We start from the raw sequence: 142,725 nt of genomic DNA, 5'->3' as shown, positions 1-142,725 counted from the left end.
GCCATGTCGGCTTTTTATAAGCGACTTTTGTTTGGCACTTGTTGTGGGCTTGTTTTCATAGACCTGGCTGCTTATTTCTCTCGCAAGTTGTCGCAACCTGGCAACACTGGCCGGCTGCAAAGCAACATGTAGTGAGCGGCTATTTTGTGCCTGGTGTAAAATGACGTAATATTAAAATACTACAAACGCACACAGTGAAATTTAGTGCTTTTTAAAAGCTATTATAGGTCTATAGATTGATATCATTCATTTAATTCCCGCATTATTTCACCCGCGGTTTATCCAATATGAATTAATAATTATATTTGATTGACCCAAATCCACCCAAACTGCGGTTAACTGCGGCAACCGCGGCTAAAACCGCGATCCGCGCATCTCTAGCGCACACACACACGCACGCACGCACGCACGCACACACACACACACATTGTAAAAAAGACACACCTTTACATACATTGTGAGCTTGTACGTACTGTCACAGTAGGTCTGCTGTTTTTTTGCCACTCGATCCCGTGGCGTGACAAAGCATCACTCAGGCAGACAGTATAGTGTGAAGATGAACGTGCACATCAGTGGCTGGGTGGCTGGACTCGAACCCAAATCTGTTCTATATCTGTTTAGTCTCCAGAGCCAGACTGTTGACTCACACAATGTTCACAACGCTTTCCGTCATACAGTCTGTGCAAAGGAAGAGCTGGAAACCGTCCGAGAGAGAAGCATATGTTTAGATGTACATTACAGTCTGAATACAAGTCTGAATATAAATGTAATTGTCTTGTTTAGAATTTATATAGTTGAATCTGATTGGCCAAATGTTGCCTATAGTCGCCGGTTAGTCGAATCATGCAACTTTTTTTATTATTATTATTATTATATTGGTATATTAGTCGAATCAGTCTGATTCGACTGCCAATTTATCAGCCAAATCGTGCAAAAAAAAAAGAGTTATGCAATAGAGGATCATTCCATTTGGGCTGTGGGGGGGTGCTTAATGTTTGATTTAACATGGTTTTCCCAATAAATCATGACATACATCCTATTTTTGGTAAACTATTAGTTAATCAATATAAAAAATAAGGCCTATCTCTCAGTCGAATCATGCAATCATTTTTATTGTATCATTCGGCTGAGGGATTGGTCGACTATTCGACTAATCGAGGTCAGGCCTACAGGGAATACAAGTCTGAATATAAATGTAAATGACTAGTTTAGATGTACATTACAGTGAATAAAAGTCTGAATATAAATGTAAATGACTAGTTTAGATGTACATTACAGTGAATAAAAGTCTGAATATAAATGTAAATGACTAGTTTAGATGTACGTTACAGTGAATACAAGTCTGAATATAAATGTAAATGTCTAGTTTAGATGTACATTACAGTGCCGAGGCCACAGGGAGGTGTTGTTGTAGGGCTTGATTCAGAGATGCTTGACCTCCTTGCTGAACCTCCCAGCTGTGTCAGAGGTGTGGCCTAATTCAATGCTTTCACTCCTCCCCCATGGGGGGGAGGGGGGGGGGGTCGCCAACAACTCTCCTATAACTCTGTTCCCATTCCGTTCTCTGTCACCCTGCTCCACTTAACTATAACTGCTGCCTTTAACCCATATAAGACCCGGGGAATGCATCTCTGTCATTTTTAGATTTCTTTGGCTACTCTTTGAACGCCAATCGACGCGTTTACGAGTCAAATGCTACTTAATCCACCCACGCCATCGACGCGTTAGACGCACGTTTGTACTTAATGTTGTTTTATAGACGGTCACGGTCTGATCTTGAATCCGAAGGGAGCAGTAAAACTGTAGCACAAACGGATACGGAAATAATGGATATAACGTCATTTCCGTTCCCGTCGACTCCATGTTTGTCGTTTTTTTTCTTTTGCCTATAACTCAGCTGTTTTTTTTTCCCGTTCCGTCGAAACACGTGTTTCCAACGGCCTGTAGCGAAGGGGACACAAGCTCCGTGTGGAACGTTTTTCCACAAAGCAACAGTCAGAGACGATCTCTGGCTGTACACACAGTGAATCGATCGATCAATATGGATCTAAACTTTTTATGACCACTTGAAAACCACTATAAACACGAAAATCGCTTGGCACTGGGTGAGTACATTATGAAAATAATCTGGCTGTCAAAGAGTTAACAAAAATAGCAGATCTACAAGCTCGTAGCGTGGCAATAGCTCTGCTATTTGTGCCACCCTCAGGTTAAAATGTCAGCTTTGCACACAAAACTCGACCGCTTTTGGTGACCCTGTGGCTTTTCCTCTTGCGCCACCCTTAGGCACTTTATGTTTAATATCTTGGCAATCAATGTGTTATTTGTGAATATTTAAGATCTTAGTGCCAGGATTGGGGCTGGGACATCTTTTATACTCACTGACACACTGTAAACAACAGCAAAAGCTTTATTTTTCTATATCCTTGCCGGCGTAATTACCTCAATCCGATGATATTTGAAACACAGTGGAAGCGACATTGTGTCCCAAAAAGGAGGTATCTGTGTATCCATAGGAACGACAACCTTCCAACCGCGATCCGCCATTTTGGGGCTACGGCCCGTTGAAAACGGGTGGTTTTCAATGCAAAAAAAAGAAACTGAGTTACAGCTGTTTTTCTGAAAATCCCATCGTTGGGATGAATGGATGTGACGTTTTTTTACGTCACATCCACATACTACTTCTCTGAGTGACGATCGATCATTCCAAAGCTGTGTTAGGTCGCCCCTTGTTTTTTTGGAAAGAACGCATCAATGCGATCTTGGCCATCAAGTGATGGATTTGAAAGAACGCATCAATGCGATGTTGGCAATAAATATGTTCATTTGGTAGCATCATGGTGGTGCGGGTGTTAAGTACCTGCCCACCATTTTAAAGACCAGGGTTCAATTCCTCCATGATGGTGGGCAGGTAGGCTACAAATATGTGACCCCTGCACCAACCACTTTGTTCTAGTGGGTGAACCTAGCGACACTTACGGCATGAATAAACTATACGAAATGTGCCCGAGAGTATTTTTGCATCAAACTTTCATATACTAGTCGATGCCTCTTTCATACGGGTGTGTGTCTTTATTCGCAGTGCAGAAGCTCAGAAATATTTACTCTGAATACAAATGATGTTCCTTCACGGCAGTAATATTCACCTTCTGTGTGAATATATTCATGGAAACAACAGTTGGGAGAAAAAACAAATTTTCAGTGAATTAATCACACGAAAAAAATGGTCTTCTACCCTAATTTTTCTAATAGTTTTCCTAATAATTCTTTATGTATGTTTTAGTCCTGGCTGTCTGTGTTTTCACAGACGTTATTGTTCACCATGCTGTTGTTGTTATTATTATTATTATCATTAAATCCCTGATGTCCTGCCTACGCTCAGCACCTTTCCTTGTACAGTAGCTTGGTGTGTGTGTGTGTGTGTGTGTGTGTGTGTGTGTGTGTGTGTGTGTGTGTGTGTGTGTGTGTGTGTGTGTGTGTGTGTGTGTGTGTGTGTGTGTGTGTGTGTGTGTGTGTGTGTGTGTGTGTGTGTGTGTGCGTGCGTGCGTGCGTGCGTGCGTGTGCGTGTGTGTTTACGGGAGGTTAAAGACAGGGCTTCTGTAATATTCTGACATTGATTCATGTTCATTTTGTTTCTCTCTCTCTCTCTCTCTCTCTCTCTCTCTCCGCAGGCCAAATCTCTGGAGGGTCTTCAACGTTACACAGAGGAGCGTACGTTTCCCCTACTGATGACCTCAAGTATAACCAGGTAAAGGCATTGTTTTCATTCATGCAGTATATATAGAGGGGAAACCTTGTATATCCTAAACGGTGCATTTTTTTATTATTTTTTTAAAAAACATAAAAAAATAGCCGAGCTCATGACGTGTCTCATCGTGACACATTGGGAGCTTGTAGATCGGCTATTTTAAAATGTTTTTGGGCACATACAAGGTTTTTTACCAGACGGCAACTCACTGAGCGTGAGTGAAGTTCCACGACAGCTGCTGATTGCTGATTGGGTGGAGCTACAGAGGCTTGAATCTTCACGCATAACATTATGGATGCTCCCTGAACCATCAAAACAAGCAGCCTTGAGCTAATAAATGACATTTATTGTTGGTCTATCCACTTTGGAAGGTGACTATGTGGTCAGAATATGGAATTACACCCTCCCCCCCCCCCCCCCGCACCGGCACCCTTAGCACTATTAACCCATTGAGACCTGAAGCCGATTCTACATGTCTCCTAAATCTCAACAGTTTTCTGAAAAACGTATGTTTCTATATCAGTGGTGCACCGTGCTCAATCTTTTTCATGTCAAGGACCCCCAAAATTATATGTAATTGGCCGCGGACCCCCAAATATGTTGTTCCAGGGACCACCCAGAAGCAAAAATTTGAGTTAAAAATGTTCGCTTTAAAAATATATATATTCAAAGATTTGCACACATTTTCACGATTTTTTAAAAAATTGCAGATCTACAAGCTCGTAAGCTTGTATATCTGCTATTTTTGAATAGCCCAAAGTGTAAAATAATGCTTTTTAGCTAAAATCTAAAAATGACACAGTTCCAGGTCTTAATGGGTTAAAAGCAATGGAAATGCTTTGGTTTGTTGTGGGTAAATTCATTGTCTTCCATTGTTGGGTTCCTCTGATCATCAGCTTCCATTCTATTCTATTCTATTCTATTATTGTTATTATTATTATTATCATTATACATTGTGTTGTTGTGTCCACTAGGTGTCCTCTCAGGGCATGCCCTCGGAGCCCTACCCGCCCTTCCAGAACCCGCCTCCGCCCCTCGGCGGCGTCATCGGCGGCCCCTACGACGAGCAGGCGTTCTACGAGGACCAGGTGCACCAGGTGGGCACCCTGGGGCGTGGCCCGCCGCCGCCGCAGGGCGGAGACATCAACATGCACCTGCAGGGCCTCAAGTCCACCGGCAACTACGTGGACTTCTACTCGGCCTCGCGGCCCTACAGCGAGCTCAACTACGAGACCAGCCACTACCCGGCCTCCCCGGACTCCTGGGTCTAAGGAGGAGGAGGAGGAGGAGGAGGAGGAACTGGAGTGTGTGTGTGTGTGTGTGTGGGTGGGGGGGAGGGGATGAAAGGATGGGAAAAAGGACCAGAGAGAGAGAGAGGAGCGGCCATGCATGTGCATGTTAAACCACCATCAAAACCAACAGACACATTTTTCCTTCGGCGCGAGCGCAAGTGTTACGGTTTGCTAGCAGAGAAATGGGTGGGTGTGGGTGGGGGGGTGGGTGGGGGGTGCTGGTGGGAGGCTGATAGACAAGCAAAACAAACCCCCCCCACCACCAACACCAACACCACAATAGGACTTTTATTTTGAAAGAAACGCGTTGAACGTGTGTTTGGAATGTTGGAAAGGACTTAGCGAGGAAAAAGAAAGACTGACAGAGAGAGAGAGAGAGAGAGAGAGAGAGAGAGAGAGAGAGAGAGAGAGAGAGAGAGAGAGAGAGAGAGAGAGAGAGAGAGAGAGAGAGAGAGAGAGAGAGAGAGAGAGAGAGAGAGAGAGAGAGAGAGAGAGAGAGAGAGAAGCCAAATTCCAATACCCAAAATCTCAGCCACTCGCTCACTCACACTCGGTCACCCCAGCATGGCGGTGTGTTACGGTGAAATTGGTGACCTGCCGAAATATGTGACCATCTTGTGGACTTCACAAGATGTAACTTACACGGAGGTCTTTAAATACGTGGCCTAGATACCGCTATAGGTTGAACTCTGCTAATAAACAAACCACAATGATTTACGTTCGGAACGCTGACGTTATGTGAAGTCCACAAGCTGGTCACACATTTCAGCAGGTCACCAATTTCACTGTAACACGGCCATGCTGGAATGGCCGAGATTTTGGGTATTGGAATTCAGAGAGAGAGAGAGAGAAGAGGATGAATGGAGAGAGAGAGAGAGAGAGAGAGAAGAGAGAGAGAGAGAGAGAGAGAGAGAGAGAGATGAGTGGAGAGGGTTGGATGGATTGAAGGCAGGCTAATTATGCAAGGTTGCAGTGAAGAGGTTCTGGGACGGTAGCCTATCAGAGTGGAGCGTAGTGGCCAGTGTCTTATTGAGGCTGAAACGACGACGCGAAGCAAGCAAGATGAAAACTGTAAAATCTGTGACATAAAGTACAGTAAAACATGGGGTTTTAGTAAATGTGAAGCACAACATACAGCTATAGGAATAATAGTTGTCTGTCACACACAAAACTTTGATTTATTTCCCGGGCTTCTTCTGTGTCTTGGCCCCCCCTCCTCCTCCTCGGGGGTGGGGGGGGCAAAAAGAAACACTTCCAGAACTTGGGCCATTTGTAAGAGTTTTTTTATTTCAACTTTTTTAATTCTCAATTACTCTGGTTGTATAGTATTTGATGTACATTATGGAGAGGCGTTGTGTACTATACATTGCACTACTTTCTGTGTATAAGGCCGCTTGTGGGTCAGTTTCACTTACTCTGTCCCACCCCCCCCCCCACCCCACACACACGCACATGCACACACGCACACGCACGCACGCACACACACGCACACACAGACACACACACACACACACACACACACACACACACACACACACATACACATACACACACACACACACACACACACACATACACACACACACACACACACACACACACACACACACAGACACAGACACAGACACACACACACACACACACACACACACACACACACATATGATATCCGCACACAAACCCACCACCATGCAAAATCTCATAATCATAGCTTTTTTGACACAGAATGGGTTTTAGTGGGTTGCTAAATGATTTGAAATGTGGATATGTATATTGAGTGCTTCTCCACTGCCCTACAGATAGACTTATTATAAGTAATAATTATTATTATTACTCCTTACTGTGCAGCACACGACAGCAGAACATATATACCTGCCAAAATATGGCCTGAGAGAGGTTTATACGGTTTTGGGGGTGAACTGGCCCTTTAAAAGTTGCCCAATTGCGCCTTTTTCTACATCCCACACAAAGCTCATTTCCCTCACATTTTCTCGACACTAGCTTTAGTTTGTTGGCGGCAAACTTTTTCCATATTTACACGACGAAACCCATTGTGTTCCAACGAGCCCTCTCTCTGAGTATAAAACTGTGTTAATTGTCTGTTTTTTAAAAGAAAAACCGTGCCAAACGTTGGGTGAACTTCCCCCGGCTTCCTGCTGAAGAGCCGAAGAGGGTCAAAGTAATTAAAGGTTGTGGGGAGTTCTAGATGAGGCTTCCATTTCAACACAGAACGTCATGGGTTCTAAAAATGATGCCAGTTTGTAAATGCGTTGTTTTGTTGGTTGTTGTTGTTGTTGTTTTATTTTTGTTTTTGTTTTTTAAACAAACTGTGTTTTACTGGGATAAAACCTCTTAACTGTCTAAACTGCACCAAGGACTTGAACAAAAACGTGGACGGAGGAGTTGACTGTGAAATGGGCGGAGCCTCACTTCCTCCAAAGTTGTATAAAATTAGATGATTTCTGTGTTGTAAAATAATCAATGTTCGAAGTAAAAAAAGAAAAAAAAACTAAAAAAAAAAAACTTTTTTTTTTCGGAGATGGGTGGCAATTCTAAGTTCATGGTAGACAAAGCTGTTAATAGAGTATGGATATATATTATATAAATATAAATATATATACTTTTTATGTGCAGATGTGGATGTCACCTATAGCGGCAACATTATGGAATTGTTAAAAAAGAAAAAAAAAAGACAACGAACATGTAGGAAATTTTGTTCACATCTTATTTTCTGGTCTTCACACTGAAAAATGTTGACTTTGTGTAGTTAATGTTGTTGCTAACGTAGCGCGGGGGGCGACCAGGGCCCGGCTAATCCAAGATGTCACTGAACATAATACTGTATAGAGAGAAGAAAAAAAAACAGGTGCTACAAACATTAATATTTGAAATATCTGAAAGTGTTTACAGAATGTTCATTGACCCCCCCCCCCCAACCCCCCTTCCCCCCTTCCCCACTTCCCCATTGATCACCAGCCTGACAAAATGATGCCCCGCCCCGAGCCCATAAAACCACACACACACACACTTGGGGGTGATCTCCTTTAAAAATGTGTTGTTCCCCCATGCATGATAGGCATATTAGAGTTTCTTATATAACCCCCCCCCCCCCCCCTTCCCCTCCCCTCTAGGACTGTCACGATGACAAATTTAAGTTGACGATTAATCGTCACTCAAATAACTGCGATTAACGATTTCATTGCATTGAACATACATCGGAATATTATGAATAACATTTTTATTTCTGTTTGCCTTTTAGGCTTCGCAATCAAAAACTGCACTGGGCAGATATGACAAATAATGAAATATACACAGAAATTATTGACATATTTAATAATTTTTCTGCTATTGAAAAATAGCCCGAAAAAAATTCGGCCGAAAAAATTGCTGATTTGGAAGAAAAATAATATCGCAGAAGAAAAGGTTTTTCGGTTGTATGAAAAAATAGCAGAAATATCTGATCTACAAGCTTGTAAGCTTGTAGATCAGATATTTCTGCTATGTTTTATATTTAAAAATGTGTGAACATTCATTTTTCAACATGGAAACATGGAAACGATTATGACGATTATGCAAAAAAAAAGCTGCGATTATCTCAAATAATTGCGATTAGATGATTATGTTATGATTGTGACAGACCTATTACCCCCCCCCCCCCCCCCCATTCTGATCAATTGGTCTTTGTATTGACATTCAGCATCAAAGTGCACCAAGGTGTATGCATGTAGTATGTTGTCCCTGCAGTCGATCTGATATACTGAGCGTTTGGCACGTTAGTGAAACTTTTGAAAGAGAATGAGTTGTGGAAAAACGTTGGGTGACAACAACAGCAGCAGACCCTGGTCCTCCCCCTAACCTACACGATGTTTAGAAGTCATAGAGGTCACCTTCCGATGCTTGAAAGATCTATGAACTATGATGATGCAATTCTTCTCTCTTACCCCCCCGCCCCCCCCCCCACCACCACTGAAAAAACATTGGATGGAAAAAACTGAACATAATCCTACTTGTTTTAAAATAAGCATCTGGAAGAAAAAAAAACGTCCTGAACCGTAGGCAGAGAAAAACCTTGACATACTGTAAGAGCTGTATGTATGGAGATATTAACGTCGGTAACCTTTTTGTTGCTAGACAAAAGAAAAACGTGTTTTAAAGAGAAAAACTTGTGAATCTTTCTATTGCCTCGAACAGATTGCAACTTGCTCCAAAAAAATATAAACGGACCATCGATGAGCCTTTTGGTTTGGGGAGTTGTTTGTTCTTGTAGCCAAAGACGTACTGTATTTTCTGTGTCTTTTTTTTCAGCTGTAATGGCCGTCCTACAGTCCATCACAGTGGTGGAAAAAGTACTCAAATGTTTTACTCAAGTAAAAGTATCAATACTGCAATGTAGAAATACTCTGTTTACAACAAGTAAAAGTCCGGGATTCGAAATTTACTTGAGTAAAAGAACAAAGGTATTGGTATCAAAATGTACTTGGAAGTACCAAAAGTGAAAGTACTCATTATGCAGAATGTCCCATTTCGCAAGTTTTCAAATGTATAAAAATCCTTTAAAAATAGCCGATCTATAAGTTCACAATGCGTCGCATCGCGGCGCATTGTGAGCTTGTAGTTTGGCTATTTTCAAATGGCCGAAATGTATAAAGGGCTGAAGTGGTGAATGTATGTTTTGTAATAATAATCAAAATCTGCAAAGTAACTAGTAACTAAAGTTTTCAAATAATTGTAATGGAGTAAAAGTACAATATTTGGTTCTGGAGTAGAAGTAAAAGTATTGAAAAGTAAACAAAAAAAATACCTCAAAATTGTACTTAAGTACAGTACTTGAGTACATGTACTTAGTTACTTTACACCACTGTTAAGCATTGGGTCAGCTGAATAAAATAAGTCACGTGAGGTTTTCCATAAAATGTCTGTGGACATTTAATCGACAGTTTAAGATGGGAGAAATAGCCTAATTAACAATATATGAAGATGGCCTTATGCAATACAAATGTTGGATAATGCAGTTTCTCTTTCAAAGGCTGAGGAGGGAAGAGCTTTCCCATGCTTCAGAATACAAGAGATGGAATATTCTATTGTGCCCTTTTAAATTTTAATTGCGAGGCCACTCGGGATGATCCATCGTGTGTGTGTGTGTGTGTGTGTGTGTGTGTGTGTGTGTGTGTGTGTGTGTGTGTGTGTGTGTGTGTGTGTGTGTGTGTGTGTGTGTGTGTGTGTGTGTGTGTGTGTGTGTGTGTGTGTGTGTGTGTGTGTGTGTGTGTGTGTGTGTGTGTGTGTGTGTGTGTGTGTGTGTGTGTGTGTGTGTGTGTGTGCGTGCGTGTGTGTGTTTGATCTAGATGGCACATACTTGGGTATAAAGATGTTATAAAGGTGCTTGATGCCCTCTTGTGGTACTTGGAGGAGCTGCAGCCACAGGTCAGTGTGGCAGCCATTTTAGCCTCTTGTCTGCTGCTGGTGCCTGTGTGTGCACTGTGCTTGCTGTAGACAGACAGGTGACAGGTCAACAAGTCACAGACACAATTTCAATTATAATGGAGGCCAAAATCCTCCATTGAACTCCATTATACATTTCTGAACTTTTAAAGGAGTATATTTCTAAGACTATGAAACATTTCAAAGATTCCTTTTCAGGCAAACATTTTAAAGTATGAATGAGGTTACTAGGTGTAGTATGTAGGATTAGTAGCCTGCCACAGTTTGTACTTGTTTCCCTTTAAATGTCCATTGCCGCATTGACAATGCATTGGGCGCTTAAAGTTAAATAACTACAAATCATTTCAAAGTAAAACATCTCAAGGATGCATGTCTGAATTTTTATAATAATTGTTTAACTATGGAACGTGATGACTTACCTGAATTTTGATGCATGAACATGAGCATGCTTCCTGTGGTTCAGAAATAATGATGTCACTATGACCAACCCAGTGAATTTCGGTATTTCTATTACAAATGTTTATCTTTGCAGATCAAATTAGGGTAAATGCCCTATTATTTATTTTCTCCCCCTGATCTCTCTGTTGATGCCATTTGACCTGTCATAAGAGACAGTCTGACACATTGTTGGAGGCAGGACTTGAACCTCTAACCTTTTGCTTACCAGGCAGTCACTCTACCCATTGAGCTGAGGTTGCCCTACTTCAAGTAATAGTTTTCAAAACATTTAGTGCCAGTGCACTTTTTTTTAAATAAATAAATACAAATCTTTCTTAAGGAGGTCCCCATAAGAATGATTTGTATTTAAAACTTTAAAAAAAGTTTCTTATTATGGGGGGCCCCCCATAAGAAATATTTAAAACTTAAAAAAAGTGCCTTGCCAATCCATGGCAAGGCACAGCCGGCCTGTGAACCAGAATGTTATGGGTTTGATTCCTATCCCTGACATTGTGTGAAAGTATCGACAAATTTGGAAAAAAAATACATATATTCTTTTTAAGTACTAAATATAAATCTTTCTCATGGGGGGCCCTTACACCACATATTTTAACATGGGGGCCTTGACCTCAAAATGTTTTAGATCCACAGATATCATAGAAACAGCTGTAGGTGAATGGATAGAATGGCTACCTAGTGAGCCGACGGTTACAACTGTTCTAGACCCGATTGCTCCAGTATGATCCTGAGCAAGACATACTCCACTGCAATTATTTGGTAATAATACTAGTACTTTTACTTGTAACAAAGTATTTCTACATTGTGTGCTACTATTTACTTAAGTACACAATGTGACTACCTTTTCCACCACCGCTAGTAATAACAGAGAAACAATATAAACATTATATGAAAATATCTCATTGATACAGTACTCGACCATAGCTGAGTGGTCAATGAGCTTGCCTTGGATATCCAGAGGCTCTGGACGATCCAGGTTCAATCCCAGGCCAGCACACATGTTGAGGTGTCACTGAGCAAGACATTGAAGTTGGAGTGGAGTTCCTAGGTGAAAGTGTTTTTTTGAGGTCCCAAATTCGTCCATCCACCTCCATTATAAATCTCTGAACTTTTAAAGGAGTACAATTCTAAAACTATTAAACATTTCAAAGATTCCTTTTCAGGCAAACATGTCCACAGTAAGATGAACATTTTAAAGTATGAATGGGGTTACTAGCAGTAAGTATGTAGGATTAGTAGCCTGTACTCGTTTCCCTTTAAATGTCCATTGCCGCATTGACAATGCATTGGGCGCTTAAAGTTAAATATCTCCCAAACTACAAATGATTTCAAAGAAAAAATCTCAAGCATGCATGTCCACAGTAAGGTGGAATTTTTGAACTGTGAATGGAGTTTCTAGGTGAAAATGTTTTTTTGAGGTCCCAAATTCGTCCATCGACCTCCATTATAAATCTCTGAACTTTTAAAGGAGTACAATTCTAAAACCATTAAACATTTCAAAGATTCCTTTTCAGGCAAACATGTCCACAATAAGATGAACATTTTAAAGTGTGAATGGGATTACTAGCAGTAAGTATGTAGGATTAGTAGCCTGTACTCGTTTCCCTTTAATTGTCCATTGCCGCATTGACAATGCATTGGGCGCTTAAAGTTAAATATCTCCCAAACTACAAATGATTTCAAAGAAAAAATCTTAAGCATGCATGTCCACAGTAAGGTGGAATTTTTGAACTGTGAATGGAGTTTCTAGGTGAAAGTGTTTTTTTGAGGTCCCAAATTCGTCCATCCACCTCCATTATAAATCTCTGAACTTTTAAAGGAGTACAATTCTAAAACTATTAAACATTTCAAAGATTCCTTTTCAGGCAAACATGTCCACAGTAAGATGAACATTTTAAAGTATGAATGGGGTTACTAGCAGTAAGTATGTAGGATTAGTAGCCTGTACTCGTTTCCCTTTAAATGTCCATTGCCGCATTGACAATGCATTGGGCGCTTAAAGTTAAATATCTCCCAAACTACAAATGATTTCAAAGAAAAAATCTCAAGCATGCATGTCCACAGTAAGGTGGAATTTTTGAACTGTGAATGGAGTTTCTAGGTGAAAATGTTTTTTTGAGGTCCCAAATTCGTCCATCGACCTCCATTATAAATCTCTGAACTTTTAAAGGAGTACAATTCTAAAACCATTAAACATTTCAAAGATTCCTTTTCAGGCAAACATGTCCACAATAAGATGAACATTTTAAAGTGTGAATGGGATTACTAGCAGTAAGTATGTAGGATTAGTAGCCTGTACTCGTTTCCCTTTAATTGTCCATTGCCGCATTGACAATGCATTGGGCGCTTAAAGTTAAATATCTCCCAAACTACAAATGATTTCAAAGAAAAAATCTTAAGCATGCATGTCCACAGTAAGGTGGAATTTTTGAACTGTGAATGGAGTTTCTAGGTGAAAGTGTTTTTTTCAGGTCCCAAATTCGTCCATCGACCTCCATTATAAATCTCTGAACTTTTAAAGGAGTACAATTCTAAAACTATTAAACATTTCAAAGATTCCTTTTCAGGCAAACATGTCCACAGTAAGATGAACATTTTAAAGTATGAATGGGGTTACTAGCAGTAAGTATGTAGGATTAGTAGCCTGTACTCGTTTCCCTTTAAATGTCCATTGCCGCATTGACAATGCATTGGGCGCTTAAAGTTAAATATCTCCCAAACTACAAATGATTTCAAAGAAAAAATCTCAAGCATGCATGTCCACAGTAAGGTGGAATTTTTGAACTGTGAATGGAGTTTGTAGGTGAAAGTGTTTTTTTTAGGTCCCAAATTCGTCCATCGACCTCCATTATAAATCTCTGAACTTTTAAAGGAGTACAATTCTAAAACTATTAAACATTTCAAAGATTCCTTTTCAGGCAAACATGTCCACAGTAAGATGAACATTTTAAAGTATGAATGGGGTTACTAGCAGTAAGTATGTAGGATTAGTAGCCTGTACTCGTTTCCCTTTAAATGTCCATTGCCGCATTGACAATGCATTGGGCGCTTAAAGTTAAATATCTCCCAAACTACAAATGATTTCAAAGAAAAAATCTCAAGCATGCATGTCCACAGTAAGGTGGAATTTTTGAACTGTGAATGGAGTTTCTAGGTGAAAGTGTTTTTTTTAGGTCCCAAATTCGTCCATCGACCTCCATTATAAATCTCTGAACTTTTAAGGGAGTACAATTCTAAAACTATTAAACATTTCAAAGATTCCTTTTCAGGCAAACATGTCCACAGTAAGATGAACATTTTAAAGTATGAATGGGGTTACTAGCAGTAAGTATGTAGGATTAGTAGCCTGTACTCCTTTCCCTTTAAATGTCCATTGCCGCATTGACAATGCATTGGGCGCTTAAAGTTAAATATCTCCCAAACTACAAATGATTTCAAAGAAAAAATCTCAAGCATGCATGTCCACAGTAAGGTGGAATTTTTGAACTGTGAATGGAGTTTCTAGGTGAAAATGTTTTTTTGAGGTCCCAAATTCGTCCATCGACCTCCATTATAAATCTCTGAACTTTTAAAGGAGTACAATTCTAAAACCATTAAACATTTCAAAGATTCCTTTTCAGGCAAACATGTCCACAATAAGATGAACATTTTAAAGTGTGAATGGGATTACTAGCAGTAAGTATGTAGGATTAGTAGCCTGTACTCGTTTCCCTTTAATTGTCCATTGCCGCATTGACAATGCATTGGGCGCTTAAAGTTAAATATCTCCCAAACTACAAATGATTTCAAAGAAAAAATCTCAAGCATGCATGTCCACAGTAAGGTGGAATTTTTGAACCGTGAATGGAGTTTCTAGGTGAAAGTGTTTTTTTGAGGTCCCAAATTCGTCCATCGACCTCCATTATAAATCTCTGAACTTTTAAAGGAGTACAATTCTAAAACTATTAAACATTTCAAAGAATCCTTTTCAGGCAAACATGTCCACAGTAAGATGAACATTTTAAAGTATGAATGGGGTTACTAGCAGTAAGTATGTAGGATTAGTAGCCTGTACTCGTTTCCCTTTAAATGTCCATTGCCGCATTGACAATGCATTGGGCGCTTAAAGTTAAATATCTCCCAAACTACAAATGATTTCAAAGAAAAAATCTCAAGCATGCATGTCCACAGTAAGGTGGAATTTTTGAACTGTGAATGGAGTTTCTAGGTGAAAATGTTTTTTTGAGGTCCCAAATTCGTCCATCGACCTCCATTATAAATCTCTGAACTTTTAAAGGAGTACAATTCTAAAACCATTAAACATTTCAAAGATTCCTTTTCAGGCAAACATGTCCACAATAAGATGAACATTTTAAAGTGTGAATGGGATTACTAGCAGTAAGTATGTAGGATTAGTAGCCTGTACTCCTTTCCCTTTAAATGTCCATTGCCGCATTGACAATGCATTGGGCGCTTAAAGTTAAATATCTCCCAAACTACAAATGATTTCAAAGAAAAAATCTCAAGCATGCATGTCCACAGTAAGGTGGAATTTTTGAACTGTGAATGGAGTTTGTAGGTGAAAGTGTTTTTTTTAGGTCCCAAATTCGTCCATCGACCTCCATTATAAATCTCTGAACTTTTAAAGGAGTACAATTCTAAAACTATTAAACATTTCAAAGATTCCTTTTCAGGCAAACATGTCCACAGTAAGATGAACATTTTAAAGTATGAATGGGGTTACTAGCAGTAAGTATGTAGGATTAGTAGCCTGTACTCGTTTCCCTTTAAATGTCCATTGCCTCATTGACAATGCATTGGGCGCTTAAAGTTAAATATCTCCCATATACTACAAATGATTTCAAAGAAAAAATCTCAAGCATGCATGTCCACAGTAAGGTGGAATTGTTGAACTGTGAATGGAGTTTGTAGGTGAAAGTGTTTTTTTGAGGTCCCAAATTCGTCCATCGACCTCCATTTTAAATCTCTAAACTTTTAAAGGAGTACAATTCTAAAACTATTAAACATTTCAAAGATTCCTTTTCAGGCAAACATGTCCACAGTAAGATGAACATTTTAAAGTATGAATGGGGTTACTAGCAGTAAGTATGTAGGATTAGTAGCCTGTACTCGTTTCCCTTTAAATGTCCATTGCCGCATTGACAATGCATTGGGCGCTTAAAGTTAAATATCTCCCAAACTACAAATGATTTCAAAGAAAAAATCTCAAGCATGCATGTCCACAGTAAGGTGGAATTTTTTAACTGTGAATGGAGTTTCTAGGTGAAAGTGTTTTTTTTAGGTCCCAAATTCGTCCATCGACCTCCATTATAAATCTCTGAACTTTTAAGGGAGTACAATTCTAAAACTATTAAACATTTCAAAGATTCCTTTTCAGGCAAACATGTCCACAGTAAGATGAACATTTTAAAGTATGAATGGGGTTACTAGCAGTAAGTATGTAGGATTAGTAGCCTGTACTCCTTTCCCTTTAAATGTCCATTGCCGCATTGACAATGCATTGGGCGCTTAAAGTTAAATATCTCCCAAACTACAAATGATTTCAAAGAAAAAATCTCAAGCATGCATGTCCACAGTAAGGTGGAATTGTTGAACTGTGAATGGAGTTTGTAGGTGAAAGTGTTTTTTTTAGGTCCCAAATTCGTCCATCGACCTCCATTATAAATCTCTGAACTTTTAAAGGAGTACAATTCTAAAACTATTAAACATTTCAAAGATTCCTTTTCAGGCAAACATGTCCACAGTAAGATGAACATTTTAAAGTATGAATGGGGTTACTAGCAGTAAGTATGTAGGATTAGTAGCCTGTACTCGTTTCCCTTTAAATGTCCATTGCCTCATTGACAATGCATTGGGCGCTTAAAGTTAAATATCTCCCAAACTACAAATGATTTCACAGAAAAAATCTCAAGCATGCATGTCCACAGTAAGGTGGAATTTTTGAACTGTGAATGGAGTTTCTAGGTGAAAGTGTTTTTTTGAGGTCCCAAATTCGTCCATCGACCTCCATTATAAATCTCTAAACTTTTAAAGGAGTACAATTCTAAAACTATTAAACATTTCAAAGATTCCTTTTCAGGCAAACATGTCTACAGTAAGATGAACATTTTAAAGTATGAATGGGGTTACTAGCAGTAAGTATGTAGGATTAGTAGCCTGTACTCGTTTCCCTTTAAATGTCCATTGCCGCATTGACAATGCATTGGGCGCTTAAAGTTAAATATCTCCCATACTACAAATGATTTCAAAGAAAAAATCTCAAGCATGCATGTCCACAGTAAGGTGGAATTGTTGAACTGTGAATGGAGTTTGTAGGTGAAAGTGTTTTTTTGAGGTCCCAAATTCGTCCATCGACCTCCATTTTAAATCTCTAAACTTTTAAAGGAGTACAATTCTAAAACTATTAAACATTTCAAAGATTCCTTTTCAGGCAAACATGTCCACAGTAAGATGAACATTTTAAAGTATGAATGGGGTTACTAGCAGTAAGTATGTAGGATTAGTAGCCTGTACTCGTTTCCCTTTAAATGTCCATTGCCGCATTGACAATGCATTGGGCGCTTAAAGTTAAATATCTCCCAAACTACAAATGATTTCAAAGAAAGAATCTCAAGCATGCATGTCCACAGTAAGGTGGAATTGTTGAACTGTGAATGGAGTTTATAGGTGAAAGTGTTTTTTTGAGGTCCCAAATTCGTCCATTGACCTCCATTATAAATCTCTGAACTTTTAAAGGAGTACAATTCTAAAACTATTAAACATTTCAAAGATTCCTTTTCAGGCAAACATGTCCACAGTAAGATGAACATTTTAAAGTTTGAATCGGGTTTCTAGGTGTAAGTCCACGTCCACGTTCCAACAGCTGCAAAAAGTCATACTGTATTAACATACTGTACTTCCATGCAGATTGCTTAAAAATAATGTTTTATTCATTAAAAGAGGTTCCGGATCGCAGCAGCTTTACCTCAGATGACTAAGAAAACATTCTTATCCATATTGTCAAGGAGACCAAGAACAGGAGGAAGAGGGTCCACTCATACATCATCACACCACATTATGCCATACCTGCCAACCTCAGACCGTCCGATAATCGGAGATTTTTTTCCCAGGGGGAGGGCTCTTCACCACGCTAACCATGTAAGTGCACGGTGAGGGGGCGAGGCTTCACCTATTGGGCGGTTGCCTGGGTGGGACTTCTTTCCTCTACATCAGAAGAGTTAGGACGTCACATTCTAATAAAGACCGAATATCCAAACTTAGCAATGGGCTATGTGGTGCACCTCGCTAATCATCAGACTTTGAATCCGTCACCTCTGAGTGTCTGGGTTCGACTCCCGCTTGGTACATTCATTTTTCAAACAAACGCAGACTACCTTTTTAACCCTTTAAGACCGGGGGACGCATCTGTGTAACCACTTTATCCATATTTTATACTTTTGGCTATTCAAAAATAGCAGATATACAAGCTCATAGCGCGGCACCGAGTGCCGCGCTATGAGCTTGTAGATCTGCTATTTTTTTTTTTATTTGTGTTTTTTTTTGCAAATCTTTGAATATATACTGTATCTATAAAGCAATTGTTTTTTACTCAAATCTTTGCTTCTGGGGGTCCCTGGATTTATTTATTTTTAGATGGGGGTCCGCAGCCAAATACATATCGTTGTAGGGCTCCTTGACACTGACATTAATATTATAGCAACAGAAAACAGTTTTAAACTGATTTAGAAGACATTTGTAGAATCCCCAGAAGCAATAACATTTTAGCTAGAATTGCTCGCTTTAAATATATATGTATATATTCAAAGATTTGCACAACATTTTTCACGATTTTTCAAAAATAGCAGATCTACAAGCTCATAGCGCGGCACTCGGTGCCGTGCTATGAGCTTGTAGATCTGCTATTTTTGAATAGCCCAACGAAATCTAAAAATGACACACAGATGCGTTCTCAGGTCTTAAAGAGTTAAATATCAAATCTGATTAATCTGGCTCCCACGGGTCTACTGTCTTTTTACGCCTTTATCATAAAGGTTGCTGAACAATATATAGAGGATGAAATGCATAGTTTATTAAATAATATAAAGGTAATATCAAATACATTGTAGAAAATGAGAGACATGACACTTTATTAGCAAGACAGTCTTTTATTATATCATTCCTCATTTTGCTGGTTTCCCCTGAAACCCCTTTACTGTTACAGAGTACAACTGCCTTAGAATCACCACTGATGATGTGGACATAGCTGAATGGTTAGAGAGCCTGCCTGTCAAGCCATAAATCCCAGGTTCGATCCCAGGCCTCAGCAATGTGTCAAGGTGTCCCTGAACAAAACACTTAAAAGAATAGTTCACCCAAAAAATACTTATTTTCTATCAATTACACACTCCATGAAGCCTTGAATTCATGGAGATTTTTTTGTTTTTGACACAGTCCTGAGCATAGACTCAGACATATTGGTTGGATGCATGGCGCATATAATAGGCTATCGCATTGTAGATTAGTAGGCGATAATTCCAATATTCACTATACATTCCTCATGTTTAAGCCTAACTGAATTATATATTTATGAACTTGCATATAAATTGTATATATTTTTGGACGACTTGTGCATTTAATTTGTCGGCAATACTTTGCCACGCTTTCTCCCTGGATCCATTTATTGCGGCCATGTTTCCTTTCTTGCTTATTATACATTTTACTTCCTCGTATGATTCCGGGGAGACATCAAATTTCTCTTTTGGGTCTTGAGTCGAACCAATTACTCCCGCGGAGACATCACATTTCTCTTTTGGGCCTTGAGTCTTGGGACTCAAGACTCAAATCCTGGAAATCAAATCCTGGAAATGGCAAATCAGCATGTGTCTGTCTCCCTGGGGTCTAGTGCTGTAATAGGGATAGACTCCTGTGTTCTTGGCTGTTGCTGACAATAAGCCCACTTGTAAAGTGCATGAGCCAAATGCCTTTAATTAATTTGGTGGAATGACCCATCACGTTCATGTAATGTCAACGTACAAAGGTCAGTGTGTTTGGTTAGCTCTGTTGGAAGAGCTCTTGACTTCAGACCACAAGGTCATGGGATCGAATCCCAGTACAGGATCCTTAGCATCTGAGCAATCTGGCTCCTACGGATCTACTATCTTTTTTCGCCTTTATCATAAAGGTTGCTGGACAATATATAGAGGATGAAATGCATAATTTATTAAATAATATAAAGGTAATATCAAATACACTGTAGAAAATGAGAGACATGACGCTTTATTAGCAAGACAGTCTTTTATTATATCATTCCTCATTTTGCTGGTTTCCCCTGAAACCCCTTTACTGTTACAGAGTAGAACTGCCTTAGAATCGCTGCTGACGATGTGGCCATAGCTGAATGGTTAGAGAGAGCCTGCCTGTCAAGCCATAAATCCCAGGTTCGATCCCAGGCCTCAGCAATGGGTCAAAGTGTCCCTGAACAAGACACTTAAAAGAATAGTTCACCCAAAAAAATACTTATTTTCTATCAATTACACACTCCATGAAGCCTTGAATTCATGGAGATTTGTTTGTTTTTGACACATTCCTGAGCACAGACTCAGACATATTGGTTGGATGCATGGCGCATATAATAGGCTATCGCAATGTAGATTAGTAGGTGATAATTCCAATATTCACTATACATTCCTCATGTTTAAGCCTAACTGAATTATATATTTATGAACTTGCATATAAATTGTGTATATTTTTGGACGACTTGTGCATTTAATTGGTCGGCAATACTTTGCCACGCTTTCTCCCTGGATCCATTTGCGGCCATGTTTCCTTTCTTGCTTATTATACATTTTACTTCCTCGTATGATTCCAGGGAGGCATCAAATTTCTTTTTTGGGTCTTGAGTCGAACCAATTACTCCCGCGGAGACATCAAATTTCTCTTTTGGGCCTTGAGTCTTTGGACTGGAGTTTATTATGGAGAGAGAGAGAGAGAGAGAGAGAGAGAGAGAGAGAGAGAGAGAAAGAGAGAGAGAGAGCCCACTCACACCTTCCAACTAAAAGAACAATCAAATACTGCCATTGTGATTTGCATATCAAAAACTCAAGGGAACTAGCAAATTAACATGAATGTCCGTGGCTGTATATCAGTGAGGGTGTGAGTGTTATTGAACAATACGGAAAATACGGGTACTTATTGAGGGCCCGTACATAATTGTAACATCCGTGGCAATGGGGTAAGCACTTTATATTTGAATTCTGAACGTTTATGTAGATGTATGGAGCAAAAAGTGAGAAAGTGCAAACACCAGGTTGAAGTTCATCTATGACCGTCGTAACAGACGACCGTCATGTGATCCATGGCACCTGCCATACCTTGCCATACCAATTGACGCCCCTGAAATGGTCTATGAATGAGAACATGAAAAGGCGACTGTAGCAAGTTCTTTATTATCATCTTTGAAGAAACAAAGAAACAACAATTGTGTCCCTTAAAAATAAACATATTTCTTTCATATATAAAATTTGAGTAATTATAAACAATGTAGAGTAAAAGGGTTATGCATTCCTCAGTGAGAACAGTTTAAAAAGAACTGTGTTACTGGGCCATCAGGTTGTGGTTCAAAACCATGGCTATAATGGAAGTAAATTGACCCCCATGCCCTGTCTGTAACAATCAACATGGTCACTTCCTTAATGCACCACTACAGTGATGCTATTCAAATTGCTGAGCTACACTGACAATACCCAAACTTCAAGACTTGATTTCCCCCCTGTCCCCACCTGACACAAGAGATAAACAAAATGTGGGTGTGCCATTAAAGGGATGGACACACGCACGCACACACACACACACACACACACACACACACACACACACACACACACACACACACACACACACACACACACACACACACACACACACACACACACACACACACACACACACACACACACACACACACACACACACACACACACACACACACACACACACACACCTCTTTTATACTAGCTAGTATGCCCTTTTCCTCTGTATATTCCTTTGTATGTTTCTTTTAATATTTATTTCACATGATATCAAACATTTAGTCGATTTAGGTCTTTAAACAACCAAAGTCATTACATTATACATTTTGTGTCAACAATGACAGTTCACTCAAATCTCTTCTAGTCTTGGCAGTCCAGTGTAGTCTTATTTATTAGTCAGATCCATTTCCTGCCCAGAGACAGATGGCTCAGAAGTAGAAACACAGAACAGTTCCTTGAGGTCTTCTTGAGTCAACAACAACTTGAGTACACAGTCACAGTTGTTCCTGTCGGCTCAACCTCATGTAGACAACCCCTGGCTGAAGAGGTGTTATTGTTACAAGGTCTGATTTCCTGTTTCTGGCGATCATGCTGGTACAATTGGGAGTTTTCACCACTGAAATATTAACAAGACAATAGTCCAAAAGAGTCCTGCTAGTGGCCCCCTAGAGGCTTGTACTCCTCCTTAAACAAAACCGGACCAAATTGCCTTCCCAAAGGTCCCACGCTTTCACTAGTGTGGGGCTACAAATCCAAACAAAAGTGAGATTTAAAAAAATACTATAATTAGAGGCAGTCTTGGGAGATACTGTGTGCAAGTGCAAATTTTGGCCTAAGGGTTGCTGCTAGAGGAAAGCCCATGGGGTCACCTGTAAACAAGTATGGTTCATCCTCCAGGGAACATGAAGGTGAACAGGCAATTCCATGGCAATCAAGCTAGTGTTTGGGGGAAAAAAAGTTTGGGGTAGAAGGACAGATGGACCTATTTGCCATCCTTAGAGCCCCGCCACAAGGTGGGGCTAAAAACCAATCCCCAACGGTTTTGTCTTCTCTGGTAAATGGTAAATGGTGCATTTATATGCACTTTTATCCAAAGCGCTTTACACAGATTATGCATTACATTCACACACCGATGGCGGAGGAAACCATGCAAGGCACCAACCTGCTCATCGGGAGCAATTAGGGGTTCAGCGTCTTGCTCAAGGACACCTCGACACCGACTCTAGGGGAGCCCGGGATCGAACTGGGAACCTCTCGGTTGCCATCCGGGCCGCTCTACCGGCCACTCTACCCCCTGACCTGGGGTGGAGAGGGTTGGTAGCCCAAACCACTTCTTCCGTGAGGAAGAACTAAAAAGCTACAGGCTGCGGTGAAACCTGCAGGGAGGGTTTAACCCACTGATACCTGGAACGCATCTATGTCACTTTAGATTTCTTTAGGCTATTCAAAAATAGCAGATATACAAGCTCATAGCGCGGCACCGAGTGCCGCGCTATGAACTTGTAGATCTGCTATTTTTGAAAAACTGAGGAAAAAAAAAAGGGGTTTTTTCTCAATTTTTTTTTAGGATTTAGAAATTTTAGAAGACATTTCTAGAATCTTCTCAGGTCTTAAAGGGTTTAATCCATTTTTAATGGCTCAGGATGGTTCACATCCTCTGGGATCACATCTCTCTCTCTCCTCCCTCCGTCACCTCCTCCGCAGCAAGGGCAGCAACCGCTGCCTGTCCTCCTCCTGCCTCCTCTCCTCCCTCTTCATCTTGTAGTTCCACTTGGGGATCTGAAGGTGGGCGACGGCCGCGCCGCCCCGCCCCCTCCTGTGGCCCCGCCTCTCCGGGGTGAAGCTCATGCTCGGCGCCTTGCAGAGCATGACCTTGGGCACGACCTGGCCCGGCCGCACGCTGCTCCTCCGCATCATGTTGAGCGGCAGCAGGCTGGCCCGCCGCATGGCCATCGAGGACGCCGCGGCCGCCACGTCCTGCAGGAGCTGCGGCTGCAGGCTGGCCCGGCGCACCGTCTTCTTGGGGATGAGCTGCACCCGCGAGTTCTGGAAGAGCCTCTTGTAGATGTTGAGCCGGTCGGGGCCCTGCCGCTTCAGGTCCTCCAGCCGCCGCTTCCGCAGGATCTCCTGCACGGCGAGGCGGCGCCGGCCGATGCAGGGCGCGCCGCCGCCGCGGCTCACCGTGTGCGCCGCCGTGGCGATCAGCGGCGAGGCCAGGCAGGTGGTCACGCGCACCATGTGGTCCAGGACGCCGTCGTCCGCGGGGTCGATCCTGTTGGAGAAGCGGAAGAAGAAGGGGCAGCAGAGGAGGAGGTCGGCCAGGCGCCTCCAGCAGGGCCGGGGCTGGCAGGCCCGCGCCACGCGCTCCTGTAGAGGAGGAGCAAACACACAGAATGAGTTATTATTTTATTTAACCCATTGAGACCTGAAGCCGATTCTACATGTCTCCTAAATCTCAACAGTTTTCTGAAAAACCTATGTTTCTATGTCAGTGGTGCTCAATCTTTTTCATGTCAAGGACCCCCAAAATTATATGTATTTGGCCGCGGACCCCCATCAAAATATTTTGTTCCAGGGACCCCCCAGAAGCAAAGATTTGAGTTAAAAATGTTCGCTTTAAAAATATACATATTCAAAGATTTGCACACATTTTCACGATTTTTCATAAATAGCAGATCTACAAGCTCATAGCGCGGCACTCGGTGCCGCGCTATGAGCTTGTATATCTGCTATTTTTGAATAGCCCAAAGTGTAAAATAATGCTTTTTAGCTCAAATCTAAAAATGACACAGTTCCAGGTCTTAATGGGTTAAGGATGACGTACAGATGAAATACAGCATCATGGTTGTATATACCTCCGCCAACCAGTTGATATTTACACCTGTGTCTGTCTACACTCAGTATACAGTATGGAGTTCATGAGGTCTTTGGAATCTCATTAAAGAGCTAGACCACTTTGGTAGAGGTTTGGGTTGTGTCGTTACCTTGCCATGATGTAACTCCAAAGGTGGACAAGAAATCTAAAATAATTGCTCCATTGATTAGAAATTGATCTTTCAAAATATATATGCTCCTCATTGACTTACATTGTACAGTGAAACAGCTCTCAAAGTCACTCTTTTAGCACGAAAAAACACAAACAAAGCTGATTCAGACAATATAGAACATCATAGAGCTTTTTTTAATGTGAACTTCCTGTTGATTTTGCTATTTTAACAGGAAGTTAACATTTTTATTAAAAAAATAAACAGTACTGGGTTTGTTGGTGTTCTGTATTGTCTGAATCAACTTTGTTTGTGTTTGTTTACGGGCTAAAAGAGTGACTTTGAGAGCTGTTTTACCGTACAATGTAAGTCAATGAGGAGAATATTTTGAATGATCAATTTCTAATCAATGGAGCAATTATTTTAGATGTATTGTCCATCATGGCAAGGTAACTACACAACCCAAACCTCTACCAAAGTCGTCTAGCTCTTTAACATATTTTGCGAGGTCACAGAGACCTTGACCTTTGACCACCTATTTCTAATCAGTTCATCCTCGTGTCCAAGTGGATGTTTGAGCCAAATGACATTCCCACAAGGCCTTCCGGAGAAAGTCTGGGACGGACGGACAGACCGACGTACGGACCACCAGGAAATATACTGTAATGCCTCTGACGGTGTCCGCTGCCCGTGGAGGCGTACAAAAAAGATATGAACCAGATTTATAACCAGCAAATATTTGATTAGTAGCCAACTCAAGATCTACGCACTGTACACATTTATTTTCAGTGCTTTAATTTGTTTTTTTCCAATCCTTTGTTTTTCCAGCAAATTATTCTATAAAGCAATGATCGCTTAGAATGTTAGATAAAGAACTCTCAACATTATTTGTGTGTATTTATGTTAGAATTCAGTGTGAATAATTAAGAACACATTCTCAGTATGGTGATGGTTCTGTTTTGAGGGAAAACAGTGCAGTGATTTAAAGGTAGGGTAAGTGATTGTTAAAATAAGTGTTAAATAGCTCTATATTCTGATAGTACTCATTGCTATAGACTAGAGAGTTTGCTCAGCAGCTCTCCATGTCTCTCCAGCTCTTTAGTAAACATAAAAAAGCATTTTCAGGTCTGGATACCAATGTCATCCAATCAGGAGAGAGAACTCACACAGGATACAGGACAAACTTGGATGTGAATTTGGAAGTGATGATGACACATTTGGCTGAATTTGGCAACCCACCTGAAAATGTATTTTCTGTCTGTTTATTAAAGAGCTGGAGAGATGGGGAGACCCTCTGTTACTGATGCAATGATTACTATCACCAGTGTGTGTGTGTGTGTGTGTGTGTGTGTGTGTGTGTGTGTGTGTGTGTGTGTGTGTGTGTGTGTGTGTGTGTGTGTGTGTGTGTGTGTGTGTGTGTGTGTGTGTGTGTCAGTGGTGTAAAATAAATAATTACATTTATTCAAGTACTGTACAATTACTTACTTTATTCATTAAGTACTTTATTTTACTGAAATATTTCCAATTTTCAGTAATTTACTTTTACTGCACTAAATCTCAGAGGCAAATATTGTACTTTTACTCCATTACAATTATTTGAAACCTTAGTTACTAGTTACTTTGTAGATTTTGATTATTATTACAAAACATACATTACCCACTTCAGCTAAATTTAAACTTTAGCTATTTGAAAAAATAGCAGATCTACAAGCTCACAATGCATCGCGATGCGATGCATTGTGAGCTTGTAGATCTGCTATTTTTAAAAGATTTTTATACATTTGAAAACTTGTGAAATGGGACATTCTGCATAATGAGTAATTTTACTTTTGGTGCTTGAAATATATTTTGATGGCAATACTTTTGTACTTTTACTCAAGTAAATTTTGATTACCATACTTTTACTTGTAACAGTTTCTAAATTGCAGTATTGATGCTTTTACTTAAGTAAAACATTTGAGTACTTTTTCCACCACTGCAATCATCTGTGTGTGTGTGTGTGTGTGTGTGTGTGTGTGTGTGTGTGTGTGTGTGTGTGTGTGTGCGTGCGTGCGTGCGTGCGTGCGTGCGTGCGTGCGTGCGTGCGTGCGTGCGTGCGTGCGTGCGTGCGTGCGTGCGTGCGTGCGTGCGTGCGTGCGTGCGTGCATGCTGCGTGCGTGCGTGCGTGCGTGCGTACGTGCGTGCGCGCGCGCACGTGCGTGCGCGTGCATGCTGCGTGCGTGCGTGCGTGCGTGCGTGCGTGCGTGCGTGCGTGCGCGTGTGCGCGCGTGCGTGCGTGCGTGCGTGCGTGCGTGCGTGCGTGCGTGCGTGCGTGCGTGCGTGCGTGCGTGCGTGTGTGTGTGTGCGTGCGTGCGTGTATTAAGGGTGTGGTTATGAACCTCTAGCATGGGCCACTCCAGGGGGAAGATGTCACAGAACGTGTGTGTGTGTGTGTGTGTGTGTGTGTGTGTGTGTGTGTGTGTGTGTGTGTGTGTGTGTGTGTGTGTGTGTGTGTGTGTGTGTGTGTGTGTGTGTGTGTGTGTGTGTGTGTGTGTGTGTGTGTGTGTGTGTGTGTGTGTTAGTGGTGGTTACCTCTAGCATGGGCCACTCCAGGGGGAAGGTGTCACAGAACTGCTCGGCACAGGGCTGGGCCATCAGCCTGTCCATCAAACTGGCCGTGTAATGGCGGCCGGTGTACAGAGCCCACTCCCTCGGGGTCATTTTACGACCGTAGTCCCGAGCCTCCACCTCTGCACCTACAGACATACAGTGGAAAGCACATGGTCAGGTGTGGAAAGGATATAGGTCACACTAGCCTGGTTCCAGACAAAGCCATCTGCCATTGCAAAAATAAATTGCCCTTAATATCTACGCAGTGATATTAGTCTGGCCATGCCAAGCTATAAGGTCACACAGCTTAGGGTATGTGATTTTCTTTAGTTAAAATAAGTGTTAAATAGCTCTATATTGCTATAGTACTCATTGCTATAGAGCAGGGGTCTTCAACAGGGGGTCCGGGACCGCTAGGAGGGTCCTCAGAGCTACTATAAGGGTTTTTTTTTATTTTTACATTAACCACTTGAACCCCAGCATCCCTAATCTGAGGGGAACATTGGCCGAAAATAGCAGATCTACAAGCTCACAACGCCTCGCAGCGCGAGGCGGTGTGAGCTTGTAGATCGGCTATTTTCGGCAAAGAGGTTTGGTGTAGGGGGAGGAAAGGAGCAAATCAAGTACTACAGTAAGTATTGAAGGTTTAAGTGGTTGAATGTCTGAAATGAACAAAAAACATTAATTTACACAACGCTGATTATATAGTCAGTGAAGCTATCTATGAAATCTATGATATATTTTTTTATCTGCAACACAATTGTAAACAATGTAGCTTCATCTCTCTCTCAGCTAAGGGGTCCTTGGTCCGAAAAACGTTGAAGACCCCTGCTATAGATCGTTTGTTCAGTAACAGGAGTCTCCATGTCTCTCCAGCTCTTACTTAAACAGAAAATGCATTTTCAGGTCAGGATACCAATTTCATCCAGGATAGATAACTCAGTCAGGATACAGACGAAACAAGTGCCATTGGAAGAGATGACACAAATAAATGAGCAGACAACACTGACACTGAAACACTATAAAAATGCTAAAGCTGATAAATGGATACTCTCTGCTGATTGGCTGAAATGTTGTGACCTACCTGAACATTTTTCTTTTTGTTAAAGAGCTGGAGAGACAGGAAGACTCCTGTTATTGAACAAACACTAAACAGCAATGATAAGTTTGACCATCTTCTTACCGTTTAACATGAGGGCTCTGACGCAGTCGGCCCGACCCTGCATGGCGGCCTTCATCATGGCCGTGAAGCCATGGCAGTTCCTCCTCTCGATGTCCAGGCCTGGGAAGTAGTTCAGCAGGTAGTTGGTGATGGTGATGTGACCTGTAGGAGCAGAGAACAAAGAGAAGTAGTTCAGCAGGTAGTTGGTGATGGTGATGTGACCTGTAGGAGCAGAGAACAAAGAGAAGTAGTTCAGCAGGTAGTTGGAGATGGTGATGTGACCTGTGGAGCAGAGAAGAAGTCATTTAACCCATTAAGACACTGAGGCCGATTCTACAAATGTCTTCTAAATCCTGAACAGTTTTCTGAAAAACGCATCTGTGGTTCTAAAAAACCTTTTCATGTCAAGGACCACCCAAAAATGATCCGACCCCCCATCTCAAAATATTCTGTTACAGGGACCCCCCAGAAGCAAAGATTTTAGTAATTAAAAAAATATATATATATATAATATATAATATATTTTTTTTCAAAAATAGCAGAAATACAAGCTCATTGCGCGGCACGAAGTGATGAGCTGTGAGCTTGTGTATTTTGTATTTTTGAATAGCCAAAGCATACAATAAGTATACAATAATATAATGCTTTTTATTATTTAGTTTTAATGGGTCAGAAGGCCATAAAAGACTAGGCTGCTTATGTAGTGTGTTTTTCTTCACAGGTTAGAAACTACAGAAGGGTAAAAACATTAAACCTTGCACCGTGATGTAAGCAACACAGCTGCTGCGGCTAATACAATTATTTGTTGCTTGTTGAAAATAACCGGCTTTTGAGCAAAAATAACGTATTTTTGGACGAAAATCAGTTTACTTTCGGATAGCGGTGAAGTGTAAATTAGGCTTTTCTAAAAAGCACTGTGCTGTGTTGGTGTGTTGACTCATTTTCTCATTTCACCATGAGGTGTTGTGAAGTACTTTGTCATGAAGGGGGATCAATAGTGCCCTTAATGAGGCAGAAAATGAAGAGCCGTGTGTTGCTATTCATCATCGTTAGCACATGAGAGTGGAGGGTTCCAGGGTTTGATGCATGCGGCTGCGTCGCTATTGAAATTAGCTGTGATGATTCTAAAAAGCCTGAGTTTAGCCTTCGTCCCACGCCGGTGTCTCACACCGAAAGTATTAGCCGATATACATGCTCACGACGTGGCGAGGATGCGGCGCGGCGTGAGCTTGTATATCGGCTATTTGAAGTGCGCCACACTGTCGTGTGACGAGGTATATATTGGCTAGCAACAAAAAGTTGACTGTTGTTGCTGTTGTAAACAGTGGGCTCCAATGATCTGCTTTGTGCTTTTGTTTGGTCCCATTTGGGAGTTTTCTGGCTCCATTTGTTGCGACAGATTCAAGCTGTCTGGTATAGAGTGGAGGAAATGTGAAATATTTACATATGACGAATCTAACGGGGGCTATTCAGCGTCATTTGAACATTTTTATTTTTATATAACAAAAGCCTGTCACTTTGTTAAGTGCCTGCCACAAAGTGGAACTTGACAGTTTTTTCTCCAATAGATTTTCATTGCAAAAATCTTTAAATCCAACAACTAATATGCATGCATACGTAATATTATAATTTGTGATTTTATGCTTAGATTCCAGTTGTAGTTGCCTTCCCCGGGATTTCTTTCTGTTATGGTATATACGTAGAGTGCATTTCTACACTGTATAGCACCTTTATCCAAAGAGCTTTACTTAAATATTTATCCCATGATTTGTTGTAACCCATTTTTTTCACCCATGCGCCAATTACCGAAGCTGTAATCCTGGGCGCTACTCTCCCTCTGCCAGCCTGGGGAGAGCCCAGAACTGCGCTCATGCTTCCTTCAACGCATGAGGAGTGAGCACTCCCCCCTGTCACCTGACAGGGGGGAGTTTCCCCGGTAGGACGTAGCGCGTGGAAGGAACACGTTATTCCAACCAGTTCCTTTCCCCTCCATCAGGCGCCCCGGCTGACCAGGGGGAGGCAGTATAGAGACCAGGATTACTGCATACTGTTTTTTGTGAGGGTACCTACCCTAGGGGACACGGGGAGAACATGCAAACTCCACACAGAAAGGCCCTTTCGCCAACCCCACCTAGGGTATGGGCACCGATGACGCAGAGGAAAGAACACGCCCCCAGCGCCCACAGCGTCCCTGGCGGGAATCGAACCCAGGACCTTCTAGCTGTAAGGCGACTATCCCGACTGCGCCCCGTCCCCGGGATTTCTTTCTGTTATGGTAGTATATATTGTATTTCTACACTGTATAGCACCATCCAAAGAGCTTTACCATGCATAATATAGGGGTGATGGGCAACCTTTCCAGGATTTCTTTGTTTATTTAGTCATAAGCCGCAGCAGCATATCACACACCATAGACTGTCCTGCCCGCAGGCCTTCCTCAGACAGCGTCTTCACGCTGAAGGAACGTCTTCCTCAGACAGCGTCTTCACGCTGAGGAAGAAGGCCTAGCGGGCAGAAAACGGTCCGTTGTGTGTGACTATGATCTGCTGCTGGGGCTTATGACTAAATAAACAAGATGTCCTAAAAGGATCAAGTGAGTGCTGGTGATCTTTTCTAAGAGACTATTTCTGCCAGAACCGTGCACCCGGTACACGTGAACTGTGAACTATTCTTCTGATGAGTGCTTGCCTTTTTCAAGTCAACCTTTTCAGGCACATAATCACTTACAGTACTGCAACCATTTTCCAGTGGTGTAAAGTAACTAGGTACATTCACTCAAGTACTGCACTTACTTTACTGGAGTATTTCCAATTTTCTGTACTTTTGCTTCTACTCCACTATCTCAGAGGCAAATATTATACTTTTACTCCACTACAATCATTTGAAAACTTAAGTTACTAGTTACTGTGTAGATTTTGATTATTATTACAAAACATACAATAACCACTTCAGCCTTATATACATTTCGGCCATTTGAAAATAGCCGCTCTACAAGCTCGCGACACATTGTGAGCTTGTAGATCGACTGTTTTCAAAAGACTTTTATACATTTGAAAACTTTAAATGGGACATTCTGCATAATGAGTACTTTTACTTTTGGTACTTTAAGCACATTTTGATGCCAATTATAATTATAATTTTGTACTTTTACTCAAGTACATTTTGAATTCCGGACTTTTACTTGTAACAGAGTATTTCTATATTGCAGTATTGATACTTTTACTTAAGTAAAACATTTAAGCACTTTTTACACCACTGACATTCACCCATTCAAAACAGACGGCAGGGGCAGCCATGCAAGGCACCAGCCTGCTCATATTGTGAGCAGTTAGGGGTTCAGTCAGTGCCTTGCTCAAGGACAATTTGACACATTTCCCCACTCTGACTCGTGAGCCACCACTGCCACTCCTGGTATCATGCAAAACGCTCAAATAGCATGAAATAGTTTTTTTTTTAAACTACATTTTCTTTCTGTGAAAAAAAACCCTCAATTACCTGCTTGTGCTGCTGTGATGAGGGCGGTGTTCCCCTCGTTGTCCTGCCAGTTGATGTCGATGTACGGACACTGGGAGAGGGCCATGACCACGTCAACGTAACCCGAGTAACACGCCACGATCAGTCCAGACTGAAACGACAAAAAGGTCTTTTTAGTGTTGATTGACTGATTGAATATTCTATTAGACAAAAATGCAAAACAGCACGAGTACAGTCAAAGTCAAGTCCTTGCGGTCTTGTTTCCATTGGGGTCCTATATGTATTCAATTGATCAACATACAAAAAATAACACCAAAATTCAATATCATCACAAATATGAAACAGTATACTGTATGTACAGAGCATTCTCCTGAAAGGTGAATTTTCAGGGCTGTTTTAAAGGAAGCCAGTGAAGCACTTTTTTTTTAGGGATGGGGTCAGGGCGTTCCACACCTGGGTGGCAGTGCTGTAGAAGGAGAATTTACCCATGTTTGTTTTAAAGGTGGGTCGTGGTGGTACCAGATCCCATGAAATATCCATGAATCCGCAAATCTCCATATGATCTCATAATACCGTACCGACATCATAGACTGACCTGGCTTAAAGGGGACACAGACAGGCAGGCAGGCAGGCAGGCAGACAGACAGACAGACAGGCAGGCAGGCAGACAGACAGGCAGGCAGGCAGACACACAGACAGACACACAGACAGACAGACAGACAGACAGACACTAGACAAGGTTGCCAGACAGGGGTCGGCAACCTTAGGCACGGGTGCCAACGTTGGCACAGGGCAGGGGAGGGTGATCACTGGCACACTGGCATACGTGTGAGAGAGAGCTTTTTTCTTTTAAAATGAAATATTCAAAAAGGTTAAGTCAGTTCACATCTATATGCAAATGACATCCTGCACATAATTCTACATTCATACAAACTCCTAACTCTGACTATAGGGAGAGATTCTGGGAGATAGGTGGGTTATTGCTCAGCTGGAAATATTTAATGTGGATGTGGTGTCATAATTAAATGTAATGTTGCTATGGCAACACTGACTATCAAGCAAATCAAAACATGGCACTTCATGTAAAGTAACTAAGTACATTTACTCAAGTACTGTACTTAAGTACAATTTTGAGGTACTTTCACTTTACTGGAGTATTTCCAATTGTCTATACTTTTACTTCTACTCCACTACATCTCAGAGGCAAATATTGTACTTTTACTCCACTACAATTATTTGAAAACTTTAGTTACTACGGTAGTTACTTTGTAGGTATACATTATCACATTATAAAACCTACATTAACCACTTTAGCCCTATTTTATACATAGGCTATTTGAAAATAGCAGATCTACAAGCTCACAACGCATCGCATCGCGACGCGTTGTGAGCTTGTAGATCGGCTATTTTCAAACATTTTAGTACTTTTACTTTTGGTACTTTAAGTACATTTGGATACCAATACTTTTGTACTTTTATTCAAGTAAAATTTGAATTCCAGACTTATACTTGTAACAGAGTACTTCTACATTGCAGTATTGATACTTTTACTTAAGTAAATATTTGAGTACTTTTTCCACCACTGATTGTGGTGTCATAATTAAATGTAATGTTGACATGGCAACACCGACTATCAACAAAATGTAAACATGACACTTCATGTCAAACATGTTGCCAACCCCTGGTATAGACCAACATGCTGGATGTCATAAGGCGTAAGAATCACGTTAACTACCATGGCATTGTAATCTAAATCCTGTTGGCATTAGTAGCTGCAACCAAGCGAGATGACGCATGGAAGTGCAGTGTCACTGTCAGGTCAATGATAAAGGCTCATGTTCTGTACCCAACAACGTGGAGTAGATGTTCCAGCGATCCCTGGAACCGTTTGTAAACCTGGCGGCCCTATTCTGGGCATGTCATCATAGGTGACATTTTTTATTATATATATCGTTGCTGTCGGGCAGAAACCTTGTATCTCCATATTTAAACTGTTTTATGTTTTGTTGTGCATTAATATCCCCACTTCATCACAGAAGAGTGACGCACAAAAGTAGTGAAAATAGTAGATCTACAAGCTCACAGGGCAGAAACCTTGTATCTCCATATTTCACCTTTTTTATGTTTTGTTGTAAATTAATATCCCTACTTCATCACACAAGAGTGACGCTCAAAAGTAGTGAAAATAGCAAATCTACAAGCTCAGAACGCCTCGCGATGCGAGGTGTTGTGAGCTTGTAGATCGGCTATTTTCACTACTTCCAATAGTTTTTTAAATAATAATAAAAAAGGAATGGTTTTGGACAGCAACGATATCTAAAAAGTTCTAATGGTTTAAAATATATATTTTTAAATGGTCAATTTGATTGAATGTTTTCCAAATGTAGTGAACATAGCAGATCTACAAGCACACAACGCGATGCGAGGCATTTGTGAGCTTTTAGATCAGCTATTTTCACTCATTTAAATAGTTTTTAAAATAATAATAAAAAAGGTATGTTTTTTTCACCCGAGAGCAACGATATCTAAAAAGTTCTAATGGTTTCAAATATGTTTTTTTAAATGGTCAATTTGATTGATGTTCTTGTTAACTAGTTGTACGAACGCTTGTTTTATTGTTGTATTGTTTTATTGGATCTTGTTTAGTCGATACTTGTTTAGTCGATACTTATTTGTTTTAGCTCTTGCTCATTTGATTTTGCTATTTTGTCTCATCTGTTTAAGAAAGTAGGTAGCTGATATATTGCACTTTTACCTTAGCGCTAGGTATACTCTTGGTTGCTTGTTTTTGCAGAAAATGCACTTAAGACTTCTGGTGATTAGTAGTTTTCGCTCCCTACCTATGTTGAATGCACTTACTGTAAGTCGCTTTGGATAAAAGCGTCTGCTAAATGACTGTAATGTAATGTAATGTAATTGAGTTTTTTTCCTATATAGCAAAAACAGCAGATCTAACAGTGAGCTTGTGGATCGCCTATATTTCCGCCAACGCAACACCGCGCCATTCGATAATGCAAGGCTTATTAGGCAGTTAGGAGCTGAGCCCTTATTTCAAGCTGCTTCTTGGGGGTTTGCGTTGCTCTCTGTGCCATGGACACTCTCCATCTGTTCGCTGGAGGCTTAACCAACCTGCCTTAAGTGCTTCATGAGGATTTACCTCCACAGGACATCAAGTCCCCTGACCTCCTCGATGAGCAGCTAGGAGCTGATCTGGAGTCAGTCTGCCTGGCCACACATCCTAATGGTGTCTGCTGCTGGGAACGTTTTCCTGAGCTGACACAGGTTCAGTTTGAAACTGTCTGGTCATCCAGTTTGACTCTCTTTATTGACTTTAGAGTTTGACTTTGCTACGCATTGGGCATCAGTGGTGGAAAAAAAAGTATCAATGCTGCAATATAGAAGTACTCTGTTACAAGTAAAAGTCCGGAATTCAAAATGTACTTGAGTGAAAGTATAAAAGTATTGCAGATCTACAAGCGATGCATTGTGAGCTTGTAGATCGGCTATTTTCAAATGGCCGAAATGTATATAGGGCTGAAGTGGTTTTGTAATAATAATCAAAATCTACAAAGTAACCAGTAACTGAAGTTTTCAAATAATTGTAATGGAGTAATTGGGTACAATATTTGCCTCTGAGATGTAGTGTAATTGTACCTAAATACAGTACTTGAGTGCACGTATTTAGTTACTTTACACCTCTGAAAAAAGCCATATACTGAGAAATGCGTCTGATCTTGATAATCAATAATTAGTCATGCAAAATCGTCAAAAAGAAAGTGCTGTTGGCATGTGGAAGCACTACACCAAACAGCAAGCAAGAGAAAGTTCAAAAATAGTGAATTCTGCAGGCCCCCCCGTTTCCCCCCGAATCTGTATCCCTAAGCATGTATTTTCACCCATTTCGGATGCTGTCAATGCACTGAATGGGAAATTATTATCACGTTTAATCAGACTATTGATTGGTCTAAGTAGGTGAGATACTGACCTACCGACGGGGCTCAGTAGGCGTTTTGTATAAAGTATAGAGTACAGAAGTCCTGACTTCTGTTCACTCGTTCATCCCCTGGTTTGTAAAGTAATTTCTCTATGGAGAATAACATTGATAAAGGCTAAACATCTTAGAATCGTCTCATATAAGAATCGTCGTGGTCCAAAAATAAACAAACTGTACCTGCGATATTGTCAGGGAGGTGGCTCTGTATCGTTTATGATAGTCAGTCACTTATATTTGATACAGTCTGTTTCTGGCGAAAATTTAACTAATTCGGCGGAAGTAACATTATCGCTTTCTCACCGTCAGTTGATTCATATCCATAAGAGTCAAACCGCCGGGATCATTTGTTTATTTTTGGAACACAGTTCTTATTTGACACGATATTAAATACGTCTATAGGGATTCAGAATGGGGGTGGAAAACCGCGAACCAGGTAGACAAACCTAGGATGTGTAAATTACGTCAGACTTCGGTGCTCTATAGTTTTGGACCGTGACGGAGGCGCGCTGTCTCAAGCGAACTTGATCCACGAGAGGCACCACCGAGCGAGCTAAAGCAAGCGAGTAGCCGTGCCGAGCATTTACCGATAAGCACAGAATGGTAAATCATGTTTTGGGGTGAGCGTTTTCCCCAACTTTCATCAACCCACAGAATAACGACAAAACACCTACTGAGCCCCGTGGGTAGGTCAGTATCTCACCTACAATTAAACTTGATAATGTCCCATTCAGTGCATTGACAGCATCCGAAGCCGCTGGTATTTTAGGCGTATTATCTGATAACTGATCTCCCTCTCTTTCAGTGAACCGTTATGGGACACCTACTCTTTTGTTCCTGTCCGTCTCCTTCACTTCCTCCTCCGTGACTCCTTGCCTGATCATGATCTTGACGATGATGGAGTTGTTGTTGCAGCAGGCCTTGAAGAAGGAGATGGCCTCCGGCTCGGGGCTGGGCGAGCGCTGCCACTGGCACTGCGCCAGCGAGTCGTCCGGCGGGTAGAAGGAGTCGTCCGAGATGATGCTCCGGTTGTCCGAATCGAGCGAGTCGATGTCCAGCTCCTCGAACTCCTGGTACACCTCGTCGTCGTCCTCCCAGTAGTTGGGAATGTAGTCCACGTCCTCCTCCTCCTCCTCGGACCCTTCGGACCCCTCGGACTCCTCGTCCACCGTGATGATGGTGGGCACGTCCGCGGGGTTCCAGGTTCCTGGCCCCGTCTCCCCCATCCCCAGACCACCACCTCTTGCCACGCCATTCTGCTGAGCTTTCAAGGAACCCCCTACGCCTGGGACCTCCGTTTTCAACACCATTTAACCCAGAAAACGTCAAATGTGTGCCCACTGTACCACCGCGATACCCGCTCAAATCCTGCCATGTGCCGGCTCCTGGTGCCTCCTTACATGACCCGTTGCCCCAGTCGCTGCTGCCAGGTCTCCCTTCCAGGTGGTGAAAAAGTTGGATCCAAGAAGCAGGGTTCGACAGATGGGCTGCAGCAGGAAGTCCTCGAGGTTCACTGGACCTGCTACCAGGCCTCCTCCATGGTCTCAGGTTGTCATTGGCGGCAACAACAACAGAACGCAGAAAAACAACAAAAAAACACACAAAAACAACGCAAAAAACAACACAACATCGTCTATAAAATGTGTGACCTCTACGTTATCCCAGTGACCAGACGCAATGCACAGGTTGAATTGTACACTCAAAAGAAAACAATAAATTCTCTGCTATTTATAGGGAAACAGACTGCCTTGAACGCTTGATGCATTCACTATAGAAGAGCTCCATTGTGATCCATGAGAGCAACGTATTCCTTCTTCACGGTGGCTCCAAATCCTGCTGGTTGGAGCCATGTGGCTTTCTCTGGAATCCCCTTCACTCCACAACCGTACCGGCACTTTGATTGTAAATCCAGCCCTTGATTAAAGAGCAGCTACAGGTAGTTTGGTGGGGGAAGCATCACTCCCTTTGGTCAGAAGACTGCTTTAATCACCAACAGCAGTGTAGACTCCTGTTTGTTTCCATGTTGGAGAAACGTTGGCTTTCTTCCAATGATGACCAGCAATGACGAGAGCAAGTGCTCTCTTGAACTGACACTTGATAATCCCTTTAGTCTCTCTCTCTCTCTCTCTCTCTCTCTCTCTCCCTCTCCCTCTCCCTCTCTCTCTCTCTCTCTCTTTCTCTCTCTCTCACACACACACACTCTCACTCTTCCATGCTGCCTCAACCTACCTAAAGGAAATTCTACCGTGGCCATTAAGCATTTTGTTAATTAACATTTGCAACATACTTTCAGAGAATCTAAACTATAGACTGTAGAGAGGTTACATTCTGAGAGATCCACAAAACAGTGGAAAGCAGCAACTTGATAAGAGAGCCAAAATAATTATGACTGAACGAAGGGAAGCTTCAGTCGCATTGATTTTGTGAAATACTCATTTTAGTGCCTTTGATTGCACCTGTTCTTATCTTGTCTGCTATGGGCTCCCAAATGGCTTAAGTGCAGCTAGTGTGTGTGTGTGTGTGTGTGTGTACATATTTTTTGTTTTGATTGTATTGTTGTATTGTGCTTTCTGCTTTGGCAATGTAAACGTATGTTTTCTCATGCCAATAAAGCCCATTGAATTGAATTGAATTGAATTGTGTGTGTGTGTGTGTGTGTGTGTGTGTGTGTGTGTGTGTGTGTGTGTGTGTGTGTGTGTGTGTGTGTGTGTGTGTGTGTGTGTGTGTGTGTGTGTGACCACAGCACTCATTGAGAATAACAACATGTCTTGTAGAGTGTATATAACCTCGTGTCACCAGCCTTTCAACCTCGGAGGAAAGCCTGGTATTCGTTCTAAAACTAGCCGTGTGATCCGGTTTAGAAAAAAGGAAAACAAATAATCGTGGTTCCGCGGTGGTTGGTTCCGGTTGGTGTGGGATTGTTCATGCTCCCCACATAATGCCAATCAATTAGTTTAGTCTCGATAGTCGCGCCACAAGTTAGAATAAAAGATGGACATACCAAACGACTATTATACCAAAACAAACAAAACGATTATACCAAACTAAACAAGTTTTAAACTAGGGGAATCATTTGGAGGTGCACGGTGCTGGTGGTTCTGGTCGTTGGTTCCGGCCACCTGATGACTTAAAGTTATTTCTGCTCCGAGCGGATCAGAAACCCGAAAATGGTATTGATCCCTGGCTTCATACGTCTGTATACTGTTATTAATAATTATTTGTGTGTGACGGTGTCTTATTGCGATGTTTCTCTTCAGTACCTACTGTACTTCTATGCCCTAGCTGTATCTGTACCTTTTACTGCTGTGCTGTGACCATCTCTGGCGCCATCTCTATGTCTCTCAAGACAGATTCAGCACCACTGCCCTAAACATGTAGTGTTGCTGTTATAGTAGGAATAAACGCAGAAGCACCCGGGAGGAAGTGGACAGAGAAAGGGGAGGAGCCAATACCACAATTAAACCTTTTAGCTATGCACCGGGCCAGTTTAACCTATGAACCCTCTAGCATTAACCTATGAACCCTAGCATTATGGGCATGTCGTCATAGGCGAACGTTCAAATAAACAGTCAGCAGGAAAAAAACAACAGATCTACAGTGTAAGCTCACAACGCATGGTGTTGTTGTAGAAGGAGACCAAGTATATATACACCCCCGGGAGTTGGGTGGGGGGGGGGTGCCGCCGGTCACTGAAGTATACACTATGGCAGGGCCCAGGGGTCTTCAACGTTTTCAGGCCAAGGACCCCCTAGCTGAGAGAGAGATGAAGCAGGGACCCCCTACTCTATATTGTATAAAATGGTGTTTCAGATTAAACTTTTGTGTTTAAATCATAACACACAAAGATTTGGCGGACCCCCTGTAGTAACTCTGAGGACCCCCTAGGGGTCCCGGACCCCCTGTTGAAGACCCCTGCACTATGGGTTTAAGTGGTTAAAGTTCCCCCAGTCATGTGACCTGATGGTCTGACTGACTTGCATCATCAGGCGGTCTATAAACTCGACGACCCACCAAGGGGTCCCCACCCCTGTATGAGTGTTTGGGAAACAGTGGCCTATAGGATTAGGACAATAGGGATTAGGACAATAACGGTAAAAAAAATATATATATATTTTTTTGCAAAATTCTATTTCACCATGATCAGTTAGGCCCATGTTTTGTTTTGCAGAGGACACGCGGCTGCTCCATGTCTACAGTGACAAATCTGTTATACTTTGGGTATGTAAATTGGACCACAAAGTGTCAAACTTCTAGCTCTGCAATGGAAGTCCAGTTTCATTTGTCCATGACCCTAATCTGTGGCCAACTCTCTCCCGGTGCTGCTAAGTAAGTGCTGAGCATTAGCAGAAAGCTAATTGGATAATTCAGCAGAAATAACGCCGGGGCCCTGTTAGCTAAGTCGCTGTTCCTGCAGAAGCCTCAGAGGTTAAAGTATCACAAAAATCAAGACATGGTTTAAAGGATCTACACCATGAATTAAAAAAAAAAAATTGATATTTAATATCATATGGTGTATGTCCCTCAAACCTTTTTCAAAAGGTTTGAGCCTAAATCATCACTCAGATATACTCATCCCAAGTCAATTGTCTCTGGCTTATACAGCACTTTCAGCTGCAATACCAAAACGTCCTCTTGGGCAGGGGGGGGCTACTGAGCAATTCTGTCTGGCCAGCATCAATGCAATGGCAATGCAAGTGATGTCACTTGCATTGCCATTCTGAAATGGCCTGTTCAGACACGCCCATTCTGAAAATCTCTGAAATGAGAATGAATGACTGAATGTTAAAAAAATATATTTTTGGGGTACAAGAGACACTGGGGAGCCCAAAAAATACCCCCCCCCCAAAAAAAAATGAAATTCATGGTGTGCCCCCTTTAATAATATTGGTGGATTTTAAAATTAGCCTATTACCATTATCTACTGGCCATATACAGTAGGTGACATTTAATTTGGATTTTATATCTCTAAAACAGGGGTCTTCAACGTTTTCAGGACCCCTTGGCTGAGAGGGAGATAAAGCAGGGACCCCCATTATGTATTGTATATAAACTATGTTTTTTTCCCCATAGATTTCATAGGCAGCTTCATAGACTTGTGTCAGAGCACTATCATGTTGGATTCATGTTAATGTGTATTTTCAGACATTTAACCATGCACTTAAACAACACAAACAACAGCAAATCTAACCTTTCACTCTGTACTTAGTCTGCTCTTTTCCCCCCTATACCAAACTACTTTGCCGAAAATAGTAGATCTACAAGCGCGCTGCGAGGCGTTGTGTGCTTGTAGATCTGCTATTTTTGGCTAAAGTTCTCAGAATAGGGATGCTTGGTTGAAGTGGTTAATGTAAAAATGACACAAAGATTCGGCGGACCCCCTGTAGTAACTCTGAGGACCCCCTAGGGGTCCCGGACCCCCCGTTGAAGACCTCTGCTCTAAAATATGTTTTTGTTGAGCCATGAACCTTGTAGATGCAAATGTGTCCACCAGAGGGTGCTGAAAGGAGTTCCCTCTAGGTTGCCTTGTGTAGAAAGATACAAGTGCAAAATAAATGGAATAAACTTTGGACCATAATTATGACTCTTCTACACCTGCATCAATATTTACACTGATCTTAGTATATTTTGTTGTTTGGCATCATCTATTCTATATCAGTCTATATCAGTTACCAGTAATATAATTTATTTAACTATTTTATCCTAATATTTTAAAAAAAAAATTGGAAAGTGAAATATCCCTTTAAGAGAGCAGTAGAGCACAAGAGACTAAAGTATGGAACGCGCAAACAAGGGTGGATTACCAAACGGACCCCTGCTGGGCCCCAAGGCAAGGGCTCAGGGAACCTCCTTAGCCAGAGCCTCTGTGTGAAGTTGCAGCTATTAACTTTGCATTGGTTTTACATTTGACACATATAGTCAAAGGGCTCAGTCATTCATGTCAATAACAGAGCCCCCCAAAGTCCTTCTGAAAAAGCAAAGGAAATAGGGCAAAAACATTCACTTTGAAGATGTCACGATAGAGAGAAAGCATCAGGATGCCTCTGTCTGAAGTGAGGGTTGTTTATCCCCTCAGGTCATCTGTAGGACTTCAACTCTGTGGGGAGACCACAGTTCAAAAAGCAAGAGAAAAACAGCAGCATTAAAAAAGCTCGCAGCTCTGTCTAAGCCCTCCACCACGTTGCGCACGCACACGCACGCACACACACACACACACGCAGCACAAAACATCACGGTAACACTTTACTTTAAAGATCGGGTCTATAATGCATCATAATCACATTTATAATGCATTATAATGCACTTAAAAAGGCTTCATAACACTCATTCCGGATGGAAGCTGTGAGGTTTCCAGTTCGATACCGGGCTTCCCTAGAGTTAGTGTCGTCCTTGAGCAAGACGCTGAACCCCTAATTGCTCCCGATGAGCAGGTTTGGTGCCTTGCATGGTTTCCTCCGCCACCGGTGAGTGAATGTGTGTGAATGTGTGTGTGTGAATGGGTGAATGTAATGCACAATCTAATGTAAAGCGCTTTGGATAAAAGTGCTATATAAATGCACCATTTACCATTAGAAATGTTTATAATTGTGCTTAACAACTTATGACAAGGTTTATGAAGTATTATAAGAGCTGGTCATAATATATTCATTATATAAGCTCTTAGAACAGCACATTATAACTGCAATTATAACTCGGTCAGTTATGAAGCGTCCGTCAAGACACTTGTTATAAGTTGTTAAGCATAATTATAAACATTTGTAACAAGTGTTATGATTGAGTGTTATGATCATTTTAGATATATAGGCCTACCCCGACCTTTAAGTAACTTACACTACCTTTAACAATTGTTCTTCTATTACCTCCAAGCTGCTCTTGTGCAGTGGTAGAACGTAGCTAAGTACATTTATTTAAGTAGTACTATAATTAAGTACAATTCTGAGGTATTTGTACTTTACTTGAGTATTTCCAATACTTTTACTTCTACTCCACTACATCTCGTATCCAAATATTGTACTTAACTACATGTATTTGAAAACTTTAGTTACTAGTTACTTTGTAGATTTGGATTATTATTACAAAACATACATTAACCACTTCATCCCTGAATACATTTCAGCCATTTGAAAATAGCCGATCCACAAGCTCACTACAAGCTCACAATGTGACGCGATGCGACGCATTGTGAGCTTGTGGATCTGCTATTTTCAAAAGATGTTTATACATTTTGAACTTGTCAAATGGGACATTCTGTGCACAATGACGACTTTTACTTTTGGTACTTTAAGTATATTTTGATGCCAATACCTTTGTACTTTTACTCAAGTATATTTTGATTACCGGACTTTTACTTGTAACAGAGTATTTCTACACTGCAGTATTGATACTTTTACTTAAGTAAAAAATTTGAGTACTTTTTCCACCACTGGTGTTATCTCTGTCTCCTGTGTTTACGTGTTACAGTACAAAGAATCCTTTTTCTTCTGTCAATTTTTTCCCTGTTTCTGGATTGAAGATCCAGAAACAGAGCAAGCAGTTATAGGCCTGTTGTGTACCTCATTCATTTAGACTGGCAGACACAATGGACTTCTATGGTGATCTGATGTTCGGATATAAAGCTGACTCATCGTGACATCAGTGAGATGTCACAAGCATCCAGTCAAGCACTATATAAAGGGTGGCCGTCACCCTTACCAGGTAAGCAGTATTTACTCCACTCCTCCATCATCTCAGAGACACGACGTCTCACGGCTATATTCACGTTCAGCCTTCGAGTCCCCTGACCAGCTCTCACCCGCAAAGATTCCATCACCTTCCCCACGAGTCAGGATATTTGGCCTTACAACCCAGATATCTGATAACCAGTCCCTTTGAGTAGTATTTTGTAGTGGCCATCACAAAGACTTGACCCGCCTGCAAAGAAAAGGGATAAAACATGACTACGCCGGGTGTTGACCCTGCTGTGCTTGTAGACCAACTTTTGGAAGTCAAGATTTCAAGAAAAAGCTACGCCAGAAAGCTATGCCAAGATAATTTGGAACGGAAGTTGCGTTTGATGGCCTACGAGGGCTTTTCAGAGCTGACTAAACCACTGGAAGACCTCGTGACAATCCTAGAGGGCTTTATGGAGAAATTACACTTGAAAAAAATGAACATCTATATCCGCTGCGTCCTGGAAGAGTTTAAAGAATGGCGAAAGAATCAGCCACAGGTGACCCTTGACTCGGTCTCAGAGGAGCAGGCAGTGGCACTAAAGCATCAAGTCTTAGGACTGCTGACAAAGAATCCTCTGACCTGGCACCCTATCTCTATGGATGCACTGCTGGAGATATACCAACTCCAATCTCTGGACCCAAGCGTGCTCCGATTGAGCATCGTGAAGCTTCAAGGCCTCAAACGGTACAAAGAGGCAGCAATTCTAGGCATGAAATTGAATCTACAGAATGTACTGGACATGGAGGAGATTTGTATACCACTGATTCTGAACGGCAACCTGTCTATAGCGGAATCCTTTGTCACAGGCCACCGTGCACTGGAGCAACAGTTAGTCACGCTCCTAGACTCCTGGTGCAGCGTGAGAAACATATGTGTTCTCTCCAAACGTGATATACAGATCTATCTGAAAGTACTGGTTCGAAAGTACTGGTTCGACTAATAAAGACATTCAACATTGATGCAGAATTGTGTTAGCCTGGTAAACACCCCCTCCCTCCGGAAATCTCATGCATTGCATTGCATTTGGTTTCAGGAAGGAGGGTCTGGGATTGCTCACAGAGTAAAGCTGCCCGAACCGCTGCGCATACGAACCAATCAGCGGCTGCTAGGGGCGGGATCATCCAATCACCTGCCTAGTAGCTTGAAAAAATGAAACTCCGTCTGTCATCGATTCTGCGCCCGGAGTCTCAGATGCAAGTACGCTGTGAAACAAAATGTGTGTCGCAAGCTTCTTCCATTTGACGGAGTGAGGTTAGAATTGTGTCCCAATTCTATGAAAAAGAGAAAAGAGGTTGTCCTGCACTACTTAACACATAAGATGTTTGAAGAGAAAACCATGGCAGAGGCGAGCTGGAGAGACCGTGTCGAGTGTATAGTGGCAGATGACCTTGAGCTGCAGATCTCTTTGGTTAAGATGCTGGTCAAGCACTCTGACCTCCAGACAGCTGCCCAGTGGTCCGTCCGATACAGCATCCCCAGAAGCAGACTGCCTTTCTGTGTTTGGGACAAACAACAGAGTCTACCAGATGATCTGAAACACATGAGGTGTGTTCAGAGTATTTTTTTTTCCACGTCTCACCGTGAAGAGTACCACCAGCTGTCACTCTCCAGGGACCAGGTTTACTTCGTGGACACTCTGGAAGGACTTAAGAAATGCCAAGACACTGTACTCAAGGAAGGTGGTGTAGTTGGATTCGACATGGAGTGGTGGGCTCCACTCCCTACCTCAGTGGAGCGTGCTGCTGTGATACAGCTTGCTGTGTCAGACCAGGTTTTTCTATTAGACCTGTCCGACAGTGGTTTACGCCAATATGAGGAAACCCTTTGCTTCATCAGGACTTTCTTTGAAAGCAAAGTTCTGCTTACGATGTAACTGGAGACCTGGAGTGCCTAAAGACTACGTGGCCCCGGTTGTTGCAGGAGCCACTGAAAGCGGAGGGAGTTCTAGATCTGAAGACTCTACACGAACGGATTCGGCGTCCTACGCGATCCCGCAAAGACAGAGGCCTCAGCCTGATGGTAAAGCAGGTCCTGGGAAAGCCCCTGGACAAATCAGAGCAGCTCTCCATGTGGGAGAGACGCCCGCTAAGCATCAGCCAAATGAGATATGCCGCATTGGACGCCTACTGTCTACTGGAAGTCCGCTCCGCCCTTGCCGGCAACCCAGCGTCCTTTTAACCTCACTCCGTCAAATGGAAGAAGCTTGCGACACACATTTTGTTTCACAGCGTACTTGCATCTGAGACTCCGGGCGCAGAATCGATGACAGACGGAGTTTCATTTTTTCAAGCTACTAGGCAGGTGATTGGATGATCCCGCCCCTAGCAGCCGCTGATTGGTTCGTATGCGCAGTGGTTCGGGCAGCTTTACTCTGTGAGCAATCCCAGACCCTCCTTCCTGAAACCAAATGCAAATGAGATTTCCGGAGGGAGGGGGGTTTACCAGGCTAGCGTCCTTTGGGCTATCCACCAATTTCCAGGACCTCCACACCAAGGCCAGTAGCCAAATGGAACATCAAGGGGACCAGGGAATCGGAGCTACATCCGATGGTCAGGAAAAGGCATCAGAGGGCCCTCATCAGACTCCCCAACAGTTACGGGTAGTGTGTGACAACATGCTACGGGGACTGGGGACGTACCTGCGCTGTTTAGGGGTAGACGTGGCTATATTGAAAATCAAAGATGACCACAGAGTCGCAGCTGAGTTGGCTCGAGCAGAGGACCGCTACATACTCACCAGTGGACAGCCATACTACACTTTGCGGTCCCAGGTGGGCGAGGGTCGCTGTTTGGATCTCAGCGGTTCAGAGAAGGTGATGGACCAGGCCATGAGGGTCCTCAGACACTTCAACATTCAGCTCACTCCCAGTGACATCTTCAGCCGCTGTGACGTCTGTAACAGTAACCGGTACGTGAAGCTGCCTAAAGGAGGACATGGTCCGGATGCTCAGAGAGACAGATAACTGGAATGCACTGGAATGCACTCTGCAGGAAGACGCGGACCTCTGGTGTGACCCCTGACCTCCCCAGGTACGCCCCCAAGTGTCACTGGGCCCCTGTGTCAGAGCTAGACCCCGACACCCTAACCTTCCCCGGGGGCTTCCATACAGTTCCATTCGATCCCATACGATCTATCCAGAATACTACACTTCTTCGTCTGCACTGGCTGTGGGAAGGTGTTCTTTGAAGGCCCTCGCTTCTTTCACATCCTCTCCCAGTTCCCGAGCATTCTACGCATCACTGAGGACAATGTGTCTTTGACAACAGCATCCACTGGTGTTGAACAGTAGTGGTAACACATTCACTAGCTCCATTAAGGTAATCTGTCATTCAATTTATTATGATCTATATGTTATGATCTAATAACTAATTAAAAAACTTAAATTTTAAATTAATTTTCAAAAACAATAGCAGATCTGCTATTGTTTTTGAAACAATAAAAAAAATCGTGAAAAAAGTGTGCAAATCTTTGTATATGTTTTAAAAAAAACTCGATTCTTTGCTTCTGGGGATTCTACAAATGTCTTCTAAATCCTAACAGTTTTTTTTTTAAGACAAAACATTATGTTGCTATAATATCAGTGGTTCTCAAACTTTTTTCATGTGAAGGACCCCCAAAAGGACCCCCCCCCCAAAAAATGTATATATATATTCAATGATTTGCACACATTTTCACGATAAAAAAAAATTAATAGCAGATCTACAAGCTCATAGCGCGGCACTCGGTGCCGCGCTATGAGCTTGTATATCTGCTATTTTTGAATAGCCAAAGAAATGTTAAAATGACACAGATGCGTTCCCGGTCTTAATGGGTTAACTGTGAAGATGGTAGGTGTTCCAGTCTGGAGGGATTCACATGAATGATAATATATAGCTACAGTAGTACCCAGAACTAGTTAAGAAGCTTAAAGGGAGCAGAGGCTGGCGGGGGGCTGACCATGTTTTGACAGGAAAGTTCAATTTAGTTGAGGATACACAGATCGTTGCTGTCAGGCAGAAACCTCGTATCTCCACACATTTGATGTTTTATTTATTTTTCTACAGTACAGTGTCAAACAAAAATAGCATATTTTGTGCTATTATTGAAGCATTTTGAACGTTTAAGTGGTTAAGCGTGCCTGTGTGTTTTAGAAATATTGAAGAAATATTGAATATCGGCAGGAGGAGGGTGATGCGGGGTCATTGCACGTACTCCTACGGGGCTGGGGGCGGAGCCTGTCAGCGGGAGGAGTAGAACGAAGGCTCCGCCTCCTCCCGATTGGGGCTCCTCCCACTGGTGAGTCAGTGGGATAGAACACGGAAATTTGAGGAGAAGAGGGTGGTAAAAAAAAATTATTGGCTACTCTAAATTTAGAAAAATAAATATTGAACCAATAAAAAATACATTGGCCCCATTGTAACACAGCGGTGTTGATTTTGACAGCAACTTTTGATTTAGTTTTTAGTCTTTTGAATACATTTCTATTTAGTTTTAGTCATATTTTAGTCATCTGAAATGTTTTACTGTTTTAGTTTTAGTCGACTAAATATAATAAGATTTTAGTCGACTAAACCTACAGTCGATTTAGTCGACTAAAATATATCTTAGCGGTGCCTTGATGGTGTGACGTTGTAATGGCTGATTTTACACTTGGTTGCGCTCTGAAAATAGCCGATCTACAAGCTCACAACGTGTCGCAGCGCGACGCGTTGTGAGCTTGTAGATCTGCTATTTCCTGAGCGCAACACTGGAGCACAACCAAACATAAAATGACTTGTCTTTTAGTTCTACTGGATCTCTTCTCCACTAGATCCCTCACTAACATTTTAGTCTAGTTTTTATTTGTTGACTAAATTGTCAATATATTTAGTCTAGTTTTAGTCATCATAGCTTAGTTTTTATTTAGTTTTCGTCAGTGAAAAAAGGTTTTAGTTGACAAAATCAACAGTGGAACACAGGTTCTTCATTCAAATTTTCTGAAAAGTAACAGCTTTGGACATACAGGGTTAGTTTAGTGAGGAAAATGCAGGGTCATGCTGGCAGAACATCCAGTGCAAAACCCCAGGATTTACAGCAACATGCCAGCACAGTGTGAGCGTGATGAATCCATTACATGTCATGGAGTGACAGCAGCTTCCTAGAAGAAATCTGCCAACAACTGTTGAAATGATACAGTGCCGTTTGTTAAAGGGATAGTTCACCCCCTAAATGACTTTTTTAATATTGATTAGTCACCCCATGGACACTTTAATTCATGGATATTTTTTTGTTTTTGTCACATTCCTAAGACAATAATTTGATGGGTCTCTTTTGTGTCTTTGGCTTAGGAAATGTGACAAAAAGTAAAAAAATATCCAAAACATTTTTAATTGATTTTTTATATATTTTTTCAAATTCAATTTTGTACCTGTATTTCATGTTTTGGGGTGAAAATTCAATGTGTCTAGGCCTACTGATCTTTTGTATTTTTATGGGTTACACTGATGGAAGCTTTTATGTATCTGTGAAATGCGCCTTTGATTTTGAATGCTTCGGTAGAAAAAACAATAAACAAAGTAAAAAATGATCTTTTTTTTTAAATATTTCTTTTTGGGTGAACTATCCTTTTAATGTAAAGAGGACAAGCATGACAGTTATGTGCTATCATTTATATTGAACATATGTTTTTATTTCTGTAAGTTAAAATAAACATTAAATACTTTTAGGCTCCTTCTCTGATATTTCGATACGGTGCAGGCTAATTATACAAGCTTGAATTACCAGTCAGTGATTAAGGCTTGCACTGGGGTCTCTATAGTTTATTACGCGGCTTGGTTGAATGCTTGATTCTGATTGGTCAATCACTGAATTCGGCGGTGTGTTATTTCCGGATAATGACCGCTGGGCTCAATAACAGACCTCTGTCTGACCCAGTGGTTCTCAAAGTGGGGTCCGGGGACCCCCAGGGGTCCTTGGGGGAGTTCCAGGGGGGTCCCCAGCTAAATGATGGATAGTTAGGAACCAAATGGACCCTTATGTAACTCAAGAGAGTGTACAAATGGAACCAAATGGACCCTTATGGGTCTGTAACTCAGAGAGTGTACAAATGGAACCAAATGGACCCTTATGGGTCTGTAACTCAGAGAGTGTACAAATGGAACCAAATGGACCCTTATGGGTCTGTAACTCAGAGAGTGTACAAATGGAGCCAAATGGACCCTAACGGGTCCATTTGTACACTCTCAGAGTTACATTAACATTGGTTTTACAATATAAATTGGGGTCCCAGAGATAGAAATGCCATTAAATGGGGGTCCGTAGCCTAATGCATGTCAAACTGGGGGTCCTTGAAATTAAAATGGTTGAAAATCACTGCTAGAGCCGTAAAAATCTTCTCTTTATGGGGGTTCTTGGCATATCTTTTCAAATGGGGGTCCGCGGGCTAATAATTTTCAATTTGGGGGTCCTTGACATGAAAAAGTTTGAGAACCACTGGTTAATCAAAAGGCTCAGAGCACCTGCTGCGCTGCTTGATTTTGTGCCGTATCCAACATGACAGCCATGTAAACAAACACACAATGTCATTTACAGCTAAACATTTCCCTCAAGAATGTTTTTGAAAACATTTGAAGCGAGAAATAAGACAATGCAGTGACCCGAATATCGATTCTATTTGATCATCACTTCCTGTCGTTTTCCGAGGCGACGTGTTGCACTGGACGGCCGCACCTGGCATAAATTAATGGAATACTTTCATTGCTTTAAGCCAGGGGTCTTCAACAGGTGGTCCGGGACCCCTAGGGGGTCCTCAGAGTTACTACAGGGGGTCTGCCAAATCTTTGTGTGATATGATTTTTTCTTTTTTACATTAACCACTTGAAACCTAGCATCCCTTTTCTGAGGAGAACTTTAGCCAAAAATAGCAGATCTACAAGCTCACAACGCCTCGCGCTGCGAGGCGTTGTGAGCTTGTAGATCGGCTATTTTTGGCAAAGAGTTATAGGTGAAGCAAAAGTTTATCAGAACATGCATGCTGGGGTTCCAAGTGGTTTAGGTGAGGAAGAATTCTTAGGGGCTGAAAATTGTCTTTGTCTGCCATGAGGGAACGGCAGCATTTTCAAATTCACCCTTAAATGATCCCGTCGGCTAGACTGGACCATAAGTACGGTATGATTAATTAAGCAAGCGGTGTGTTATTGAGCTCAGCGGTCATTATCCAGAAATAACACACCGCTCAATTCAGTGATTGACCAATCAGAATCAAGCATTCAACCAAGCTGTGTAATAAGCAACGAGGGATAATTGACGGCGAACCGGTCATTGTTGAGATATATAAACCCACCCTGAAGGGGTTCATTTCTAAACAATGACCGGCTCTCCGTCAATTATCCCGCTTGACAGTAAGCCCCTTTAAATGTTTTAGTGTTATGCCTTAACTAGGACAAATTGAGAGTCCTTACATGAACATAACAAATAAAAATAAACTATTCGGAACAGTTTTAGCGGACCACCTCTTGCAAAAATCAGGTTATGCCCCATTTATTGCAGATAGTATATTACTAAGCCTAAGAGAATCTTGTGTGCTACTATTAATTAAAAGTGTGTGAGCTGGAGAAGGGCAGAAGGTGAGGTCACGGTAAGGTTGAAAAACTGCACCTGCACAATGGAGCAGGATTAGAAGTTAACCTTGAAATTGAGGACAGTTTTCCCCAAACGAAACATGGGGAAAACGGCATTCTATTCTATGCTGCCATGCACCAAAATGTGGAATGCCCTACCACCGGCCATTAACGATCTCCACTCCCTATCCACACTTAACCCATTAAAAACGGGAAACCGGATAGCTATGAGCTTGTAGATCTGCGATTTTTTTTTTTTTTTTCAAATCTTTGAATATATATATATTTTTAACTCAAATCATTGCTTCTGGGGTCCCGGGAACAAAAACATTTTGAGATAGGGGGGTTGGCACCAAAATACATATAATTTTGGGAGGTCCTTGACATGAAAAAGTTTGAGCAGCAAAATGAGTTAATAAAGCGTCACAATCATTTTAACCCATTTATCCAGATTTTATACTTTGGCTATTCAAGAATAGCAGATCTGCAAGCTCATAGCGCGGCACAAAGTGACACGCTATGAGCTTGCAGATCTGCTATTTTTGAATAGCCAAAGTATAAAATAAAGTATACAAATGTTCACGATTTTGAAAAATCGTGAACATTTGTGCAAATTGAATATAATTATTTTTAAGCGTTCATTTTAACAAAAATCTTTGCTTCTGGGGCGCTCTGGCACAAAACATTTTCATATGGGGGTCCGCGGCCAAATATATATCATTTTGGGGGTCCTTGAAATGTGAGAACCACTGCCTTGGGGCCCCACTGCTAGCTAAAGTACTGGGCAGACATGAATGACAGCTGAACTCTCAAACAATGTGTTACAAACATTTATTATGAATTGAATGCTGCTAAACCAACAACAGGTGGACCTTTTGATACCTGACACTGTCTTTTTCATGTGCAAATATAAAAATAGATCATTTGCCTATATAAACTGTAATAACAAGTCTAAAATGTATGACCAGCGCTGTACATGAGGATACTAAAAGGTTCACTTATAGAACATCAGCATTTCACAGTTTAAATATGTAAATAATGGCCTTAACAACAACACAAGTTAACTCTCCTTCCAATTAACACCCGACCGATGTGTTAAACATGTCAGACATGTTGTGGTTCAACATCCATAGAAATGTATTTTAACGACCAACTGATGAATTAACAGAGGTGTAAAGTAACTAAGTACATTTACTCAAGTACTGTACTTAAGTAAAAGTTTGAGGTATTTTTTACTTTAGTGGAGTATTTCCAATTTTCAGTACTTTGACTTCTACTCCACTACGTATCAGAGGCAAATATTGTACTTTTACTCCACTACAATTATTTGAAAACTTTCGTTACTAGTTACTTTTTAGATTTTTATCATTAAACATACATTAACCGCTTGAGATCTATATATATTTCGGCAATTTGGAAATAGCAGATGTACAAGCTCACAATGTGTCGCGATGCGATGCATTGTGAGCTTGCAGATCTGCTATTTTCAAATGGTTTTTATGCATTTTCAAAAACTTGAAATGGGACATTCTGCATAATGACTACTTTTTTCTTTTGGTACTCTCAGTACATTTTGATGCCAATACTTTTGTACTTTTACTCAAGTAAATTGCGAATTCCAGACTTTTACTTGTAACGGAGTATTTCTATATTGCAGCATTGATACCTTTACTTAAGTAAAACATTTGAGTACTGTTTTCCACCACTGTGAATTAAACCTGTCAAACAAAGTGATTCACCACCCATTGAAATGTGTTTTTTTTTTTTTTACAGTTACAAAACTCTTTCAAACCAAAAGACAAAGTGTCAAAATAAATGCAAACTCAGTTCCTCCTTGGGGGAAAAAAAATCAAAATAAAACCAAAATCCACTGTGAAATACTGACATTTATAATTAAAAAAAAAACAGAAAAACGACACACACCCTGAAATGTTGACCGTGCTGCCATCATGGATTCTGAAATGATTGCAAAATTGCATTAATAAAGTGCAACAAATTGAAAAATTGCGCGTCAAAAAAATCGCCTAAAATAACACACCACATTTCAGAAAAACTAAAAAATATCTCTTATTATAAAAACAAAATCAGTCTAACTGGATTTTTATGAATGAGATCACTCGGGAGAATTAACTCTACTTCCAATAGCAGCCGTTAAGTATTAAAACAAAATGAAATTTAGACTTAAAAAGCTGATCCTATCGACCATTAACGAAGCCACGTTTTAGAACATTCAGAAAGGTTTGGAACGCTGTGTTGTGTTTCTTCCAAAAAAGCATAGTAACCATAGTTACCATTATCACTGCTTGCTATGGCTGGCAAACCTGTAAGTTGTATTAGTAAACTGTAGGAATAATGAGGTGTTATGTGATTTAGAGATCACACATTAGTTGTGTATAGAGGCCTGTCACAATTATTACATTATTTGAGATAATCACATTTGTTTTTTGCATAATCGTCATAATAATTACCATGTTGAAAAACGTTATATATATTTTTCAATCATTCTCAAAAATAGTGGGAAATAGCAGATCTAAAAGCTCGTGACACGTTTTGAGCTTGTAGATCGGCCACTATTCAAATTGTGTCTTTTTTTTTAGGTATACATTTATTAAATTATGCAAGTTATTCACCGGTATTTGTCATATCTGCCCCTGTGCACCTTTTGTTTAATTAACCTAAAAGAAAAACAGAATTATCTTTTATCCACAATGTTCCAATGTTCCAATTAACGACAAAGGCAATTAAATCGTTAATCGCAATTATTTGAGCGACAATTAAATCAGCAAGTAAAATGTCATAATGGTGACAGCCCTACACATGTGGTAAACGCTGTTAGTTGCATTTGAGACATGATGTGGCTTCTCTTGAATCCAGTGGTGGAAAGTAACTAGGTACATTTACTTAAGTACTGTACTTAAGTACAATTTTGAGGTGTTGAGTATTTCCAATTTCCAATACTTTTACTCCACTACATCTCGGATCCAAATATTGTACTTTTACTTTAGTTTAGTTGCTAGTTACTAGTTACTTTGTAGATTTTGATTATTATTACAAAACACACATTAACCGCTTCAGCCCTATATACATTTCGGCCATTTGAAAATAGCCGATCAACACGCTCACAATGCGACGCATTGTGAGCGTGTTGATCTGCTAGTTTCAAAATATTTTTATACATTTGAATACTTGAAATGGGGACATTCTGCACAATGAGAACTTTTACTTTTGGTACTTTAAGTACATTTTGATGCCAATACTTAAAAGTAAATTTTGAATTCCAGACGTTTACTCGTAACAGAGTATTTCTACATTGCAGTATTGATACTTTTACTTAAGTAAAAAAAACGTGAGTACTTTTTCCACCACTGCTGGAGTCCTTCCTCCACTGTCTGTCTGAAAGCAGGATGATTCCTCTTCTTGTGAAATGTCATAAGAGCTGAAGGACATTACACAATGCTCCCAACTCTTCCTTTGAAATTACAAGATTTAAAAAAACTAAAAACGATGCAAAAGAGGCTGTGCTGCTGAGATGGTCTAAAAGATGACACGTGTCTTCCTTTATCCTTTCGTTCAGTCGCAGCCTTTTGTCGGGCTACAGAACAGCTTCACTCCAACAGTCAATGAAAATAAAAACACGGCAAATAAAATAAAAACTTTAAAAAAAAAACTACAATCAAATCACTTCTGCACGACACGTTCCTCTTCAGCTTTTTGACGGTTGCGTTTTTTTTTCTCCCAGCAGTCATTTGAGAAATAAGCCAGAACGGGACCACAAACAACTGGGAGCCAGTTCCACCACCTCACACTAAGTTCAAATTTAGCCTAGTTATGGCTTTTAAAAAAGCCATTTAACCCATTTAGCCGGGAAAGCATCTCTGTCATTTTTAGATTTATTTGGGCTATTCAAAAACAGCAGATCTGCAAGCTCATAGCGCGGCACCGAGTGCCGCGCTATGAGCTTGTAGATCTGCTTTTTTTTATTATGTGAAAATTTGTGCAAATCTTTAAATATATATATATTTAAAAAAATATATATGTGTTCAAAGATTTGCACCCATTTTCACGATTTTTCGAAAAATAGCAGATCTACAAGCTCATAGCGCGGCACTCGGTGCCGCGCTATGAGCTTGTAGATCTGCTATGTGTCCCCGGATTGAATGTGTTTAAGCTATAACTAGGCTAAGTTTGAACTTAGTGTGAGGCGGTGCAACTGGCCACTGAAGCGTTGCCATTATAATGCAAAATATCCATGGGTTCCTTTCCTCGCCTCCTTCCTGCGCGGCGGCGCTCTAATCAATGTCACTTTAAGTGTCAGGAGAGCTCAAAAGGACACAAAAGATCCCAAATAAATCCTCAAAGCGGAAGCACAACAACGAGGTAAAGGTTTCGCCCGACTTATCCCCAGCTTCCAACCGCTTCCCTTATACTGAATTATATATACACATCGCAATATATAACGGCAGTTGGGGCTGAATATGTTAATCCATTTAAGACCGGGAACGCACGCATCTCTGTAATTTTTTTGTATGTCTTTGGCAATTCAAAAATAGCAGATATATTCGGTGCCCAGCTATGATAAGCTTGTAGATCTGCAATTTTTTGTTTTCATTGTGATAATCTCTGCAAGTCTTTGAATATATATATTTTTAACATTTGCAAAAATATTTTGTTGCAGGGAAACCCCCCAGAAGCAAAGATTTGAGTTACAAACGTTCGCTTAAAAAAATATTAATATTCAAAGATTTGCAAAAAAAAAATCGTGATTTTTCAAAAAATAGCAGATCTACAAGCTTGTAGATCTGCTATTTTTGAATAGCCAAAGAAATCTTAAAAATGGCACAGATGCGCTACCCGGATTGAATGGGTCAAATGAACACGTTCTCGGGGCATGTACTGTTAAGTTCAACAATTTGCTCAAGAAGTTCCAAGATATTCTGCTTGCTTTCAAATACGTTTGGCAGCTTGTCAGTGTTTAGTGTATTTCAGTCATTCGCCTGTTTTGCCGCGTTTTTCTTAAAAAACGTCGTCTGGTTCCTCCCTCTCACCTCAGTGCATCTTTCTACCTGCACATCCAAAAGGGGAGGAGGTACGTAAGGAGGAGCTGATCCTTGTCTTCTGCTCCTGTGGGGGTAGAGGTACCAGACCAGACCAGACCCGTCCTAGGAGGAGGTGTTGTAGGAGGCCCTAGGAGGAGGTGTTGTAGGAGGCGGGGCTGGCGATCCTGGCAACCTTGCGTTCGTAGTTCACCAGCCGCTGGCCCACCAGGTACCTGGAATGGTGAAGAGAGAGAGAGTAATCTGATTACTGGGGATGCAATCTGGAAATGTATTGGGATTGAACCAAAGGAACACAAAGTTCTGCTTGTGGTGAGGCTAGACTATAGGGGACAAAATACTGAGGCACACAAACATTTATAATTTATTTAACAGATGAGCAAGGCAAAAGCTGACCGACGTGTTTCGACACTTGGGTCTTCAAACAGGGTCTTAACACTCAGGGTGATTAGTCACTCTTTAAATACAGGGTTAGCATCCATAACTGACGTCATCGTATGCAAATAAATAAATACATAATATGCAATAAATACATAATACTTATTTATGCATGCCATAAGGGACAAAACCAACACCAATATAACAAGACCAGGAGACCTGGTTCTGCCAGACCCAGAATAGATTCCTAGTACATATAGGTGAAAAGCATACGTCACGCTAAGCTTGGCCAATCAAAAAGAGGGACATGTAAGCACCATATATGGACAAAAACGTCGAACCGTTTTTGTCCATATATGGACAAAAGAGGGACCGACAAAGCCTCATGTAGGCCTGACGTGCCCTGGGTCTGGCAAATAGTTAACAGGGGAGACAGAAAATGCCCGTATTGGGATTGAACCCTTCCTCCTGAATCTACAACTCTCTACTCATACCTAGATTTATTCCTTGCAGGAGAATGAGCCATGAAGCTACTTCTCACTGTCAAGGGTGACATTATTCTACACAGAACTGTATTCAAGCTTCAAGCTCATCTAGTGTTACTATTCCATCACGATTATAACCACTGTGTTTGGTTGGTTGGTTGGTTGCGTGCGTGTGTGTGTGATTACTGTACTGACTTGTCGTTCTTGATGTGCTCGTACAGGCGTTTGAACTGACGTATCTGGAAGTACAGCACGGCCAACAGGATGGCCACCATCAACAGGAACGGATAGATCCTCCTCTCAACCAGAATCTGCATGTCTGTCTGCACGCCTGCACACACACACACACACACAGTAGGGGAAGAGGTTTATGGGGGAGATCAAATGAAAATAGAAAGAAACAGAGAAGAAGGCTTCATTCACACTGACGTCATTTCATGAAATGTAAGCACCAGCTGTAAAAGCCAAAAAGGACTCAACAGAAAACAAAAGGGAATTTCTCCTTTAGGTATCAACCCATTAAGACCGGATACGCATTTGTGTCATTTTATAGTTCTTTGGCTGTTAAAAAAATTGCAGATATACAAGCTAATAGCACGGCACAGAGTGCCGCGCTATGAGCTGGTATATCTGATTTTTTTGGGGGGAAAATCAAGAAAATTTGTCTTTGAATATACATATTTTTTAAAGCGAACATTTGTAACTCAAATCTTTGCTGCTGGGGATTCTACAAATGTCTTCTAAATCCTAACAGTTAAAAAAATATAACTTATTTTGCTATATCAGTGGTTCTCAAACTTTTTTCATGTCAAGGACTCACAATGTATTTGACTGCGGAGCCCCCCCATCTCAAAATATTTTGTTCCAGGGACCCCGAGAAGCAAAGATTTGAGTTGAAATGTGTATTATATATATTCAAAGATTTGAGTTGAAATGTGTATTATACATATTCAAAGATTTGAGTTGAAATGTGTATTATACATATTCAAAGATTTGCACACATTTTCACGATTTACAGATCTACAGTGCCGCGCTATGAGCTTGTATATCTGCTATTTTTGAATAGCCAAAGAAATCTAAAATGACACAGATGCGTTCCCGGTCTTAAAGGGTTAAGATATTCATTTGTGTGCTGAAAAAAACTGCTGCATCAGTTTTGGGTCAGAAAATGAGTTCTTGCAGACTTATCATCTTCAGGTGCTTTATCTTTCGTTCACTCGACGACCAAAGCTCAAGTGGGGCTTGTTGTAAAACCACAAAACGTCTGATTAGAATGTCTAGACTTGATAAAAGTCTCAAACCTACTTCTTTAGTGTTACATCAAATCAACTTATAATAAACAGCCTAAAGTCTGTCTTTGATTATGATCATGTTGTGATATAACAACACAAAATACTTTTATACATTTTGAAAACTTGAAATGGGACATTCTGCATAATGAGTACTTTTACTTTTGGTACTTTAAGTATATTTTGATGCCAATACTTTTGTACTTTTACTAAAGCAAATTCTGAATACGAGACTTTTACTTGTAACGGAGTATATCTATCAGTGTTGCTTTTGACAGCAAATTTTTATTTAGTTTTAGTCATAGTTACTTTTGAATAATTCATATTTTAGTCATCTGAAAAGTTTTAGTTTTAGTCTAGTTTTAGTTGACTAAATATCATAAGTTTATAGTCGACTAAATCTACAGTTGATTTAGTCGACTATAATGTATTTTGGCGGTGCCTTGATGGCGTCGTAATGGCCTGATTTTACACTTGGTCGCATGCTGAAAATACAGCATGCTCATCTAGCTCACAACACGCTGCGACGCGTTGTGAGCTTGTAGATCTGCTATTTTCAGAGCGCAACACCAAGCATAAAATGACTTGTCTTTTAGTTCTACTGGATCTCTTCTCCACTAGTCCCTCACTAACATTTTAGTCTAGTTTTTATTTGTTGACGAAATTGTCAATATATTTAGTCTTAGTTTTAGTCATCTTAGCTTAGTTTTTATTTAGTTTTTATTTAGTTTCCATTTTGTTTTCGTCAGTGAAAAAAGATAGTCGACGAACATTTTTCGGCATAGTTTTAGTCGACGAAATCAACACTACTATCTACATTGTGGTATAATTTTTTTTAGCACTTCTTCCACCACTGTCAAACGGTAGAAAGAGTTAAGTGAACACAGTCTCACCCAGCAGAGGAACTATCCCCATAGAGATGGTGTAGAGTTAGGTGTAGAGTTAGAGTTAAGTGTACAGTAAGTCTCACCCAGCAGAGGAACTATCCCCATAGAGATGGTGTAGGGTTAGAGTTAAGTGTACAGTAAGTCTCACCCAGCAGAGGAACTATCCCCATAGAGATGGTGTAGAGTTAGAGTTAAGTGTACAGTAAGTCTCACCCAGCAGAGGAACTATCCCCATAGAGATGGTGTAGGGTTAGGTGTAGAGTTAGAGTTAAGTGAACAGTAAGTCTCACCCAGCAGAGGAACTATCCCCATAGAGATGGTTCGTAGGGTTAGGTGTAGAGTTAGAGTTAAGTGAACAGTAAGTCTCACCCAGCAGAGGAACTATCCCCATAGAGATGGTGTAGGGTTAGGTGTAGAGTTAGAGTTAAGTGAACAGTAAGTCTCACCCAGCAGAGGAACTATCCCCATAGAGATGGTGTAGGGTTAGGTGTAGGGTTAGAGTTAAGTGAACAGTAAGTCTCACCCAGCAGAGGAACTATCCCCATAGAGATGGTGTAGGGTTAGGTGTAGAGTTAGAGTTAAGTGAACAGTAAGTCTCACCCAGCAGAGGAACTATCCCCATAGAGATGGTGTAGGGTTAGGTGTAGAGGGTTAGAGATAAGTGAACACAGTTCTCACCCAGCAGAGGAACTATCCCCATAGAGATGGTGTAGAGTTAGGTGTAGAGTTAGAGTTAAGTGTACAGTAGGTCTCACCCAGCAGAGGAACTATTCCCATAGAGATGGTGTAGAGTTAGGTGTAGAGTTAGAGTTATGTAACACAGTCTCACCCAGCAGTGGAACTATCCCCAATCCCCATAGAGATGGTGTAGAGTTAGGTGTAGAGTTACTCACCCAGCAGAGGAACTATCCCCATAGAGATGGTGTAGGGCAGACACAGGGACAGCAGCAGGACACCGATGACCGGCGCGGCCAGACTCCGCACAATGAAATGCAGGTCAATGTGACGGATACCGTTGGCATAGACCTACAGGGGGAAAGAAAAAACAGGCTCATTTCAAATACATTCCAATTGGATTCTGTACCATCAGAAAACAGACGGTACTCATTTAGAGAATACGCACATTTAATCTGATTGTGGACGGTGTAATACTAATGAGCTTTGCACTAGAACAGTGGTTCTCAACCAGTGGTCCGGGGATCACCAGTGGTCCTTGAGGGAGTTCCAGGGGGTCCCCAGCTAAATGATGGATAGGAACCAAATGGACCCTTATGGGTCTGTAACTCTGAGAGTGTACAAATGTAACCAAATGGACCTGTTAGGGTCCATTTGGACAATATGAATTGGGGTCCCAGAGATATAAATGCCATTAAATGGGGGTCCGTAGCCCTAATGCATGTCAAACTGGGGGTCCTTGAAATTAAAATGGTTGAGAATCACTGCTATAGAGCCGTAAAAATCTTCTCTTATGAAGTCCCTGGCATATCTTTTCAAATGGGGGTCCGCGGGCTAATAAGTGTCAATTTGGGGGTCCTTGACATGAAAAGGTTTGAGAACCACTGGTTTAGAGAATACGCACATTTAATCTGATTGTCCACGGTGTAATACTAATGAGCTTTGCACTAGAATGACTAACAAACATTAAACACTGAGACGTTTTTGAGAATATCCTAAAAAGGAAGGCTTGAAACCAATACATGGGATTATGCTTCTGACACTCAACACTCAATTCTTGCTTTTAAAATATTATTATCGTGGCTGACAGATCTTCAAGGATAAACAAAACTCCAGCATATGTTAACCCATTGAGACCTGGAACGCATCTGTGTAATTTTTTTTTTATTTGAGCTAAAAAAAAGCATTATTTTACACTTTGGCTATTCAAAAATAGCAGATATACAAGCTCATAGCGCGGCACTATGAGCTTGTAGATCTGCTATTTTGGAAAAATCTAAAAAATGGGTGCAAATTGAATATATATATTATTTTAAAGCGAACATTTTTAACTCAAATCTTTGCTTCTGGGGGGTCCCTGGAACAAAATATTTTGAGATGGGGGTCCGCGGTTAAATTCATATCATTTTGAGGGTCCTTGACATGAGAAAGTTTGAGAACCACTGATATAGAAACATACGTTTTTCAGAATACTGTTGGGATTTAGGAGACATGTAGAATCGGCTTCAGGTCTTAATGGGTTAACAATGAGACAGATGGAAATTTTGAAGTTCTTGACAGCTCAATCTCTTACCTGCTCAATGACTGTTTTGAGCCACCACTGAGGCCCCATGAGAGTGATGGCAGCAATGATTTTGGCATGGAGTACGCCCAGAGCCCAGTCCTGAAACAACACCATCAAAGACCAAAGGTTTTATTATCTTTGACTGTCAGCCTGTAAATGTTCCCTTTAAAAAGGAAAAAGTGTTGTGTTTTGCCGCCTGATAAAATCTGTGTGTGTGGAAAGAAATAAAGTCGCACACAGCCTTACCTGCCAGGGATAAAAGAGAGGCGTCTGGTCCAGAGGGACTCTGAGAGGAGCCACGATGACCAGCTCAAACAGCAGACCCAGCAGAAGAGGAATAACTCCAGCTAACAGCACTGCCACCGCCACGGTCTTCACGATCTACAGCACACACACACACACACACATACACACACACACACACAAAACTTAATACTACTATTTATAGCGCATGATAGGAGAAACCCCATGTCATTCTAGTATTTGTGGTTTCATGTCTTCACATGAAAACCTGCTCTAACTTACAGGTTGGAGCAGGTTTATCAACCCTCAGGCCCATGAAACCCTTTGAAAAACCTGCAACGTGTTGTGGGCTTGTAGATCGGCTATTTTCAGCATGCGTAGTGTAAGTGTAAAATCAGGCATTACGACGCCATCAACACGCCAACATACATTTTAGTTGACTAAATCAACTGTAGATTTAGTCGAATATAATCTGATGATATTTATAGTCAACTAAAACTAGACTAAAACTAAAACATTTCAGATGACTAAAACTACATGGAATTTTGCTGTCAAAATCAACACTGACATTTATCACAACAATTTTCATCTAAAAACCAGGTAGTTGTGTGTCCATAATGCTGCAGTGGTGAGCAGTAACGTTACCATGAGAGTCCACTCGTGCACTTTGAGCCAGATCATGTTGGGTCCCTGGGGCATCCAGGCCAGCAGCACGGTGATGCCCCGTATAGACAGCCAGCACACGTACAGGCCGCTGGCCGCCGTGTACAGCTCGTGGACCTTGGCCCCGCCCATCCAGAAGGACATCAGGTAGCGACCCGCAGACACTGGAAGGAAGGGGAACAGGAAGATAGAAAGTTGATCAAACTAATGGATTTAATCGATAATGGATCATTTAATACAATAATTGATTAGTAATCTTCGATCTCTATGTTGGGCATGTCATTACAGGTGATTTTTTTTTTAAAATAGCCTATCTACCACGGCTCATGCTCTTGTAGATCTGCTATTCTCACTATTTTTAAGTATATAATAGGGCATAATTGGTTAAATTGATGTTCAATGATAAAAGAAAAAGAAAACACACTTCTTGATTATTCAAAAAACGGAAAAAATAATCAGTAGAATAAAGGCTAGTACCCTAAAAGATAGCGTATACATAGTTCAGTACATACACACAAGATCTGTTCATGTATTTGTGTCCAATGAGTCTGTACATCAGTGTTGATTTCGTCGACTAAAACTACCTTTTTTCACTGACGAAAACTAAGCTATGATGACTAAAACTGAGACTAAATATATTGACAATTTCGTCAGAAAAAATAAAAACTAGACTAAAATGTTAGTGAGGGATCTAGTGGAGAAGAGATCCAGTAGAACTAAAAGACAAGTCATTTTATGTTTGGTTGCGCTCGGGTGTTGCGCTCTGAAAGTAGCAGATCTACAAGCTCACAACGCGTCGCGCTGCGACGCGTTGTGAGCTTGTAGATCTGCTATTTTCAGCATGCAACCACGACGCCATCAAGGCACCGCCAAAATATATTTTAGTCGACTAAATCAACTGTAGATTAAGTCGACTATAATCTTATGATATTTAGTCGACTAAAACTAGACTAACAGTAAAACATTTCAGATGACTAAAATATGACTAAAACTAAACTGGAATTTGATTCAAAAGACTATGACATGCTGTCAAAATCAACACTACTGTACATTATCTGAACAGCTACACCATGCCAGCAGCTAATGATTTGCTTATGAGCTCGCTATAGATACAATATGATAATGTGAATATAGTCAATGTTCCACACACTTCACTGGAAGATGAAGTGATGCATTTTCTAACCATATCATATAATATTCCTTTGCTGCTGCAATGACCCAATTCCTCCACGTGATCAATAACATTTAACACACACACACAGATCTAATACAGACAGAAAGGAGCAGAGATGTGGAGGAGCAGGATGAGAGAGAGCTGGGGAAAGGAGATGAGATGAGAGGAGGATGGAATGGAGGAGAAGAAAGGAGGTGCAGAAATCACAGAGTGTGTGAGTGTGTGGGGAGATGGATGGGAGAGGAGGGAGGATGAGGAGAAAGCGCAGAGCTATTAATCAGACGTGTGCGTGTGCGTGCGTGCGTGCGTGCGTGCGTGCGTGCGTGCGCGTGCATGTGTGCGTGTGTGTGCGTGCGTGCGTGCGTGCGTGCGCGTGCATGCGTGTGCGTGCGTGCGTGTGTGTGAGTGCGCAATGGTGGGCAAAAGTACAGTGGTGGAAGATATTTTACTTAAGTAAAAGTAGCAATACCACAATATAAAATTACTCTGAATTACAAGTAAAAGACCTGTGTTCAAAATGTTACTTGAGTAAAAGTATAAAAGTATTGGCCACAAAATATACTTAAAGTACCAAAAGTTAAAGTACAAATGTTTGAAAATAGCAGATCTACAAGCTTGTGACGCGTTGTGATTATTTTCAAATAGCCTATGTATTAATAGGGCTGAAGTGGTTAATGTATGTTTTATAATATAGTCATGTATATCTGCAAAGTAACTAGTAACTAAAGTTTTCAAATAATTGTAGTGGAGTAAAAGTACAATATTTGCCTCTGAGATGTAATGGAGTAGAAGTAAAAGTATTGCAATTTGGAAATACGCTAGTAAAGTCAAAAGTAACAATTTTTTTTACTTAAGTACATGTACTTAGTTACTTTCCACCACTGTGTGTGTGTGTGTGTGTGTGTGTGTGTGTGTGTGTGTGTGTGTGTGTGTGTGTGTGTGTGTGTGTGTGTGTGTGTGTGTGTGTGTGTGTGTGTGTGTGTGTGTGTGTGTGTGTGTGTGTGTGTGTGTGTCTCTCTCTCTCTCACCTGGCAGGGTAAGGCATGTCAGACTGGCCAGCAGTAACGTCACACACATGAAGACGACCAGCAGTAGGATCTAGAGGAAAGTAAAACAAGCCTTCATGAGTTCTTTATGGCCGGAGAAACACAGAGCCATTTATCTGGGAGCATTCCAATTACTGAGCTATCACATTAATTGATGTGTCTTGATAAGAGAGTGCTCCATAAACTAAATGTTGCATGACATACTAAGTTTTGTTCCACACATGACACAACATTTTAATTCGGGGTGTAACTATACATTTTAACCCTTTTAGACCGGGAACGCATCTCTGTCATTTTTAGATTTATTTGGGCTATTCAAAAATAGCAGATCTACAATATCCGCTATTTTGGGGGAAAATCGTGGAAATCCTTTGCAAATCTTTGAATATATAATTTTTTAAAGCGAACATTTGTAACTCAAATCTTTGCTTCTGGGAATTCTACAAATGTCTTCTAAACCCTACAGGTAAGTCCCCACCAGACCGACTGGTTCAGACTTTACATTGATTAATTTATTGAAATTAACACCCAGAAAATAGCCAAAACTGAGCACATTTCGATCTATAAGGCCAAATCTAATTTGAAAAAATATATACTAAAGAGTATATGAAAGCCAATTAAAATGTTTATACTAATGGAATCTTACACACCTGCTCCCAATAAATTACGTCATCACCACAGCGCAAAAGTAGGTCAAATCAATCAATCTCTCTCTCTCTGGGAGCAACAACGAGAAACAGTGAATGTAGGTTTTCATAGACATGGTTCGCTTCTTTCTCTCACATAATCTGGCAACACCGACAGCCCTTTGTTGTCACGTCTTCTCTGCTACATAGCTACTCCCAGTCGGCCAAAGAACTGAACATGTTCGGTCGGCTCTGGGTCGGCCGAAAAGGTCCCGACGGACCACCCGACGGACCCCCTAACCGACTGGACGACTATATCGAACGCTTCCCGACGCCAAGTTGGCCCCAAAGTCGGTCTGGTGGGGGGACTTACCTTAACAGTTTTTAGGAAAAAAAAGTATGTTGCTGTAAAGTTATCAAAAATGATATGTATTTGGCCGTGGACCCCCATATCAAAATATTTTGTTCCAGGGTCCAGAAGCTGTAACAGAGTTAAAAAATGTTCGCTTTAAAAAATGTAAAGATTCAAAGATTTGCACGGATTTTCAAGATTTTTCTAAAATAGCAGACCTACAAGCTCATAGCGCGGCACTCGGTGCCGCGCTATGAGCTTGTAGATCTGCTATTTTTGAATAGCCAAATAAATCTAAAAATGACACACAAGATTCTTTCCCGGTCTTAAAGGGTTAACAGCGATACGATACGCATCACGATACATAGTTGACGATACGATACATGGACGATATTGGTTCATTCCTGGACGATACGAAACAAAGATTTTTAAAAAATCGATGCAGAAACTATTTAGCAAAGAAATTAAATCTGTGTGAAACGCGTGGACAGAGCAGGTTTTTTTAAGGGAAACATTTATTATTATGGATATAAATAAGTAAACACAGTGATTCTCTGGCAAATATATATTTGTATTTAAACACATTATGGAACAAACCCGCACCTTGACATGAACACAGAGATTACACATATTTATCGATAGACCAAGTGTAGCTATATGGAATGGAATAGTAATTAAGGCCCTCTTTATTTTCTTTCTTAAAATTGCTAAATACAACACAGTGCTTAGTATCGATACTATCGATTATTTGCATTGCAAAACGTTATGATATGTTGCTGTTTACTAGGGGTGGGACGATATATCGCGATACTTTCTCCCGCGATAAATAATCGATATCCTGCCGAAAAATATCGATATTAAAAAAATATTTTTATTTTTTTATATTTTTTTTTTGTTTGTGATACGTTGTTTTTCCTACTCTGTATTTGTGTAATGATGATTTTGAACTGTTTGGTGCTATTTTATGTGTTTATTAATTGAATACAAGAACTATCGTGATATATCGTTGGTGAATTTTCATGCAATATATCGTGATATCGCAATATATCGATATTTTCAGATATCGTGATATATCGTTGGTGAAATTTCTTGCAATATATATCGAATATCGTGATATCGCAATATATCGAACATCGTCGAATATCGTGATATATATTGTTATCGTGGGCCTAATATCGTGATATATATCGTATCGTGAGGTACCCATATCGTCCCACCCCTACTGTTTACATTTCGATATACTTCGATTGGTGAAATTAAAATAGATTTTTTTCGATGCAGTTACTGTATCGTTACACCCCTATTCTGTATGATACTTCACAGCATGATTAAATGGTATCGTCTACATTTGAGGGACATTGAATCATGCATTTCAGGGGGATAATTTCATCCCTGATGGATGAATAGCACTGCATTTCATATCACTCCAGCTGGTATTAGAATAACTGAGTGAATGGAGGCTTTATAGAAAACTGGTTTTGCTCAAACAGTTTCACACGCTGGTCTGCTTTTCAAGCTGGATCATGCCACAGCCCAACAGCAGCACTCATGAAGCATTCATGCTTTGCTATGATAACGTGGGCTTAGTCATTCAAAGAAGAAGACTGACTGCCACACTTCAAATGTTGGCATTTGAATTCAAAGGCAAATTCGATGGCTACGTGGGAAAACTTACAATTTACTGCCATTCAGAATAATCCTACACATACCAAATGTATGTTGTTCACACAAACTATTGACAGAAGCTTTCATTTGACACTGAAATTTATTTATTTTTTCTTTTCCTAGAGCCCGACCACTGCCAGATTTTTTTCATCCCGGTTTGTTGAGTCCTGGTCCTAATATATTATATACTGAACTAACCACTTGAACCCCAGCATTCATATTCTGGGGGAATATTAGCCAAAAAAATAGCCGATCTCACAGCTCCGAAGCTCACCGCTCACACAACTCGGCGCACTTTGACCCGTTGTGAGCTTGTAGATTGGCTATTTTTTGGCGAAAAGACTTGGTGTAGACGGGAAAAAAAGCAGTCTAAATGTCTAAACTCTATAGGGTTTAAGTGGTTAACCCAGACCGGAAACGTATCTGTGTCACTTTTAATTTAGCTATTCAAAAATAGCAGATCTACAAACTCATAAAGCTACGGGCTTGTAGATCTGCTATTTTTGCAAAATCTTGAACATTTTTGCAAATCTTTGAATACCGGTATATATATTTTTTCAAGCCAACATCTTTAACTTAAATCTTTGCTTCTGGGGGGGGTCACTGGAACAAAACATTTTACAAATGTTCGCTTTGAAAAATATATATAGATTCAAAGATTTGCACACATTTTCACGATTTTTCAAATAACAGATCTGCAAGCTCATAGCGCAGCACTCTGCGGCGCGCTATGATCTGCAATTTTTTAATAGCCAACAAAATAAAGAAAATTCACAGATGCGTTCCCGGTCTTAACCCATTAAGACCTGGAACTGTGTCATTTTTTGATTTGAGCTAAAAAGCATTATTTTACACTTTGGGCTATTCAAAAATAGCAGATCTACAAGCTCATAGCGCGGCACCGAGTGCCGCGCTACGAGCTTGTAGATCTGCTATTTTTGAAAAATCTTGAAAATGTGTGCAAATCTTTGAATATATATATTTTTAAAGCGAACTCAAATCTTTGCTTCTGGGGGTCCCTGGAACAACATATTTTGATGGGGGTCTGCGGCCAAATACATATAATTTTGGGGGTCCCTTGACATGAAAAAGATTGAGCACCACTGATATAGAAACATACGTTTTTCAGAAAACTGTTGCGATTTAGGAGACATGTAGAATCGGCTTCTGGGTTAAACATCTTCCACTTACATCATTGGCTGTCCCACAAGCCGTCACTCACCTTGACGGGGAAGTTGATAGGTCTGTAGTAAGGCTGATAGCCCACGGGCCCGCCCTGCTGCAGGATGGCCTGGTGGGCCGCGTGAAGACCCTCCCCTAGGCCGTTGTTGTTATGGCGACCAGGAGGGTTGTTGTTGTTGTTGTTGTTGATGAATTGGTTGTCTTCGTCGTCATGGTCACCCAGCAGGTACGAGTGCAGATCGCTATGGAGGAAACCAGAAACAACTTTAGTGTGTTTACTGAAGTAGTGGTGGAAAAAGTACTCAAATTCTTTACTTAAGTAAAAGTACCAATACTGCAATATAAAAATACTCTTTTACAAGTAAAAGTCCAGAATAAGAAATGTAATTGAGTAAAAGTACAAAAGTATTGGCATCAAAATGTACTTAAAGTATCAAAAGTAAAAGTACTAAATATTTGAAAATAGCCGATCTACAAGCTCACAACGCGTCGCGCTGCGACGCGTTGTGAGCTTGTAGATCTGCTATTTTCAAATAGCCTAGGTATAAAATAGGGCTAAAGTGGTTAATGTATGTTTCATTCAGGGTCCCCACACATTTTTAGCAATGAATTTCCAAAACTTTTCCAGAATATTTAGCCCAATTTCCAGGCCTATAAAACAATCATTCAGCGCAATAATGTGTCTCTTACTCCTATGTACAATGCCCAAAGATAGGCAGTGTAGCAAAAATAAAGCATAGAATATAAAATAGTACAATTTCATTCAACATTTCGTGCAAAATTAGGGCATAGTGACCCTGCGAGCGAAAATAGGAGGGGTGGACGACGTCGTTGCACGGTTCGTTGTCGCTCGCGGTAGGTCAGGACGGTCTCATTCAAAAATATGTATTTTAATGAGATTTCATCGCCCGCTCGCTTCGCGTCACGTCGCATCGCTGGCAGTGCGGATGGGGTGTTACACAGCCCGTTCGGCGAAAAACTACTTATGTTACATATTTTGTATAATGTTTATGAAAATGTTTTGTATTAAAAAAAATCAATAGCCAAAAACAATGCATAGACAAATATTTTTCCAGGACCCTTGATAAATTCCATGACCTTTGATCAATTCCAAACCTTTTCCAGTACTGGATTTTTTTATTTTTAATTTCAAAATATTTCCAGGAATTTCATGACCGTGGGGACCCTGTTCATTATATCATAATTTACATCTGAAAAGTAACTAGTAACTAAAGTTTTCAAGTAAATGTAGTGGAGTAAAAGTACAATATTTGCCTCTGAGATGTAGTGGAGTAGAAGTAAAAGTAATGGAAATTGGAAATACTCAAGTAAAGTACAAATACCTCAAAATTGTACTTAAGTACAGTACTTAAGTAAATGTACTTAGTTACTTTCCACCACTGAGTATGTCAGAGCACTTTACAGCAGGGCTATACGTCTTCCTAGCCAGTATGAAGTATCGTTTCACGATGATGGATTACGTGGTTGGAATAAAACATAATCAAAACGCCAGCAGTAGGTATCTTTTAACTCTTTGACTGCCCTATTTGTGCAAATCTTTTGAATACATATATTTTTTTTACAACAAATGCTTCTGGTGGGTCCCTGGAACAACATATTTTCAGATGGGAGTCCGCGGCAAAATACGTATAATTACGGTGGTCCTTGACATGAAAATCTTTGAGAACCACTGATATAGCAACAAGTTTTTCAGAAAACTGGCACAAACTGTGATGCGACACATTGTGAGCTTGTAGATCTGCTATTTTCAAACGATTTTTATACATTTTGAAAACTTGTGAAATGGGACATTCTGCATAATGAGTACTTTTTACTTTTGCTACTTTTAAGTATATTTTGATGCCAATACTTTTGTACTTTTACTTTTGGACTTTTTATCTTAACAGTTTTACGTAACAGTATTTCTTCACTGCAGTATTGATACTTTTACTTAACTCTCTCAGTGCCAGACCCCGAGTTATCCCGAGTTTTAGGGTTATACCCTCAGTGCCAGAACGAGAAATCCCGAGTTTTTGAAAAAAAATAACATTATCTGAAGATTTGCAGCTCCATCCACTCTTTGTTTAACCTATAACTGAAAAAGGCTGTATCTCGCTTCCTAAGCACTTTTTTTTTACTTTGAAAAAAAAAGAAGAAAAAAGTTGGCAAAGTTCGCAATCATTTTTTTTTTTCATTGGCACTGAGAGAGTTAAGTAAAAAATATAGTACTTTTTTCACCACTGCCCGTGAAGACTACGACAAATACAACTGTAACTTGTTGCAATAAATGGTGATAAATCTTTTTGACACAAGTGTCTCTGACTGAATTCTCTAAGTCTGTAGCTATAAGGTTTATAGTGGGCGTGTGTGGCACTCATCACTCACAGCATGTATCCCACGGTGAAGGTCCAGGCGTGGACGAGGCGTTTGAGCCACTGGCGCGTGTGACCCTGTTCCAACAGCGCCGGCAGGACGACCTGCAGCAACAACAGCTCCAGGGACAGCTCACTGACGGGGGCGTCGCTATAAGGAGACACAGGAGGTAAAACCAGAGGAAAAGTCTTACTTCACTTCATTATGTTTAATCGCATTCAATCCGGGAACGCATCGGTGTCATTTTAGATATGAGCTAGAACCATTATTTTATACTTTTGGCTATTCAAAAACAGCAGATCTACAAGCTCGTAGCGCGGCACCGAGTGCCGCGCTACGAGCTTGCAGATCTGCTATTTTTGAAACATTCGTGCAAATCTTTGAATACATATATTTTTTTAAACAACATTTTTTAACTCAAACCTTTGCTTCTGGGGGGTCCCTGGAACGACATAATTTGATTGGGTCGGCGGCCAAATTTTGGGGGTCCTTGACATGAAAAAGTTTGAGAACCACTGATATTATAGCAACGTACGTTTTTTTCAGAAAACTGTTAGGATTTAGAAGACATTTGTAAAGATTTGCAAACATTTTCAAGATTTTTTTCCAAAAATATTTTTGAATAGCCAAAGAAATCTAAAATGACACAGATGCGTTCCCGGCTTTATAGAAATGGCGGTTCATCTTTCCCTATGGCACGTAAGCACAATCAATTCTCGATAATCTCTTCATCGCCGTGGGAAGCTTACGACCACGGAACATGCAAAAAATGCCAATATATCACTTGAGGCCTTGGGATGCCAGCTTACGATTTAGCATCCCCAGTTGTAAATTAGTCAACATAATTAATTTTGGGGATACTAAATGGCTCGGGTGGGTACAACTCATTTTTCTTTTCTTTTCCTTCCTGGGTTAATCCATCAGTACTGAATGAAGATCAGATTTTTTTCCCCAGTACCTGTAGAGCATGACGTTGTACGGCAGGAAGTCTGGCATGAACAGCTTAATGATCCTGACAGGAAGCCACAGCATGAGCAGAACTATGGAGCCGAACACCACCTGAAAATGATGCACACACACACACACACACACACACTATAAATAAGCTATAAATCTAGTGGGCATACCGCCATACATCATCACTAAATAAAATAAAAAACTTGCACTATTTTTTCACAGATTTAAAGGTAGGGTAAGTGATTTTCTTTGGTTAAAATAAGAGTTAAATAGCTCTATATTCTGATAGTACTCATTGCTATAGAGTGTTTGTTAAGTAACCGGAGTCTCCGTGTCTCTCCGGTCAGGATACCAATTTTATCCAATCAGGATAGAGAACTCAGTCAGGATACGGATTAAATAAGTGGAATTGGAAGTGATGACACTAAGAAATGAGCAGACAACATTTTAACACTATAGAAAATGATGATAAATGGGTACTCTCTCCTGATGAGCTGAAATGTTGTCACCTACCTGAAAATGTATTTTCTGTTTAATAAAGAGCTGTAGAGACGGGGAGACTCCTGTTACTGAACAAACACTCTATAGCAATGATTACTACCATAATCAGTGCTTTAACTTTTTAACAAAAAAAATGTTTTGTTTTAACCAAAAAATATCACTAACTCTACCTTTAAAATAAAACAGAAAATTTAATTAATCTGTGAAAAATTAAACTCAAGAGTGTCTGCCATAAATGTTCTTGTTCCGTCACAGGCGTGTGTGAAATTCAAGTCAATTTCTTACAAATACGATATTGCTTCATGTACCCTGCATTGAGTCTAAGAGACCTGCAGACTGCATGATTCTGGCTGTCTTTCACATACATTACATTACTACAGAGGTAAACAAACAAAAAAGATACAATTGTGATTATCCACCTTATCAGACTGTGTGTGAGTTGAATTTGGTGTATGAACCAGCATGGTTGAGACAGACAGACAGGCAGACAGACAGGCAGACAGACAGACAGACAGACAGACAGACAGACAGACAGACAGACAGACAGACAGACAGACAGGCAGACAGACAGACAGACAGACAGAGACACACAGACACACAGAGAGAGAGAACTGACCACAGAGAGAAGGAACCTCCGGAGGTGCCTGTACACAGGGAGGTGGATCATCTCCTGGACTGGGTTGAAGTCTGGGTCATTAAGGTTCCTCAGGAACCATAGCACGCCAGGCCGGAGCACCTATGAACAAAAAAAAACATATTATTAATGTAACTTTGCAGTCGTCAAGTAAAGACAAAGTGTCACTTTCTTTCTCTGCAACCTCAATGATTGTTTGGTGTCTGTTTGGGGTGCGGACGATAATGTCCTCCTTTTTTATCTCTGGAGATTAGGGTTTCATTTAATCAGCTGGCAGGAGGATGAAGGAGATAAGGTAAAGGATATCAAGACATTAACCCTTTAAGACCGCGAACGCATCTGGGTCATTCGAAGATTTCTTTGGCTATTCAAAAATAGCAGATCTACAAGCTCATAGCGCGGCACCGAGTGCCGCGCTACGAGCTTGTGGATCTGCTATTTTTGAAAAATCGTGAAAATGTGCGCAAATATTTGAATATTGCATATTTTTTTAAAGCGAACATTTTTAACTCGGTTTCAACTTCTGGGGGGTCCCTGGAATAAAATATTTTGAGATGGGGGTCCACGGCCAAATACAAAGAATTTTTGAGAACCACTGATATTATAGCAAACACGATTGTTTAGAAGACATTTGTAGAATCCCCAGAAGCAAAGATTTGAGTGACAATTGTTCGCTTTAAAAATACATTATTCAAAGAATTGTACATATTTTTCACGATTTTTCAAAAAATAGCAGATCTACAAGCTCATATTGCGGCACCAAACTTGTATATCTGCTATTTTTGAATAGCCAAATAAATATTAAAATTACACAGAGGCGTCCCCGGTCTTAATGGGTTAACTGATGCCTTTAGAGAGACATTGAGTTTTTGTTGCGTCCGTCTCTCAGTCCTTGAGTTAATTATCCCACAGTAACCTTCAAGAATGTAATCAGCCTAGTTGGACCTGACAAAGTAAAATTGGCACAACAGAGTTCACGGTTCCCACACATTTTCACTAATGAATTTCCAAAACTTTTCCAGAATATTTAACCCACTTTCCAGGCATATGTAACAATCATTCAGCGCAATCATGAGTCTCTTACTCCTATGTGCAATGCCCAAAGACAGGCAGTGTAGCAAAAATAAAGCATTCCAAATTTCGTGCCAAATTTACTAAATACGCATCACGCCGCAGGACGTTGTGAGCTTGTAGATCTGTTCTCTTTGTCACGTCCGGTTTAGATTAGGCTGCAATCACGCAGCCCATTCGGCGAAAAACTACTTACGTTACATATTTCGTGTAATGTTATACATGTTTTGGAAATGTTTTTATTAACAAAATCAATTTTTGAAAAATCGTGAAAATGTGTGCAAATCTTTGAATATATATTTTTTTAGCAAACATTTGTAAAATATTTTGTTCCAGGGACCTCCCAGAAGCAAATATTTGAGTTAAAATGTTGTTTCAAAAATATTATATGTATTCAAAGATTTGCACAAAATGTTCAAGATGTTACAAAAAATAGCAGATCTACAAGCTTGTATCGTGGAACTCTGTTCCACGCTACGATCTTGTATATCTGAATATCCCAAAGTATAATATAAGGGCTATAGCAAAAAACTAAAATGACACAGTATGCGTTCCTGGTCTTAATGGGTTAGGTACAAATGACAGCTGTTGTACCAGCCACATAACAAACATTGTGCCAGGCTTTGTTTTGTGTCTGGTGTCATAAGGTTCTACTCTGATCTTGAAGCATGTTGATTGTTGATCTGTTTTAGTACAGGAACATGTCTGGTGAAACAGCACTCACCTCTCTGAGCAGAAGGATGAAGGAGGCGAAGTAGAAGACGTAGACCATGCCCACCAGCCAGTGGAGGAACATGGTGGTACCGGGGGCCGAGTCAAAGCTCTGCTCCCTGTCCTTCAGAGTGGCATCGAACATCTCCTACAATGAGACATGATGGGACATGTTACCATAAGATATATATTGTAGGTACTGTACATTCATTTCAGGGTTTCATCATACTTTAAATGTGTCAGTGAGGTTAAACACTTAAACCCTCAAAATGTAGTAAACTAGACCCGAGTTGTCTCTGTACTTTTTTCTGTCTACACCAAATTTCCTTGCCAAAAATAGCGGATCTACAAGCTTACAATTTATCGCAATTTTTTGGCTAACGTTCCCCCCCAGAATAAGGTTCAAGCCGTGTTGATTTCGTCGACTAAAACTGACGAAAGATGATCGTCGACTACCTTTTTTCAATGACGAAAACTAAATAAAAACTAAATAACAACTAAGCTATCGTGACAAAAAAAACTATGACTAAATATACTGACAACTTCGTCAACAAATAAAAACGAGACTAAAAATCATTGTAGTCGACTAAAATCGTATATTTTGTCAACTAAAACTAGACAAAAAGTGAAACATTTCAGACGACTAAAATATGACTAAAACTAAACCGATTTTTATATATATTAATATTATATTACTAAAACTAAATAAAACATTTCTGTCAAAATCAACACTAGGTTCAAGTGGTCAAACAGATGTTGTGAGTGATTGAATTACCAGTGAACAGATATCCAGCCACCAGCCACAGATGAGTGGGAATAAACCGATCTCCATGACGACCAGTAAGGACACCTGCCATAAGAAAAAGAAGAAAATAAACACAGCCCTTCAGTGAAACTCGATGGCAGTGGCGTGGCAAATTAAGTGTTATTTTGTGGCAGTCAAAGAGTTAAGACTCCATTGCTGGGCCCCTCACGTTTACCTTGACAACGATGTAGCAGACGCCCAGGAGACGTCTGGACCTGTGGAACCTCACCAATGAAGCTAATGCCTGGGAAAAAACACTGTTAAGGAAGTACACAGTAATATCATCCTGGAGCACAACCACCACCACATCAAATCAACATCAGCATGTCCAGTATAGATGGACTCCTCAAAAGGGTTTTATTTACAACTATATTATTCATTTATGCGACGCGTTGTGAGAGCTTGTAGATCAGCTATTTTCAGCATGCAACCAAGTATAAAATCAGCCATTACGACGCCGTCAAGGCACCGCCAACATACATTTTAATCGACTATAATCTTATGATATTTAGTCCACTAAAGCTAGACTAAAACTAAAACATTTCAGAGGACTAAAATATGACTCAAACTAAATGGAATTTGCTGTCAAAATGAACACTGTCATGCATGAAGAGTAGCTGGGGCAGCATCTACTCTGGGTTCAGTGCTACTAGGGCAAGGGTCCATTTCTGGGAAAAACCATGGAAGGGAGCCATAGAAGGTCCCATAAGAGGATGAGTATGCAAACTAAATGATGTCATGATCAAGAATGATATCAGACCAATGACCTCTTATTCCACGGAATTAACCCATTGAGACCTGAAGCCGATTCTACATGTCTCCTAAATCCCAACATTTTTCTGAAAAACATATGTTTCTATATCAGTGGTGCTCAATCTTTTTCATGTCAAGGACCCCCAAAATTATATGTATTTGGCCGCGGACCCCCATCAAAATATTTTGTTCCAGGGACCCCCAGAAGCAAAGATTTGAGTTAAAAATGTTCGCTTTAAAAATATATATATTCAAAGATTTGCACACATTTTCACGATTTTTCAAAAATAGCAGATCTACAAGCTCGTAGCGCGGCACTCGGTGCCGCGCTATGAGCTTGTATATCTGCTATTTTTGAATAGCCCAAAGTGTAAAATAATGCTTTTTAGCTCAAATCTAAAAATGACACAGTTCCAGGTCTTAATGGGTTAACATCATGTCAGAGCGAACTGACTGAAATTCTCGAAGATGTTGTTATGTGCCTGATAGATTGAGAAATGACCAGAAATAAATTCAAAACGGCATAGAGCACACACACTGGTGGCATGGGCCAGACGCCGCTAAAAAAATGTTATGAGTCGTTCAAGCCCGTCAGTGAACTTATAATCCAGTAAGACCGGGAACAAAATTTAAGATTTATTTGGGCTTTTCAAGAATAGCAGATCTACAAGCTCGTAGCGCGGCAACGAGTGCCGCGCTACGAGCTTGTAGATCTGCTATTTTTTTGCAAATCATGCATATTTTTTTTACAAATCTTTGAATATATGTTTTTAAAGCGAATATTTTTAACTCAAATCTTTGCCTCTGGGGATTCTACAAATGTCTTCTAAATCCTAACATTTATTTTTTGAAAAATATGTAGGACCACCCAAAATGATATGTATTTGGCCGCGGACCCCCATCTCAAAATATTTTGTTCCAGGGACCCCCAGAAGCAAAGATTTGAGTTAAAATGTATATATATATTCAAAGATTTGCACACAAAAAAAATCTAATTTTTCAAAACTAGCAGATATACAAGCTCATAGCGCTATGAGCTTGTATATCTGCTATTTTTGAATACCCAAAGAAATCTTAAAATAACACAGATGCGTTCCCGGTCTTAATAGCTTAAACTAGCTGTATGGTAATGCAACTCTTCTCCCCCAGGACCTACTACTGACCTTTGCAAGTCCTTCTCTACTCAGAGAGAGACTGGACAGTAATGGGGCTGCATATAGCCCAGAGTTTCTCTAACTATGAGCAAGGACTAAAAATGGGTCACACACAGCCTTCCCTGTTCCTCCTGGATACCCACATGACAATAATACACGTTTAATAAGCCCCGGTCCATGAAGAGATACTACATTTACTTCAGTTTGGGTCTCTCCATGTTGACACGACTACTAGCTTGTTAAATGAGCCTGGATCCCAGAGCTAAGACAAGACATTACTTATAGCTCTGGTCCCCTGATGACAAGACTAGAACGCTCCAATAGGCCTGAGTGAGTCAGTAGATTAGCTCAGTTTTAGCCTAAAGAAAATGTGCAATAACTTTTTTTTGCCAAAAACAAGACTGTATCAAATATGAGTGACTGACTATGGTAAACGATACAGAGCCACCTCCCTGATCAATATCGCCGGGGCATTTGTCAAATATTTTGTTCAAGGGACCTCCAGAAGCAAAGATTTTAGTTAAAAATTTTGTTTCCAAAATATACATATACCATAATTTTCGCACTATAAGCCGCACCTGAATATAAGCCGCAGCAGCTAAATTGAATGATTTGTACATATATAAGCCGCACTGGACTATAAGCCGTGGGTGTAAAATCCATAGATTTAGGAGGTCCCCTAGTGGCCATTAGCTGTAAAAATCCATAGATAAGCCGCACCGTTATATAAGCCGCAGGGTCAAAAAATGGGAAAAAAGTCGCGGCTTATAGTCCGAAATTTACGGTATTCAAAGATTTGCACAATTGTTCATGAGCTTGTAGATCTGCTATTTTTTAAGAGCCAAAGAAATCTAAAATTACACATTCCACTCTGGATCTCACACACACATACACACTTTCACACACACTTTTTTTCCCCAATGTAAAGGATACATGACAGAAGATGAGTGAGGCAGCTAGTAGGATGTAGCCCACTATGGAAGTGATGAGGCCATCGAAGTGAGACGCTCTGACCTGCAACAACATACAGGATATGACATCATCAAAACAGTGTCCACTCAACCCACGCACAAAAATCTATCCAGAATAGCATCGATCAATGCGATTGTTCAAATTGGTGCAATTAATGTTGTTTGCCCTCGTGAGGTCGGTGATGCTGTGTACTTACATATTCCTCAAAGCCGAGTCCCACAACCGAGAAGTGGCCGATGTGATACGGACAGAAAGCTACAGGGGAAAAACAACAAAAACACAGAGGTAAAGGTCAAGATCATCACTGTACTTACAACCCACTCAGCATATTATCCACCCATGTATCACCACACCAAAATGTGAAATCCAGTGTTGATTTCGTCGACTCAAACTATGACGAAGAATGTTGGTCGACTACCTTTTTTCACCGACGAAAACTAAATAGAAACTAAGCTATGATGACTAAAACTAAGACTAAATATATTGACAATTTCAGCAGCAAATAAAAACTAGACTAAAATGTTAGTGAGGGATCTAGAGGAGAAGAGATCCAGTAGAACTAAAAGACAAGTCATTTTTTGTTTGGTTGCGCTCTGAAAACAGCAGATCTACAAATTCACAACGTTGTAGATCGGCTATTTACAGCATGCAACCAAGTGTAAAATCACAGTAGATTTAGTCGACTAAAACTAGACAAAAACTAAAACATTTCAGATGAGTAAAATATGACTAAAACTAAAATGGAATTTGATTCAAAAGACTATGACTAAAACTAAATCAAAATGTTCTGTCAAAATCAACACTGGTGAAATCCCACAACCTCTGTGTTCTATGGCGATATTGCTGTAATGTATGTATGCGTGTATGAAGAAGTGAATTGCTCTGCACGTACCGAACACCAGGATGAAGAGGGTGTTCAAGGACACGACCCAGAATACATGCTCCTGCAGAGGACACCAAGAACACACAACATTCAGCATTCATTCTATTTTAACATCACTAGATAGGTAGGGGTACAACAGCATTCTAGTTAACATCACTAAATAGGTAATGTACAGCTTTCCATTTTAACATCACTAAATAGGTAGTGGTACAGCAGCGACAACGGATAGATGTTTGTGTTTTCTTACCAGAAAAACTAGGGAGCCATCCAGACCCAGCATCTGATTAAACAAAAAGAGAGGACACCAACGTATTAACAGTCATCTCATAAGATCTATATCAGTCACATCCATGTTCATGTTCAATATTGTCATGTCTTTACTCCATCATAGTGACTCAGTGGAGTGGAGGGACGAACAGAAAGACCAAAGAGAAGACTAAATCGAATCTACTGTGGAAAATATCAATAATACAGTATAATAGATACAATGCATTGTAAATAAGTGACTCACCCTTTCCCATGTCAGTTCCTCTGCTGCACGGTCCCACTCCAAAGCATTCCAGTTCAAGTCATCTGCATGGAGGAGAAACGGAGACAATGTAGGTCAGTGGTTCTCAACACAAAGGATCCCTCCCAAATACTTGGCGCCGAGATTGGCCAAAAACAGACAGGATTTTGTCATTTTGATAGTGAGTAGCGCCCAGGATTACTTAAGACAAGTGGCACTGGGTGAAAAAATGGGTTAAAAAATTGTGGGATAAAAACATTGTCAACATTTCTCAGAAAAAAAATCACAGAAAAATAAAACAGGGCTTCTCATCTTTTAACTGTTCTCCATTTTGCTAGGGACCCCTCTGGAACGCACTCTAAGGACCCTACTTTGAGGACCACTGATGCATGCTATTGTCTAGGACTGACATAAACAAGGAAAAGTAGTGCCAAGCACACCCTTACTTGCAGATTGATACCGGTAGGTCATTTATATCAACAAAAAAAGGAAACGTGCTGCTATTTGAGTCCTCTGATTAAAAAGGAAAAAAAGGGGAAAAATAACCTTAAGACCTACTGACCTTGACCTCCATTGTTGCCATCCGCGGCTTCATCCTCCCTCCCCTCGTCTTCATCGTCCTCCTCATCTTCGTTCTCCAGGTCGGCCTCGTCTCCCTGCTCACCTGCTTCATCTGGGTCGTTTGGGGCCGGGTCATCAGGGGGGTGGGCTGCTGCCGGACCCTCTGCGCCGGGCTGGGCGGGGTCTGGGGCTGCATTACCACCTCCTGCATCCTGTGGAGGAATCAAGAGTTTGAATTATGATTTACACACAGCTTTCAGCGCCACAGAATGCACATCCAGCCTCCAGAGCTGCTTGCGTGAACAGTTGCATTTAATTATAGCCACTGTAGTGGCAGAAAACCTATGTAGAAGAGAAACCTATGCAGGGGGAGATTCTATGTAGCGTTAGAAGGCCTCTAGAGCAGGATATTGAGTAAAAATACTCATGCACGGAGAGTAGCTGCTTCTGGGGAAGCAGCTACTCTGAGCAACATTCAGTGCTGCTACTAGGGCAAGGGTCTCTGAAGTCCATTCCAAAAACATGGAATGGAGCCATAGAAGGTCCCATAAGAGGGTGATAGCAAGTATACAAATTAAATGATGTCATGATCAAGAATGATATCAATGAACTCTCATAGTGGAATTAATATCCTAATCACTGTAATCAGCCATTGTATCTTCCACTTGGCCTATCTTCAACTGGATTGTTCTCAACCAATCATCACCATCATCATTTGCATCATCACTATAATTTGATATACGGTAATCCACAGGCTCATTTAGATTCATTACGAGCCTACAGTTCTGTTCCACGACTCAAGTCCACAAGCCTAAATCATATTGTTTGATAATGATTGAAGAGCCTCTCCTTATAGACAGTAGCAATACTTAGCCAGAACAGTTCCCTGGGATTACAAATCAAAATGGAAAGTGGCTGATTCATTTCATTTGGATATATTACTTTGTTATTGCACAAAACAAAAGTTTTTTTCCCCCCCGTGTTCCATATCAACATACACACTCTTATATGGTGATTTCTAAGTCCGTGACATTGACTAAATTCGCTCAATAATACCTTACGTTTTTTTTTCTTCTCACAAATAGCAACAAAGCAAACAGCAACAACAACATGATAAGAACGCTAATCTCACCTTAATTCATAACAAAAAATGCAATACAAATTGAAAAATAATCAGCGAAAAAAAAAAATATATATAAAATAATTAGCAACATAAGTAGAACATACACAGTATTGATGAGAAATGCTGAAAATAGCAGATCTACAAGCTCAAAAACGCGTCGCAGCACGACGCGTTTTGAGCTTGTAGATCTGCTATTTTCAGAGCGTCAACACCCGAGCACAACCAAACATAAAATGACTTGTCTTTTAGTTCTACTCGATCTCTTCTCCACTAGTCCCTCACTAACATTTTAGTCTAGTTTTTATTTGTTGACGAAATTGTCAGTATATCTTAGTTTTAGTCATCATAGCTTAGTTTGTATTTCATTTTCGTCAGTGAAAAAAGGTAGTCGACCAACATTTTTCGTCATAGTTTTAGTCGACAAAATCAACACTGTGAACTGGGCCTCACCTCATTGTGTGGACAGAACTTTAAAGGACAGGTGAACTGGGCCTCACCTCATTGTGTGGACAGAACTTTAAAGGACAGGTGAACTGGGCCTCACCTCATTGTGTGAACAGAACTTTAAAGGACAGGTGAACTGGGCCTCACCTCATTGTGTGGACAGAACTTTAAAGGACAGGTGAACTGGGCCTCACCTCATTGTGTGGACAGAACTTTAACGGACAGGTGAACTGGGCCTCACCTCATTGTGTGGACAGAACTTTAAAGGACAGGTGAACTGGGCCTCACCTCATTGTGTGGACAGAACTTTAAAGGACAGGTGAACTGGGCCTCACCTCATTGTGTGAACAGAACTTTAAAGGACAGGTGAACTGGGCCTCACCTCATTGTGTGGAGGGGCTGCAGGGCCGTTGTTGTTGGGCTGGTTGTTGGGAGCAGCGGCAGGCTGTTGGTTTTGGTGCTCCAGCCACTGGGGGGCGCCACCATGCACGATCTGCTCTCTGAGCCACACCAGACTGATGAAGGCACACAGCGTGCAGGTCACCACGAAACAGCCCTGTAAGCAGTCTGCTAGCAGGTTCTCCCTGTGGGGAGGGAGGGGGAGGAGGGAGGGGGGGGGGGAAATATGAATTATGCTTCTAGCAGAAAAGACGTGTCACCACAAGACAATTTAGTTTTTTTTAACCCATTGAGACCTGAAGCCAATTCTACATGTCTCCTAAATCTCAACAGTATTCTGAAAAACGTATGTTTCTATATCAGTGGTGCTCAACCTTTTTCATGTCAAGGACCCCCAAAATTATATGTATTTGGCCGCAGACCCCCATCAAAATATTTTGTTCCAGAGACCCCCAGAAGCAAAGATTTGAGTTACAAATGTTCGCTTTAAAAATATATATATTCAAAGATTTGCACACATTTTCACGATTTTTCAAAAATAGCAGATCTACAAGCTCATAGCGCGGCACTCGGTGCCGCGCTATGAGCTTGTATATCTGCTATTTTTGAATAGCCCAAAGTGTAAAATAATGCTTTTTAGCTCAAATCTAAAAATGACACAGTTCCAGGTCTTAATGGGTTAATAGAGGGATGGTGGCGTGGAGGAAGAGAGAGAGAATGATTAGCAAGCCCAAGAACAACAAATCAGACATGGTAGGATGAGTGGGAAAGAGGGAGAGGTAGAAGGAGGGATGAGAGATGGGAGGGATGGAGGGACAGAGAATGTCTCAGCGCAATGATTAAAGCTAAATTAAATCTCACGAGTCACGACTGAAGTATTTGTTATGCCACGTCCTAATCTGGGTGACAGGAGCGCCCACACACACTAGCGCTGTGTTTCATGAATTAGCACAACGTGTAGAATGATGATGTTTTGTTAGCCATACAGCCAACCAGTTGAATAAACTGCATATTTGCTTTTATGAAATATCAGAGATCAATTAGGGTTTTCTGGACGATTGAACGTTCATTCTATTGCCAGTTTGATCGTTTCAAATACTCTTTGATCTTAAAAGTACCAATAACTTAAAATAAGCCATTTTTTAAGCACACAACGCATTGCAACGTGTTGTTAGATTGTAGATAGACAGCCTATTTTCTGTGCATGACACACTTCCATAGAAGACATGCTGGCTTCTATGGCATCCAAATAAGTGAAATCAGTCCATGTCAGTGCATAATAACACATGTAAAGGATAGCGTGAATTACAATATGGAGGGGAAAAAATGCAAACTTACGTTGAAAGCATGTCTAACGGCAGGGTAAGAAGAGAGCTCACAGAGCCTGTAAATAAACACTTGTAGATGCGACCTGGTGACAAGAAAACACAAGACACACAAGTTGTTGTTAATGTTGTTTTCAATATCAATAGAGCACCACATGTTATCAGCCATGAATTGATGATGTGTTAGCACTTACATGCTGTGAGGGGAACCACCCCCAGCCAGGCGAACGCCACCAGTGTGTAGTGGAACCAGTATCTAATGGCCGTTCCCACACTGGTCACCAGCCCAGCGAAGATGTCCTGGACGGGCAGGCGAGACGGCATGTCTGGAGAGTAGACTGAAGGAAGGAGAGAGAGAGAGAGAGCGAAGGGCTGAGTTAAGCATGATTTATACTTAAAGTTGTGTGCCGGAGTCATGCACTGAAAATAGCCTGATCTACAAGCTCACAGCACGTTGCATCTTGATACGTTGTGAGCACATTTAACACGTTAAAACGCATTTTAAATCGTAGGCTTTTTTTGTATTTAATCTATTTAAATAGTTTTGAGAGAAATTGCTGCTATTTGTCCCAAGTGACGGCAAAAGATTTCTGCTATTTGTCTCAAAAAGCTTTATACCCTGTACATAACAAGTATATAACAACGCAATGTGACATAGCTTTGTTTACACAATGCTGTACCCCCTCCAACTGTATATACTTGCCCCATTTTAAACTGTTTTTATTATATTTTGACACTTGCTTTGGCAATGTAAACGTATGTTGTCTCATGCCAATAAAGCTCCTTTGAATTGAATTGTGAGCTTGTAGATCACCTATTTTCCAGCACACGACAAAGTATAGCGCAGGCAGAGTGATTGCACCTCAATCCTCAGCATGTCCTAGCAGCAACGTACTGAACGACTTAAGAGTTGAATGACAAAGAAAAGAGAAAAGTAACACTTACTTGGTGTAAATGCAAATCGGTGTTTGCATAATTCACAGTATTCTTTTCGGCTGTGCTTAAGCCACTGAAGCAGGCTGTGAAAGAGAATACATAATGAGTTGTGTTGTCTGTGTCCTTTTGGCACATTTCCATGACTATAAAACTGTTGAGTCCCCCCCCCCCCCCCCCACTGTCTAACATCTGGCAGGGAGCACTGTATGCATCATCACACCACCAGGAAGGGACAAGGTTGTAGACATACAGACTACTGATCCTACTGATCTGGTAGGAAGTGTGATGTCAGCCTAATTAACACATAATACAGATTTGCATCTGGCAAAAGCATGGTTCTGTTCAATTAGACGCACATTTTTGTATTTAACCAAATATCCTGTAACACAGTGGCTCTCAATTTGTTTCATGTAACGGACCCCCAAAATGATATGTATTTGGCCCCCCATTTCAAAATATGTTGTTCCACCGACCCCCAGAAGCAAATATTTGAGTTACAAATGTTCGCTTTAAAATGTATATATATTCAAAGGTTTGCACACAAATTCACGATTTTTCAAAAATAGCAGATCTACAAGCTCATGTGCCGCACTATGAGCTTGTAGATCCTGGGGTCCCCAGACCCCACTTTGAGAACCAATGCTGTAACACACCTACAAATCAAACTGCTTGAAAGTAAGTAGAGAATTCAGTGAGTTGTGATGATTTTAATTTTGGGGAGATCTCCTTGCTTCAAGAGCTGTTACATGGGGCATACATAGACATACATGCATTAGGGGGGCACGACTTGCCCCCCTGTCACGGCCACCCACTGATGTACCGCTCCAATGAAAAACAGTGGCCAATAAAATACAGTATCTATCTAGGTGTATTATATCTATAGATGGAAACGGCCGGTCGGCTGAACATACCATTCCTGATGGATGAACTTGATGCTGCCGGTACAGACACAGGGATAGAACAGAGGCTTGTCATGGCTGCCCTCCGACCGACACACCCGGCAGATGTCTCCTGTGGGAATAGCATAATAATAATGACATCAACTCTTCATCACTGCCAGCAGATCATCATCAGACTACCACTTTCTGTTTTACTCAACTATATTGTTGTATTTTATTCATGTCCCCACCGCCCTGTTCACATTTTAGGAATAGGTGACCCTGAGTTAGGACACAGCGGTTCTCAACCTTTACAGGCCGCGACCCCCCCCCCCCCCAAGATAATCATATTTGAACTGGGGACCCCCCAAGATAATCATATTTGAACTGGGGACCCCCCAAGATAATCATATTTGAACTGGGGACCCCCCAAGATAATCATATTTGAACTGGGGACCCCCCAAAATAATCATATTTGAATCGGGGACCCCCCATCCTGACAAGCACTTGGAATTGTAGGAGTTGAGGCATTACATTTAGTTAGAGGATTACATTTAGTTTGACTCGGTTCCACAGATAAATTACGTGAGGCACTGTGAGCTTAGCCTGGTAAACCCTCCCTCCGGAAATCTCATTTCTATTTGATTCCAGGAGTGAGTCTGGCATGAACCGCCTTTCTGCAATATTGGCTGTGGGCTGGAGTTGGGCGGGAGTAATACCGTTGACTGACAACCCCTTCAGCCAATGATAATTTTTCCCCTTCAGCCAATCAGCAGTTCACCAGTGTAATGTGACGCAACGGGACTTTTGAGACGGCCGTGCCCAAAATGGGTTGCCTTATTCGGATACATGGGTGTCACTGCCCGCCCCTACCGGTTCTCTAAATTTTTTTTTTTAAATAGGCTTTGTCATGATTAATTGACCACACATATGAAGTTAAACAACTAAATTCTATCCAAACGATATCTTATAAGTAAATTCCGTGCCTCAAAATAGAAGTTAGAGAGCTTTTTGAAGTAAAAAAATTGCGGAGAATATAGCGGACATGAAAAAGATGGCTGCCGTTCGTGTTTTGGACTCACTCGAACTCGCCACCTGATTGGCCAACGTAAGCTGTCAATCACAGAACAATGAGCGACGACGCTGATAGGCTCGGCCGTTTGGCATACACAGCCAATATTGCAGAAAGGCGGTTCATGCCAGACTCACTCCTGGAATCAAATAGAAATGAGATTTCCGGAGGGAGGGTTTACCAGGCTACTGTGAGCTTGTATATCGGCTAATTAAAAAAATATTTGCCTCTTTCTTATATTATTTGACCAATGTTTGACCAGTTTTTATAGTACCGTTTGTTGATTACTTTTGTTGCAGTTAATTGTCTTTCATTCTCACTGTGTGTGTTGCTGCTATGTGACACCTGAATTACCCTCTGGGTATCAATAAAGAATCTTAATATGATCACAGCCTATTTCATGTTAAAAGACAGACACTTGACAACGTCATCTGAGTGTATACAGAGTGACAACACACAGCACCTTAACACTGTGTGAGCCTCCTGAAGGATGATCTAATCAGCCCAAAAAAGAGAGCAAAGATTACCCTTCAAATCAAGATGATAAAACCCCACACAGACACATCAGTGTTGATTTATTCCTTTGTAACTCTGTCAGTGTACAGATGGAACCAAATGGACCCTTAAAGGATCAGTTGTACACTGACAGAGCATTTTTACTGGATGCAACCACCATAAATGTGTGGTGTAGCTTGTTGTTCAGTATGTATATGTTATATATATCACACAGAATGCATGGTGTGTGTGTGAAGTGTTGTCATTGAAAAACAAGCTCAAATTGACTCTTTTCTTCATCCTATGGTGTTCACAATTTACAATAAGCAGTTATGTAAAGTAACTTACTCACTTAAGTACGATTTTGAGGTATTTTTTCTTTGCTGGAGTATTTCCAGTTTTCAGTACTTTTGCTTCTACCCCACTACATCTCAGAGGCAAATATTACTTTTACTCCACTACGATTACTTGAAAACTTTAGTTACTAGTTACTTTGTAGATTTGGGTTATTATTACAAAACATACATTAACTACTTCAGCCCTATATATACAGTCCGGTCATGTGTTGTAGATCTGCTATTTTCAAGATTCAAGATTTTTATACAATATATACATTTTGAAAACTTTCTATTTTGTTAGCCTACTTTAAGTACATTTTTATACCAATACTTTTGAACTTTTTTACTCAAGTAGATTTTGAATACCACACTTGTACTTTGTAACAGACTATTTCTGCAATAGGGTATTGATACTTTTACTTATAAGTAAAAAATGTGAGTAGTACTTCTTCCATCACAGCAACTATCACATAGTGTTCAAAAACACTGTTAACGGATACAACATGCACTGAGTGAATAGAAGCCAGGGCTGGTTGTCATTTACACAGAACATACCAGAAGAATACTAACCAACTAATCAATCAATAAATCAATCAAACTTGTGACAATGATGTGTTATAACTTATAGGCAGGTTATAAGTAACAATAAGAACAGGGACAGGTTTATGTGGTTGTCTTCATCTCAAGCACATTGCAGAGGAGATAATAACATAAGAAACACACACACACACACACACACACACACACACACACACACACACACACACACACACACACAGTGGTGTAAAGTAACTAAATACAAATTTCAGTACTTTTACTTCTACTCCACTACATCTCAGAGGAAAATATTGTACTTTTTTACTCCACTACAAATATTTATACAACTTTAGTTACTAGATACTTTGTAGATTTAGATTATTATCACAAAACATGCATTAACCAATGTATCACTACAAGTTCACAACACTTGTAGCTTGTTGCTTGTAGATCTGCTATTGTCAAAAGATTTGCATGCATTGTGACCACTTGTGAAATGGGACATTCTGCTCGACGAGTACTTTTACTTTTGGTACTTTTAAGTACATTTTGATGTCATCAAATGTCTCATACATGCAAGGAGACAGAGTATATCTAGATTGCAGTATTGATACTTTTACTCAAGTAAAACATTGGAGTAGTTTCTTCCACCACTGAGACACGACAATAACAATGGATTAAGGTAGTAGAACAGCTGTTAGCTCAGCTGGCTAACAGACCATAACATAATAACACAGAGAATTAGCACCGTTAGCTGTCTGTCTGTGTCTCCTCCCCTGTCTGTCGTAAGCCAGGGTCCGTTAACATGTTAAACAGACAGTTACAGGAATATAATAACACGTTCATAACACATAGTATTAAAGTATGTTTTGTTGAGGCTAATATTATTAGCATGTGAGGCTAATCAAAGTGTTACCTTCATCAGCGTCCATCTTGGCTGAGTTGGCTCCGCTGTGTCCGTCCCTCAGCCCCCCGTTAGCCCCACTGTCTGTCTGTTAGAGAGGTTAGCTCTGCTCTGGTCCACACACACACACAGTAAGTAGCCTACTAGCCTTAGTCACTACTAGCCAAGCCCCCAGAACCCAGTGGTTTCATTGAAGCCAAATGGACATGCTGGCCATTTGAGGTATTGCAGGTGTGGCCAATGTATGTGAACGAGCCCATGGGGCTCCAGTGACGTCACTGAAGCCCCAAATAGGCCGCGCCCATCACATTTTCCAATACGTTTCCAACCCGGAAGAAGGGTTCAATTGAGCCCATGCGCTGGGTGAGCAACTCAATGCAAGTGGATGGGAGGCGATATCCGGTGCCCTCTCTATTATTTTTAACTCTATGGTACTAGCCTGGGATCAAGATCAATGCCATTTTCGGGTTTCAGATCCGGTCCGGAGCGGAAATAACGTGACGTCATCAGGGGCCAGTTGCACCACCTCACACTAAGTTCAAACTTAGCCTAGTTATACCTTAAATGCAGTGGTGGAAAAAGTACTCAAATTCTTTACTTAAGTAAAAGTACCAATACTGCAATATAAAAATACTCTGTTACAAGTAAAAGTCCAGAATTAAAAAATGTACTTGAGTAAAAGTACAAAAGTATTGGCATCAAAATGTACTTAAAGTACCAAAAGTAAAAGTACAAAATATTTGAAAATAGCAGATCTACAAGCTCACAACGCGTCGCTATCGCGACGCGTTGTGAGCTTGTAGATCTGCTATTTTCAAAGTAAAGTAAAAGAGTAAAAGTACAATATTTGCCTCTGAGATGTAGTGGAGTAGAAGTAAAAGTATTGGAAATTGGAAATACTCAAATAAAGTACAAATACCTCAAAATTGTACTTAAGTACAGTACTTAAGTAGATGTACTTAGTTACTTTCCACCACTGTAGCCTAGTTATAGCTTAAATGGCTTTTAAAAAAAACATTTAGACCAGGAAAGTATCTGTGTCATGTTTAGATTTATTTGGCAATTTTTTTTTTGAAAAATCGTGAACATTTGTGCAAATCTTTAAGAATGTGTTTAAGCTATAACTAGGCTAAGTTTGAACTTAGTGTGAGGTGGTGCAACTGACTCCAGGTGGCCGGAACTAGCCTGGCACTGACCGGAACCACCGGTGTCGTGCACCTCCCAAATTATTCCCCCGGTTTAAAATGGATTTTAAATTGGTATAATCCAGCGGTTCTCAAACTTTTAAATTTCAAGGACCTCCCTTAACTCTGACGATATACAAATGGAACGTTTTTCTTTTTCTTTACGAATTCACCTTTCCTCCATGGTGGAAAGACTGGTGAGGCGAGGTTACTCTGGTCCAGGTCCACAGCGTTGGAAGGAGCCGTTATTCCGCTGCGCCCCCTACAGGTCTTGTCAATAGAAAAATTCCACTGACCTCTGTAGGGGCCGCAGTGGAGCAGTTAAAACATGTTTCCATCCGGTAAAATATTTGCTTTTCTGGCCAGAAAAGTGTATTTTAGACGTGAGGTGGGGGGCTCTGAGTGTTCCCACTTAGTAGAGTAGGCTTTCAACATCTTAAACCCGTCTTTGTTTTGGGGAGTAGCGAAAGCGTAGTTAATTTTTTTTTTACTAAAGACGAGAGGCAGCGCTACCGGGGGTGTTCAGGGCAGCCAACGGCTGAAAAGTAACATAGCGTTAAAAAGAACTCCTTCTAACGGTATTAATTAACACTAGCTCATTCCATGTAACAGAACAGGTTCCATAGTGTAGTGGTTATCACGTCTGCTTTACACGCAGAAGGTCCTGGGTTCGAGCCCCAGTGGAGCCAGTTGTTATTATGGAGAAATCTCAATTTCAGGGTCTACATTCAGTACGACACAAACTAATGCAAAAATAAACCTACACGGGCCACGGCTGCTATGTGAAATGTAAAGACATGTAAAACTCTTAGTTGTAGCGACTTTTCATGGTTTGTTTTGTGACATTATTATTATTAAAGTCCACAGATCTCTTCATCTGACATGATACGGGTCATAATAGCACATGTACGCCTGTAGTTTCACCACTAGATGGCATCAAAGTACGAAGACATAGTTCATCATCATCATCATACAGACACAGCCAAAGTGTCACATTGTTATTACAACGTTAGCACAATGGTTGATGACAGTGAGGTGACAATTTAAGGAATTTTAAGACCTTTTTAATAACTAATAACTACTGTAATCAACAAAACTATACTATAAAAACTGGTCAAACATTGGCCAAATTGTCAAATAATATAAGAGGCAAAAAAAATGGAAATACCAGATCTACAAGTTCACAACGCGAGGCATTGTGAGCTTTTAGATCTGCAATTTTTACAAAATTTATCTAAGGAACCGAGTCAAAGAAAATGTAACTCCTACATTCCTACAAGTTGCATATCAGGGTGGGGGGTCCCCAGTTCAAACATGATTATTTTGGGGGGTCACAGCCTGAAAAGGTTGAGAACCCCTGCGTTAGCATACCGCAAAATCATCTAGGAAAAAAATACATATTTCTTCTCAAATTATTGTACGGAAACAAATGTATTTTGTCATAATATTTTTGGTGAGATAATTTATTTCTTCTAAATCTGTTACATTCATAACCCTTGCATGCAGCCTTATCATTGATTTGTTTTTTAGGCTGGTCTCATCCGATTTCTTGGTCACTGGTACCGTGCACCTAACCTGACACCTCAAATGGAAGAAGCTTGCAACACTTGTTTCACAGCTGTGAGTAGCTCAATAAAGAACCTCTCACTCCGCTATACAGCTCCGAGATGAGGTTCTATGTGGTTACCTTCCAGAATCGGGTGAACGTCCACCAAGGCTCCGCTGTTTACCCTTTTGTATATGTTGTATCCCAAAACTAATGGTAGATTCCAAGCCGCACGGATGTTTAAAGTTTGGAACGGAGCATAATATTTTAGGTCCGAAGCGAAACTACCCGTTTAAATCGCTTATTTAGTCAGTCTGTGGCCATGTTTCCCATTGTAGCCAAACCGGGAGCAGTACTGGCAGCGGACGTAGGGGGGTTTTCCGGGTTGAATGGGAAACATGGCCACAGACTGACTAAATAAGCGATTTAAACGGGTAGTTTCGCTTCGGACCTAAAATATTATGCTCCGTTCCAAACTTTAAACATCCGTGCGGCTTGGAATCTACCATTAGTTTTGGGATACAACATATACAAAAGGGTAAACAGCGGAGCCTTGGTGGACGTTCACCCGATTCTGGAAGGTAACCACATAGAACCTCATCTCGGAGCTGTATAGCGGAGTGAGAGGTTCTTTATTGAGCTAAGCTGTGAGGCGTTGTGAGCTTGTAGATCGACTATTTTTTTGGCAAAGAGGTATAGGTGTAGAGGGGGAAAAGAACAGACCAAGTAAAACAAAAAAGATGACACAATTGTATACATAGAGGGGGTCCCTGCTTCATCTCTCTCTCAGCTAGGGGGTCCTTGGCCTGAAAACGTTGAAGACCCATAAATAATGGTTCTCAAACTTTTAAATTTCAAGGACCTCCCTTAACTCTCTCTGACAATATACAAATGGAACGTTTTTCTTTTTCTTTGCGAATTCACCGCGGCTTTCCTCCACGGTGGAAAGACTGGTGAGGCGAGGTTACTCTGGTCCAGGTCCACAGCGTTAGAAGGAGCCGTTATTCCGCTGCGCCCCCTACAGGTCTTGTCAATAGAAAAATTCCACTGACTAGATCTGTAGGGGGCGCAGTGGAGCAGTTAAAACATGTTTCCATCCGGTAAAATATTTGCTTTTCTGGCCAGAAAAGTGTATTTTAGACGTGAGGTGGGGGGCTTAGAGTGTTCCCACTTAGTAGAGTAGGCTTTCAACATCTTAAACCCGTCTTTGTTTTGGGGAGTAGCGAAAGCGTAGTAATTTTTTTTTTACTAAAGACGAGAGGCAGCGCTACCGGGGGTGTTCAGGGCAGGCAACGGCTGAAAAGTAACATAGCGTTAAAAAGAACTCCTTCTAACGGTATTAATAAGAACTAGCACATTCCATGTAACATAACAGGTTTCATAGTGTAGTGGTTATCACGTCTGCTTTACACGCAGAATGTCCTGGGTTCGAGCCCCAGTGGAGCCAGTTGTTATTATGGAGAAATCTCAATTTCAGTGTCTACATTCAGTACAACACAAACTAATAGAACATAAACCTACACGGCTGCTGAGAAATGTAAAGACATGTCAAACTGCTGCTCAAACTCTTCGTTTCAGCGACTTTTCATGGTTTGTTTTGGGACATTATTATTAAAGCCCACAGACAGACAGACAGACAGCAGCTCCTCTTCATCAGACATGATACGGGTCATAATAGCACATGTACGCCTCTAGTTTCACCACTAGATGGCATCAAAGTACGAAGACATAGTTCCTCATCTTCATACAGACACAGTGTCACAATGTTGTTACAACGTTAGCACAGTGGTTCTCAACCTGTGTGCCCCATTGGGGTCCCTACATGCCTTTGGGGGGGTCCCCTGATGACAGTGAGGTGACAAATTAAGGACTTTTAAGACCTTTTTAATACCTATACAAAAAAATTAAGAAAACAATAACATTACTGCATCAAAAGTAATCAACAAACTACTACTATAAAAACTGGTCAAACATTGTCAAATAATAAGAGGCAAAAGATTTGAAAAAAGCCGATCTACAAGCTCACAACGCCTCGTTTGTGCGAGGCGTTGTGAGCTTGTAGATCTGCTATTTTTACAATATTTATCTGCGGAACAGAGTCAAACAATATGTAACTCTTACATTCAAGTTGCATATATCAGGGTGGGGCGTCCCCAGTTCAAATATGGTTATTATGGGGGGGTCACAGCCTGAAAAGATTGAGAACCCCTGCGTTAGCATACTGCAAAATCATCTAGGAAAAAAATACATATTTCTTCTCAAATTATTGTACGGAAACAAATGTATTGGCATAATATTTTTGGTGAGATCATTTATTTCTTCTAAATCTGTTACATTCATAACCCTTGCATGCAGCCTTATCATTGATTCGTTTTTTAGGTCTGGTCTCATCCAATTTCTTCAGATGGTCAGGAATGGGCACAATAGCCTATGTGATTTCTTCACATCTATAAACAATACACCAATGCACTGCAACTTGCACACGTGATTTATTTCAGTTGTGTAGCTGTAGTCCAGTGATGATGGTCTCAATGTTTGCAATCTGGGAACCCATTCAAAATATGGGGGCACGACCAAGTGGTGTGTTCTAGGTTTTTTCGGAGGGCATACTATAATTATTCCCTCCTACACATACGGCACGCGCACATGAAATAACCGCTCTATTGTTAAGTAGTTAATGTGTGAATTACTTCAAAACTCCAACAGCCAGCGGTCATTATCACCTCAAGACAATAGTCACACATACTGTAAGCCTTGACCTCAGATGCCTCATTATCACATGAAAAAGGCTATTTGAACTGAAGTTTACATTCTTGCTGTCCCCCAACGGTTTCTGGATGGCTACCGCTTGGCTACAAACATTTTCTGCAGGTCACGCTACCTACATATATAGCGCAACACGGTAGAACACACCACTGGAACCACCTCCTGTTTTGTGTAGAAACAGGAACTGGGTTTTGCTCCTCCCCTTTCTTAGTCCACTTTCTCCCGGGTTCTTCTGTGTTTATTCCTACTAACAACAACATTACATGTAAAGGCAGTAGTGCTGACAGATTCAGCTGTTAGTGGAATCTGTCTTGTTTGTTGTTATTATTATCTACACATCTGATTGTGATGATGTATGATCTGGTTCTGTTGTCGACGTCGTTCCGTTTTGTGATTTAAATGTTTTGGCGTCATACACCCAGACGGTGTCTATGCCCTCCCCGGCGGTCTGATCTGGAACCCAGGTAGGGAAGGGGAAGCGACAGGCCACCACCTTGGCTGTAGGCTGCAGCTCCCTGCCCAGCTTCAGCTCCAGCTCATCCATCTATGAATGAACACATTGACAGAGATAAGACAGACCTTTACTGATCACAAGGGAATTCAGTTACTAAACACAGATAAAAAGGCAACACAAATACGCGTAATTCATACAAGAACTGAATTTCAAGGTTAAATCCATTAAGATCACACAAGCTCACATGAGCTTGTAGATCTGCTATTTTTTTTATTGTGGAAAATGTGTGCAAATCTTTGAATATACTGCATATATGTGTTTTAACATTTTGTCCCTGGAACAACATATTTTGAGATGGGGGTCCGCGGCCCAAATACATATCATTTTGAGGGGTCACGAACGCCCATCTCAAAATGTTTTGTTCCAGGGACAGCTAGCTCCCTCCCCCCCAGAAGCAAAGATTTGAGTTACAAATGCACACATTTTCAAGATTTTTCAAAAATTGCAGATCTACAAGCTATTTTTGAATAGCCAAAGAAATCAAAAAAATACACAGACGCGTTAGTAGCTCAGCCAGCTCCAAATGAGAGACTCACCATTTGAGGGACTCCAAATATGACAACGTTGGTGTACTGAGAAAAACTAACCTAGGAAGAAAACCACAAATATTATGAAGGAGACAGTGAAAGGATGCTTGGTCAGTTCTATTAATAATAATAATAATACATTATTATTATTACACTTAATGATAATGAATTAATTACAAGAACACACATTTCTCTCAGTGTGCTACCGAATACAACAATACAAATAGTTAAAAAAACAACAACAATGAAAACCAGTCAAAACATTGTAAATATCTAGTAAGATAAAGTAAGATATAAGAGCGGTTTAATTATAATTAGTCTTTTTTTTTTTTTTTTAAGGTATGTCTTATACATCACTTTGAAAACATCAAGGCTGGGTCCGTTCTTAATTTAATTTGGAAAACTTCAAAGATAACGGTCCTGATTTGTGTCTGAGAAGCTCTGCATGTCAGCACAATGTTCAAATTGTAGATATTTGATTTACTCCACAACTCATCCTCTGTCTGTCACTGACCTTCCAGAGGTCAGAGATGTGGAAGGAGGTGGACGGACGAACCCCTTCTCTCCAGGCCTTGTAGCGTGAGTACCACACCAGCCAGGGGTTCAGCTCAAAGCCAGACGCTTGGAAGCCGTGCTTGGCTGCAGCTATCACCTGTTGTAAATAGAATTATGATAAAAAAAAGGAACAGGGCTACCACTGTGCTTTTTGAGCAGAGTACCTACAGTAATAATAATCAGAGGCGTAGCGTCATGGAGGCCACTGAGGCCATGGCCCGGTCAGTAAAGACCCGGCCTGCCCTGTCTAGCTGCTCAAACGGCAGGGCAAGATTCCCCAGAAAAAAAACTTTCTGCTTCGACAACAATAGATACGTTACCGCAGTGATACATTGGCTGCCCCATTCGCACCTTTTACAAAGCTAAAGCTGCCGTCTCCTGCATAACAATGGTCCAAGTGTAACCTGTTAAGTACCGTAGTCTGTAGGAGGTAGGCCCGTAACGATACAGTAACTGCATCGATGCATCGTTTTGAATTTTCAACGATCTACTATATCGATATGCAAACAGCTAAATATCGTATCGTTTGACTTTGAATCGTATCGAATCGTTTTGCAATGCAAATAATCGTATCGAATCGTTCTGCAATGCAAATAATCAATTATATCAATACTAAGTACTTTTAAGAAGAAGAAAAGAGAAAGAGGGGTTTATATCCAGTATCCAGGTATTTATTTTTCACACAGAATTTTTGGGTAAATAAATAGTTACTATATCGATTTTAAATCATTGAATCGAATCGTATCGTTCTAAATTAACCTGTCCTGTATCGTTCATGTATCGTATCGACTAAATCGCTGAATCGAAACGTATCGTATCGTTCTAAATTAACCTGTATCGTTCATGTATCGTATCGACAACCAAGTATCGTGATACGTATCGAATCGTTGTTAAAACGTATCGTTACACCCCTAGTAGGAGGCATAGGCTATTGTCAGATCATGTCCTAAGAAGGAGTCCAAAAGAGAATGGATCCTGGAGTAGAGTAGGATATTTCTACATTGCAGTATTGATACTTTTTACTTAAGTAAAACATTCGAGTAAGTTTTCCACCACTGAAGGATGGTAGAGTGTGTTGTTAATGTTGCTTTATGGTCGTGTAATTAATTAAACACATTTGCACGAGTATGTGTCCTGCAACGCAGGGGGGGGGGGTGTAAGGGGGGGATACAGATCCTGCCCGGTCAACATTAGAGTCCACGCTACGCCAGTGGTAATAATTATGTCAAATGTCAAGGATGGAAAACTCATACGTAGTGTCAATGTCAACTACATGTCTACTATTGATCCATTTGGTAACTGTCTGAAAGAGCACAAATGGGTCCAATTTGGTTCCATGTGTACACTCTCAGAGTCAAATTAAACACTTGTACAGTGTAGTTTCTACCAGGCTTATGCAGTGGCGTACCCACTGTAGAGGCAGGGCAGGCTGGTCGCCTGCCCAACTAAGATCTCGCCTCCCCTAAAAAAAAAAAAAAAACCCAAAAAGGTGTCATTGTGTGCTTAATGTCTTCAAAGTCACGCATCCAACAAGCTTTGAACTGAGCAGATTGGTCCTTCCGTTCCAGAGATAAAACCAGAGGACAAAACATCTTGAAAATGGCCACTTTCGCCGATTTTCGATTGAGTTGAAATTTCTTTTTTGGGGGTAATAGATGGGGGGGGGGGGGGGGGGCTGCCCTAAATGTAAATCCTGGGGACGCCACTGGGCTTATGTATTAGTTGTTATACATTAACTCCTGTAATGTATGTCCTTCAAAGGATAGTTCACCCAAAAAAAGTGTTTTGGCTATTGATTAGTCACCCTGTGGAGACTTGAATTCATGGATATTTGTGTTGTTTTTGTCGCATTTCTAAGCCAATAATTTTCCTGACCAGCGGACCGGTAGACGGCGGTTCCGGTAAGAGACACAAAGGAGACTCTTAGTGTCTCCTACCGGAACCACTGCCGGTCATCAAATTATTGGCTAATAGGAATGCGACAAAAACAACAAAAATATCCATGAATTCAAGTCTCCACGGGGTGACTAATAGATAGCAAAAAAAGTCATTTTGGGGGTGAACTATCCCTTTAAGTTTGTAATCGTGACAGCCCTATATGATCGCAAAAAAAAAAAAAAAACGTACTATCCTCCCGTCTCCACTGCCGATGTCCACCAGTGTCCCCGCTCTGCTCTGGAGGACCCTGAAGACGTTGTGGACCTGGGCGGTGGTGGCGGGGACGAAGGGCAGACACACTCTCCTCAGGGCGGGGGCCACGAACGGCACGGTGACCGCATACAGGGCCACCAGAGAGCCTCCTACTATCCCCGTTACCACCAGACCCAGTCTGTTCTTCTTCTTCTTCTTCATCCCACTGTCACTGGAGGAGGCTGATGGTAGATATGTGTAGTGGTGGAAAAGTACAAACGTATTGGTATTTAAAGTACCAAAAGTAGAAAGTACACATTATGCAGAAATTGTCCCATTTTTAAAAGAATCAGAATGGCCGAAATGTCTACAGGGCTGAAGTGGTTAATGTATGTTTTGTAATAATAATCAAAATCTACAAAGTAACTAGCAACTAAAGTTTTCAAATAATTGTAGTGGAGTAAAAGTGGAGTACAATATTTGCCTCCGAGTACAGTGGAGCAAAAGTAAAAGCACTGAAAACTGGAAATACTCCAGTAATGTAAAAATACTCAGAATTGTACTTAAGTACAGTCCTAGCCTTAGATCAAAACTATCGTAGATGTATCTAATCGATTTGACATCTTTATCTCTACGAGAGTCTTAGCTACGACTCCCCCAGTTTGCCCTGGAATGTCACCAATAAAGCCTGCAGTTCTTTAAACATGTACAAATGCAAAATATACGGTGCTTACCCGCTTGCCCCAAATGTTAACTAGGTGTCCGGCGTATTTGTGTAATGTATTAGTCCATATTTGTCAATAAAGAAGTGTTTTAGTCCCGTCTGTGGCCGATTCTGTCGGAAGTTTCCAATGGGCGGTAGTGACGGGTCGCATCCGGTGAAAGCCGGAATTACACTCAATGTAAACAGGAAGTAAACGAGGGGGGGAAATGGCGTTCGGCCACAAACGGGTCTAAAACACTTATTTATTGAATAATATGGACTAATACATTACACAAATACTCCAGACACCTAGTTAACATTTAGGGAAAGCGGGTAAGCACCTTATAGTTTTGCATTTGTACATGTTTGGAGAAATACGGGCTTTACTGGTGACATTCCAGAAAAAACTGGGGGGGGGGGGGTGGAGCTAAGACTTTCGTAGGTATAAAAATGTCAAAATCGATAAAATACATCTACGAGAGCCTTGATCTAAGGCTAACTGGAACTCACTGTCAGTGGAGCTGCTGGAGGATGAAGATGGATCTGAGTCCAGAAACACTTGTTCTTCTTTTTGTGACATTTTGTAGCATCAGTGTCATTTACACACGTTTAATGTCACTCATTCAACTGTTACTGTCTGTCTACCACAGTCATTACGTCTTCCTCCTTGGTCACCGTCAACTTCTCAGCATAGACCGGATCCCGATGTTTATAATACTGATTATACAAATAAGTAACGTTTGAAAAGTATCTTAAATGTATTAAAAGGAAAAAGAAAGGGTATCGAGTTCAACCATAGAGTTAAAAATAAGGGGAGTTCAACACGGTTCAAGATCACTGTAGGACAGCATTGGTACGTCGCTGTTATTAGTCCGTGTGGATACTGTTGCTATTGACAACATGGTTCCTATCAACAGTGGTTGAAAAAGTACTCACATTTATTTACTTAAGTAAAAGTATCAATACTAAAATGCAGAGATACTCTGTTACAGGTAGAAGTCCCGTATTCAAAATTGACTTGAGTAAAAAGTACAAAAGTATTGGTTTCAAAATATACTTAAAGAACCCAAAGTAAATGTACTCATTATGCAGAATGTCCCTTTTTTTTTTTTTTCAAATGTGTAAATCTCAAATCTTTTGAAAATAGCAGAACTACAAGCTCACAATGCGTCGCAATGACTTGTAGATCGGCTATTTTCAAATGGCCCAAATGTAGTGAATGAATGTGGTGGTCAATGTTATGTTTTGTAATAATAATCAAAATCTAGAAAAGTTTTGAAAATAATTGTGTTGGAGTAAAAGTACAATATTTCTCCCTGAGATGTAGTGGAGTAGAAGTAAAAGTAGAGAAAATTGGAAATACTCCAGAAAGTAAAAGTAGGCCTACCTCAAAATTGTGCTTAAGTTAGTAGAGTACTTGAGTAAATGTACATAGCCTACCGGTAGTTACTTTCCACCACTGCCTATCAACCAGACTGCTCTTCTTTTTCGCTGATGATGGCAATGTTTTAAAAAAAAAAATAGTCTTGATAGTCTTGATTCAAGGCTAGCATTATGCACATCAAGTAAAGTGTAACAAAGAGCGCACACACACACACTTAAGAGAAGGAAAATAATAATATTTATTGAAATAAACAAATTCACAACTACATGAACACATCAAATAAAACAGGCAAAAGAAAGGATTCGGGTCAAATCAAACAAATAAAGCAGCACATAAAGCACATGAACATGAACAAAACAAAATAAACAAGCAAAAAACCATCCACCCAGAAAATAGAAAATATACATTTCATTCCATATTCAGCAAAGGACCATTTTTGACACAGACGTTGTGGGATATTTGGATTGGGTTCACCATCTGTTCCTAAAGTGGTGACACATGCTTTGCTCCCAGTTTTAATCCAGTATCGATACAACTGTTCATATTAGAGGGACATTGCATTATGCAGTGTATTTAGAAAATAACCAAAAAACTAACACACACACAAGCGCAAATCTTAATGTCAAATGAAAAGTAGTTTAATTTCACTACAATTCAATTCACTTGAAAAAAGAAAAAAGAAAAACAATACAAAACATGTGTGATGACTATTCTAACAATGTGTTTCAATATCACCACTCTCATCACGGTCTGTAGGACAGAGTCATTTGAGATGGGGGTTCATGACCTAATGAAAGTCTCAGTGATCTGAGATATACTATAGAGTACAGAAGTCCTGACGTCACTCGTTCATCCCAAGGTTCGTAAAGTAAATTCGCTATGGAGAATAACATTGGGTCATCATAGAATTGTCTCATATAAGAATTGTGGTCCAAAAATAAACAAACTGTCCTGGCAATATTGTCAGGGAGGAGGTTCTGTATCGTTTATGATAGTCAGTCCCTTATATTTGATACAGTCTGTTTCTGGCGAAAATGTAACTAATTCGGCGGAAGTAACATTAGCGTTTTCTCACCGTCAGTTGATGCTTCATATCCATAAGAGTCAAACCGCCGGGGTCATTTGTTTATTTTTGGAACACAGTTCTTATTTGACGCAATATTAAATACGTCTATGGGGATTCAGAATGGGGGTGGAAAACCGTGAACCAGGTAGACAAACCTAGGATGTGTAAATTACATCAGACTTCGGTGCTCTATTAGACCATTATTACAGTAGTGCAGGATACAAGATGTGATAGATTAGTTAAATCCCAGACAACAGATTAATTTATACTCTTGTGGTCAAGAGGAATTCCGATTAGGCTAAATCATTTTGTCATTAAGAACAAGAGCAGGGTTCTAATCCTGTCGCATAGTTTGATTTAATAACAACCTGACAAAAAAGTGCTGATATTTATGTAACTTATACAAATATTGGTTAATTATATATATTTTTTGTAGTGTAATGTTATACCCAACCAGTCATATTCTCCTAATACTTAAATATGTACCTTCTAAACTCTTTGTATTCCTTTATTTTCTGAACATAGACCACAGATAAAATAACTCACTCAAGGGCAAGGCCTTGAACATACCGTCTTCACAGCAATGTTACAAAGGTGTTGGGTTACCTATGTACTTGTACTAAATGCTTTGTCACCCTGTCCAGAAGAACCCTAAGAAGAGTTCCTATTGCGCCAAAATGGAACGTATAAATGGAATATTTTGCTATATCCAGATCTTCTTTCCGAACTAGACAAGAAACACTGCAGTGATGGTCTCCACATCTTCTTCATTAAAGGGATACTTCACTTTCGGCGGGGGGAAACATTTAAAAAATATATTAAAAATAAATGAAAAAAGTAATGGAAAATTCATGGCCCCCTCACGCATTAGAGTGTCCTACTAATGTGTGAGGGGGCCTTTATTTTTCCATAACTTCTTTCATTTTTTTAAAATATTTTTTTTTAATGTTTATTTTATGTGAAAGTGAAATATCCCTTTAAGGCTCTGCTCATTTTAAACCCTATACTTGAGGCCAGTCCACACACCAATGCAACTAGTCGCTACTTGCAACCAGTTGCAAGAAATCGCAGCGGTCTGGACTGACAGTGACCAGTTGCAGACCGGTGCCATTTGGGGATAATGTGGTTGCAAGGAGTTGCATTGTGAATCATTGGTGTGGACTTGCCTTTAGTTTACTGGGGTTCCCAAGTGCTTTATAATATACTAAGCCCCCCTCCTGTTTTTTATATATCCAATATATAATATAAATAAATATCTCAGCTGAAAATAAATAGTCTACACGCTCACTTCACAATTGTGTTGTGACACGTTGTGAGCTTGTAGATCTGCAATTTTTTTGCAGAATGTTAGCCACCACAGAATATGGATCAAGTGGTTCTCTTTCATCGATGTTGTTTGAATCCCGTCGTAGCAGCGACGTAACTTAGCGTCGGCGTTAGAAATGGTCGGACGTCACATGGTGCTCCTCCGTCCCTGATGATGACCCCTGAGGGTGGAGCTGATGGTGTTGCACATGATGATGGCTGGAGGTGGGACCATCGTCCAGCATCAAGTCATCATCGTCCTCCTCGTCCTCCTCGTCCTCCTCCGGCTCACAGCCGTTCACCCCGTCCTGGGAGTAGCTGTGCTTCATGACCAGGATGCTCCTGGGGCCGGCCGGCGTGGCGTGCTGGGACGCCAGAGGCCCCCCGTCCGCCTGAATGACGGTTTCCCTCACACTGAGGTTGCTGCGGCTCCCGTGCACGCTCCCGTGCACGCTCCCGCCGTGCACGCTCCCGCCGTGCATGCCCTCGTGCTGGGAGCCACAGTGGTGGTCGCGGATGCACTTGGAGGACGAGCGCCGGAGCTTTTGGAACTTCTCGAAGTCCGAGGTCATGGCGTCAGCAGCGAGGTCACCGGACGGGGGGCGTAGCGCACAGAGCTCGTAGTGTGGAGGATCATCAAAGTCTGGATGGAGAGGGCCGGGGTCGAAGGCATCTCTGTTGGAACGGGAAACGGAAAGTGCATGCACACGCACGCACACACGCACACTTAAGTTTGAGTGTGTGAAATCAAACTAAAATCGAACAAAACAATTATAACTGAGACGCGTCAAAAGACCAAGACCTGCAGTACAAAAGACTACTTTAAATCTTTGAATTTAAAAGGACACTACATGTAGTCTGGCATGTTTATTCTACTGATAAATGTACTTGTCATTACTGCTGACCATTTTCTAAAACATACAGTGGTTTGTTAATGTTCAAGGAAGCCAATCATTTCAGCACTTGCTGAGATTTGACACTTGCTTGAGATAGGTAATCCAACACTGTGAACTTTCACGGTGCACCTTAATTCTTTTGTCAAATTTACTTTACTATCGTAATTTATAATAATTTATAATAATTTAATGGTAATACGGTACGGTACGGTACGGTACGGTATGGTATGGTATTGTATTGTCTATTATAGTACAGTTTAGGCATTTAGCAGGTATTTCTTCTATTATACTACCTATGATGTATTTCTTATAGTATTATATACCTCTGTATGATGTATTTCTTGCGCGGCTGTTTGATCTGGATGATGCAAGCGATAGCCAGCATGACGACGGTCAGCCCACACGACACCCCGATGAAGGTGAGGTCGGTGTGGTCCAAGCTGTCCAGGATGCTGGGCTTACTCTTCACTGGGTGGTATAGGAGGGAAAGAGAACAACATGATGGTGAGGCTGGTGTTGTCCAGCGTGTCCAAGATGCTGGGCTTACTCTTCAATGGGTGTTATAGGAGGAAAGAGAACAACATGACGGTGAGGCTGGTGTCGTCCAGCGTGTCCAGGATTCTGGGCTTACTCTTCACTGGTTAGACGAGAACAACAATGTCTAGAGCTTTGTTCCAAAATATGAGACTTTCACAATAATACAAGAATACAACAAGGTGTGAAAATTATTTGCAATAAAATAGTATCCCGGTTATTTCCCAGATAGTGGATTTGTCAGAACTTTCAACTTGACATTTAGTTGCACATGATAAGTTATACATTATTGCCAGACCCAAGGGGTCGGGCTTACATGAGGCTTTGTACCTGTTTCGTCCATACAGGGGCAGGGGCCATTTGTCCTACGGCCCCAGCCAAAAAAAGGTTTGTGACGTCTCCTTTCGTCACGAACTATTCATGACATCATGAACTTCAGTTATAAAGTGGTTTGTAGGTGTGTTACATACTAGGACTTCATTCTGGGTCTGGCAGAACCAGGTCTCCTGGTCTTGTATATATGTACTCTACATACTGTACAATGCTACAGGTGGTTAGTGCTCTTTTATGTCTGTTTTGAAGGAGGGTAGGGAGTCGCATTACTAATTTGCTGATGTTGAGTGCCACATTAATCACCTTTGCAGTGGTTCTCATCCCAGGGATACATACAGTTCTGGATGCCATTACACACCAGAGTGGTGTTGATGCACATGTTACTGTGACAGAAGAACGTGTCATCTTCACATGGAGCTGAAACACAAGTGACATTGCAGTATTGATACTTTAACTTAAAAGTAAAAACGTTGAGTACTTTTTCCACCACTGTTAAATGATTACATATAGGTTACAGTGTGTAATCTTTGCCCCGGTAGGCTCTATGGATACAGCATGTCACATGTTTAGTCTGTCTGTTCATCCAAAACTTTACTTAATAAGATATCTCAAAAAACTACTGGCCATATGGAATAGGGAATTTGCTGCTATAGCGGGTTTGCAGCCTCACGTGACTGGAAGGTGGTAAAGAGGATCTTGGCTCGGCTCCTCCTGCTCCCCTCGTCGGCCCAGAGACGCACCACGGCCACGGACGTGTCCAGCATCACGTCGTTGGCCACGGTGGAGCAGAACTTGTTCCTCAGGTGTTCCACCGAGCTGCTGCCGTCGTAGATGGCCACGAAGTTCCTCTTGCAGTCGTTGGAGTTGTGCATCTCGTACTCCAGGAAACGCAGGTAAACCTGCGGGGGTCGGAGTTTAAAATTAATGCGGTTCAGCTGATGACCTTCCACTTTGTGAAGATCATTTGCAGTGGTGGAAAAAGTACTCAAATGTTTTACTTAAGTAAAAGTATCAATACTGCGATGTGGAAGTACTCCGTTACAAGTAAAAGTCCGGAATTAAAAATGTACTTGAGTGAAAGTACAAAAGTATTGGTATCAAAATGTACTTACTACCAAAAGTAAAAGTACTAAAATGTTTGAAAATAGCCGATCTACAAGCTCACGACGCGTTGTGAGCTTGTAGATCTGCTATTTTCAAATAGCCTAGGTATAAAATAGGGCTGAAGTGGTTAATGTATGTCTTATAATGTAATAATTTCTAATCTGCAAAGTAACTAGTAACTACAGTTTTCAAATACTTGTAGTGGAGTAAAAGTACAATATTTGCCTCCGAGATGTAGTGGAGTAGAAGTAAAAGTATAGACAATTGGAAATACTCCAGTAAAGTCAACATTGTACATAAGTACAGTACTTGAGTAAATGTACTTAGTTACTTTACACCACTGCTAGTAATGAAGTTGAACTGATGTCTGCTATGACTCATAGTAGACTTCAGAACTATTCTATGGCTCATAGCCTATGAGCCTTAGAATAGTTCTTTTTAGCCTCAGCCATCTTTAGCAAACTGCAGTCGTGTACCATTTACACACAGCCTAAATATGCTGCAGAAATGCAGCACCACCAGTGAACATAAAGTAAACCATGTAACATAGCATACATACCCTGGCTTTAGGTGGAGCCCTGATGTACCATCTACAGTCAACAGCATCCTTCTGCAGCGCAGGGTTAACCTGGCCGATCTGGACGGAATCTATGATGCCCTCTGGACCACTTAGCTCAAAGTCACACGCTGTTTGAAGGCATGTAGACCAGTTATTATCACCTTTTTTATTTATTTTATTTAGGAACCTTTTTTCACTGACGAAAACGTAATAAAAACGTAATAAAAATGACTTAAACTAAGACTATAAGAATACATTGACAATTTCGTCAGCAAATAAAAACTAGACTAATGTTAGTGGGGGACTAGAGAAGAAGAGATCCAGTAGAACTAAAAGACAAGTCATTTTATGTGTGGTTGCGTTCGGGTGTTGCACTCTGAAAATAGTAGATCTACAAGCTCACAACGCGTTGCGCTGTATATATATATATATATATATATATATATATATATATATATATATATATATATATATATATATATATATATGAAAAGGAAACGGGTCCATTTGGTTCCAATTATTTAGCTGGGGACCCACTGGAAGGACCCTTGGACCACATTTTGAGAACCAGTATGTCACTATTCAGGGAATAAACCTCACATAAACCTTTTATCTCCAGCAGGGACGGAGATTTGGCAATTGGACAAAAGTCTATGTCAATAAAATGCACCTGGGGTGCAAAAAGATGTCTCTTGTTCTATTGTATGTCCTGAGAGACTGTACGACAGTATTGTGTCATTTGGACCTTGATTGTGACCAGTGTTGATTTTTACAACACATTTTTATTTAGTCTTCGTCATGGTCTTATGAATAAAATTCCATTTAGTTTTAGTCACATTTTAGTCATCTGAAATGCTTTAGTTTTAGTCTAGTTTTAGTCGACTAAATATCATAAGATTATAGTCGACTAAATCTACAGTTGATTTAGCTGACTAAAATGTGTTTTGGTGTGTGGGTGATGGGGTCGATGGCTGATTTTACACTTGGTTGCATGCTGAAAATAGACGAAAATAGCCGATCTACAGGCTCGGATAGCCGATCTACGAGCTTGTAGATCTACTATTTTCAGAGCACAACACCTGAGCACAACCAGACATAAAATGACTTGTCTTTTAGTTCTACTGGATCTCTTCTCCTCTAGTCCCTCAGTAACATTTTAGCCTAGTTTTTATTTGTTGACGAAATTGTCAATATATTCTTATAGCCTTAGTTTTAGTAATTCTTATTACGTTTTTATTCAGTTTTCGTCAGTGAAAAAAGGTAGTCGACGAACATTTTCCGTCATAGTTTTAGTCGATGAAATCAACACTGATTGGGACATGACTGTATTATGCAATGTTGACCTTGACCATGATTGTGACATTGAGACATGACAGTATTATGAAATTCTGACCTTAAAAGTGACATTTCTGTGACCCAAACGTGACTTATCTCTTTGGAGAAGCATTGCACTATGTTTAGCCAATTCAAAAACATTGATCAGGTAGCAGAACTGAACGTAATGAAAGTCAAGTGACTTTCATATTTTGTATAATGTCCTAGTTGTGCAGTATGAATATAATAACTGATAACATAATTAATAGGTAATATTTTGCACATTTTGTCAAGATATCTTGTGTTGTTGTATACTTACGGGGCAGAGGTGGGACTTCTCCAAGATGTTTGAAGTCAGGGTCTAACAATATAGAGGACATCAGAGTTAATAAAGACAATAACTCAGTATATTCTATTCTCTGAATATGGCTGACACGGCGTCGCTGTGTGACGCATTGTGAGCTTGTAGATCTATTATTTTCACTGAGTCCTCCTGGTTTATTTTTTGCCAAATGTTGGCTATTTGCCTGACATGCCCAGAATAGGGATGCTAGGGTTCATTTGGTGAAAAGGAAGTGTTTTGGGTAGACCGTAAATGGCTTGTGGAACTTTCTCCGGTGGGGCCCCTCATGATAGGAAATTATGCAATGAGGCTAACGATATTACAAAACATAATTAAACAGCAACATCTGGCTATGGGTTGCATAAAGACTTGTGCAACTCCATTCACAGTTCCTGTTTAAACCACCAGATGAAGCAAAAACGTGAAGTGTGTAGACAGAGAGGAGGTTATGTTATGTGTGTCCTATAAACCTTTGTGCTGATGAATCTGGCATAGCTATAGGTGGATTATTGCTCCAGCTTAGTCCAGAACAGATTAGGGTCCACCATGTACTGAGAACCCATGCAGCCATGAAAATATCATCTATTTTTTTTCCTTATTTGTTTTCCTCCACACAGATGCACTATAGCTCCTGGCTTGGTATTGTGTGAGAGAAAGAACAGTTACTTTTGCACTGCCCCATTCTACACCAGTCATTTTATCTTAAATTAAAATATTGTATCTTTCCTTTTTCCGCTCACTTTTCTATGCTTTGCTTTGGAGAATTGGAGACAAACATAATGTTTTTTTAGGGTAAAAATGAGAGGATCTTTATTAATCCTCTCATTTTCCTTAACTCATCTGCTTTCGCTTGCAACAGATTATTCAAATTGTAAACACTGTACATCTGTGTGTGTGTGTGTGTGTGTGTGTGTGTGTGTGTGTGTGTGTGTGTGTGTGTGTGTGTGTGTGTGTGTGTGTGTGTGTGTGTGTGTGTGTGTGTGTGTGTGTGTGTGTGTGTGTGCATGTGTGTGTGAGTAATACACAGAGGCTTCAGAATCTTTGCATTGTGTGTATGTGACAAAGGAGAAATGTGGAAAAGGAAAATAAAAGGTTTAAGATGGATCCTGTAAATCTTCTCTTAATCTCATTCATCCTGAAACAAATGCTCCATGTACTTAAAGATTAACGCAAGACCACTGTTACAGCATAGTGAGCATACATTATTTTAAACATAAAAGGTGCACTATCAACAACATAAAACGATCTGGAACTTTCTGAGGTCTAGAACTGCAATTTCTGTCCAAATCACAAACAGCGTGTAGGCCTATACAGTCAAAACGTTGGATCAGTTGTATAGTGAGTACTATCTCAGAATAAAAGCAATCTGTAGCTTGTAGCGAGAGAGAGAGAGAGAGAGAGAGAGAGAGAGAGAGAGAGAGAGAGAGAGAGAGAGAGAGAGAGAGAGAGAGAGAGAGAGAGGATTAATTCTCTATCCTGCCAATCATGAGGAGTATAATTAGTCAGAAGATTCGAATTTGGCACGATGGACGGATTACATTTGAATGAAAACAGACAGAACACTGCTTGTCTTGATCGGTAAATAACAGCATCTTGAATAACAACTTAAACAGAGAGTACAAGTCATTTTAGGAGCCTGGCTTCCGAGGGAAGGTACATACAAAGGATGATGTCCTGCCCTATAGAGAAAATGCACATGCATCACTTTTCCACCGGGACACGCCCCCCTCATCTAGACTGAGTGGCAAAACATTGAGCAGCATGGAGCGTTAGAGTTAGGAAGCGCTCGTTGGAAATCACTCACCAGTTCTGCGTACCAACTGTTTCTAAATGTCACATAATGCAGGAGGCAGCAGGACGTTGCGTTATTTAAAACGAGCGCTTCCAAACTCTGACACTTAGAAAAATAATCACCTGCACGGAATTTATTGACACAAAGTAGCTCATAACATGTCTACGATTTTTATGGAAAAAAAATAGCAGATAGAAAGAGGATAATTCAAGCTTTCTGTACAGCTGCCATGTTGGTGAGTTTACCGTCATTTCAAACAATCAGATAGGACTTCACTTTTCTGTTTGGATGTATGGGCTGTCAAGGCCAGAAATTCGTTTTTTGCCACTCAGTAGGTGTTCCCGCATAACCTCCGGGTACGATGACGTCACGCGCATAGCCTCTATAGACGAATCCACGGAGCGCTGCCCTGTGCGCAGCCATTGCTGCGGTGTCAACGCTCCGCGGACACGACACCGCAGCAATGGGCGCCTACAGGCAGCTACAGGCAGCGCGTCTGTGGATTCGTCTATAGACAAGTGTCTACACACGGTCACTGCTCACCTTGTGTGAAGTTGTACCGGGCAGAGAAGCCGGTGGCCTCCAGCTCGCTGTCGGCCACAAACTTGATGTAGAGATACCGTCCGGTGGAGCGCACGTACAGAGGACTCTCCCGGCCGCAGTAGCGGCCGATGATGGTGGAGAACCCGAAGGGCCCGTCACGCACCTCGATGTGGTCAAACTGACAGTCCCAGGACGCCTCGATGGAGTAGTTCTCATCAAAGAACAAGTCGATGCACTGTCTGGGGGAGGCTGGGGAGAGGAGGAGGAGGAGGAGGAGGAGGAGGAGGAGGAGGAGGGGGATTGGAGAAGAAGAATAAGAGTTACAAGAGGCCTTTTCACCGATTGATACACTAAGATACTCTACACCACAAAGAGACCCATGTACCTGTCAAACTACTTAAAAAACATCAAATAAGTCCACAATCACAACACCAGAGGAAGCTCCACTGATCACGTCCAACCCAGATTTGGCTCTAACAATGGGTTAAATTCGATCTCCTGCTATGCCACAGAAATGTGGAATGCCCTACCAACAGTTGTAAAGGATTGTAAATCCCTACTCTCCGTCAAAACCGCTCTAAAAGAGCACTTACAGGAGGCTGCTATTCAAAACTGGCCCCTGTAAAAGTCATAGCCCCCCCTCCTCGAACAGTTTACTGTACATATTTCCGTTTCTGTTTTCAAACTGTTTATATGATGTTTTGTATAGCACTGTATATCTGTCTGTCATTAAATGTTGCGATGAATTGAGTACAAAGGACCCCAATGGAAACAAGCCATAGGCTTTCTTGGGTTTAAAATCCTCTTAGCTGACCTTGTATTGAACTGTACTATCCTGTGCTTTTCTTTGCAAACTGCTAATAAAATATTCAATCAATCAATTGAAAAATGTTGAATCAACACTTTTTTCACCGACTAAAAAGATGTATAATCTCAGGGTCCTATCTTCCACCAGGCACAAGACAGTGCTATGGGGCGGCACAATTGTCATCGCTATATTTAACAGACACAGTTATAATTTCGATGCCCAGTGTCCACGTTGTATAAATAAATACAAAATGATCTTGTGCCAATTTAGCACCTGGTGGTTGGTTTTAAAATGAGGTGTTGTCTGGTGCAAAACTATGCCATTGATCAGTGGTTTTCATCCCTTTTCAAATCAAGGACCCATTATTTATTCAGCATTTGAGCCACAGAACCACCGTTTGATGAGATTTAGACTCTCAGAACCCAAGACTTAGAATACTTTGTTGTCCTTGGATACGATTTTGTCCACAATTCCATCCATGCTGTATTGATGTTGGTACCAATTCAATGTAACAATTCTTGCAATGAAGATGTTTAACAATAATTGAACTCTTGAGAGTGTAAAATGAAACCAAATGGACCCATAAGGGTCCATTTGGTTTCATTTTACACTCTCAAGAGTTAAAGATCTATAAGGGTCCATTTGGTTACCAACTCTCCATCATTTAGCCCGGGACCACCTGGAACCCCCCCAAGGACCACTGGTGGTCCCTGGACCACTGGTTGAGAACCACTGACATAGATCATCCAATTAGGGGCCCCCAGTGTTAATTCAAGTCTGGGAGAGTGTAACAATTTACCCAAATTACATTTTTACAGCCTCAGAATTCAATGAACACAGGATTTTACTGTGATATCATTCCCCACCAAAGCATGGGTGAAGCCTCCCTCACCTTCTATGATGTAGACACACTCCCTGTCTGCCGGGTATTTCTCGGGGTAGTTGGGCGAGGTGAAGGAGCCTCCATCTGCCTCCTTCACCCAGGTCTCACCACACTCTCCCACTGGTGTCACCCCTGAGTTATTCTTCACTGAAAACACACAGGGGACACACAATGAAGACGGGTCACACAATTGCATTAAAAAAAACCTTTTCTAATTAGTTCTGTGACATGATCCCCAAGTAGGGGATTGTAGGGAGCAATAGATTCAAGGTACAAGGTTCATTTTATTTGTCATTTACATGCTTGCACATGAAACGAACAGTGTTGCCAGATTCTGTGAGAGAAACAAGCAACCAGGTCTAGGAAAACCAGCCCAAAAGAAGCGACTATGGGCCACATGAGCACTTTAACATATACATCAGCTATTTGAAAATAGTAGATCTACAAGCTCACGACGCGTTGTGAGCTTGTAGATCGGCTATTTTCAAATAAAATCTTGAAATTATAATAAGCAGATCTGGCAACCCTGGAAAATAAATGGAACAATGGATGGGTTTGTAAAAGGGATGTGGCACGCTCCACTCAAAGGTCTTCACAATAGACAATGATACAGGATGTAAAACTTTGCACAGCAGATTCTCATTACTGAAACATATGTGGGTGGGTGTGAGCTGTGGTGTACTGGTGATTTGTTTTTCATCTGTATTTTAATGACGTCAAATGTATGCGTGTAAACCTGCGTAGCCATTTGGATACTCGGAAGAATTTCCTGTGAAACGCTGTGGTGTCGTGTCACGTGTAGTGACCAAAACACCGCTGGGTGTGGGAGGTGTGATGTCTGCTTTGAGGACATGCTGCTCATGCATGTCACGCCAAAATGTGTGAACTTGCTTGGTTCCGTTGATAAGCTTTTTAACTGGTTATTTTGTAAAAAAAAAATCATAGGGCTTATCCATCATTATCATCCATATTTTCAACTAATATTAAGTTTGTATAACTTTAACATTAGGGCTCCTGCCCTCCAAAAAGTGTGTACATGGCTCTCTGGCATCTATTGGAGTCTCGGGATAGGCAATGTGCACAATAGGCGCAAAAACATACTTTCAGCAGCTTATATAATACAAAATAAATGGTCAACGTTTTGCCCAAAGTTGAAAGAAATTGAAGCCCATAAAGGAGTCTGCTGTGACTTGTGGTTAGCCTAGCTGTGAGGCCATGTTAAAGAGGCACCAGTGCATTGCTATGCTATGTTCTCTCAATGAGCAGGTTTTGAAATCAATAATAATATCCAGTAGGCTTTTCTTATGAACACAACACTTTAAAAAAAAACTAACACAATACCCTGTGTGGTTTATAAAAGAATATGCCTTGGTGATGTTCAAGTTCTGTGTGTAAGACATGTGTTTTTTTGCAATTCACATACTGTACCTTGAGTTTTCTTTTTAGCAGCTGTGGTAGTAGACAACCCAGGTATGATGAGACATACAACTATAGCTGTGAGAGTAGAGAAGATATACATTTACTATTACACTGAAGCTGTACAGCAGTGTCACTTACTTAGTATACTTGTGATTTAGCAGGTATTTGAGGACTGTTGTTTCAATGCAGTGGTGGAAAGTAACTAAGTACATTTACTCAAGTATTGTACTTAAGTACACTTTTCAGGATGTTTTACTTTACAAGAGTGTATTTCCAATTTTCAGTACTTTTACTTCTACTACACTACATCTCAGAGACAAATATTGTACTTTTACTCCACTACAATTATTTGAACACTTTAGTTACTAGTTACTTTGTAGATTTTGATTATTATTACAAAACACACATTAACCACTTCAGCCCTATATACATTTCGGCCATTTGAATTGAAAATAGCTCACAATGCGCCGTGAGCTTGTAGATCTGCTATTTTCAAAAGATTAGTATGCATTTTATACATTTGACATTGTGAAATGGGACATTCTGCATAATGAGTACTTTCAACTTTTGGTACTTTAAGTACATTTTGATACCAATACGTTTGTACTTTTACTCAAGTAAATTTAGAATTCCGGACTTTTGCTTGTAACAGAGTATTTCTACATTGCAGTATTGATACTTTTACTTAAGTAAAACATGTGAGTACTTTTTCCACCACTGTTTCACTGTAATATGTGATCCTCTACAAACAGACTTTAGGCTATACACTCACCAAAGAGGAGAAGACGTTTGTGGGCCATCTCTTTTCCCAGAGCATAAATTCACTCTAATATAGCCACTAAATTCTTGCAGAATACTCACAACGTTGATCAAGTCAGCGTTCTTTGATCAGAGTCTTGCCTACACTGTGTTATACAGTATGGACGGTGATAAAATACCAGATTCATAAAATGGGTAAAATAAATCCAGGTCCATATGTCTCATAAATCCACTATGATGAAGATGTGCCGGCTCCGCACCGAGAGGTTCATCATGTTACCCTCTGTCCATCCACAGCTCAATGGATTAGAAAGAGAAAAACCACAAATCTTCCCTATAAAGCTCCACCTATAGTCCAGATAATCCTATAAAATATTCCCGTTTGTGTCCCTTTCAGAATTAAACCAAGGGATCATCTGAAATATCAATTAGGCCTTGTATGAATCCAATTAAAACCTTAGCCCAATATTATATCCACTAAATCATCAATCAATCAAATTATTCTTATTCTTATTCTTATTCTTATTCTTATTCTTATCCTTATTCTTATTCTTATTCTTATCATCATCATGATCATCATTATTGTTATCCTACATATAATAATCCTACATCCTACATATCCTACATATAATTTAAGGAATGTCTGTCTGTCTGAAGTGCTTGGTTCTCCTCAGTGGCTCAAGCAGTCTCTGCACTTGCACATAGCCATTCATCATTAGCAAATGCCCACCATTAGGAAGTCTGTTTTTCACTTTACCCAATTTCAAGCTGTTTATTAGCCTTTTTTGGAAACACTGTCTAACTCTACGACTCTATTACTGCGCATGCCCGATGGAATGAATGCATTTTTACAGGGTTGCCAGGCTTCGTGAGAGAATCAAGCAACCAGGTCTATGAAAAACAAGCCCAACGAAGATAGCCCAAGTAAGCGGACATGGCAACATGATCATCTGCAGCCCAGAGCCGTGTGTTTCTGTCTGTTCGCTCGTGTATGCGCGGCCACTCAAGTGCGCATGCACGTTGGGGAGGCACGTGTCAGAAAGTAGATTTGTGTTCGCGCGACGGCCGTGTGTGTGTGTTTGCGCCGGGGGGGGCACAACACACACACATCGTTGTGTGTGTGTGTGTGTGTGTGTGTGTGTGTGTGTGTGTGTGTGTGTGTGTGTGTGTGTGTGTGTGTGCAGCAACAGGATGTGGGTCATAAAGCAGCAGCTGCACTGTGCACATTTTCTTCAACGTCTTAACCACAAACCTAGTGCAAAAACCCCTGATCTTTGTATGAACATTAACTCAACAGAATCAGAATACATGTTATTGTCAATTCACACCATTAGATTTTTTTTTGTGTTAAAGCTCTCAACATTGCAGTTACATGAAGAGTAATATAATAAAAAATAGAATGGGGAAATAGAAATAGCTAGGATGAGGAAATACTAAATACTATGAAAATAGGACAGCACATAATAGTGCTTCCTTTTTACGTGCAGACTTGAGAGAGCATGTCATGTCTGTGTTTCACGTGGGACTCATCATCTGCATGGCAGCTTCAGGTAGGCCTATAATAAACATAAACATTATATTAAGAACATGTTTGGTTTTATAACTTTTGTTGATGCATCTACACTTCAGCTATAATACACATCACTGGTCTTGGACTTTTGCTTTTCCTCACCTAAAAGTGACCTTTTGTGGACTATGGTGTTGTTGAACAGCTGCTCATACACCTTATGTCTAAACCTCATGTACATACTGCACAGATGGATATGCTTTTTTTGATTGATTGAATACCAGTGGTGTAAAGTAACTAAGTACATGTACAGTACTTAAGTACAATCTTGAGGTATTTTTTACTTTACTGCAGTATTTCTAATTTGCAGTACTTTTACTTTATACTCCACTGCATCTCAGAGGCAAATATTGTACGTTTACTCCACTACAATTATTTGAAAACTTTAGTTACTAGTTGTAGTTACTTTGTAGATTTTGATTATTATTACAAAACCACTTCAGCCAGTGATGAGCTGTGGATTTTTGAACTAGGGGGGCTATATTTTCTGACGGCTGCATGTGCACATAGCCAATCAGCTCAGTGCTAGTTGAAATACTGTATTCAACATGTGATTTTTAATGTAATGATATCTTATTATTTAGTTGCATTGTTAATTTGTTGTTTTTATTTTTGTTTCAATTAATTAATTATTTTAATTTTCCTTTTAGTTTTATATAAAAGCCCTTTACATAGACTCACCCACACATAAGTACTTAAAATAATCAGACAACTTGTCTTTGTCTTGTCTCAGAGAACTGGGTCCTCTTCTAAGCGATCCCCTTCACACTCTGCAGTGCAGAGACTGTTGTCTCTCATTGTGAGAGGAATGTAAACACATTCAATTCAAGTCCATGGCTTTTTTCGAGTAGCCTAATGTTATGCAAAGCAGCCAGGTAGACGCTATTGAGAACGGCTCGCCGCTGACCCCCCATAGCACCCCCTACAGCTCCATATATACATTTCGACCATTTGAAAATAGCCGATCTACAAGCTCATCGGCTATTTTCAAAAGACTTTTATGCATTTTATACATTTGAAAACTTTGTACACTCTGCATAATGAGTACTTTCTACTTTTGGTACCTTAAGTTCATTTTGATACCAATACTTTTGTACTTTTACTCAAGTACATTTTGAATTCCAGACTTTTACTTACTTTACTTACTTCTACATTGCAGTATTGATACATTTACTTAAGTAAAAAAAAAATAGTATTTTTTCCACCACTGTAATACTTTATTAGTAAGAAATGTAAACCGCACAGAGGTACAGTAAGACAAAAAAGGATAACAAAAAAGATAGTGGGGACTTGTTGCTATATTGTAAATATGTGTATAATGTTTTAGTTTTTGATTCCTTCCTTTTTTCTCTCCTTTTTCCCCATTTAGTTTTATACTTTATAGTATAACATTTACTTTTATACTTCATAGTATAACATTTAGTCTTACACTTATAGTATATCATTTAGTGTATAATGCTGATAACATTTTGTTTTTTCCAGTGGTGTCTGGTGATGTGAAGCGAGTTCTGGAGGGAGAGGATGTACTTCTATGCATCGAGAAACCTGACCTGAAGCAAGACCTTATGTGGACATTCAACACCAAGATCATTGTAGTAGAATACACTTTCAGTAGCAAAATGAAAAAAATCCATCCAAATTACAAAGGAAGGGTTCATTTTTCGGAGGGCAATTATTCTTTGCTGTTGATGAATTTTACAAAAGGTGACAGTGGACTTTACCGAGCAATAGCAGAAATTGAATCAGAAGACGTAACTGTTGCAGAGTACAATGTGACAGTTGAAGGTAGGTTCCTTAATTAATCAAAAACAGGGAAGTTAATGCTTAACCATATCCGCAAAACCATATCGCAGCCTCTGTGGACATCATCATCCTCCTGTTCACTGGATGCAATTCCCACCCCGGCACCCCCTCTCTCAAAGAGGTTTTTGACAGTGTGATTGGAGATATCCTCAACATTCTTAACAGCTCTCTACAATCAGGCGTCTTTCAGACTCTCTGAAAAAGGCAAATAAAAAAAATTGGTGATAAACCCGCCCTATATTTGCATACTGGGCCCTGATTGGTACCTCACAACTTCAGAGGGAGAGGAATACAATCTCTATTGAGAGGGGCCAGACCTAATCTGCCAAGGGCAATTTTTGTTTTGCAATGGCAGATTTGTCTGGAACCAGGCTAAATCTCCGGTACCATTGGCCCGGTCACTGCGAAACTGTGCACACACACTCCCTGGATACCAATTCAGAAATTGCCTTCTTTCATCTTAGAAATATTGCACGAATTAGAGCCTATCTGTCATTGGACGATGCAAAAACGTTGATCCGCATTTTTGTTTTCTCTCGGCTTGATTACTGCAATGCACTTTTCTCTGGCCTGCCAAAGAAAACAACTGACAGATTACAACTTGTTCAAAATGCGGCAGCCAGAGTTTTAACTAAAACTAAGATGCGGGAATGTACTCCAGTTTTAGCTTCACTTCACTGGTTCCCGATTGTTTTTAGGATTGATTTTTTTTGTTTTTTGTTTATAAAGCTCAATGGTCTGGCACCTTCCTACCTTTATGACTGCCTGCCTAGATATGTTCCAAACCGCCCCCTCAGGTCTTTTAGTGCGGACCCTCTCGAAGTGCCTACAATGAAAGGCAGCCTCTGTGGATAGCTTTAAAGTACAGCTCAAAACCTATTTCTTTATTCTTGCTTTTAGTTGATTTTTAAATGTTGTTGTTATTCATGTTCTCACTGTTTTGCCTTTTTTTCTATATATATATATGTATATATATATATATATATATATATATATATATATATATATATATATATATATATATATTGTTTAATGCTGTTTATGCTTTTTCTTTTCTTTTTTGCTTTGTTGTTAAATTATTTGTACTTTTTCTGTAAAGCACTTGTTCTTTATTCTTGCTTTGTAAAGCATATTGAACTGCATTTATGTCATGAAAGGTGCTATACAAATAACGTTTATTATTATTATTATTATCATTATTATTATTATTATTATTATTATTATTAGTGTAAGCAACAAAATGGCCTCTGTTTTGACACAATGACATTGTATAATAGTTATGAAAAGATTTCCCAATACAAGTACACATTTTAGAAGCTTTTAGAAAAAAGTAAGGTAATAACTAAACCTATTCTATGTGCTAAATCACATTCTTAACATTAGTGATCGAGAAAAATGTATCTAAGATAAAAATAAAGTGCATTCATTATTCAGCACGTGGGCGAGAATGATGATGTATAAGACGGTTTGGTGATGCGTTGTGAGCTTGTAAATCAGCTCTTTTCAGCTAAGAGATTTGGTGTAGAGGAAAGACAGGAGGAGGCCAAGTTCAGAGCCCTGGGGGAACCCAGTCAAATAAGCATAAAGGGTTTAAATTACAATGTTAAATTAAAACCTTGATGTTTGTTCCAGATGCAGTGACCCCAGCAGACCAGGCAGGAGCCCCGGTGTCCTTCAGCCCCGATTCCTGTTACCTGACTGTGTGGAGCTTATTGATGGGGAATTTTATTGTATTTTTATTTCATTTCTAAATTGTGAACAAAAGTCCCGCTCAGCAGCAGCATCTTTTATTCAAATTGACAAGATACTCTTGATGAAGGTCCAGATTGTGCATATATGTCTAAATTTATGACAATTATTATACTATCTTACTGTCGCAAAATACCTGTAATAAATAAGTGTATTCCTCCAAATAAATGTCTAAATGGGATTCTATCACAATGGGTTTGATCCATTATTAAAATTTTTCCTGGTTTAGTTGTAAAACAATGGTATTGTGTATATAGGCTATATTGAACCTGCAGGCTAGCTTGAAAACTTTTAAACATCTCTAAATAATGAGACAAACACACAAACTTATTTTACTTATTAACACGAACTATTTTAAGACCGAAGCAGCCTGTAAATTGTGTGTGATTCTGAGGGAGGCTCTATTTTGGGTTATTTTAAAGAATATGTGTATATATATATATATATATATATATATATATATATATATATATATATATATATATATATATATATATATATATATATATATATATATATATATACACGTACATACATATAAATATATGGAGTATTTGCTAACACTCTGCTTAAAGGTATACGGTAAGTGATTTACTTTGTGTTAAATAGCTCTATATTCTGATAGTACTATAGAGTGTTTGTTCAGTAAAAGGAGTCTCCATGTCTCTACAGCTCTTTATTAAACAAAAAATGCATTTTCAGAGCTCTCTCCTGATTGGCTTAAATGTTATCACCTACCTGAAAATGTACTATATTCTGTTTACTAAAGAGCTGGAGAGACCCCTGTGACCAAACAAACGCTCTGTAGCAATGATTACTATCACAATATAGTACTTTAACCTTCAAAAAAGGGGTAGTTCACCCCCAAAATAACTTTTTTTCTATTGATTACTGACCATCTGGAGCCTTGAATTCATAGATATTTTTTTGTTTTTGTCACATTCCTAAGCCAATAATTTGATTATAATAAATGTGTCCCCATTGATTCCGGTAGGAGACACAAATGCATTTGTGTCTCCTACCGGAATCAATGGGGCTAAATTTATTATAATCAAATAATAAAGGAAGGAATGCGACAAAAACAAATAAATATCCATGAATTCAAGGCTCCATGGGGTGAGTAATCAATAGAAAAAAAGTTATTTGGGGGGTGAACTACCCCTTTAAAGATCGGGTCTGTAATGCATTATAATCAAATTTATAATGCATTATAATGTTTATATAATCATGTATGACAACTTATAAAATGTATAACGTATTATATGTGCTGGTCATAATGCATTAACAGCCCATTATAACTACCTTAATTTAGTTAGTTATAAAGCATATTTGTTATAAGTTGTTATGCATAATTATAAACATTTACAACAGGTGCCTTGAAGCATTATAAGTGCATTATGATGCATTATAAAAGTTATTATAATGCATTATAGACCCGACCTTTAAGTAAAGTGGTACAGAGTATTCTTCAACAGCATAGATAGGGTCATGATGACACCAGTATCTTTTGCACAGTGGTGTAAAGTAACTAAGTACATTTACTCAAGTACTGTACTTAAGTAGTATTCTGTCCTCACACTTGCGTGTCTGTGCAAAGGCTAGACAGATAGCGTACAAACTCCCAAGGCAATTTCTTTAGAAGAGTCTTTACTGTAGTTTTGCATTGGGTTCACATTGATTTTGTAAGACTGTAAAACATAAAAATAAACAAAGACATGGGTTTCAGAAAAGCATTCAAATCACAAACAAATATACTGTTATTATTTGCAACTGAAATACACATACACATAATATTCAAATTTACTTACAGACATATCTACTCCAAGACACACAAAAGTTGGAGAGCTGTGGAGAACACACTGCTGCATGCATGCTTCTCAAAAGACCATGTAGGAATGAACTACTTGCTTTGGACTGTACCATGTCAAGGAAATAATTAACACAAAGTAACCACAGGGTGGCGAAACTGGAATGTACCATTTAAGAGGGGTTGACATAACATAAAGCAACCACAGGGTGGCGTGTCACAATAACAATTAAAGAGGTCAGGGGACAGCACACTCCCTGCCTGGTATAATAACTTGTATACCACTAATACTCTGTCTACAATAAAGCATAGAATATTACTTTTCACCTGAAAAGAGAACAATCACTTCCGACACAGGCCTAAGGTATACTTTGGCAGTCCCTTGTTTAACAATTTTTACTTCAACCTTGCGAATTCTCTTGTCATTGCTGGGGATAGCCTTGACGATAAGCCCAACTGGCCACTCGTTGCGCTTCACCTGACAGTCTTTGAGAAGGACAACATCTCCTTCCTGAATGTTGGGTTTGTCATCCTTCCATTTCCTGCGTGTTTGGAGTGTTGACAGATACTCCTGCTTCCAGCGCTTCCAAAAAGTGTCTGCGAGACTCTGAACCTGCCTCCACTGACATTTGTAAAGGTCCTTCAGGTCAAAGTCTCCAGGCGGTGCTGATGTTGGGATAGCTTTCTGAGTCAGGAGCATCGCTGGTGTGAGAATTTCTGGCATGTCAGGATCAGTTGAAACAGAAACCAATGGCCTGGCATTCATGATGCCCATGACTTCAGCCATTAGTGTGGTAAGTACCTCATGTGATAAGCGAGTGTTTCCGTTTTTGAGCAGCATTGCATCAAGAATGCGTCTCGCTACTCCAATTAGTCTCTCCCACGCTCCTCCCATGTGGGATGAATGAGGTGCATTGAAAATCCATTTACAGCCCTGGTCCAGCAAATAGTTCTGTATTTCTGGATCATCTGAGTTGATTTTCAGTTCTCTGCAGGCTCCTATGAAATTTGTTCCTCTGTCAGACCGGAGCAGCCTGACAGGCCCACGGATGGACAGGAACCTCCTTAGTGCGTTAATAAAGCTTGAGGTTGACATGGATTCAAGGACCTCTAGATGAACTGCTCTAGTGCTCAAGCAGGTAAATATCACAGCCCACCTTTTGCTCTCTGCACTGTTTCCTCTTGTCCGGCGTGAAATGATGTTCCATGGCCCAAAGACATCTAGGCCTACATTAGTGAATGGGGGACTCACTGTTAGTCTGTCTGCAGGGAGGTCTGACATTTTTTGTTCCGCTAACCTCCCTCTCAGCTTTCTACAAGTAACACATCTGTGCAGGATGCTGCAAAGAAGCCTTTTGCACCCTACAATCCATAGCCCAGCTGTGCGCAAAGCGCCCTCAGTAAAGTGACGCCCTTGATGAGCCACCTTCTCATGATAGTGTCTAACTAAGAGAGTGGCTATGTGATGATTGGCTGGAATGATCAGGGGATGTGACTCTTCTTTTGTCAGGTCTGCATTTGACAAGCGGCCACCTACTCTAATCAGGCCTTTTTCATCAATAATAGGGTTCAGATTCTTGATAGGGCTTTGTTTTGAGATTTCTGTTCTCTTTGACATAGATATGAGTTCATCTTTAAAAGATTCTTGCTGCACACACCTGATTATGAACCTCTCAGCTTGAGAGAATTCTGAGGAACTGCACAGCTTCTTACTGTGATGCCAGCCTTTACAAGATTCTGTGTGTGTGTTGCTGGAGAATGATTTGGCAATGTGGGTGAGAGTAGCCATACCTCTCACTAGTGACTTCCAGGTGGAGAACCTGTTAAATCTGTGTGACCCCAGCTGCTGTTCAGTGACCTTAGTACCAAGGGCTGTCACTTCAGGCCTGATCTCGTCATCACAATCTGGGCCAATGAGGTTGAAGGATTCTGTCTCTCTGTTTTCCTCTGCATCAGTCTGGTACAGGAATGCCGGGCCTGAGAACCAGTTAGTCTGCTGTAGAAGAGCTGCTGGGACTGGTCTCGTACCGTGGTCTGCTGGATTTTGACTTGTAGCTATATAATGCCACTGGTTAGGGTGAGTAGATTTTCGAATTCGTGTCACTCTATTTGAAACATAGCTGCACACAGCTCTAAGCGTGGCACTGTGTGGGCAGGGCGTGGAGCTAGTTTTGATTTGCCCATGATGAAGCCTACATGACAGTGGCCATCACTGTCTATAACCCTAAGATAGGCTACAGCTGATATTGCTGTAGTAGAGGCATCAGAACATATGCATACCTCTCTGTGCTGAGTAGATGAGAGTGAGACTGGCACATAGGGTCTGGGGATATTGAGTTGCTCAAGATCAATCAGCTGGTCGGTCCATGCCTTCCACTGAGCTTTTCTATCTACTGGGAGTGGAGTATCCCAGTCTAACTGTTCTGAGGACAGCTCTCTGACTAAGGCCTTACCCTGCACAGTTATGGGGGATACAAATCCTAGGGGGTCGTAAATACTATTTACTGTGGATAAGATGCCTCTGCGTGTAAATGGCTTTACATCTCGGGACACTTTAAACGTGAAACTATCGGTTTGTAAGTTCCAACTCACCCCAAGACTCCGCTGCAGGGGCAGAGGGTCCACGCCTATCTCCAGGTCCTTTAGATCTTTCGCTCTGTCATCTTTGGGGAATGCTTCCATGACTGAGCTACTGTTGGATGCGAATTTGTGTAGCTTGAGATTGCTGGCTGCTAACATCTCTTTAGTCCTCTGCAAGAGGCTGATTGCTTCCGCTTCTGTAGGAACAGAAGCAAGTCCATCATCCACGTAAAAGTTTCTTGTGACATACTGTTTTGCGTCTGCTCCATGTTCAGCCTCACCCTGCTCAGCTGCACGTCTAAGTCCATAGATGGCTACAGCTGGGGAGGGACTGTTACCAAACACATGCACTTTCATTCTGTACTCCACTATTTCCTTGGTGATGTCATTATCTTTGTACCACAGGAATCTTAAATAGTTTCGGTGGTCTTCCCTTACTACGAAGCAATAAAACATTTGCTGAACATCAGCAGTGACTGCAACCTGCTCTTTGCGGAAACGTATAAGGACACCTAGGAGTGTATTGTTTAAATCGGGTCCACTGAGGAGTGTGTCATTCAGGGAGATGCCTTCATACTGAGCGCTTGAGTCAAATACTACTCTAATCTGCCCTGGTTTCTGTGGGTGATAGACACCGAAAATGGGCAGATACCAGCACTCTTCACCTGGTTTCAATGGTGGAGCTGGTTCTGCTTGGTCATTGTCAAACATTTTTTGCATGAAACTGACAAAATGTTCTCTCGTGTCAGGTTTTCTTTCTAGTGAACGTTGCAGAGTGGAGAGACGTTTTAATGCCTGCTTTCTGTTGTTCGGTAACTGACGACGAGGTGAGCGAAATGGCAATGGTGCCACCCAGTGGTTCGCATCATCCATGTACACTTCTCTGTCCATTATGTCCAGGAACATGCTATCCTCCACGGACAGAGCAGGTTTGTCGTCATCTGGAGTCCTAACAAACACACCATCTCCCAAGCTGTCTGTGCTAGGGGTTACAGTCTCTAGACAGCACTGAGGCGTTTTGTGCGGCTGTTGTGTGTCAGGAGTGAATCTCTCCTTCACTTGAATCCTGTTCCTGCAAGGACTGAGCAGAGATGTGCGTCCGTTGTGTAGCACATTTGTTTTGAAGATGCTCACATCTGATGGCTTGTGAGCTCCTCCCAAGCATACTTCTCCCACTATAACCCAACCCAAATCTAGCCGTTGTGCATAAGGCGTGTTGTGGGGCCCATTAAACTGCTCACGTACCTTGTGTACACTTAAAATATCTCTACCTAAGAGAAGGATGATTTGGGCTCTTGGGTCTAGTGCTGGGATCTGGTTTGCTACTTTTTTCAGATGGGGGAAATATTGGGCAATGTCAGGTGTTGGAATTTCTGATCTGTCTTCCGGCATCATGTCGCATTCAATTAGAGTGGGAAGTTTTACCTGTGTTTTCCCATCAATGGACTGCACAGTGAAATTGGATACTCTCCTCCCTGTTGTCTCCATAATGCCTGAGCATGTTCTCAGAGTGTAAGGGGCTGAGTCACCGCTAATGCCAAAAAGATCAAAGAATTCAGATTTCACTAATGACCGATTACTTTGGTCATCCAACACAGCATACATTTTCCTTGCTTTGTCAGGGTGGCCGGAGGGAAAAACAGACACTAAACAGATTTTGGAGCATGATCTAGGTTTTGACGCTACTCCACATATCTCTGTGCACTTTGATGTGACCACAGCAGACGAGGCAGTCTCCTCTGACTCCCCGCCTTGATCTCTCACAGTTGTAAGTGCCTCTGCTATCCAGGGAGCTGGACCAGGATGCAGCGCTGAGGTGTGTCTATCACTGTTGCATTCTTTGCATTTGAGATTGACATTACAGTCTTTTGCAATGTGCTTAGTGGAAGCACAACATTTAAAGCAAATCCGCTTTTCTTTCAGATAAGCCTTACGCTCGTCTATGTGCTTACGTCTGAAGTCCCGGCACTTGGACAGTGGATGTGGCTTGTTGTGGATTGGACACTGAGTGTCTGGTTCCTCAGTTTTCTTTTCAGGGCCTTTGGTCTGAGAGTCTGCTGTTGTAGCTGAGACTTCAGTCTTTTTAGCTGACACAGATGTTTTGGATACATTCCTTAATCCTGGCTTGTCTGTTTTTGTAGGGCTCTGGTGACTAGTTGTAGAGAACACAAAGCTAGGATCATTCCTAATCCTTGCTTGGTCGACAATGAATTTGGTAAAGAAGCTAAATGGTGGATAGGAGACTCTGTGGTCCTCCTTATACTTAAAGCCACAGGAGATCCATCTATCTTGCAACCGAAATGAAAGCTTGTCCATGATTGGATTTATTCCACGGGGTGTGTTAAGATATGATAACCCTGTCAAGTAACCACCTGACATAGCTGCGTCAATTTCCAATAGGATGTCGCCAAGTTCTCTTAACTTTATGTTGTCCCTGTCTGAGAGTCTAGGGAAGTCATCTAGTTTTTTCAGCAGGGCATTCTCTATCACCTCTGAGCACCCATAACTTTCCTCTAATCTCTTCCAAATCATCTTGACCCCAGCGCTTGGATTGTTAATATGCACTGACCTGAGTCTTTTGGCCAACTGAGATGACTCTGGGCCGAGCCATTTTGTGAGCAGATCTAGCTCCTCTCTGTCTGTTAAATTGAGGTCTCTCATAACACTTTGGAAGGAGAACTTCCACGCCCAGTAATTCTCAGGACAATCATCAAATGTCAGTAACCCAGAACTAACGACCTCTCTACGTATCATGTGTTTTGCTAGGTCATCTGTCTCTGGAGGATTGAAATGAGAGTCTCTGAAAGAGTAGTTTTGTGCTCTGTGCTTTTGAGCACTTTCTGGCACTGAATATGCTCCTTCCTCTTTTATGTACACTCTAGGCCTAGGGGCATTGTTTGTGTTGACATGAGAGGGGAGAATGTTTGTGTTATGAGAGCGAGGGGCATACTGTGAAATTGGGGTGGAACGTAGGGGCATAGAGTCTGGTACTGCTTGCTGAGCATCAAGTGCTATAGACTGATTTTGATCATATTGTGTCATGTCTTGGGCCACTACGTGGTTCTGTACATACTCACTGGTTCTTTGCAATGGATCTTGAGTGGCCAATTCTGTTAAGTCTCTATTGGGCTCGCCTTCCAGTTCAACTGCAGCCTCGTAGACCTCTGCCTCTGCTGAAGCTGCAACTGCTGCTCTCTGTATATGCAAGACATGTAGGTTGGCTTCTACCTCTGCTATGCGTCGTGCCTTTTCAGCTTCCACCTCTGCTCTCCTACGAGTTGCCTCAGCTTCAAGATCTGCTTTCTCTCTCATCATGTTTGCCTCCCGTTCTGCGTAGGAGACCTCTGCCCGTGCTGCCTCTGCCTTTGCTCTGGCTTTGGTGGCTGCAGCACTGGCTGCTGATCTGATGGAGCGCCCTGAAGTCTTGCTGGAGTGCGCTGAAACCTTGCTGGAATGCACTGAAGCCTTGCTGGAATGCACTGAAGCCTTGCTGGAATGCACTGAAGCCTTGCTGGAGTGCGCTGAGGCCTTGCTGGAGTGCTTTGAATCTTTGGAGCCAGAAGCTTGTGACCTGGTCACAAAACTCTCCTCCATATTCTCTGCAGTCTTCTCCATACTGGCTACTAGATTGATTGCAGCTTGGTATCTTCTGGTTAATTGAGCATGCAGAGTGTCAATCTGTAGACAGCTCCCATTTGTATGATCGTTGAGTGGATGTCTTCTTACTATTCTGTCCTCACACTTGCGTGTCTGTGCAAAGGCTAGACAGATAGCGTACAAACTCCCAAGGCAATTTCTTTAGAAGAGTCTTTACTGTAGTTTTGCATTGGGTTCACATTGATTTTGTAAGACTGTAAAACATAAAAATAAACAAAGACATGGGTTTCAGAAAAGCATTCAAATCACAAACAAATATACTGTTATTATTTGCAACTGAAATACACATACACATAATATTCAAATTTACTTACAGACATATCTACTCCAAGACACACAAAAGTTGGAGAGCTGTGGAGAACACACTGCTGCATGCATGCTTCTCAAAAGACCATGTAGGAATGAACTACTTGCTTTGGACTGTACCATGTCAAGGAAATAATTAACACAAAGGGTGCGTTCGGAAATTCAGCACTGAGCGCACTGGCCAATACAAACTAATAGGCGAGTGCGCTCCGGTGTGCAATATCCGAACGCACCCATAGTAACCACAGGGTGGCGAAACTGGAATGTACCATTTAAGAGGGGTTGACATAACATAAAGCAACCACAGGGTGGCGTGTCACAATAACAATTAAAGAGGTCAGGGGACAGCACAAGTAGTTTTGAGGTATTTTTACTTTATTTGAGTATTTCCAATTTCCAGTACTTCTACTTCTACTCTCTGCCTCTCTGAGGCATATGTTGTACTTTTTACTCCACTATTATTTGAAAACTTGAGTTACTAGTTACTTTGTAGATTTTGATTATTATTAAAAAACACACTAACCACTTCAGCCCTATATATATTTTGGCCAATTGAAAATAGCAGATCTACAAGCTCACAATGCGTCGCATCGTGAGCTTGTAGATCTGCTATTTTCAAAATATATATTTTTTAAACTTAGGAAATGGGACATTCTGCATAATGACTACCCTCACTTTTGTACTTTAAGTACATTTTTATGCCAATACTTTTGTACTTTCACTCAAGTAAATTTTTAATTCCGGACTTTTACTTGTAATGGAGTATTTATACATTGCAGTATTGATACTTTTACTTGAGTACAAAATTCTTGTACTTTTTCCACCATTGCTTTTGCAAAAACTAGTTCAAATACAAAGACAATTTGCAACAAACGGAAGTTGTGGTTCAAACAGGACAAAGCGCAGTGGGCTACCAATTCATGCACTTCTGAGAAGAGAAAGTGCATAGTACTTCCTTTCTACATGCAGTCTTCCACAAAGAGCAGCGCGTTGAGAATGTCTGCATTTAAGGTAGTTGGACTCCTCATATGCATAGCAGCTTCAGGTATGATGAACTCCTACCTATATATTTATTTATATTCAGAATATATATTTGTTGTTGTTGAAACCTACTATAGTTGAAGTGCAGTGAAGAAGTACTCAGATATTTAATATCTGAGTATTTGAGATATTTAAGTAAAAGTAGCAATATCACAATATAAAAATATTCTGATACAAGTAAAAGGCCTGTGTTCAAAATGTTACTTGAGTAAAAGTACAAAAGTATTGGCATTAAAATATAAAGTACCAAAAGTAAAAGTACTAAAATGTTTGAAAATAGCAGATCTACAAGCGATGCGACGCGTTGTGAGCTTGTAGATCGGCTATTTTCAAATAGCCTATGTATAAAATAGGGCTTAAGTGGTTAATATATGTTTTATAATATAATAACTTATATCTGCAAAGTAGTAAGAGTAAAAGTATAATATTTGCCTCTGAGATGTAGTGGAGTAGGCCTACTGAAAATTGGAAATACTCCAGTAAAGTAAGAATACCTCAAAATTGTACTTAAGTACAGTACTTGAGTAAATGTAATTTACTTTACAGCACTGCAATTCATCAGCATATAAAAAATAATGTGTAATAATTAATTTCCAGCGGTGTCCAGTGATGTGAAGCAAGAGCACGTTCTGAAGGGAGAGGATGTCCGTCTACACATCCAGAGACCTGACCTGATACAAGACCCTACAAAACTTGAGTGGAAATTCAACACCAAGAAAATTGTAAAATACACTTTCAGTGATGAAAAAACTATTAAGGAATATCAAAACTACCAAGGAAGAGTACATTTTTCTATGGAAAATTATTCTTTGCTATTGAAGAATCTGCAGCAACCAGACAGTGGACTTTACCAAGCAATAGTGTCTAAAGACGAATTTATCACTGTTTCACAGTACAATGTGATCGTTCAAGGTAGGTTCATGTTTCTAATGTTCTTTAATGTTTTCCTAAGAGGGTCCATGGCTGCTGTTTTATCTCTGCTGGAATGGCACTTGGTTGTCTGGTCAGCAGTGGTGGAAGAAGTACTCAATTTCTTTACTTAAGTAAAAGTATCAATACTGCAATGTAGAAATACTCTGTTACAAGTAAAAGTACGGAATTCAAAATATAGTACAAAAGTATTGTTATCAAAATGTACTTAAAGTACCAAAAGTAGAAAGTACTCATTATGCAGAATGTCCCATTTCAAAAGTTTTCAAATGTATAAAAATCTTTTGAAAATAGCAGATCTACAAGCTCACAATGTGTCGCGATGCGACGCATTTTGAGTTTGTAGATCTGCTATTTTCAATTGGACGAAATGTATATAGGGCTGAAGTGGTTAATGTATGTTTTGTAATAATAATCAAAATCTACAAAGTAATTAGTAACTAAAGTTTTCAAATAATTGTAGTGGAGTAAAAGTATAGAAAATGTGGAAATACTCCAGTAAAGTAAAAAAATATCTCAAAATTGTATTTAAGTACAGTACTTGAGTAAATGTACTTAGTTACTTTACACCACTGCTGCTCAGTCCATCCGACTCTTTGGTCCCAAACATGGTGTCACAGAAGCTGGATAACCAAGGATTTTGATATGAATTTGAAAATGGGGATCTCAAAATATTATGTCCCTTTTCCCCTTCATTTGGATAACCATGTCAATTGGATAGTACACAGACTGGAGATAAAATGGAAATGTAAAATGCAATAAACATCAGTGTTCTCGTGGTGTGGTGGGTTCTCCCTGCCTGGCCTTTTCAGTAATGCCAGCTGTATACTGCTGTGTGAACCCATCAATTGCTCTGCTGATAAGCATTAACATTCCTGCCCCCCTGGCACTCAGGTGGTGCAGTAGTAAAGTAGCTGCCCCACCCACCACCGCGGACTCGAGGCTGGGGGATCAAATCCACCACAGTGGGGAGGGTGATATTTGTCACTGCACGTACTGTACTCCTACGGGCTGGGGCGCCACCTGTCAGCATGGAGTGTTGGGTGGGAGGAGTAGTACGAAGGCTCTATGTCTTCCGGGTAGGAAAGCATTTTCCCCAGGGGGCCATACGGACTTAGATAAAGTGAATGAAGGGCCACACATTGGACTATTGTATTTAAACTTGTTAAAACTGCATTAATTTGATAGACACGACAATAGGGTCAACACATTTTTTTGTTTTGTTTTTACAGCTGAGCTGTACTGTATCACTCACATTATCAAACACATTTCCTATTTTGTGTGGCGTCCGATGCTTTATGACTAATCTTATTAGGCATTTTTTATTTTGAAAAACATTTTAAAATAGCAAAAATAGTCGATAAATAGCCGATCTACGCGTTGCTGTAGATCGGCTATTTTCTCTATTTTAAAATATTGTTCAAAATAAAATAAAGATGCCGCGCAAAATAGGTCCCATTGCATTATGTTATAAATATGGATCCATGGCAGACTGTTTCACTGTTACATTATAAACTTTTTACATTTGAGTACATACAGATGGAATATGGAATGCAGGTATGTACAGGTATAATTAATTGGTGTCGAGTTAAATTAATTTCCCTAAAAACATAATGCTGCCTTAGATGTATATTTTTAGGGGGTCATTTTGTTTTTCTTTGAGGACTTACGAGGGCCGGATTGAAATGGTCGTATGAAATGGCCGTATGTTGCCCATGTGTGGGGTAGGGGCCCCTCACTGGCAGGTCAGTCAGTAGGATACAACAACAGTGAAAACACAGAAATGTGTGTGGGGAGGAATAAATGGGCATAACAACTAAATTGGGGAGAAAAAGGGTAAAAAGCTAAATAAATAATAAAATAAACTATTCTTTTTTCTTTTCAGATGCAGTGTCTCCAGTACATCTGACCGTGGTCCCAGTGTCGTCCAGCAATGGTTCCTGTAACCTGACAGTGACCTGCAGCAGCCAGAACTCCTCTGTTACAAATACCTTTACATGTGACAACAACCATCACTGCTCTCAGCAGGGAGGAGGGGAGAGTTCAGAGGTCACAACCTTCACCGGTCGCCTCTCTGTCTACCTGTCTGAGGAGGGGTCAGTCGTCTTCTGTAACCATAGCAACCAGGTCAGCGGGAGCAACGACACCAAGCAGATTACGCCTCTGATGTGTCAACTGGATTCAGGTGAAACATGTTTCACTTTTAATTTTGTTAGTAATACGTTCAAATGCTAAACAAGAGTATTCGTATTCTGAGGTTGGCAGCTTGGTGTGAGGCATGCAGCAAATTTACTTAAGTACATTTTTTAGGTATTTGTACTTTAGAGTATTTCCAATACTTATTCTTTATACTCCACTACATCTCAGAGGCAAATATTGTACTTTTACTCCACTACAATTATTTTAGTTTACTCTGTTATACTCTGTTAAGTAAAAGTCCGGTATTCAAAATGTACTTGAGAAAAAGTACAAAAGTATTGGCATCAAAATATATTTAAAGTACCGAAAGTACTCATTATGCAGAATGTCCCATTTCAAGTTTTCAAATGTATAAAAATCATTTGAAAATAGCCGATCTACTCTACTACTACTGCTCACAATTGTGAATCCATTCTGGCACATCCTAAAAGTGATGTAAAAAGTCATGCAGTTACAAAGTGCATATAAGGCAGAACATTGTCACATACAATAATGTTGGCATATACTTGTCAAACACAGTAGACAACAATCATGGGTAAAGGAGACAACGCCTCCTCCAAATTGAGCAGCTTCCTATAATAGCTGATTGAGCAGTACCTTGCTAACTGTTTGGCCCGGCCGGCCATTTGTAGGCCCCTCACAACCAACTTGTGCATGTGCCCTCCTAGGCTACCAAAGATAAACAAGAAACATGACACAGTCATATTATACCAACATGCTGCAAAAACAAGCAACTTATAATGGCTTATAATAAGCAGACCTGGCAACAAACTGGCAGCCAGGTCTCTACTAGTCTCTACTAGTCGTTTGTCTGTTCGTAGACCAGCATTAGCATGCTGCATGCTGGTAAAAACTAAGTTTACATCTGTAGCCTAGCTGTGAGGTGGTCTGCTGTAGCTGAAGATATTTTAGCACTTTGGTTAGGAAGGCTTCCTCTAAGCTGTACAGCCGACCTCGAGAATGAACACCTCCCTATGGTTTTCATAAACAAGAATGACATCCGGGGTGTTAGCTGAAATGTTAGAGAACACAGAGTCATCATTACACAGGCTAAACATGCTCATCTTCATAGTAGAATGCTTATACAGCATGATGGAGGACCTGAAAATAGCAGAGATATTTGATATCAAATCCACTATTCTGTCATGCCTACTTATGTAGAGTCCCCTGTATATACATGGCACCCATTTAAGATGTGGGACATGGTTTCAGCTGTTTGTTCATGACCATGATGTATACAGTGAGGAGCATGATTGCCTGGAAACCAGATGGAGAGGTTAAGTTTAGATGGTAAAACCTGCAACCTCGCTTTCAGAGTAAAGACAACAATGCACTCGCCTAAGGCACACACACACACACACACACACACACACACACACACACACACACACACACACACACACAGTGAGAAGTAATTTTACTCATTTCTTACGTCAGAAAATGTGTCAAATCAAGAATCAAAAACATTTAGTCATATCTGTCTCTTCTGTGTGTTCACAGGTGAGGATGTTATTGACAGTCATAGGTCAATAATACCATACGTTATTGTGGGATGCGTGGCTGTACTGGCTGGCATATGTGGAGCTGCTCTCATCGCTGTCTGCATTTATAACAAATGTAAGTTCCAGCATTACAGTACTTTCACCATTTCACCACTGAATGAAAAGAGCATCCATTTCATACACATGCTCCGTGCAAAAAACATTTAATATGCAAGCTTTCAGTCAGAGACCTTCTTCAAGGCATGATGAACAGGTATACTAGTGGTGTAAAGTAACTACTGTAAGTAGTCAAGTACTGTAATAAGTACAAACATTCCATGAGGAGTGCCGGATGTTTCATTTTATCCATATTTCCTGGCGACAAAAGCGTAGTTTGAAAACACAAAATGAAGGCTTATTATAAGAGGGTGAATACATTAAAGAAAGTGGGTATCATATTCATAATTGTCTGGCACCAATTTTCTTTTTCTTTTTTCTTTTTTTCAGGGAATGTTAGAATGGACATGACAAATACAATATATGGTTCTCTTCAGGTAAGACTCTTTTAAATCACTTTTTAATCATTACTGCCTGAGCTTTGCCAGTTACACTGGGAAAAAAACGTTCTAAGTTTTTGTTTAAAGTTAAAGTTGAAGAAAAGTTAGTTACAGTACACAGATTAAAGGGATAGTTCACCCCCATAGATTAGTCACCCCATGGAGACTTGAATTCATGGATATATTTTAGTTTTTGTCTCATTCCTAAGCCAATAATTTGATGACCGGCAGCGGTTCCGGTAGGAGACACAAAGAGTCTCCTCTGTGTCTCCTACCGGAAAACGCTGCCTACCGGTCAGCTGGTCATCAAATTATTGGCTTAGGAATACGACAAAAACAAAATAATATCCATGAATTCAAGTCTCCATGGGGTGACTAATCCATATAGTTGTTTTGGGTGAACTATCCCTTTAATACACTGCATTAGAAATAGGGGGGGGGGTAAACTTTATGAAATAAAGTCAAAGGATGTGTTTTTGCTCTAGCCTCCAGCAATGGGGAATCCAGGACCTGTTAATGGCCAGAACTCGGACCCTGGACTTGATGTTTCTTCTCCACCATCCATCTACTCTTTACTTCAGAATCCCTCTGTACCTGCGGCCACCATCCAGACCAGAGACACCACGACCATGACCTCTGACACCCTGTATGCCAAGGTTGATAAACCTAATAGACGAGTCACAGTCACACACCCAACCAACCACTGAAAAGAGCAGGGGTGTAAAGTAAACTAAGTACATTTACTCGTAGTTGTACTTTACTTGAGTATTTCCAATTTCCAATACTTTTACTTGTACTCCACTACATTTCAGAGGCACATTTTTTGTTAGAAGTTACTTTTTAGATTTTGATTATTATTACAAAACATACATTAACCACTTCAGCCCTATATACATTTCGACCATTTGAAAATAGCCGATCTACAAGCTCACAATGCGTCGCGATGCGACACAGTGAGAGCTTGTAGATCTGCTATTTTCCATGTATTTTTATACATTTGAAAACTTGAAATGGGACATTCTGCATAATTAGTACTTTTACTTTTGGTACTTTAAGTACAATTTGATGCCAAAATGCCAATACTTTTGTACTTTTACTCAAGCACATTTTTTATTCCGGACTTTTAACAGAGTATTTCTATATTGCAGTATTGATACTTTTATAGCAAAGTAAAAAATGTGATGACAAACACAGAATCTAATTGTAAAGGGCTGGGCAATACATGAATATTAATTGAAGCTTTATTTGGGGAATATTTGCAGTAGATGTTTACAGTAAGCATTTTGATGCACTGGTGACTGTGGGGAGGAATGTAATATAGTGGTATATGTTTCCACCTGGTGGTTACGATATGCAATGGCAGTTTTATTATTAGGCTACTGTAGGCTGCATCCTGAACCTGAAAAGGTTAGGTTTGAGTTGGCATGTCATTTAGCCAAAGACAAACACGTGAGGAGGTGGAACAAGCTGCCCTGTGTGTGTACGCATATATAAATATAGTCTGCATATATATTGAAGTGCTCATGTGGCCACAGTGGCCTATTATAGTCGCTTCTTTTGGGCTTATTTTCATAGACCATGGTTGCTTATTCCTTTCGCAAATCCTGGCAACACTGCTCCTGTAGCAGGAGCCACACTGAGGGCTTTAACATTGGACACCATACACCCGAAGTTTACTTCATAGGCTCTAGCCTTTGATTGCCTTTCAATAAAATCACATTTGATAGACATACGTATCACCTACATGTTACTGATTAGAGAATTTTATAGTTTTGTAATCAGTTCATTATTTCCTGCGTAATCGATGAATACAACTGAAGTGTGTAATTTGGAGAGCATTGCGCGACGCACAAATTGTCTTCTTTGAATAGACTATCTTCACGGGTAATGGGCAGAAATTCACGGTTAGTGGGCAGCGGGTGCGGGTATAGCAGTGCCAAAAATAGGGGCTTAGGTCTTTTGCCCTCATGTTTTTAAATGTTTTTAGATGTGTCGTTTTTATATGCAAATGTTTTTATTCCGTGCTGTAGCACTTTGAGGTTTGTTTCAAATGTGCAATATAAGTGCAATATAAATAAAATCTATTATTATTATTTTTACTTAATAATTATTTTTATATAGTATATATATATTATTTTTATATTTGTATACATTTTCTTATATAATTATTTTTACATAGAAGGCTTGTCAGTCATCTATGATGTATCTATTAGGTAGGAATGACTCCAAGAGCAGAGGCTATACAAAAGCCACTTTATCACACATCCAAAGTCACATCAAGCCAGTAGGCCTGTAGACACATTTAAAATGACTGCACATCAAATCCAAATAATCAGTGCACGGCGCACTGTCCATTTGACCAAACAAACATATCAGCAGTGGTGTAAAGTAACTAAGTACATTTATTCAAGTACTGTACTTAAGTACAATTTTGAGGTATTTTTTACTTTACCTATTTTCAATACTTTTACTTATACTTTACTACATCTCAGAGGCAAATATTGCACTTTTTACTCCACCACAATAATTTGAAAACTTGTGAAACAGGACATTCTGCATAATGAGTACTTTTACTTTTGGTACTTCAATTTTGGTACTTTATTTTGATGCCAATACTTTTGTACTTTTACTCGAGTAAATTTGGATTACCGGACTTTTACTTGTAACAGAGTGTTTCTACATTGCAGTATTGATACTTTTACTTAAGTAAAAAAATATCGGAGTACTTTTCCCACCACTGTTTATGGGGCCCGTTTCCTTCTCTCGCCATTCGTAGAGAAGCAACATTGTGTTTTATTCATTTATAAAAGGCCCTGTGTGGCAATAAGCTCCCATTGGCTTTCTTGTTGTTTTTTTTTATCCTATTTAGTTGACCTTGTATTTGAACTGTACTTTCATGTGCTTTTTTTCTGCAAACTTCTAAATAAAGTATTCAATCAATAAGCTCCCATTCTATTCAACTTCATTCTTGGAACCAAAAACTAGGGGATATCAAACATGCTCACAGACACACATTTGACTCATCACTCCACCAATGAACAATGAACAAGGAAATCTTCTATGCTCCAGACCAGTGGTTTTCAACCAGTGGTCCGGGGACCACCAGTGGTCCTTGGAGGGGTACCAGGGGGTCCCCAGCAGATATACAAGCTCATAGCGCGGCACCAAGTGCCGCGCTATGAGCTTGTAGATCTGCTATTTTTGAAAAATCCTGGAAAATGTGTGCATATCTTTGAATATATATTTTTAAAGCGAGCATTTTAAACTCAAATATTTACTTCTGGGGGTCCCTCCCTGGCACAAAAAAAAATCAGATGGGGGTCCGCGGCCACATGTATATCAATTTAGTGGTCCTTGGCATGAAAAAGGTTGAAAACCACTGCTCCAGACAATGGAATAAACTCCAGGACAACTGGTCTCTATAGAGACATTTAAGGTGGATTCAGACTATGGTCCCAGGTGAGCATTATTGCCACACGTTTGTACTTGCACTGTACTTGCTGAGTGAGCCTTTCCTCTCAGACATAAAGCCACTTGTTATGTATTTGTGGCTGAATTTATACCGTCTCAAGCTGCCTGTGACCATACAAGAGAACTGTTTTCAGTACATCAGGGATATAAATAAGATGGACGTGTGTGAATAGTGTGCAATAGCAGGAATAACAAATCATAAAAGGTAAGACTGATACAGTATATGTCTTGTTAGTATTCACACGATCATTGTTCACATCTTTATACAACTAACATAAATTTGACTATTGTACCATTGTAATGGCATGAAATATATATATTTTTTAAAGTTCACTAAGTCATTCATTTCACTAAAATATCATAAATGTACAAACTCTATGCTACTGCATATAACAATAATACATAGTCAGTTATGTAATAAAAACCTAAAACAACATTAAAATATATATATATATTTATAATATATATATATAAAGGCCTACTCTTGTTTTTTATCTTTTGTGAAATTCTGGTGACTGTAAAGCATCTCTTGACAACTGGTCAGCAAAAACAAGATGCTGGTCTTCTAACATATCTAGCCACAGCATATCACAATAAACTGCATTTGATTCCATCTAAATTGAGTTTCCTGCCACTCCCAGCCATAAAACTGAATTCCTACATGCTTTTGGGTGATATTAGGCTTCTCCCACACCACAGGCAACGAGTGTAGGCCTACTATGTACTAGTCCATACCCGGGGTTATGTGCAGTCAAAGTCTGTGCAGTGTTTGCTTGGACATGGTGCGCGTCCCGTCGCTAATAGCGCTAATAAACAGCTGACATTTGGGGAAACCGAAAAACAGGCTTCGCTGTTCTGTGCACATGGTAATGGTCAATGGCTGTGTGCAAATTCAGATCAATTGCTCCAGGCACTGAGGAGAACCAGGCAGAAGAGATTTTGGTCTCACCACCACCCACACAGAGCTTTGTAGAATTATAGGAGGATTTGGCCGCAGGCGCGGACCCTCATCTCAAAATATTTTTTTCCAGAAACCCCGCCCCAGAAGCAAAGATTTAATTTAAAAATGTTCGCTTTAAAAGTATATATGATATACGGTCGAAGGACCATATAAAAGACCAAATACTCGACTGGTTGTTTAGACCTGACCCAAGACCTGCTGTGATTGTGTCCAAGCAGGAATTAAACCGATATGCCCCTTGGCCACAGAGGGAGAAGAATATGTGGGACGTGATTATCTGGGTTGTAAGGCCAGCTATAGAGGTAGTTGATGTCTCTGCTGGGTATCGCCGATGGCTCTGAAGTATTGAACTAACCCCGGAGATTCCTTTGCCTGTTATGTCGTTGGCTACGGTGCTGGCTGTAAAGAACGTTTCAGAGCATACTTGCCAGCATTGGTCATAAATGGATACCACCACGAGCTAGACGAGCTAGATTCTTCAACTTCAGAACACTTTCCTACAGGCGTGTACTTCAATCAGACCTTTCTTCAGTTTCGACTGCTGATAAACATTAACATTATACTGCCCTCAAAACAGAGGTTGCACAAACCCTAGTAAAAATAGTAACCTACATGTACAAGCTCACGACAAGTCACAATCCGATGCGTTGTGAGCTTGTATATCAGCTCTTTATAGCTCTTAAAGGCTTAAAGAAAGGAGGAGGCCAAGTTCAGACCCCTGGGGGACCCCAGTCAAAGAAGTATAAAGGGTTTAAAATGTTAAATAAAAACTTTGATGTTTGTTTCAGATGCAGTGACCCCAGCAGCTCTACACCCGGCAGGAGCCCCAGTGTCCTTCAGCCCCGATTCCTGTTACCTGACTGTGTGGACTTTATTGATGGGGAATTTTATTGTATTTTTGGAAATCCTGACTTTTACTTGTAAACAGAGTACTTCTACATTGCAGTATTGATACTTTTACTTAAGTAAAACATTTGAGTACAATGCAGAAATGATACAAGCCAGTCGGTGGCATAATTCATATTATACATAAAATGTGTGTGTGTGTGTGTGTATACGGTGTGTGTGAGTGTGTGTGTGTGTGTGTGTGTGTGTGTGTGTGCTTTTTTATTTGATGCACAACGCGTTTCGCTTCCGCTTCCTCAGGACTTGAGGAAGCGGAAGCGAAACGCGTTGTGCATCAAATAAAAAAGCAATATCAGTCTTGAGGAGTGTGCGTTCCCTTCTTTTGAAGGTTTTCTTCTTTTAACTTTATACATATCTCTTGCGCTGACCTGCACCTCCAGTCGGGGTCCAACAAGATGTGCACGAGTCCTATTTAGTTCATATACATATTGTGGAGTCTCGCTAGGAGACCGCCTGTCAGGTAAGCGCCGCACCATGGGGAGACAGTGGATGAGAAGCAGAGAGAGGATCAAAAGGCAGCGCTGCCACCTAGGCCGCGTCATCGAGGGGCGGTACCTTCCAATCTACCTCCTCGATCAGCCCCAACTCAGCGCACCTGTGTGACCGGCCAGGCGTTGGCAACAAACACTATCTGCTCTCTCTCAGTAGCACTGACTCTCCATGGTGAACAGACGGGCGCTCAGGCGGTAAGCGAAAACACTCCACTATTTCCCTTCTAAAACCCTGTGTTGTTAAGTGAAATGACCGCTAAAACTTGTGTCTTTTTATGTTGTAGGCAAACGTTTGGAACATGTAAAAAGACAGCCTATGTGATGACAGGACTGGGCCTCCGACCTGGGGAAAGGTCTTCCCCAAACAAATAACCTAACTGTATAAACAATGCTCTCTGAGCCAAAGGAGTGAGCCGGAGTCTTGCTGCCCCCCCCCCCCCTTTGGAACAGTATCATACAATGCCTGAATAGTGGATGCCTGGATTGAGCCCCAAACCTGGGAAGAACCTCTGTTAACAATTATTCACGATTATTGGATACTCACCTGTTATGATTTGAACGTTATGCACTAACTCTGTGCCATTCTTTGAATAAATACCCATATATGGGCTTGTACCACCACTGTCTGACTCTTGGCTTTGATCGATACCCCACAATATATATATATATATATATATATATATGTTCACTTTTATAGCCAACCTAGTTTTCTGCTTTGTGCAGAGTTAAACAACGGTTACTAAGCCCAAATGAAAGGGTAGAGAGAGAGGAGTGAGTCTAAGGCATTACTCGTACCAGATGTCTTTTAAGGTGATTTATTTTACTAATAACACATACAATACATTTAGGTAAATAGGTAATAAAACCTGGTAAGAGAGAAAACAAGCACAGAACATTCACAGTATTAAGATATGACTTCATCCCATTATGAACACATCAAACATACAATCATTTACAATGCTTTACTTACTATTGACTTTCCACTCTCTTCCAGATGATCAATGGGTCACTCAAGAACCCATATTCGAGGGACAACCCATGGCATAGTTACTTATTAGAATCTGAATGCTTGCCCCAAGGCAGGCTCATTTATCAGTTTCCTGAATTAAGTCCTCCTTCAAGGAGGAGACTGCAACAGGAAGTTCTGATTACCCACAAAGCCCAGCGATCTCTCCCATTTCCTGCCACAGTAGGCCAGACTGCATCTTTGCTATCTGTCCAGTCAACCATTTGGCTTTGTTCTCACACAAAGCCCTTGTCCCTTGTCTACAACCCTACCCCCGCCGGAATGTAGGGCTTCTTTGTTTAGAACCCCCAACTGGTAGTGGGGGTAGGAATTTATGACTTACAGAGACAGTGGCCTGCAACTGTCTACTTGGTTCCATCTAGACTTGACTTAATTAGAATATTTTGGTATATCCTAAAGAATTATAAAAGCACATTACTATGAACAATAATAATTCACTTTTCTCTAGCCCTATGGCTTGGATAATTGAACACCTGCCACCTGAGATAACTGAACCATGTTCAGTTCTCTCACAACCAACCTCTACTAACACCATTCTCGGTGAGCTTCTTTGGCTTCTTAACTTTCTCAATTTGTAATTTTCAAACTTTTTTAGGAATTCAAATTGTTTTGGAAAACTTTCCTCCTCCCACTTTTTTCCCTAGTAAGTCAATGTCCTATTTAGGGCATGTTGCCATGGTAATTGACATTGTAACTTGGGCAAAGGATTTAAAAGATTTTAAAATGGCTGATCTACAATCTTACCTTTAAGAAACTTCACTCTGCATTTAAACCTCCAGCCCACATCCCAAATGCTTTTTATACAATCAACAAATAATAATTCAAAAGGGCCTGATTGCTCAGATCATGAGTCCACATCAGTACTGAATAATTTTGTTGTTATGGAAGAACCTTCCAAATTATTGTTGCATTTTGACTTAGTGGCATATTTTCGGCAGTAAATTAATACATTTCATTATGCAAGTTATTTCTTCTGGTAATATCGTAAACACTACAAATGATACATTCATTTACACAATATCTCTCGAAATTCCTAAGTAAACAGTCGCTCAAATAAGACATTTCGATTTTTTAGACACCACGTTGGCATCTTTTTCGCTTATTGTCCGCACCGCGTACCACTGTTCACAGCTACTAACTGGATAGACCTGTTAGTCAAGCCTGTTCGTTTGTCAGTGTCACTTTGCTGGCACCACCAGCCACCAGTGGAACTGCAATCCCACCACCAGCCCGCGCTGATGACTGTGGTGGGACAGTGACTTTCTGCTTCAACTTTTCCTTCTTCCCTCGCAATTTCCCCACGACCCACCGGGCTGGTGCGAAGGGTTTACGTGGCTTGCAGGTTTCACATTTGCATTTTTTCAGGAGGTCAAGAGGCTTGCAGTTTGCACAATCGCATTTGACTGGTCTGGCTCTTGTCGCTACTGACCTCCCACCTTGGCCCAACAGGGCTTCAGGCTCGGGGCAAAGGCTACCTTTCTTAGGTGGTGCCACGACGCTCTGCACTGGGGTGATGTCGGTGTGTGAATTGGTGTCGGTCTTCCCCTCGGCTTTCTCCGTAGGCGTCTCTACTTCGACCGTCACGTCCCCCGCGGCGCCCTCTGGGTGGATCTCCTCTGCAGCTGTCTCTTCAGCAGCAGCAATACCGTCTGATGGCACTCTTCTGGCCACCAGTGGGACTGCAATCCCACCAACCCCCTTCTGGGGGCTCCTCTCAGCCCCCCCCGCAGAGGGGTGGAGAAGGGATAGTTTATCTTTAATCTTCACCTTCTTTTTTCTAGTTACAGCCCCACCAAAATAAAGCACTTTCTTTGCTTGGATTTTGGCGGTCAGAACTGTAAGGACCCGACGTTGCAATCCGCCCCTCTCTTTCCGAGCAGGCGCACGGATGCCAAGATTTACCCACTCAGACTTCTTTCTGAGGGGTTTTGGGGTAGCTGGTCCCCTCCCACCTTGGTTAAACGGGCGCTTGGAGCAAACGCCACCCTTGACAGGCCTGACTGGTCTGCTTTGGGCCATCTGCCTGCCACCTTTCTTAGACGGGCGCTTGGAGCGAACGCCACCCTTGCCAGGCGACTCGGCTTCCTTCTCGAACGCCACCGGTCCGCTGGTAGCTGGTCTCCTCCCACCTTTGTGAGACAGGCGCTTGGATGGACCCCCCGGTTGGCTGGTCCTTCGCCCTGGTGTGGTAGCGTCGACGTGCTTCTCCTCTGCGTTGAGTGGATTGGTGAAGACTTTCACCGCCGTGGCGACGTCCATTGAAGCGGCCTCCCTGGCGGTCTGCTCATCTGCGACGTTGGCTCCCTCTGGAACCTCCCCGGCGTGGTCTCCTCCCTCTTCAGCGTGGAATGGGGTCTCCCCTGCAGCTTCTCTCGCTTCTCTCGCGATCTCCAGTGGCA

At 40.7% G+C, this 142,725-nt stretch overlaps 6 protein-coding genes, 1 long non-coding RNA gene and 1 pseudogene across 9 annotated transcripts in view; 4 read left to right on the top strand and 4 right to left on the bottom strand.

Annotated features, from left to right (window-relative positions):
* The window catches only part of ctnnd2b (catenin (cadherin-associated protein), delta 2b), a gene marked incomplete at both ends in the record, with an annotated part of 250,756 nt that extends 245,737 nt beyond the window's left edge, over positions 1 to 5,019 (top strand). The window contains 2 exons of the mRNA XM_080439208.1: positions 3,672 to 3,748; positions 4,723 to 5,019. Of these exons, the coding sequence (XP_080295334.1) occupies positions 3,672 to 3,748; positions 4,723 to 5,019 (374 nt within the window). The remainder of the gene's footprint in view (positions 1 to 3,671; positions 3,749 to 4,722) is intronic.
* Positions 5,020 to 23,411: 18,392 nt separating this feature from the next.
* ankrd33bb (ankyrin repeat domain 33Bb) lies at positions 23,412 to 37,232 on the bottom strand (the record flags this gene model as incomplete). Its single annotated transcript, XM_080438847.1, has 5 exons — positions 23,412 to 24,089; positions 27,278 to 27,441; positions 28,479 to 28,619; positions 31,953 to 32,082; positions 36,750 to 37,232. 5 exons carry the CDS (start codon positions 37,230 to 37,232, stop codon positions 23,412 to 23,414), a joined length of 1,596 nt encoding a protein of 531 aa, XP_080294973.1.
* A 63-nt stretch (positions 37,233 to 37,295) lies between these two features.
* LOC308092746 (exonuclease mut-7 homolog) lies at positions 37,296 to 46,818 on the top strand (annotated as a pseudogene). Its single transcript has 5 exons — positions 37,296 to 37,470; positions 43,890 to 44,491; positions 44,915 to 45,403; positions 45,553 to 45,786; positions 46,112 to 46,818. The product of its transcript is annotated as an exonuclease mut-7 homolog (transcript).
* An 8,537-nt stretch (positions 46,819 to 55,355) lies between these two features.
* On the bottom strand, positions 55,356 to 88,901 carry LOC308093868 (E3 ubiquitin-protein ligase MARCHF6-like). Its single transcript, XM_080440248.1, has 26 exons — positions 88,839 to 88,901; positions 85,514 to 85,613; positions 84,612 to 84,685; positions 83,861 to 84,004; positions 83,680 to 83,752; positions 82,325 to 82,526; positions 80,377 to 80,587; positions 79,818 to 79,879; positions 79,554 to 79,586; positions 79,316 to 79,367; positions 78,620 to 78,678; positions 78,385 to 78,465; positions 75,720 to 75,788; positions 75,515 to 75,589; positions 74,753 to 74,887; positions 72,940 to 73,059; positions 71,824 to 71,924; positions 70,878 to 71,015; positions 68,533 to 68,734; positions 64,650 to 64,719; positions 62,430 to 62,611; positions 61,788 to 61,922; positions 61,551 to 61,640; positions 60,196 to 60,328; positions 57,322 to 57,457; positions 55,356 to 56,478 (listed from the first exon to the last, which is right to left on the bottom strand). Exons 1-26 carry the CDS (start codon positions 88,852 to 88,854, stop codon positions 56,394 to 56,396), a joined length of 2,778 nt encoding a protein of 925 aa, XP_080296374.1. The 5' UTR covers positions 88,855 to 88,901; the 3' UTR covers positions 55,356 to 56,393.
* A 4,962-nt stretch (positions 88,902 to 93,863) lies between these two features.
* On the bottom strand, positions 93,864 to 99,537 carry atpsckmt (fATP synthase c subunit lysine N-methyltransferase). Of its 2 annotated transcripts, none has more exons than XM_080439255.1 (5): positions 99,262 to 99,537; positions 98,046 to 98,290; positions 95,878 to 96,015; positions 95,373 to 95,423; positions 93,864 to 94,866 (listed from the first exon to the last, which is right to left on the bottom strand). In XM_080439255.1, the coding sequence occupies exons 1-5, from the start codon at positions 99,329 to 99,331 to the stop codon at positions 94,654 to 94,656; spliced, it is 717 nt and encodes a 238-aa protein (XP_080295381.1). In that variant the 5' UTR covers positions 99,332 to 99,537; the 3' UTR covers positions 93,864 to 94,653. The 2 variants fall into 2 exon arrangements, with proteins under 2 accessions (XP_080295381.1, XP_080295382.1); XM_080439256.1 differs by lacking the exon at positions 99,262 to 99,537 and adding an exon at positions 98,783 to 98,814.
* A 3,075-nt stretch (positions 99,538 to 102,612) lies between these two features.
* Positions 102,613 to 113,177, bottom strand: LOC308093242 (neuropilin and tolloid-like protein 1). The gene is made up of 9 exons (XM_080439510.1): positions 113,044 to 113,177; positions 111,625 to 111,762; positions 109,925 to 110,173; positions 107,566 to 107,607; positions 105,933 to 106,060; positions 104,940 to 105,168; positions 104,573 to 104,686; positions 103,726 to 103,870; positions 102,613 to 103,181 (listed from the first exon to the last, which is right to left on the bottom strand). Exons 1-9 carry the CDS (start codon positions 113,132 to 113,134, stop codon positions 102,638 to 102,640), a joined length of 1,680 nt encoding a protein of 559 aa, XP_080295636.1. The 5' UTR covers positions 113,135 to 113,177; the 3' UTR covers positions 102,613 to 102,637.
* A 1,928-nt stretch (positions 113,178 to 115,105) lies between these two features.
* Positions 115,106 to 119,098, top strand: LOC308094448. The gene is made up of 3 exons (XR_013933951.1): positions 115,106 to 115,343; positions 116,843 to 117,145; positions 118,796 to 119,098. It is a non-coding gene; the product is annotated as an uncharacterized lncRNA (long non-coding RNA).
* Positions 119,099 to 128,249: 9,151 nt separating this feature from the next.
* On the top strand, positions 128,250 to 136,329 carry LOC308094441 (uncharacterized protein). The gene is made up of 6 exons (XM_080441094.1): positions 128,250 to 128,307; positions 128,901 to 129,215; positions 131,119 to 131,418; positions 132,933 to 133,049; positions 133,421 to 133,467; positions 133,956 to 136,329. Exons 1-6 carry the CDS (start codon positions 128,259 to 128,261, stop codon positions 134,175 to 134,177), a joined length of 1,050 nt encoding a protein of 349 aa, XP_080297220.1. The 5' UTR covers positions 128,250 to 128,258; the 3' UTR covers positions 134,178 to 136,329.
* Positions 136,330 to 142,725: the final 6,396 nt, after the last annotated feature.

The sequence above is a fragment of the Gymnoscopelus braueri genome (assembly GCF_963280865.1).
Source record: "Gymnoscopelus braueri genome assembly, chromosome: 10".
Classification (NCBI taxonomy): Eukaryota; Metazoa; Chordata; class Actinopteri; order Myctophiformes; family Myctophidae; genus Gymnoscopelus; species Gymnoscopelus braueri.
The sequence above is the reverse complement of the archived record's forward strand: the minus strand, read 5'-3'. Positions and strand labels throughout refer to the sequence as shown.

What these genes read in the sequence shown, in the direction of transcription:
- LOC308093868 (XM_080440248.1), bottom strand. An exon ending in AGGAACTGACATGGGAAAGG is followed by an intron (nt 79,587 to 79,817) that starts GTGAGTCACTTA and finishes TTGTTTAATCAG; the next exon opens with ATGCTGGGTCTGGATGGCTC. An exon ending in CCTCACTCATCTTCTGTCAT is followed by an intron (nt 75,789 to 78,384) that starts GTATCCTTTACA and finishes GTTTTTTCCCAG; the next exon opens with GCATTAGCTTCATTGGTGAG.
- atpsckmt (XM_080439255.1), bottom strand. Translation starts at nt 99,331, where the DNA reads ATGTCACAAAAAGAAGAACAAGTGTTTCTGGACTCAGATCCATCTTCA. An exon ending in CTCCAGCAGCTCCACTGACA is followed by an intron (nt 98,291 to 99,261) that starts GTGAGTTCCAGT and finishes ATCTACCATCAG; the next exon opens with CCTCCTCCAGTGACAGTGGG. An exon ending in GCAGTGGAGACGGGAGGATA is followed by an intron (nt 96,016 to 98,045) that starts GTACGTTTTTTT and finishes TATTTACAACAG; the next exon opens with GTGATAGCTGCAGCCAAGCA.
- LOC308093242 (XM_080439510.1), bottom strand. Translation starts at nt 113,134, where the DNA reads ATGTATATCTTCTCTACTCTCACAGCTATAGTTGTATGTCTCATCATA. An exon ending in AGAAGTCCCACCTCTGCCCC is followed by an intron (nt 106,061 to 107,565) that starts GTAAGTATACAA and finishes GCCTTCAAACAG; the next exon opens with CGTGTGACTTTGAGCTAAGT. An exon ending in GGGCTCCACCTAAAGCCAGG is followed by an intron (nt 105,169 to 105,932) that starts GTATGTATGCTA and finishes CGACCCCCGCAG; the next exon opens with GTTTACCTGCGTTTCCTGGA.
- LOC308094441 (XM_080441094.1), top strand. Translation starts at nt 128,259, where the DNA reads ATGTCTGCATTTAAGGTAGTTGGACTCCTCATATGCATAGCAGCTTCA. An exon ending in GATGTGTCAACTGGATTCAG is followed by an intron (nt 131,419 to 132,932) that starts GTGAAACATGTT and finishes GTGTGTTCACAG; the next exon opens with GTGAGGATGTTATTGACAGT. An exon ending in CAATATATGGTTCTCTTCAG is followed by an intron (nt 133,468 to 133,955) that starts GTAAGACTCTTT and finishes TTTTTGCTCTAG; the next exon opens with CCTCCAGCAATGGGGAATCC.